General features: G+C 37.0%; 6 protein-coding genes, 2 long non-coding RNA genes and 6 pseudogenes across 22 annotated transcripts in view; 5 read left to right on the forward strand and 9 right to left on the reverse strand.

Moving 5' to 3' along the window:
- The window catches only part of LOC148918942 ((-)-alpha-pinene synthase-like), a 2,917-nt pseudogene extending 981 nt beyond the window's left edge, over positions 1-1,936 (reverse strand). Inside the window, exons 1-6 of the transcript XR_016125208.1 lie at positions 1,780-1,936; positions 1,397-1,676; positions 923-1,299; positions 615-836; positions 396-534; positions 60-308 (exon numbers count right to left, since the gene is read on the reverse strand). The product of XR_016125208.1 is annotated as a (-)-alpha-pinene synthase-like (transcript). The remainder of the gene's footprint in view (positions 1-59; positions 309-395; positions 535-614; positions 837-922; positions 1,300-1,396; positions 1,677-1,779) is intronic.
- Positions 1,937-40,832: 38,896 nt separating this feature from the next.
- On the forward strand, positions 40,833-41,508 carry LOC148918943 (uncharacterized; annotated as a pseudogene).
- Positions 41,509-43,958: 2,450 nt separating this feature from the next.
- Positions 43,959-81,493, forward strand: LOC148918944 ((-)-germacrene D synthase-like; annotated as a pseudogene).
- LOC148918945 (uncharacterized) lies at positions 52,628-58,154 on the reverse strand. Of its 11 annotated transcripts, none has more exons than XR_016125468.1 (7): positions 55,361-55,747; positions 55,144-55,172; positions 54,939-55,017; positions 54,323-54,775; positions 53,903-54,046; positions 53,536-53,619; positions 52,628-53,366 (listed from the first exon to the last, which is right to left on the reverse strand). It is a non-coding gene; the product is annotated as an uncharacterized LOC148918945 (long non-coding RNA). The 11 variants fall into 11 exon arrangements; XR_016125464.1 differs by having other exon boundaries at positions 54,323-54,551; positions 54,661-54,775; positions 54,939-55,172; XR_016125471.1 differs by lacking the exon at positions 55,361-55,747 and adding an exon at positions 57,868-58,144 and having other exon boundaries at positions 53,187-53,366; positions 54,323-54,393.
- Positions 59,607-62,273, reverse strand: LOC148918946 ((-)-alpha-pinene synthase-like). The gene is made up of 7 exons (XM_089049006.1): positions 61,919-62,273; positions 61,537-61,816; positions 61,064-61,439; positions 60,756-60,977; positions 60,535-60,673; positions 60,199-60,447; positions 59,607-60,081 (listed from the first exon to the last, which is right to left on the reverse strand). Exons 1-7 carry the CDS (start codon positions 62,045-62,047, stop codon positions 59,785-59,787), a joined length of 1,692 nt encoding a protein of 563 aa, XP_088905132.1. The 5' UTR covers positions 62,048-62,273; the 3' UTR covers positions 59,607-59,784.
- On the reverse strand, positions 68,691-74,428 carry LOC148918947 ((-)-alpha-pinene synthase-like; annotated as a pseudogene). The gene is made up of 7 exons (XR_016125460.1): positions 74,312-74,428; positions 70,856-71,138; positions 70,388-70,763; positions 70,098-70,311; positions 69,851-69,992; positions 69,514-69,762; positions 68,691-69,034 (listed from the first exon to the last, which is right to left on the reverse strand). The product of XR_016125460.1 is annotated as a (-)-alpha-pinene synthase-like (transcript).
- Positions 81,494-83,389: 1,896 nt separating the features above from the next.
- On the reverse strand, positions 83,390-89,225 carry LOC148918948 (uncharacterized). The gene is made up of 4 exons (XM_089048742.1): positions 88,963-89,225; positions 86,821-87,124; positions 84,898-86,384; positions 83,390-84,608 (listed from the first exon to the last, which is right to left on the reverse strand). Exons 1-4 carry the CDS (start codon positions 89,223-89,225, stop codon positions 83,390-83,392), a joined length of 3,273 nt encoding a protein of 1,090 aa, XP_088904868.1.
- A 15,502-nt stretch (positions 89,226-104,727) lies between these two features.
- On the reverse strand, positions 104,728-105,532 carry LOC148918949 (uncharacterized). Its single transcript, XR_016125511.1, has 2 exons — positions 105,098-105,532; positions 104,728-104,989 (listed from the first exon to the last, which is right to left on the reverse strand). It is a non-coding gene; the product is annotated as an uncharacterized LOC148918949 (long non-coding RNA).
- Positions 105,533-106,563: 1,031 nt separating this feature from the next.
- Positions 106,564-109,121, reverse strand: LOC103343732 (cytochrome P450 736A117-like; annotated as a pseudogene). Its single transcript, XR_016125602.1, has 2 exons — positions 108,137-109,121; positions 106,564-107,425 (listed from the first exon to the last, which is right to left on the reverse strand). The product of XR_016125602.1 is annotated as a cytochrome P450 736A117-like (transcript).
- An 8,606-nt stretch (positions 109,122-117,727) lies between these two features.
- Positions 117,728-118,855, forward strand: LOC148918950 (uncharacterized). Its single transcript, XM_089048743.1, has 2 exons — positions 117,728-118,322; positions 118,455-118,855. Exons 1-2 carry the CDS (start codon positions 117,728-117,730, stop codon positions 118,853-118,855), a joined length of 996 nt encoding a protein of 331 aa, XP_088904869.1.
- Positions 118,856-128,037: 9,182 nt separating this feature from the next.
- On the reverse strand, positions 128,038-130,676 carry LOC148918951 ((-)-alpha-pinene synthase-like). Of its 2 annotated transcripts, none has more exons than XM_089049357.1 (7): positions 130,517-130,676; positions 130,158-130,431; positions 129,672-130,047; positions 129,373-129,591; positions 129,118-129,256; positions 128,751-128,999; positions 128,038-128,665 (listed from the first exon to the last, which is right to left on the reverse strand). In XM_089049357.1, the coding sequence occupies exons 1-7, from the start codon at positions 130,637-130,639 to the stop codon at positions 128,372-128,374; spliced, it is 1,674 nt and encodes a 557-aa protein (XP_088905483.1). In that variant the 5' UTR covers positions 130,640-130,676; the 3' UTR covers positions 128,038-128,371. The 2 variants fall into 2 exon arrangements, with proteins under 2 accessions (XP_088905483.1, XP_088905484.1); XM_089049358.1 differs by having other exon boundaries at positions 130,158-130,428; positions 130,517-130,674.
- Positions 130,677-130,897: 221 nt separating this feature from the next.
- Positions 130,898-132,568, forward strand: LOC148918952 (S-type anion channel SLAH2-like). The gene is given in 5 exon segments (XM_089048744.1): positions 130,898-130,937; positions 131,797-131,852; positions 131,855-132,035; positions 132,129-132,156; positions 132,249-132,568. Coding segments are annotated over 5 exon segments (552 nt in total). The 3' UTR covers positions 132,496-132,568.
- Positions 132,569-141,566: 8,998 nt separating this feature from the next.
- Positions 141,567-142,275, forward strand: LOC148918953 ((-)-alpha-pinene synthase-like). The gene is made up of 3 exons (XM_089048746.1): positions 141,567-141,683; positions 141,783-142,062; positions 142,154-142,275. The coding sequence occupies exons 1-3, from the start codon at positions 141,567-141,569 to the stop codon at positions 142,273-142,275; spliced, it is 519 nt and encodes a 172-aa protein (XP_088904872.1).
- Positions 142,276-142,751: 476 nt separating this feature from the next.
- On the reverse strand, positions 142,752-143,731 carry LOC148918954 ((-)-germacrene D synthase-like; annotated as a pseudogene).
- Between the last annotated feature and the right edge of the window lie 448 nt (positions 143,732-144,179).

Consider the following 144,179-nt stretch of genomic DNA (forward strand, 5'->3'; position numbering starts at 1 on the left):
TCAAAGACTAATTAAAGTGAGAATCATGTAATAGTGAACTCCAATAGCTACTTTTGTACCTTGCTCGAAACAATGTCATCCATGAGCCTAGCAATGGTATTGGAAGCTCTAAGAATTTTAGGGTCATTCAACAACCACTCAAAGGACTCCTCGGTTACAATGTCTCCCATGCCAAGTAAAGACATAGTTGCAAGTGTGGTGTGCCCAGCAGATGCTCTAGCAACACGCATATATTCCTCCATGCTGGGGATGCATCCTTCGTGGAACCATTTGGCCTCATCAAAGTAAGCTTTGGCAATAGTTTTCCACTGCATATGTGGGACATAAATATTATGTAAATTAATTAAAATAGTGAAAATTAATAAGCGGTGTGTTTCTTTAATTAATTAACATACAGCTTCTTTTGCATAGTGAGCTCGGTATGCTCTTCCTTCCTTCACCATCTCCTCCTCAATTTCATTGAAAACATTCAAAAGCGCATGGAAGAATATTTGCATGTAGTCTGGCAGTCCATCCATGCAATTGGCATGCCATCTGTAAATTGCATACACCATATTCATTTGAAGCATATAAAATATAAACAAAACAATTTTTTTTAGTAAATAATTTCAAACCTTTGATGAATTGCTTCGGTAAAGATCTCAAGTTCTTCAAATGTACCGAATGCATCATAGATATCATCCATTACAGAAATCAGGGCAATAAGTTTTGTGAGAAATTTTCTTCCAACAAGGTATTGGGGCTCAAAATAGACCCCCAAAATCCAGCAGTACAACTCCACAATTCTGTTTCTTGCAAAAGGCAGCTTCCTTCCAAAGTCTAGTTCTTTCCACCACCTAATCGACGGCATTAATTAGTGAGTTACTAACTTAATTACAGTCGGTGCTCGTAATTAATCTCACATAATTAAAAGATAACCTACCTAATAATCTCACTGAGCTCCTTGTTTGTGCAAAGACTGAATAAGATTGAAATCTGACTTGGCAAGTTTTAATAGAGCTTCATTATATGAAGCTTCATCTTGGTAGATGGACATGAACCGACGGGCGCATAACCTCTCGAGACTCTTTCGGAGCGGTCTCTCTAGGGCTTGAGCTATTTGTTCTGCCAGTTCACAGCTTACATGGGTTGTTGCCGACTCCAGATGTTTTGTCGTGAAAACAAGAGCCTCTTCTAGTATATCTTCTCCGTGCACCCTCAGATGCGTTGCTTCATAAAAGCTTAGCATTCCCGGCACATCAGCGATTAAGCTTTCCTTGAAGCCTCCATTTTTACTATCTTTGAATTTGTTGAATATTCCTGCTCGATTGCAGCAAATTTACACATAACACATAAATATTAAGAAATAATTTTGGCCAAATTCAATCTCATTACATTAATTTCTCTAATAACTTACTGCATGAAACATTATGTCCATGTTGTCTTAGTAGCCGAAAACCAAGGGAAACTTTGTATAGATCACCATCACCATCATCATCATGGAAATGATTTGCAGCATATATATGTTCCAGCGCTTCTTCTATTTCCCTTTCAAAGTGGTACGCCATGCCGAGGCGCTGGATTGCATCCATTAGCTTCATCTGATTCCAAAAATCATCTCCACTGGTTGTGAACACTTCCCTCCTCACTACTAGTTTCAGTTCATCAACTTCTTCTTGCTTATGGGCATAATTTATCTGTACGTTAAATGAGCAAAATACATGTCAAATTTCTTTCGAAACAAAACAAAGAAACATGCGCATTTAGTTATTGAAACAATTTGTATGATATATAAATTACTATGTCTTCAGAATCATAATTGATAAACTGATCCCCCCAAATGCTCGGTTGGTAGTTTGCTGTCCGTCGAACAATTTGATCAGGCTTAGGATTTTTTGATTGAGATGCTGAACCAGCTTCTTGCGACATGATTTGTACTGGTGTAAAAGAATTTCAGATCTTTTGCTTTGCAAATATGGAAACATTGCTTGTGTACTATTTATAGGGAAGGGATCGTATGTTTAAGGTCGTCCCTTATCTCTTACCCGCGGGCCCGGCCGATTAGGAAGATAGCTCTTGTGGGACATCTTTTGTAATCTCAAGTGACTCTCGACCGATCATTTGTTGGAAACAATCAGAATGTTGTATAATATAATATTAGAAAATTATAATATTTATATTTAATTTTTTTAATAATTGAATGGAAATTAAATTATGGAATCTGTGACTTCAAGGAGAAATTACAGAATAATGTATCACCACAATTTAGTGGTGATACTTCAACTCAAAATACGTCATGTGTCAATCTTTTTTAAATAAATTTGATTTTTTTACAAGCTGTATTTAAAATTCATTATTTACATTTAGAATAAAATTGTAGAAAGAGAAAAAACAAAAGACGCCATAACCACCTCCCTCCCACCCCAACCCAATTTCCCCACTCCCACTGCTTGCCGCCCCCTCCCTCTCTCTCTCTCCATAAAAATCTGCAAGATCTCTTAAACCATGGGAGCAGAAAACAAAACCAATATCATATATTCTAAGTATGTCAGGAGTATCCATCACTTCAACCCAGTTCGAATTTTTTTAAATTTTCAACTTCGGTTTTCATTTTCAAGCATAGCTCAAGAAAAAAAGTAAATTGTAAACTGGGTTGGTGTTTTTTGTCTTAATATGTATTAGGAAGTGAGTGATGGAGGAGGAGGAGGAGAATCTTAATCCCTTTGGTAATATTGTGGAGAAAAATCAGCCCAAAAAAAAAGGCGTTATGACGCTCTCTGCACTTCGATCCAATGAAATAGAGATATGGTTGTTGTTTATGGAATAGAGAGATGGACGGAGGAAGAAAATGATAGGGAGGGCGCGTCAGTCAAGGGAGCTAGGGTTGGGGTGGGCGGTGGTTCTTCTGTCTTTTGGATATTCTTATTTTCTCAATTTTATTTTAAAGATAAAAACATAATTAAAGTCCAGCTGTATAAAAAAGATTTAATTATTTAAAAATAATAACAATACGGCAGATATTTTAATCAAGATCACCTACGACGTAAGCGATACTGCATCATTGTAGATAATTTCTCGACTTCTTCAAGTACATGACTTTTATAAATTGGTAGTGACACAAAGGATCAATCTCAGCCTCCAACCACAAACAACAACAAAAACGAGGGCCAAGCATGGTGACGACAATGATGTGAACTAGAGTTATGGTAAATTCGCACATGGTTCTTCTGAAAGTGATTCTCAAGATTATTTTGTTGATGATCAATTTCACCCCCATTAATTAGAACCGATCCAAGCCTTGAGCTTGTAAAAGGAAGCTTCAAGCCTTGAGCAATCAAGGTTGTGTAATAGGTAAAATATATGTTTGGCTTGTAATTTAATAATAAAGTGGAACTCATTAACATGTTGCCATATTATATCCAAAAGATATCTAAGGCACATGTGTTTGATTTCACCATATGGTATTCTTAGACAGACGGCAATCAGTTTGCTTACATATATATATATATATATGTGTGTGTGTGTGTGTGTGTGTGTGTGTGTGTGTATGTGTGTGTTTGCAATTGATTGTACTTTCTTCTCTCGAGTTGCTGTGCTGCCTGTGGGGCTTATTTATTTATTTAAAAAACCCGAGTCAAAACGACGTTGTTTTGCCCAGGTTTATTAATTAAAAAAAAAATGAAGCGATGGGCACTGCACAGCAAGCTTCTTGCTTGCTCCTAGCTATGGCAGCTCCCTCTTTGGGGCATTTCATCAAACACCTTCTAGGCATTTGCAGGGGTCAAGTTCTTGGCCTCCTATGGTAGATTCTAGGCTTGTCAATTGACCCCTTGCCCCTATGTGGATCTGCCACTGTAGATGATTGTCCACTAGGATACAACTATCAAAACCAAAATTCTACCACTTGAATTTTGGTATCTAGCGAACTACATTATGGCTATTTAAATTAGCCTAAGACACCCCTTGGACATATATGTTCAAACAGAGAACAGATATGTCTGAACTTTGAATTTCAAATATGAAATTCAAAAACTTAGATATATTAAAATATATATATTTAATTCAAATAAAGCCAACAAGTCCAAAGCCCACTTCAGAAAGGATCCGGATCCTCTGCTTTGATTTTCTTGCTATGATTTGTTTGACTTTTGTTCTCCACATGCCATCTCATTAAAATTTAATTTAAGGGACTTAAAAGTTGACACATCATCGTAAAATTAAAAAACTCATTTAGTCCTAATTAAAAAAGAAAAAAAAAATTCTATAATCCAACTAACGGGAAAGTTAGCGTTCCTAGTCTTTTTTAATCTTCTCCTTCTTCCTGCATCACGTTATGTCTTTCTTCTCTTATTTTTGCCTCTTCTTTCCCCAAAAATCTTACCTCTCACTGAGATTTCTTTTCCCCAAAACCTCTGTAATCATAATCCCTCTTCTCTTTCCCATATCAAAAGAAAAAAATTATTCCATATTCATTGTTTGATGATGGTGGTTGCAGACATAGGAAGAAAGAAAAAAAATGATGATCAGAAGCAGTGATATAAATAAGAACACGAAAGTGGAAGATGAATTTGTTTATAAATTAATCAAAAGAAAAATTGATTTATTTATTTAATAAAAATTATCATTTCAACAGAATTCATTAAAAAAGATCATGTATAAAAAGAAGTACCATTTCTGTAAAAATAGAATAATTAAATTTTCTATACGTAAGTCAAAGCTAATGGATAATTTTAATATCTTTATTAAGTAAAGCTTAGTCTCGCCCAAACATATCTTAGAAATCTTTGACCCCAAAAAAAAAAAAAAAAAAATTTCTTCGAAATCAACAGTACACACTCATTATTTAAAATATGGACTTATCAACTTTAGGATGATGTGTCAACACCATCCTGTAACAATCAATGGCAGAAGCAACATGCCCTCTCTCTTTCTCAAACTGCAAAAATATAATCCAAAATCCAATAACAATAAGAATATAAAATAATTAATTATTTAGTTGGTTAGACATAGCGCATCCATAATTGTAAGATTAGTCTTTACTAAATTGAATTGAAGTTCCAACTTCTAACTTTTCAAGTAGAATTGAAGTTCTAATGACATTCTAATGACATTTTTCTTCTCATAATTCATTTCCAATGACATTTTTCATGTACAATTAAAGTTTCAACTTCAAACTTCAAATGAGGATGAAATATAAGAACCAAAAAGTGGACAATGAGAAATGGTAAAAATATTTGGTGTGAGCAAAAATATTTGTCCCGTTACTCAATCTCTGAATGTTCATTCATTATGATTTTTGATGTATACGATCTTGAACTATAAAAAAAGAAGACTGCCGGTTGGATCATTAAAACTAGTTCAGGAGTTCGGGTTTAGGGCTTAGGGTATAGGTTTTAGGGTTTAGGGTACAGGGGTATGGGTTTGCGCGACGAATGGACATTAAATTCGTCGCAAGAAACGATGAAAAATAATTGCAGCCCTTCTCCGCTCCAACACTTAGCGAAATTTTTTTTGTAAAGTGGATTGCACGATTTAACACAGTACCTTTCGCCGCAAAACGATGAAAATAATTGCAGCCTTTCTTCGCTCCAACACTTAGCGAAATTTTTTGGCAAAAGCGGATTGCGCGACGAACTAAAGTGCCTTCGTCCGCAAAACGATGAAAAAAATTTGCAGTGCTCCGCTCCAACACTTGGCGAATTTTTTTGGCAAAAGTCGGATTGCGCGACGAACTCAAGTGCCTTCGCCAAGCAAAACGATGAAAGAAAATTTGCGGCTCGCCCGCCCAACACTTGGCGAAATTTTTTGGCAAAAGCTGGATTGCACGATTTAACTCATTCGCACACAAGAAAACGATGAAAAAATTTGCGTGCTCGCCTTCCAACACTTGGCGAAATTTTTTGGCCAAAATCTATATTGCGCGACGAATTTAGGTCTTCGTCGCTCAATATCATTTCATTTATCTTCCCCAAGCGCAAAATCAAATCCCAAAATTTGGGCGGCTGGACAAACTTGCGCGACGACACTAGTTTTGTCGTCGCGCGATGTTGAAATTTTCAGAACTTTGCGCGACGAAAGTATGTTTTTAGGTTGCGCAAACGTCATGTTTTCGGAACCTTGCGCGACAGAAATTTATTTTTGCGCCGCGCAAAAGTTATTTTAATGAATTTTGCGCGACGGACTTGGTTATTCGTCGCGCAAAGTCGAATAAGTTTTCTGAAAATCGCGATCTTCTCCTTCTTCCCCAGTTTCTCAAACAAAACCCTAAAACCTCCTCTCTCTCCGCGTGACTCTCCTCCGCCCAATTGCACTGCCGCCAATCACCGCCAACCTTGAGCTTCTCCGCCGCCGTCCATCCCGCCGCCGTGATTTCCTTCGCTTAGGCCGAATCTTCGCCGCCATTGATCTCTCTCCTCCAGGCACCAAATCCGGCAATTGAGGTATGCTTTCTGGACTATTTTTGATGCTTTAGCTGATGGTTGGGTAAGATTTGATTGATTGTGTGCATAGGGTAGTGAATTTGAAACCCTAGGTTTCGGCCGGTTTTGAAATTGAAATTCCGGCCATTTTTCGGGGTAGGTCCGAGAACAAAAGTGCCTCCAATTGATGTTTTGAACCTAGGGTAGGAACCTTGGCCCTTAATGTTTAGGATTTTCCGGTGATTGTTATCGCTTTGGGCACCCACGCTGCGCAAGGTGGTGGCGCTGTGGTACTCGTGGCATAGGGCATTTGGTCTCAGTGCAAACATTTCGTTGTCACGAGTGCGTAGGTATGCTCAAATTGGAATTTGGTTTTCATTTGAGTCTCGAACGGTTCGAACCTATTGTGCGATTTTCGGGTTTGATATGTTCGGACCGTTAGATCGAGCTGAAACTCACGTATGTGGTACCATGTATTTATAGGATCGTTTAGGATTCGACGGATCGTGGATCGGAGTCCCGGATACTCCAAAATCGCAAACCCTAGGTCAAATTATGATTTTAATTAGTTAGTTCAATTTTTTAATGACATTGTATGTGCTAAATTTGATTAATGAAATTGTGCAGGTGTCGAGACTTGATTAGACGTCGAGGGCGATGACGACTACACCGAAGTTCGAGCCCCGGCCAGCGGTATCACCGCCACCGCTCCAAAGATCGATGGAGCAGACCACGTGCTAGCTGGTCCCGGGATCCCAGCGGCTGCATCATCATCTTCTTCGGTGGTGCAGCTCTTAGCGCTAGGCGGCGACACCGCCCGCTACCACCACCGACACCACATCGATCGATCAGACGGTGCCTCGGGGCACCTCCTGTAATACCTTTCCACTTTCCTTTTTGTTTTTAACATTTTTTAATTGGGAATTTTATGGTTCAATTTGTTATTTATATAATGTATTGTCATATCCTTTTGCAGCCAAGAGGAACACCCGAGGGCGGGTCGGCAGTGAAGACGGCGAAGGTTACCCGGGTGACCAACAGTCGTATCGACGATCGGATATGACGAGCGCCATCGGGCTGCACCGACAGCGGACTTGCAAAGCTCCTTGGCCCACGATATTGGCCACGTCGTTCGGACCCATTGCCCGATGCAATGGAAGTCTTAGAAGGTCATGCATGACGAGATCAAGATGCAAGTTCGCAGCCAGTTGTCGGTATGTTTTCTATCTTTTAATTATTTTTCTTTCAAACTTTATATATTTCTATTACTTAATGTATTTAATGAATTTATTGCAGACGAACTACCACTTAGAGGACATCAACGAGGAGACCTTGGCGACGCGTCAACACTCTTCTCCACCATTCCGGCTCCAGGCCCTTCTCATATAGGATGGATGCACGGCGTCGGGTAAGAATAATATAATTTATATTTAATTTTTAATACGTCATTATTATTAATTTATTTTGTTCATACTAATATTTTCCTTCTCTTGTTCAATTAAGGGGGGGTCGAAATTCTCAGAGATCGACGTCTTTGGTGACGTTTATGTTCGACCTGGGAATGAGTTGGTCGAGTCCCTTCATGTAAGTATTATTTATTTTTAATTCTTATGTTATGCTTTCAATTTATATGCATTTTTGAATTTATATTTTATGTAATGTTAAACAGACGACGATGGTGGAGAGGAGCCAGTTGGTTCTTCAAGAGTCCGCCTCCCAACTTCCTCCCGAGACTCCGATCGAGTCTGTGGATCCTCCGCATGATGCTGGATTTCAGATTTTGACGCAGACGTTGGATCGGACTCTCGGGAGGAGGCCGGGAACGTATTGTAGGGGATGGGAATGCCCGGCAGAGGGAACCTCGACCGCGGTCATCGTCCGCAGCAAACAAGCGATCAAGTGACTGCTTTGACATCGCGGTTGCCGAGCTTGAGGGTCGGATGTCGGTGATTCTGCAGTCCCTAGCGCGGTTCGGCATTCCAATCCCGAATTTTGGTGCGTCGACCTCCGAGCCCGTCCACCCCGAGCATCCCAAGCACACCACGGCCCCTGCAGACGCCCATACCTCCGAGCTGCATGTGGCATATGACCAAGTAGATTTTGGAACATTATTTGATTAGTTCTTTATTTTTATAATTACTTTTACAATATTTCTCTTGTATACATTTCTTTTATTTTATATAATAAATGTTTTCTTTGCGATTAATCTTTTTATTGTAATTTCATTTTAATTATAAAAAAAAAACCAAATTTATTTTTTTACAAAATTAAAAATCAAATAATAATAATTTTTTAAAAAATAATATATATCGATTTTGCGCGACGAAACGTTATTCGTCGCGCAAAATCATTTAAATAAACCCGTTGACAAATATATTTTAATCATGCGCGACGAAGAATTTCGTTGCGCAAAATGTGCGCTGACGAATTATCTCGTCGCGCGAATGTGTAGGCGCGACAACTATTTTGTCGTGCAAGGACTACTCGCGCGTCGAATACTATTTCGTCAGCGCAAAGTTCATGTATCTCATGCGACGGATTCGTCCGTCGCAAGATTGTTTTTTGCGACGACCAGTTTTTCGTCGCAAAATATTTGTGCGACGGACATTAGAATTCGTCGTCCCAAATGTTTTTTTAACGGTTAGTTATACGCTGCGCAAAACTGCGCAACAAATGATATTTGTTCGTCGCGCAAATTCTTTCTTCACGAACTTTGCGTGACGGATTGTGCGCGATTTAACCTTCTGTCGTGCATAAGTATGTGGACTAAAATCATTTTTGCGTGATGAAGACCCCTTCGTCGCGCAAAGCCTAAAATGTAGTAGTGTAATACGTAAATTAATTAAAAAAGTGAAATGTAAATTAATCTGCGTGTTTAATTAGTTAATTATTACATACAGCTTCTTTTGCATAGTAAGCTCTGTACGCTCTTCCTTCCTTCACTATCTCCTCCTCAATTTCATTGATAACATTCAAAAGCTTACGGTAGAATATTTGCATGTACTCTGGCAGTTCATCCATGCAATTGACATCCCATCTGTAAATTGCACACACCATATTCATCTGAAGCATATCTACAAAGCAAAATTAAAATTTGGTTTGGTTTGGTTTTTATTTAGGGCTTCTTAGATCTATGTCCAAAAAGATTAGCCGTCATTAGGTTTAGTCCACAAGTTTTTGGTTGTAGATATAGGTCTTATAAAGAAAAATAAAACTTACATATTAAAAATAAAAATTATTTCAAGTCTCTTTCGACCAGCAACTTTGCCTCACAAGCAAGAGAAACATATGCATCCATATATACCGAGCGGATTAACAACTTGAAAACAATAAACTCCTATCTACTTGTTGAATCAACATGAAGCCAATATTCTCGCAGCTGCTCAAGCCAAACCAACCAAAACAAGGCCAATATTCTTAAATGAAACCAAGCAAACAGCCAAGTCAAATTCATGACCTGCAAACATAACCAAAACCCAACCACATATAAATTCATTCTAACTAATTCAGTCATGCCTGATTTACAACTATAACAGACACTTGAAAACTTGCCAAAGGGAAAAGGAGCAGCCGAGCCAGAATATGTTGAGCATGATAGGCAGCCTTCTGCAAGCAGCTCTTCCCTAGGATAATATATGAAAACCTGTGAAGTAAAACAATCAGACTTAATGTTTAGTAGTTAAACTTAGGATATGCAAAAGAATAATGCTTTTGGCATTTGCTTGGATTATGATGATTAGTTAAACTTATTGTTGGGCGTAAATCGAAAGCTAGGTACAAGTTTAGGGGGCAAATCACTAGTTAACCCTACTCCAAGCCTTGTTATTGATGATGCCATGAATCCCATCCAGCAAGACTTGAGAATCACTCTCCATCATAGTCTAAAATATTGATAATATCAACGAAATATTAAGAATATTATCGTTTTTTCGGGTCACAGATATTTCGGAATGTATCTATACACATATCATATAAATATCGATAATATCGACGATCATATTGGAAAATATCGATGTCGATAATTTCGCTCACATTTTAGCAATATTTTGTCCAAATATCATTATAATATCACTATAATATCGAAAATATCGATGTAATGGAAAAAATGAAAAAAAAAAAAAACACAAAGCACACACGCAAAGGGGATTCGAACCCCTTCATATCCCATTCCTTTTGGGATGGAATTAAGTGGCTCATGGAAAGAATCCGAGACTCTATCTTCAAAAAAATTTGCTTATGGACAACGTCAACTAATCTTGAATTCATATGGGTGGCATGTTAACAATTACATGCAAAACTATTTTGAAAATTTATCATTTGATGACTACTCTTCACAATACACTTACCATACACATAGAGATGATGAAGATAGTGAAAAATTTGAACCTTATAAATCATTACATATAAATGATTATGGTATGTATAATCTTCTTTCATTAATTACTACATATTTTCCACGTTCAAACAGTGTTTGTCAGCTAGCTATATAATCAACTTAAATCCCTTAAACCCATTATGCAATGCAATTCTTTCTAAATTTTTGTGATAAACTAATAGATAATTAACTAAATAAACATCTTCCAAAGTTTCAATAAAAATTTCCAAATTTTTCTTACAATTTCCGTGGTTTTTAACCAATTTGTATCGATATCGATAATATCCTGATATTTCCATCGAAATTTCCGTGTTTTTGAACTACTGATATTTCCGATATTTTAGACCTTGCTCTCCATGCATATCTTTCTATAGTCTCAAGCTTGGGCCACTACTAAAGCCAAAATAGCAGCAGCCGCTTCACCCACCAAAGGAGAGGTACAGCAGAGAGGACTAGCCACCCCTCCACGGAAGGCGCCAAACTCATCGCGCATGATAACCCCTACACCAGCTCTAGATGAGTTCGACAACTAGGCGCCATCAAATTTGATCTTGATGAAATCATGGTTAGGAGTACACCACCTGTCATCATTCCCAGAAACAACAGTCGCAACCACCTCAGGCAATTAGCAGACACATCCCTGGCCATCAAGAAATCAGTATGAGCCGTGGTAGCTTTTTCAATCACCGAAGCTGGGCTAGGATGTTGGAAAGTCCTCGTTAGTGGAGTGAAAAGGAGTAGTTCGACAACTATGCGCCATCAAATTTGACCTTGATGAAATTATAGTTAGGAGGACACCACCTGTCATCATTCCCAGAAACAACAGCAGCCGCAACCACCTCAGGCCATTAGCAGACAAATCCCAAGCCATCAAGAAATCAGTATGAGCTGTGGTATCTTTTTCAATCACCAAAGCTGGGTCAGGGTATTGGAAATCCCTCGTTAGTGGAGTGAAAAGGTGTAGTTCGACAACTCTGCGCCATCAAATTTGACCTTGATGAAATTATGGTTAGGAGGACACCTCCTGTCATCATTCCCAGAAACAACAGCAGCGGCAACCACCTCAGGCCATTAGCAGACGAATCCCTAGCCATCAAGAAATCAGTATGAGCTGTGGTAGCTTTGTCAATCACCAAAGCTGGGTCAGGGTGTTGGAAATCCCTCGTTAGTGGAGTGAAAATCTTATGTCCACAAGATTTAAGATATTTACAACATGCGCCAGTGAACATAAAAGGCAAATATATCAAACATATCCCGAAATCATGTTTCCTTCATACCAATTTATGTTGATTCATGCTTCTTCAATGCATAGGTTTTTGGGTTTCAATTAATATCGACTCTATAAATTTGGAGTATTCTCACCTAGTGTCGTCAATTACAACACCTGTGTTTTAGGTAAGGTTGTGAGCTGTATACCTATACTGTAGGTTTTTAACTGTATTGTAGGTAATTTTTGGGTCAAAATAGAAATAAAAATACCTATGGTATAGGTAAGGTTTGGGTGAAAATATGTAATCATTAATTTTTATCTTATTTACGTTTTTAGTGTAAAATTGAAACCATGGAATAATTAAAAAAAGGGCTAACATCATTTTACCCCCTGAAAGTTTGGGGTCATTCTTGAAATATAAGAGGATAAGAGTTTTTCACACACACACACACACACACACACACACACACACACACACACACACTATCAATGTGTCTTGAAAGTTAGAATGCGAAACCACTGATCAGCTCTTTTATTTCATTTGATTTATTTGTCTTTCTTTAGTCAATTTGTGGAATCAATTTGAGTGACAAGTGTTCTGTACTAGTATCACGTCATAGCTGGACCATTTTGACTTGTTTTCAGCTGTCCAGTTTCTTATTTGAATTGATTCAATTAACTTGTCTGTTGTAATATTTATAAATTCAATTAATTCAAGATTTTTTATTGTTGTAGATTGTTCCTATGTCAATTCTCAGTTCCAGACAAAACTTAATAGCTGTATGGTTTTAGTTTAATGACAATTATGTTTGAATTTTGGGACCGCTGTGGTTTTAGCTTTAGAACAAGATGATTTGAAGAATGTAGGACCCGTGTCTTGGGGAAACAAGAACGGTGAGCAATCCCACATCGCTTGGGAGGGAAAGGTGAAGTGCTTAAATGTGTGGGCACTTCTCTTCCTAACGAGGCCTTTTGGGAGCTCACCGCTTTGATTCTTAGGAACTCGAAGTTAAGTGAGTTGAAGGGCAACAATCCTGATGGGTGACCTCTTTGGGAAGTTGCTCGTGATCTCGAGGAAACAAAACCGTGAGGCAGAGAGGGGCCAAAGTGATAATATCGTGTTAGAAGTCGGGTGCGTGACAAAGAAAGCCATATATGACAGATAGTAATGATAACTTTAGCTAAGATTGGTGTAACTTCAACTTTCTGCTTCTTTAAAGGCTTGGCATCCTTTAACTAATGGATGAAAGACGGCTAACCCGAATCCAATCTACACTTTGGTGAAATCTACTTTGGAGAATACAAGAAAGTCCTCCATGAATGATGTATTCAATTAAGATTTTAATAGATTATAATTACACGATTTTAATATAATAGATTTCAGCATGATTTGTAATTACATGATTTTTCTTATGATTTTAATAGATTGTAATTACAAGATTTTACTTATGATTTTAATTCATGTAGGACTTTCTTGTGTTCTCCAAAATGGACAAAAATGCCCTTATTTATTTTTGGATTTCCTAAGAAATCCTTTACATTTGCATGTCTTTGGTTTGAAAGTTGAGGGGTTTTTCTGTCTTTTTTGGAAAAGTTTTGGCTTTTTCCAAAAGTGAAAGTTTTTTTGTGGCTAAAACCTAAATTTACTAAATATATTTGGACATAGCTTTGAATTTTTTGGGCCTCAATAGGTTGCAACAAGCTTGAGAAAGTTTCATTCAGGATATTTAACATCTTCCTCCACTTCTTAATTATTTAGGTGGAACAGTGTTTGTTCTTAATTATTTACTAACATCTCCCTCTTGTTGATAAGGGAAGGGCAAAAAGGCAAATATAGAGAAGTAGTAATTAAGTGAATTAAACACAAGGCACATAAGTAGATTTGAACAATATGCACATGACAAAGTTTGATTACAAAGCAAAACAGCATTTGTTCAAAACAATACAAGACAACTCCCCCTATCAACCTACATAGGGTACAAGAGTAAAACCACTACACAAATAGAAACTCCCCCTAGAGCAAAAATGCCCCCTTAGAAAACACCCCCTTAGAAAATATACTACCCCTGAGTATCATATAGCATAAAGGAATTAACCTTTGATGTACTAATTCAGCAAACTTTCCATAAATAGCCAACAAACACAAAAGTGCATGAGGCTAAAGAGAATAAGAAATGGAGCACAAGTTGCAAGGATTCATACCTAAAGCAATTAAAATCAAGTGGCTGAATTTAATTTCAATATGTACACATTACACATAAAGAAACTCCCCTAAAAAGATAGAGTATCAGCAACATATTTATCAAAACAAGGAACAACCAATGAATTTTTCTTTACACACCATAATGCAAAATCAAGACAAAGTACTAAGGTTTCAAAATTTAAGGCATCAACATTATCAATTTGAAGAAAGCACCAAGCAAGATGAACCCTAAATTTTTGCTCAAGATTGAGGACATGTGAGAAAGAACACAAGCCATAAGCCTCTAGGTTGTCCAAAAACACAACATAGCTTCCAAAAAGCACAAGAAGAAGAGAGTGGACTAGTGAAATGGACTAGTCACGCATGTCTAAATTTGAGGTGGCATCAAAAGACCAACAATCTCATAGACATAGCCAAGAACAAAAGAGAGCAAATCAACTGAGAGAAGGCTTAGGAAGGCAACATTGATGTATGAAAATGATAAAAACAACCAGCAAGAATGTCGCCAAAACACATGCATCTCAAAGAAACTCCCCCAACAAAATAAAATAGCCAACAATCTAAAACTCATATAGCACTGCAGACTTGTAAGGGTTTCAAGAATTATGTTAGACTAAATCATTGAATGTGGGAACACAACTTATTAAGATGACTGGTCATAGACCAAAGTTGCATAATCCAAACACGACCACATATAAACACAGTACCAGTGTTGAAACAGAAGGTGTAAGTGGGACCAGGAGAAAACAACTGAGCCTTTGTGCTTTGTGTCATAACCAATGGTCTTGGTTCTTAGAGAGTGAAAATTAATTTAACCAAAAGGCACATGATCCCTATTAAGCAGATGACTAGTCAACCATAATCAGTGAGAGCATAAGTTGACTAGTCAACTAAGGCAATATCATAACAAGCAGAACTGGATGACTAGTCAACCACAATCAGCATGAGCATATGTTGACTAGTGAACTCAAGCAATATCATGAACTAGCAAATATATCAAGTGATCAACGATGTATTAGCTACTATAGCCTAGTCCAAGTCTTCAAGCACAGTAAGTAAGAGAGAGAGAAGATAACCACATGTGCAAACAAAACAATTGCAACTAACTTTGATAGATAGAATATGAATTAGATTTCATGCTCAGAGATAAGGCAAGATGGACAGAGGAGGTTCAGAGCCAAAAGAAAAATACAAGAGATGAAGAAATATCACTCTTAGAGAGACAAGTATATAATGAGCCTTCAAGACATACTCAAAGCATTAGACTCAACCTATTGGATTTTCATCACTCAATCTGGTCATTTATTGTGTTTGTTATTTGCACATCCCAGACTTAAGTGCTTGAGTGGCCCAATTTTGCGGCTCTTGCTCTAGATTCTTCAATCATATCACCTTATACCTTCCTAGAGTCATGACTACATTGGTCATATTTCCTTTTTTTTTTTTAATAAACAAATTTCCTAAGAGAGTGAGATAAGATAGGAGATTATAACAATGATTGTCCACAATGGATCACAACACTTGTCTCACCAAGAGGACATAAAAACACCAAAAAATTTCATCTAATGGCTCCAAACAAGAAGGGGGAATTATGCACAAATCAGGCAAAGCATAAAATGATTCAAACTTCACACCATCAGAGATCAGAAGAAACAGATGTTTTTGACATTTGCACACCAAGTAAACAAAAATTTATATTTGACTAGTCAACTAAACGAAGATGACTAGTCAACAGTTCTGCAATGTGCTGAAGATAAGGAACAAACAAGCTAATCAATCAATTGAGCAAAGGCTAATGGACTACCTAAGTGTGACATGTTTCTGAAAGTCCAAGGCCTTGGTGAGTATATCTGCTAGCTGTTTCTCAGAGGGAACAAATTCCAAAGATAGAATTTTGTCTTCCACAAGATCTCTAATAAAATGATGCATAATGTCTATATGCTTAGTCCTAGAGTGTTGAATAGGTTTTTTAGAAATATCTATGGCACTCATGTTGTCATAATAGATTAGAAAGCATGATTGAGTAAGACCATAGTCTTCCAACATTTGTCTCATCCAAAAGAGTTGAGTCAGACAACTCAGCTGCAACATACTCTCCTTCAGATAGTGGATAAGGAGACAGAGTTCTATTTTTTGCTATGCCAAGCAACAAGATTTTTGCCAACATAAAAGACTCCCTCATAAGTACTCTTCCCATCAACTCACAAAATTTTAGAAATTGAGAATTCTCAAACTTAAAACCATGATCTGTTCTAATTCTAACAAGAGACAGATGACTAGTCATCTGCACATTTTGTAAAAGATGGTAGACAGATTTAAACCTTTGAAAGGTTTCTGATTTTTCAAGCAAGAATGAGACCCAAATAAACCCAAAGAAGTCATCTACAATGGCTAGAATGTATTCTGTGCCACCAAGGGAAAAGGTTTGGACAAGACCAACAAGATAAATGTGAACAAGTTCAAAATAACATGAAATTTTGTTGATCACCCAAGATTCAAAGCACTATGAGAGAGATTATTGAAAGACATGCATGCAATGACCACATTTAAAAAAAATAAAACAAATGAATCCTAATCAAACAAAAGAACAAGGTGCAAATGCGTGATAATGTATCTAGACTCTATGAAGTACACACAAACAAGAGAATGGTCTAGATACATAAGATAAAGAAACTAGTCACCAACATGAGGAAGAACATGGTCTTCCATCTTGATCCAAACTTGCTTTACTTTTGAGACTTCATGAGGCAAAGAGATCACCTTAGGAATTTTGACAACTTTATAAAGAAGATCATTCACTTGAGTTTGAAGTGAGTCATTATTTACTTTCTTGAAATGAACAAAAGGATTTTGCTCAAAATTCCTAAGCTCAAAACACTTTGGTCTAATGTGTCCTAATGTGCCACAATGATGGCATATAGGAATGAACCTTTTTGGTTGTTGAAAACCAAATTTTGCAAGTGAAGAATGTTTATCTCTTGTACAAACCACAGACTTTACAGTGCATAACCGTTAAAAGATGACATATGAGTCTTAAACTCACTTTCTTTGGAAACTTGAGACTCAATCCTAAGGATATGACACCTAGGTCGAATATGTCCTTTCACACCACAATGGTGGCAGGTAGGCACAAATTTGGATTGTGGAGGAGGCAACTTTCCCTTAGAAACAATATTCATGGAATCGAAACTCAAGTTAAGACCATGAACAAATTTTGGAGCTTCGTGAGTTGACACATCTTTGACAAAGATTGTCTCAAATGATGAAAGTGTAGAAGACTCATTTATATATGCTAAACCTCTTTTATCACCAAACAATTTTCCAAAATTGAGTATTTTATCAATCTTTCCAGTACCAATGGTTAAACCTTGAATCTTTTCTTTTTCGAACTTAAGTTCATGTTCCAATCTTATATTTTCAAATTGTAAAGCATCAAAAGATTCAAATGTTTAACCATGTTGTTTTCAAGTGATTTTATCATCTCAAACAAGTTTTGAACCTCAATGTCTTTCTCAAATAACATGCATTGAAAAACAGAATTTTCAACCACAAATTTGTCATGCACGACTACCTTTTCATGCTCAACTAATCACTTTTCAAACTCAAATAAAATCATTCTATGAAGAAACAAGGATTTGTCATTTTCAAGTACATTCAACTTCTTAATCAAATCATAATTTTATTTTTCAAGAGTGCTAACTTTATGATACAATTCATACATGTCAACTTCATTCTCATACAAGCTATCACTCAACTTCTTTTTGCCCATTTTGAGAGTTTCATTCAGTTCATCAAGTTCCTTGACATTTTCTTCCATCATGTGATTCGGTTCTTTGAAATTACAGGTTTCATTGAAAAGCATATCATACTTTTCACATAGTTCCCTATATGACTGGTCATCCTGTTCCTTGTATGATTGGTCATCTTGTTCCCTATATGACTGGCCATCCTGCCTATCATCTCCAGACACACATTCTTCCTTAACTACATGAACTCTAGTAAGGCTAGAGTTATGAACAGAACCAACAAGGGCAAAATTATTTGCTTCTTCATAAGATGAAGTGATATAGTTATTGGAATCATCACTATCACTATCACTAATTGACTCTTCTCTCTCATTAGACTTCATTATGTGGTTATTGGCACATTCCACATCAATGTGACCAGCACCGCCACATAGATAGCACTTTACAAGACCCTTCAAACTTTTGTCCTACCTAAAGCCATAAGAGTTCAAAAAATTCCTCTTCTTAAAAACATTGTCTTGACATACACATGTAGACGAACTAGGAAAATTTTGACAATTCCTAGTGACTTTGGTTTTATCTTTGACAACCCTCCTATATTTCTTGACAAACAAGGCAACCTCATCATGAATGCAAGGAGAAATTTGATCTTTTTTTATGTTTACACACCTAATACCAATTAGCACCCAAAGGATCTCTCTATTTATGTTAAGAGTTTGTGCTCTGATACTAATTGAAATAGGTACTTAGGTGACGAGGGGTAAATTTAAAAGATATTCAACCAAGAACGCAACAAACTTCACATACTCTTGATCTTAACCAAATACTCGTATGACTAGTCAACTGTCAGATATGAATTATACCAAACAATAACATACACAGAACATACCAAGATATACCTGCAAGCTTAGAGAATTACTAGTGACAGCCTAGACACTCAGAAGGACCCGTCAATCTAGGCATTCCCTGTGCTAGCAACAACTATGGTGAAAGTGTGTGAAGACATCATAATCAAGCAAACACCAAACAGCAGAAAAAGATGACTAGTCAACCGCAGACACCTAAATGACTAGTCAACTATCATGAACACAAACCTAAAAAATTTACAGAGATGGAAACCAGAAATTGTTCACCCAGAAACCCACCATTGGGAAAAATTGGGGGTCATCAATCGACCAGGCAATCTACTAAGCAAAAAGATTCTTATAAAGAACACTAGCAAGCTCAAGAAATTCCTAGGTCTATTTGGAAAAATGAGCTATACCTCCTTTATGCAATCTTCTTCTGCAACTTAGCAAAGCTTGAAGCTCAGTTCTTCATGGCAATGGCAGCTCCTTCTCCAGCTCTTTCATCCCATTTCACTAGCTTGCAAGCTCTAACTTAGACAGAAATGAAATTTGGATTCATGGAGAAAATGACAAATTTCTTCAAGAAACTATACTCTTGAAGAAATCAATCTTGAATCTAACCTAGATATATATGATAGAGTGTTTGATCTAGCAAGATGAAGTTTTCATATTTCAAATGCAATTTTCAAAAAGAAACAATTTGGAAAACTCAAAGATGAAAAATATGAAGGTTACTCTTGAGGAAGAAGAAGCAAAAGTTTGCTATGAAACTTTCCAAAATTTGTCCCCTAAAGTGACGGCTGCCAAATGAGTATGGTTGTTGTTATACCAAAATTCCTAGGTTAGAATCGTACAAGGCAGCAGAGAGAGAAAATAGAATAAGCCAAAATAGTTGGTTATCCAACTGGAAATCCTACAGAGCAAAACAGATGACTAGTCATACGTGAAACAGATGACTAGTAATCATTTTATGAAAACAGTTTAATGCAATGTTATGCAGTGCACAATTTACCTTTGTCAATTTGCTTGAACCTCCATAGGATAGATGTAGTTAAGAAAAAAACAATAGAAATCCTATTACAAAGTTGTCAAGGGAAGCCAAAAGAAAAACGCAAAATGCATACATTAACACCATCAACATTTTCTGCTTCCGAAGCAAAGTTTTCCTTTGATGTCATCAACAGCGGAAAAACTTTGTTTGTTGTCATTTTTATCTTTGCCACCAGAGTATTACTCTTTTTATTAGAAATAACACAATAATCATCTTCAAATTTCACCAAGAATCCTCTTTGCAAAAGTTGTCCCACACTTAGTAAATTTTGAGCCAAATTAGGAACATACAACACATCATAGACAAGTTTTGGAGTACATCCTTTTGTTTGCACATAAATGATACCCTTGCCTTCCACATTGTGTAGTTTTCCATCACCAAGCTTGACTTGTGAGTTCACTTTTTCTTCTAACTTGACAAAGCATTGCTTATTTCCTGTTATATTGTAACACCCCGACTCCGATTACTTTCCTATTTTAATTTAATTAAGAGAAAATATTAATTTACTCTTGGGTTAAGGGTAATTTTGGTCAATTTCTTATCCGGGAAGATTTTGGGACCACGAGTGATTTGGTTGCGTAGGTGGTACTGAGACGAAACCGTAGACAAAGGCGGTAGGCTTGAATCGGAGATTTAACGAAGTTTTGGCGATCAAAATACGTTCGGTGGTGGAACCGTAAATATTTTGAAGGATTTAGTAAAAAATCAGATTTTTCATTTTTACCTCACTCTCTCTCTCTCTCCAGCGTACGCTCTCTCTTTCTCTTCCATTTCTCTCTCCCCGACTCTCTTTTTCTCTCTCTTGATTCTCTCGGCCCGCAGAACAGGAAGGGCGGCACGGTCCCATTGATTAGTCTGAAGCCCGATCACAACCCACCCCATTTCCGCGGAAAACCGATTCGGCGGGTTCATTGACCGTTTTTCTCCGGTTTTCACCGCGACGGCGCAACAATTCCGGCCAGTTTTTCCGTCGAGTGTGGTATGTTTTCGAACCCTCTCAGTATGCTCTAGCTGATTTTGGGGTAGTTTTGGATCGATTTTGAAGTTTGGAAGTGATTTTGAAACCTAGGTTTTGGCCGGTTTTCAATGTGAAATTCCGGCCACTTGCTGTCCGAATTGGACGTTGCCGTAGTTGAAAAAGATGCTCCATTCTTCGAGTAGTATCTAGGATTAGAAGGGTGGTTCGTAATTTGGAGATTTTCCGTTGCCGGAAATTTCTCTACACACCCACGCGCTGCCGGCGCGTGTGGCGGCGCGTGGGCAAGGCTGGTGAAGTTGCTTTTATCTTGATGAGATCCTTAGGTTGTCATGAGTGCGTAGGATTTTGCGGATCTCAATTTGGATATCATTTGACTATCGAACGGATTTCTCATATTGTGCGTTATCCGGGTTCGATAAGTTCTAACCGTTGGATCGTTTCCAAACTGAAGTATGTTGATCTAGGTACTCTTAGAAACCTATAGGAATTCGCGGATCGTGAATCGGAACCCCGGATGTTCCGATTCAATAATTTGAAGTTTAGGAAATCGCGATAACCGTGACGATCGAAAGCGATTCCCAAACACATGTAACCGGACCTTAGGATATTCCTTTGGACGTAAGCGCACCGGGAACTTGGGGATTTAAGTATTTCCTTTTGTGAATTTCCGTTTTGAAGTACGTTATATTAATCAAGGGTTCGTATCTCGAAATAGGTACTTCGGTCGACCATTCGCAGCAGAGGACCCTCTCGGGGCCGGGCAGCTTGGGATTATTTGTGAGTGGACTTTGTTTTAAGCATATGCATGGTTTTATTGATGAAAGATTTGTGCATATATTTTAAATGGTGGTTTTGATTTAATAATTATTTGGTTGATGGATTTGAATATTCTTATGTGTATTGGCAATATATTTTGAGTATGGATATGTATTTGAGTATGATGAATATGTTGATATGGATTTTGGGATTGACTATCTATATTGTCTATGTATATAGTATGAGAGGTTGTGGTGGTAAGATTGTGGAAAGATACGAGTTTGAGGGATGGTTGTGAGATGTATGAGTATGTTAGGTGAGTACCATTCCCTAGTTACTAGGCTTCCCACACACGTCGTTGGCAGTGCCGGTGGGGTGGGAAGGCCATGAGATTGCGAGTCTCACACATGTCGTTGGCAGTGCGGTGTGTGAAACACTTTCCGTACGTGTCGTTGGCAGTGCCGGCGTATGGGAAGAGTATGTATATTGCTTAGTATCATCACACACGTCGTTGGCAATGCCGGTGGGGTGATGATACTGTCTGCGCACCTAGGACTTGTTATGAGATTTGTGAGCCACACGTGTCGTTGGCAGTGCCGGCGTGTGAGCTATGGAGTTCCGTCCCCCGGTTGGACTACTCATCCACTGGACGCGGGTTAGTGTTCGGAAATCCTGCGTACCAGTTAACAATCCCCCGGTTGGATTGTTTCCCCGGTACATTAGTATGGAGAGAAGGATATATTATATTATAGTCTTAGTTATATATATATATTTATATATGAGTGTTTACGGGTTGATGAGAGTTGCATATCATTGGGAAATGAGTTGTGGATTTGAGATTTGGAGATTTGTTGGATTTTGGGATGATGTGTTGGAGTTTTTGATTTATGAATTGTGAAACTGCATGTTAGAGCATTATTTTTACATGGTGGGGTTATTATGTTGATTTAAAGTGCAACTTTATTTTTGTCCACTCACATATTTCTGTTTTGAGTGATGAGTTGCTTTTGGAAGGCGTTGAGCAGGTTCGAGCTCCAAACTTTTCATCAGTTGTTAGGGTCTGTGTAAATTCTTTCTACTCCACTGCTTTGTTGTAAACAAATTCTGTAGATGCTCTGTTATCGCCCATGTTAGGGTCATTACTTGAGGCCGAGGCCACTTTACGTTGGATTGTTGTATGTTAAAAGCATGCTGGCAGTTGGAATATATCTATTATGTAAATTATGCAGGTTGAATATTGTTGGGTTTGAGCATTTTACAAGGAGACTCACCAAAATTTTGGTAGGATGTCTTGGATTTTTAGTAAGCGGGCCCGGCATCAGTGTGATGTCGGCACCAAGACGGTCCGCCCGGTTTGAGGGGAAATTGCAGGGTCTGTCATATATGATTACTGCATTCACTATCCACGTACCAAACATCTTGTGAATCTTGATGAGAACTGAAACATGTATAAAATAATTGCTCTTAAGAGTCATTGTTCTCTGTAAAATTTGCTTCATTGTTTTTCTGATATTTGCAGTCTCTTTGTGAATGGTTGGCTATCCTGCATCGGGTACATTTGTATCGGCAATCTGCACTTTTATGCCCATATTTGTTGCAAACATAGCATTGAAGGGATGATCTTCCATTTTGATTATTTGAATTGCTGCTTCCTTGTTGATTATTGGAACTGCTGCTTCCTTGTTGATGATTGGGACTGCTGTTTTGTTGTTTATTATTGAAACTGTTGCCTCATTTGTTGAAGTTTCTATGCCCAAAAATTTTGTTTCTCCCATTTTGAGATTTCTGGAATTGTCCTCCTTTTAGTTTGTCTTCTTTCTCCTTCGAATTCACCTTGGACTGGAAAGCTTGCTCCACCGATTGTTTTGTGGATCTGTTGATTCTTTTTTCATGTGCTTCCAATGAACCAATTAATTCATGTAAAGAAAGTGTACATAAATATTTTGATTCTTCTATTGCAGCAGCGACTTGGATCATAGTTGGGTGCACTATGCCAAATTTCACTTTTAGCAACACTACATAGGCATCGTAAAACAGAAAATCGATGCGATTAGTACGTTAGGCTTCGATTTTGTAAATAACAATGCTAAATAGGTACAAAGACATTAGTACGAATTTTTTATTTTTATGATGATGCCTTTGATTCCCCTTTAGCATCATCTCTCATTATCATAGATGCCAAAAGCGATTTGCTATTTTTTTTAAGAGGGACATTATTTTTTTTTAAAAGCCACTGTGCCTAAAGGATAGTCAACGCTAGTCCAAAATTTTTCACTCTCTCCCTCTCAAACTCTCTCCCTAGATTTCGAGCTCGTTTGGGAGTGCTTCGGAAGAGCTAAAAGCGCTTTCGATAACAAAGCGCTTTTAGAGTTTGGCAGAAAAGTTTAGAAGTGCTTTTGGGCCATAGAGCGCTTTACGAGAAGCACTGTCATGTGCTTCTTGAAGCATTCAGAGTGCTTTTCAAGAAGCACTTGATTTTTATGAAAATTTCAACAACTTTATAATAAAAACGCTTTTGTTAGAAGTGCTTAGGAGCATAAGTGCGTCCTAAAAAAGCAGTCCCAAACGAGCCCTTCATCTCCCTCTCAATTTTTTTAGTCCCTCTCGAACACTCGCCCTAATTTCCATATCCCTCTCTTTTTTTTTCCAGTCCCTCTCAAACTCTCTCTCTAAAATAATTTTTATCTTGGTGAGTCGTTGGGGGTTTCGTGGAGGAGCTTTTGGGGTTGTGATATTTTTGTGGTGGGTTTGGTTGCAGCACTTGAATTTGTGGTGTTGAGTTCTTATTTCAAGGACCATAAAACTTGAGCTGAATTCATAGATGAATAAATCTTTTGATGGGGCCATATTAGTTTTTCTGGGGTTTTATGTATATAATTGAAACGTATTAGAGCTAGCAGTTAGTTGAAGCTGTAAATGATTTTGATAATCTCTCTCTCTCTCTCTCTCTCTCTCTGTTTGCAAATTCACATTTGACACGAGAGGCAACAGTTATTTGCTGCTTGAGATGCAATTGGTATCACCCACTTTACATGGGCTGGGGTCTTGATGGTTTGGACTATGTCAGTTTCTAAAAGAAAACAAAAATTAACTTTAATGTTTAGTCTACCCAAATTTGCTTTGACTATTACTTTGATTTTTCGTTCCTCTTGTTGAAAAAAAAAAGCTTTGTTTCTCAAAGCAAACACAAATAAGCTTTGATTTACCAAAATTTACTTGACTGTACTGATAATTGCTTGACTGTTGCTTTGTATTTCTGTTTGCACTAGTCAAAGACTTTGTGTTTTTCTTGTTATATTGTGTTCTCATCAGGAACAGTCCACATTTAAGCCTTCATCATACACATATAACTTTCAATCATTATTATGATTAAGCTTTGAGTACTCTACAGACACGCATATAATGAGTACTGATTTCTTTTGAAATGAAAGCTTTAACTGATGATTGTGAAAGATTCATATCTTTTCCTCTTGGGCATATTTACTCTAGCAGGCAAGGTATATATATGCTGAGCTCTTGTTAGCATTAAAGATTTCTATTTATGAAATTAAGATAGTAATGGCTTTGTTAGTCATCAATGTTTTGATAAAAATCATGTGAAATCTGAATACAGCTGCCTCTTGTTTTTGAGAATGGAAAGTATAGCTAAAGGTTTTCAGCAAGATCTTGTAAATATTGAATTTCACTAATTAAATGTGGTGTCCAATTTATATGAGACTTTGGGTCAATGCCATTGGAGATATCTGCCTAAATGTTCTTATTTTTGGACTTTTTAGAATCCTCTGTTGCCTACATGGTGTAGATAATAAAAAACCACTGAATGCTCATTCATGAAAATGGTAATTCTGGCCCATCTGGTTGCTTATCTCTTTGATCTATACTCTTTATAATTTTAACTGCAAAACATATACTTGCCAGGGGCAGTTCCAAAGTCTTGCTTACTATGTTTATGGTCGAACAGGTGGGGTGTACTTCTGATTTCCTACCCAATAGTGTAAATAGTGTGACGTGACAGACTTGAAAATCAGGGATCTCAACGTTAGTTTCTTGCTCTTAATCTGTGAATTTATGAATTCTAAGATTGAAAGGTGTCTGACACGCACCTCATAGCCTGCATTTGTCACAGTGCATGTGTGTGTTAGCTTAACACATGGTTGCGTGTTTCTGACATTTTTTGAATGGTTCCCTTTCTTTCAGCGACTCAATTATTGATCCTGTAGCAATCTTCGCTATGCTTTTTGGTAGTGAGCTTTTTGAGTAATATATTGGCCAGCTAGCCATGGCATCAATGGCTTCACTAGATATTTTCTCAGAAGGGGAGCAGTTCGATCCCAAAAATCTGCAAGAGAAAATGCGGGTACTGTTTTGTTTATTTATCCTCGCTAACCCAGTGGTCCAAATTCTGCCATTTATGTAACTGATTCTGCAAAGGAAATTAAGAACAAGGTTTGCATTTGCTGTTGCTGTGGGTTTATTTGTACAACCTTTCTATTTACTGAGACTCTTGCACAATCATTGTCGATTTTCTCTTATTCTAGAGCCAAAGTCTTTAATTGATGCAAGGTTTCAAATTGTAACCTTTTAAACTCTCAGTGAAAAACATGCTTCTCTATTTCTTCAAATAGCTGTCTTCCTTTTGCAAAACCATCATCTACTCGTCTTAGCTTTCCCACAGCACCAAACCATAGTTTCACGGTGCCAAATTTTTCTACCTGAAATCACAGAGTCCAAATGGTCCAAAAATTCTTCAAGATTAACAAAATAAATAATTTGTGTGCATGTGCAGATAAACAGGTATGCATTTTCTGGTGGACAAGATTCAATAGAGAAACATAGAGAACTTGGAGCAAATCTCGAGGTATTTGAATTGTCTCACATGTTAGTAATAGAAATTTGCCGTCCTCAATTGGTTTGAGAGTGTCATTTGTTGCTGGATCTACTACCTTCCCTTCTCATTATAGATTGTCCAAGCAAGAAAAACAATTATGCTTATCTGTCTGCACTTACATGCCAATTTGATTCATGTCTTATAAGATTTGTCTGTCAGTACTTGGTGCCTTTTAACTTATTGAGGAAAAAGAAATTTTGTTGGCTTGTAATTTAGCTACTCATTTTATGATTTCATCATGGATGGCATTCCTGTAAAGTCAAATAAATACTATTACTGCATCCAATTTCGATAGTATCTTATGCTGTGACACGTTTAATGGGGACTCTCTTCCAAACTATGCCCAACGGTTCATTGCCTTTTGAAGGTTAAAAAATTGCTGAGCTGCTCAAGATGTAGGGACTAATTTTACGATATGCTAATGTGATTAATATCTGATGAAGCTGTTTCTATGATTATTTCCTAAGCTTTTGTATATAATTTTTAGTGATATGGTCTGTTTTCTACAGCATACGGTGTTGATATGTTGAATACAATTGGCTACATATATGTCAGACAGTCAACCAAAGAGCTAGGGAAGAAAGCATTACATTTGGGAGTCCCATTTATTGCAGAGTGTTTTAGAAATAAAAGGCATTTCATTAAATCCCAAGTAACAGCAGCAACAGGTTAGTAGATCTTTCTGGATTAAATATCGCCAGTCATGTCCTAAGTCTATGTTCTCATGGTGACTGTAATTGTTGGCTCCAATGATTAATTGACCTATGGGCCTAACCAGGGGTATAGGGGCTGATCAGACCCACAGTTTGTTATGTAATTAGGTTGACAAGTGGTTTTGCTATTTTATAAGTATAATTTGTCAGTTTAGGTTTTGAATTGTTCTTTTATCTAAGATAGATCATTTATTAGTTTGGGTAGTTTGTTGGAAGTTGCAAATTTAAGGTGGGTTTTTAAACATTCATTACCTGTTCAATACACATGAAGGTGGTTGTAACTTCTATTAGTAGATTAGCTTTTTATTTTATTTTACTTTCTTTCAACTTCTGTGTAGCTAGTAGCTTTTGGAGCAAACTATATCAATTTCTTCTGGTCTCTGACTGTGAGATTATATATTTACAAGGTTGTCAAAGAGGAGTCAGATCGCTTTCTGCAACTGCTGATCTTCTAACTGCTGTAAGTACACTTCACTACTACATTTTAGTCTTTGCGCGACGAAAGTGTTTCCGTCGCGCAAAAACGATTTTAATCGCACATCATTATGCGTGACAGAATCTTCGTCGCGCGCAATCCGTCGCGCAAAGGTCGTGAAGAAAGCATTTGCGCGACGAACAAATGTCATTCGTCGCGCAGTTTGCGCTACGTATAACATCTTCGTTTCAAAAAACATTTCGGGACGACCTCATTGTCCGTCGCACAAATATTTGCGACGAAACAGAAGTCGTCGCAAAAAAACTCTTGCGACGGAATTGTCCGTCGCGCGAACTATGAACCTTGCGCGACGACATCTTATTAAATCGTCGCGCATACATCTTCTTAGCGAAATTACTCGTCGCGCAAGATTAAGATATATTTAAATATTTTTGCTCGACTATTTATGTTTCGTCGCGCAAAAGCAATATATATTATTAAAAAAAATTTATTATTATTTGATTTTTAATTTTGTAAAAAAATAAATTTTGTTTTTTTTAAATTAAAATGAAATTACTATAAAAAAAATTAATCGTAAAGAAAACATCTATTATATAAAATAAAATAAATGTATACAAATTGTAAAAGTAATTATAAAAATAAAAAACTAATGCGGAGGTATGCGGCTCGGAGGTAGGCGGCTCGGAGGTATGGGTGTCTGCGAGGGCCGTGGTGTCTTGGGATGCTCGGGCTGGAGCGGGCTCGGTCGACGCGCAAAATTCGGGATTGGAATCCCGGACCTTGCGCGGCTGCGAGAATCACCGACATCGACCCTCAAGCTCGGCAACCGCGATGTCAAAGCGATCCACTGTTGTTGCTGCGGCGATGACCGCGATCGAGGTTCCTCTCGGACATTCGAATCCCCTACAATACGTTCCCGGCCTCCTCCCGAGAAATGTCTGATCCAACGTCTGCGTCAAAATCTGAAATCCAGCATCATGCGGAGGATCCACAGACTCGATCGGAGTCTCGGGAGGAAGTTGGGAGGCGGACTCTTGAAGAACCAACTGGCTCCTCTCCACCATCGTCGTCTGTTTAACATTACATAAAATATAAATTCAAAAATGCATATAAATTGAAAGTGTAACATAAGAATTAAAAATACATAATACTTACATGAAGGGACTCGGCCAACTCATTCCCAGGTCGAACATAAACGTCACCAAAGACGTCGATCTCTGGGAATTTCGACCCCTTTAATTGAACAAGAGAAGAAAAATATTAGTATGAACAAAAGAAATTAATAATAATGACGTATTAAAAATTAAATATAAATTATATTATTCTTACACGCCGTGCATCCATCCTATATGAGAAGGGCTGGAGCCGGAATGGTGAAGAAGAGTCTTCTTCTTCCTATTGCCCTTATTCACTTGGGCTTTATTCTGTTATACAAAAAATAAAACGTAAGAATTGAACTATAAATAAATTAAATAATAATGAGATATAAAAAATAAAATAAACATTAAACAAATATTATTAAAAAATACCACATAATCGGGCGCTGAAAATGAGCGCAGAGCCACGCCTAACTATCCTCCCGCCCCTCAAGCTCCTTCGGGCAACCCTCCTGAAGAGCGACTTAGGATCATCAAACGCCTGGAAATGGTGGTGCAAGTCGCTCTTCCTGCTTGTACCTCTCACCGAAGAGTGCATTGACGTCGCCAAAGTCTCCTCGTTGAGGTCCTCTAAGTCGTAGTTCGTCTGCAATAAATTGATTACATACATTAAGTAATAGAAATATATAAAGTTTGAAAGAAAAATAATTAAAAGATAGGAAAAATACCGACAACTGGCCGCGAACTTGCATCTTGATCTCGTCAGGTATGACCTTCCAAGACTTCCATTGCATCGGGCAATGGGTCCGAACGACGTGGCCAATGTCGTGGGCCAAGGAGCTATGCAAGTCCGCCGTCGGTGCAGCCCGATGGCGCTCGTCATATCCGATGCTTGTCATACGCTTGGTCACCGGGTGACCTTCGCCGTCTTCATGCCGACACGGCCCTCGGGTGTTCCTCTTGGCTGCAAAGGGATAGGACAATATTGTTACATATACAATCAAATTGAACCATCAAATTCCCAATTAAAAAAATGTTAAACAAAAAATGAAAGGGAAGGGTATTACAGCAGGTGCCCAGAGGCACCGATCACGATCGATGGATGTGGTGTCGGTGGTGGTAGCGGGCGGTGTTGCCGCCTAGCGCTAAGAGGCTGCACCACCGAAGAAGATGATGATGCAGCCGCTGGGATCCCCAAGGACCAGCTATGCGTGGTCGTGCTCCATCGATCTTGGAGCGATGGCGGTGATCTGCGGTGGCCGAGCCGGGCCTCCGAACTTCGGTGTAGCCGTCACCGCCCTCGACGTCTAATCAAGTCGACATACTGCACAATTTCATTAATCAATGTAGCACATACAATGTCGTAAAAATTGAACTAACTAATTAAAATCATAGTTTGACCTAGGGTTTGCGATTTGAGTATCAGGACTCCGATCCACAATCCGTCGATTCCTAAGCGATCCTATAAATACATGGTACCACATCGTGAGTTTCATTTCGATCCAGCGGTCGAACATATCAAACCTAAAATCGCACAATAGGTTGAACCGTTCGAGACTCAAGCGATAACCAAATTCCAATCCGAGCACACCTACGTGCTCGTGACAACGAAATGTTTGCCTTGGGACAAAATGCCTATGCCACGATACCCCGGCGCCACCACCGCGGCGCGTGGGTGCCCTAAGAGATAACGATCCCCGGGAAATCCTACAAATTAAGGGGCAAGGTTCCTACCTAGGTTTAAAACATCAATTGGAGCCACTTTTGTTCTCGACCTACCCGAAAAGCGGAAGTGGCGAATTTGAATTTCAAAACCGGCCGAAACCTAGGGTTTCAAATTGACTACCCTATGCACACAATCAATCAAATCCTACACAACCATCAGCTAGAGCATGAAAAATAGCCCAAAAGCATACCTCAATTGCGGTTGGTGCGGAGGAGATCCGGGCTAAGCAAGAGCAATTCACGGCGGCGGGATGGACAGCCACGGCGGAGCTCACGGGATCGGCGGTGGCGGCGAGGATCTGATTTGGGGCGGATTAGGCTGAGGTCACGGCGGAGAGATTTGGGAGGTTTTAGGGTTAGGTTTCAGAATTTGGGGAAGAAGGAGAAGATCGCGATTTTGAAAACTTATTCGACTTTGCGCGACGAACAATGAATTTGTCGCGTGAACTTCATTAAAATAACCTTTGCGCGACGAAAAAATAAACATTTAAATCGCGCAATATTATAAAAATTGGACCTTTGCGCGACTAAAACAATGATTTTCGTCGCGCAAACTAATGTGAACAGATATACTTTACGCGACGAAAAAACTACGTCGCGCATGCTATCTGACCGCCCAAAATTTTGGGATTTGATTTTGCGCGGGAAAAATCAATGCAATGAGATTGCGCGGGAGAGGAAGTGTATTCGTCGCAAAGCGGCTTTGATAAAAAATTTCACTAAGTCTTTGGAGCGAGAGAGGAGAAATTTTTATTGATTTTGCTTGTGACGAAAGGAAGAGTATTCGTCAATCGGCTTTGATAAAAAATTTCACTAAGTCTTTGGAGCCGAGAGGAGGAAATTTTTATTGATTCTTGACGAAAAGAAGTATATGCGTCGCGCAAAGCGGCTTTGATAAAAAATTCACTAAGTCTTTGGAGCGGAGAGAGGAATTTTTTTGATTCTTGTGCGACGAAGGAAGTGTATTAAATCGCATAAGCGGCTTTTGATAAAAAATTTCACTAAGTCTTTGGAGCGGAGAGGGGAGGAAATTTTTATTGATTCTTGTGACGAAGGAAGTGTATTAAATCGCATAATGGCTTTTGATAAAAAATTTCACTAAGTCTTGAGAGGGAGCGAAATTTTTTATTGATTTTGCACGAAAAGGAAGTGTTTTAAATCGCATAAGCGGCTTTTGATAAAAAATTTCACTAAGTCTGGGCGAGAGGGCGAAATTTTTAATGATTTTCGCGACTTGCGAATTGATTCTGTTTGTCGCGCATAAGGTTTGCGCGACGCGTAAGCATCGATTCGTCGCGCAAAACCATAACCCTAAACCCTAAAACACAGTACCTAAGCCCTAAACCGAACTCACGAACTAGTTTCAATGATCAACCGACAATCTTCTTTTTCATAGTTCAAGATCGTATCGTCAAAAATCATAATGAATGAACATTCAGAGATTGAGTAGCACGGACAAAGCGTTTACGGTTGTAAACAAATTGTCGATTCAACGGTGATTTTAGCTCCGATCTTGAAATTTTTTTACAGCTGCGGTTCTTGACCCTATATGAATACAGAGATGTAATTCGATCTTCAATTTCAGATATTTACAGTAGAAGACATCACATAATCTTATGTTAGACTGAAGGAATGTATAAAGAAATTATTGAGTTTTTATGAATATTGTCTTTTTATGGAATCGCATTCTAGAAACTAGTTTCAGTAATCTAGCCGTCAAATATGTTTGTTTATACTTGAGATCTTATCGTCAAAAATGAGAAAAAAAAACATTGAGCTCAAGTAACAGGGACAAAGCGTTTGGCCGACGGTTATAAGCGAAAAGTCATGATTTAACGGTTATTTTGACTCTGATTTTGATGATTTTTAAAGCTATCTTTATTTAACCCTATGTGAATACGTGAACTACTTGATCGTCAATTTCAACTATATACGTGTGTATAATTCAGAAATATATATATATGTATATGTTTGCGCGACGGTCTTTTTAAATCGCGCTAAAGATACTTGCGCGACGATATTATTTGTCGCAAAATGGTAGAATATCTTGTGGCGTGTACATTATCCGTCGCGCAAAAATTGCGCGACCATTATGTCTTCGTCGCGCAAACCACATATTATTAATCTGAAGTATTCATCATTACATATAATTACTTGTATGAAAGTAAGGGGTGTATCCAATTCTAACTTTCAAAGACTTTTTAAGTGAGTGACTTTCCTAGAGTTGACAAATTCTTAATGACTTTAATATACTTGATAAAGTTAAGTGACAAACTTTCATATACTTTTGTCATAGAGTTTTATAGACTTTTAAATACTTATTTTTAATGTTTTAAATTTTACGAATAGCATTTATCTTTTATGTTGAATGAACTAGTCGGCATACATGGAACAAAAAATTAGGAAAAAAAAAATTGGATACAAATCCTTATTAATTGTGTATATTTTCATAATAGCTTATTAGTAAAATGCATCCAATGCACCTTTTAAATTTTTATTTATCAAATCTAATCACATAGATGAGTAACATATTCTTATCAAAAGAAATAAATATTACTCAATCACGAATAATATTTCATAAACACTCACAAACCAACAGAAATGGTCAGATTACAAGAGTCTATATTCCCACAATTCTCCTAGCCCAATACATGGGATGTAATCAAATTGAGAATATTATATGAAAAAATTATCCACATAATGAATTATGGGTAAAGAAACAGTACCTAAATAATAAATTAATGGGTTTAAGGGCAAAAAATTATATAATAAAATATTGTATGCAAACAATAAAAATATGAGACAATCAATATAATAAAATATTTATATGCAAACATAGCTTTGTGATGAAATATTGATAAGCTTCAGGATGCAAGCATGATGAAAATAATAGAAGAAATATTCATCAACAGAGGGAAAGTACACGTGTGGATGAGAAGGGAAGAAAAACATTCAAAAAATTTTACTAACCTGAACTGAAGGAAGTGAAAAACATTCAAAAACATTTGCATTACACAAAATATGTCCACTAACATAATAAAATTACAATAAAAATTAATCATTCATCATCTGAACTATAAATAACTTTCGTTATCGTTGCTATCATCACTTTCGGTCTCCCAATCCTCTTCCTCCTCCTCCTCCTCCTCCGCCTCCTCTATAACTACATCATAAATCGTTGCTCGGGCCAAGACCATTTGCAACATCATATCGCGGAAGATCACCGAGGTCAATTGTAATTGACTGAATCGGTATTTCGATTGAAGACACTCCTTGTATTTGAAATGGCTCTTGTATAACATTAGTATCTCGAAGTGTTTCCGCATCATTTTCCATTGAAGATTCTAAACGTTGGTCAGCTACATTGTTGACGTTGTTGTCAGTTGGGTCTAGTTCGGTATAGCATACACGTTCCTGTGATCCATCTTTTGAACAACGTTCCAACCGCTTCCGACTTTAGGGTCATCTAGATACACAATTTGTGTTGCCATGTTTGCCAAAATATAAGGGTCGTCATCATACCAAGTTCTGTTCATGTTCACAGATAGTAAGCCATGATCGATTTTAACACTTCCCGGCCTATTTGGGTTGGTGTCAAACCATCGACACTTAAACATGATCACTTGGTATCGATCTTTGTAAAAGCAATTGCACGGTTGTGAGTTTGCCATAGAAATCAATGTCCGTACTTTCGCCTCCACAGGACATGGACACCGCTGTTTTGCGTACACAACTTGTCATCTCGTGCTTCGGCCAAAATTTGACACCGTTGACATTACAACCCGAGAACAATTCAGCGAATCGGGCCAAACGCCAAGTTATATAACTCATCACTGTAAGTTGGGAATTCGATGATTTCAACTTATTCACCTAATATTATACAAAACCATTCATATGTTAGTCTGACAAAATTTATAAAAAAATTTATATTTCTCAAATAACAAACACTGATAACTTACAGAATCCAAAAACCATTGTGGAAACAATTCACGGTGTTTCTGGGCAACCAAATGTGATGGATGTTCTCGCTTCATCATCTCTTCATGCTCATATAAGTATCCCATGATCTCATCACAATTGTTGATCGAACCAATGCGCTACCTCTATGTCATTTCTAGAAAGCGACTCTCGCGTCCGGGATCTCCGAAGGGTCGTGCGCTTTTGGGCAAAAGCAGAAAGTTTTTCATTTCTCATACCTCCATCATGATTGCGCTGAGGACGATTGAAAACCGTCTCCACATCTTTTAAATACATTCCGCAGAAAGTAAGCGACTCATATTGAACCCAAGCCTCTACGATTGATCCTTGAGCCATACATTGCGTACACTTTTTTTCAGCTCTCCGAGAAGCCTGCCAAAATAAAACGATATGATTGAAATTAGCAAGCATGTGATAATGATGCATACACAAATGATAAGGATTATATACCTTTCTATTGGATACATCCAGCGATAGTTGACAGGACCAGCAAGTAATGCCTCTTCTGGCAAGTGAACCATCACGTGCATCATACTTGTGAAGAAAGCTGGAGGAAATATCATCTCAAACTTGCATAGGACTTGGACAATGTCATGGCGCAACTGAAACATGTCCGTTTTTCGCAAAGTTTTCGCCGTCAGTTGGGAAAAAATCTGGACAACAAAATGATTGGCTTCACTACATCTTCCGGCAATAGGTGTCGAATACCAGGAAGTAGGCGTTGCATAAACACATGGCGATCATGGCTTTTAAGTCGATAAATTTACCCGTCAACATTCACTGGCGTCGATATTAGAAGCATACCCATCGGAAACTTTATCGACGTGATACAAACTTTAGAAACTCTTTCTTGTCATTTGGTTTCATAGAAAAGAATGCAAGATCCTTCTAACTTTATCATTGTCCCTATTCATCCATAAACCCCTTACGTATGCCCATTCTTTCCAAATCAAGACGAGCTTTGATCGTGTCCTTTGTCTTCCCCTCGATATCTAGAATCGTGCCCACCAATGTGTCGAATACATTTTTCTCAACATGCATCACATCTAGATTGTGCCTCAATTTTAGTTTCGACCAATATGGGAGCTCAAAAAACATAGGTTTGTGCGTCCAGTTCATATGTGTAGAAGGTCGATACGACTAGCTGTTTTCCCCAAGGGAGCAAAATCCAACGGTTCAGGTGGTCCAATATCTCATCACCGGACCATTCTGGGTCTAAGCGTGCTCGTGTTCCGTCGAACTCTTTATCTTTTTCCCTCCACTCATGGTCCCATGGCAACCATCTCCGATGACCAAGGTAACAAACTTTTCCAGCATGCCAACCAGAAGTTACATCTTCCTTGCATACAGGACATGCCATATAACCTTTTGTGCTCCACCGAAACCATTGCATATGCTTTGGGAAATCATTCAGATCCACATAACTGCTGCCCGCATAGTGAACATCTTCCAGATTGATTTATAAATGCGTGCGAACACCGTTTGTCCACAAATCCTTTAGCTCATCAACCAGCGGCCTTAAGTAAACATCGATTGACCTCCCAGGATCCTCAGTTATCAAAACAGTCATCATCATGTATTCTTTTTTCATGCATTTCCAAGGCGGCAAATTATATGGGAATACGAAAATCGGCCAAGTGCTGTGGTGTTGGTTTAGAACCCCATACGGATTGAATCCGTCAGTGGCAAGTCCCAATCTAACATTTCGGGGATCAGCAGCAAACTCTGGGAACATTCGATCGAACTCTTTCCATGCCTCCCCATCTGCAGGATGCCGCATCACATCATCGTCTACCCGTTTTCCTGATGCCATCTCATATGCTGTGGCAATATGCGTCGACATATACAATCGCTGCAACCTAGGTTTCAGGGCAAATAACGCATGACTTTTTGTGGGATCTTAGTCGTCCTATTCTGAGATGTCATCTTGAACCTCGACTCATTGCATATAGGACATGTATCCAACGATTCATGCTCTTTGTAGAATAACATGCAATTGTTTTTGCAAGCATGGATTTTTTCATAACCCAATCCAAGACCATTCAACACCTTCTGCGCCTGTTTATGGTCTTTCGGCAAACAATTGTCCGTCGGAAGCATTCTCTTGAAAACCCCCAAAAAGTAATCGAAACACAGGTTCGACATACGATACTTTATTTTTCCGTGCATTAGCTCCACAATGGCCGTGAGAACGGAAAAGCTCTGCACCAGGTATAACTCTTGGTTGGCATTTTTTAACAATTTCTCATATTGTTCAAACTCCGCATGTCTATTGGTGTAGGCACATCATCTTGCTCTTCTTGATTCATGTTGGTCGATGCAAATGGAAAAACATCCTATAATATCCATGACTTCATCATTACCATCCACAATAGGTTGAACATTGTCCTCTTGTGGCATTTGAAGAACGAAGCATGCTCTAATTGTTCCCCGTGAAGGTTCCAAATGCTATATGTCTCAATCATTCCATTTCTTACTAAATGAAATCCAACATTTTCAATTGTCTCCCATAACGTGTTGTTGCACCTCCTACAAGGACAACGGATTCTAGTTGCACCCGGGTTGTGTCTACGTGCAAACTCAATAAAATCCTCGATTCCATCCAAGTATTCGTCTGCGCATCTGTTAGGGTTTTGTATCCACCTTCATCCATAATTCCTGAAACCAGAATCACAACACAACAATCACAACAACTTCATACGAAGTTATAATGTCACCTTATGCCTCCGGTAAGGGTCCTATCCCATTCGGGAATGCATACTCACTGCCACGTAACCTCGACTACATGAGATTAGATTTCGGCGTGGATGAATTTACTTGACATCTCGCTCTGATTCTTGAGGTGGCCATAGGTATAAATACCTATGTACCACCCAAGAACGATCTTGAGATGACAACGAAATATCCACAATCGAAACCTAATCTGTAGCCATAGATTACATGACAACACTATGCATTACCAAACTTGTCCAAATAATGGGACAATTCAAGAATTAATTGGACGCGGTCATGCATTACGCATCCATGCACGAAATCAACTAATCTCGAGCGGGAAACTAAGTGTTACTAAACATAAAAATAAAAGCACGAAGTTAATTTCAATTAACCGTACATCCTAACAGATTGTACTACGTTACGCACAACATAATATAAATATAACTTCACAAGAACATTTTAAACATATATAAAACAAATAAAATACCTTCTCAATCGTTCTCCACCAATCGCTAATTACAAATATCCCTAACGAAAACAAATTAAAAAACCTTAGTACGAACTTAAATTAATACTTTTAAACTAATGACGAAAAATACTTACCCAATCAATGTATTGAAATCCCAGCGAGAGAGGTTGAGAGAGAGCAGGAGAATGCTTTGTTTTTGCATTCTGCCTCTGCAATGGCAGAATTCTAATATGAAGAAGAAGGACTTTGCGCGACGAACATACTTATTCGTCGCGCAAACTCCAATCATAAAAAACCAAATTATTAAATCGCGCAAACCCATTTTTAAATCGCACAAACACACTGCCGACATCTAACTTTTGCGCGGCGCGATACTTTCCGTCGCGCCAAAATTGTCGGCGCAAAAACAAAATTCCGTCGCGCAAAAGAAGATATTCGTCGCATAAGCGTTGAACTTTACTGCGACGAAGCGTAAATCGTCGCGCAAAAAAATATCCCACCCGGTCATTTTGGCGCCAAAAAATAAAATATCTCTTGTTCTCTTCGCGGCGAAGCGTATTTCCGTCGCGCTAAATCGAGGACCTATTTGCGCGACGGAGATTGTGTTCGTCGCGCAATGTTGCCTTCAGCGGCGATATTTCTCGTCGCGCAAATGTTTCGCGCTAAAAAATTCCCCGCTTTTTAACTCGGTTTGCGACGAAAAATTTGTTTGTCGCGCATATACCTTTTGCGCGACGAAAAAGTTTGGTGGCGCAAATTTTGAGTGCATTGAGCGACGAATATGTGTTTTCGTCGCGCAATTATGGTTTGCACGACGAGTTTATCTTCGTCGCGCAATGTTTCGTCGCGCAAATAGTGAAACGTAGTAGTGCTTGTTTGGTTGGCTGGAAGTTGAACGGTGAAGCTTTGATAGTTATGTCATATGTACTGCTAGGGGAACATAAGGCTGACTTCTACAAATTTAGAGTGAAAAGAATTATAATTCACAATTGTCACCTTGGCAATTATATTACAACACGTGAACTGATTATATATTACGTGATCGTATTAACATCTTGTGACAGTCAATTTAATGGCATGACTAAACTTTTAGCTTTTTTACACAGGGAATTTAACTTGGAATAAGCTTCTTCATAGGGTTATTTGTTGTACTTGACCTAAAACATTATGTTTATGTTATTAGGATTGTGTTACTCGAGACAAGTTTTGGATGTGGGAATGATTGAACCCACGCTTGAATGGGTTCATTGAACTTTATTTTACACAATGTCCAAAGCTAGGAAAAATATCGATGTTGATACGAGTAGTTAAGTGAGAAAAAATATCGATGTTAACATGAACCTTGTGTAATTTTTTTCACAGCAATGTGACTTTTTTTGGTAGTTGGGTAGGTGTTAATTAAGAAGAAATGCTAGCTATGCTTGTCCAACTCTCTACCCCATCACATGATCATTTAATTGCTAGTTGAAACATGAAGTGAGATCCATTTAATGACTTCTTGTTATCTAATTAGATTGGTAGACAAATTAGATTTTCTTGTTCACCAATATGATTTCGTAAATTTGCATATTGGTTAATTTGAAGTGACAACATATCTTATGCAAATTTAGTACCTTGCATTTTTTAATCTTATGTTTATATTATACACTATTTGTGTTTTGGATTCTACTCTCTTTTTTTTTTCCCAGTATAGAGCTAGACGGAAGCAGGGACGTACCCACTAGCAAGCTAACCTGGGCTAAAGCCCAGGTAACTTTTATTTTTTTTAAAGTTAAATTAATACTCTAGCCTAGGTTAGAAAACACTCAAATAAAAAAAGAAAAAAAAAAGAAAAGAAAAATATTGGTTCTTTGCCGTCAATCAATGGCTGCAAATGGCAACCAATTTTATCATAATTACTTTCAATTTCAAACAAACCTTCATCCAAATAAATATTATTAACTATTCCCATTAGGACTAGGCAATCCAAATAAAATATTATTAACTAATCCCATTAGAACTAGGCTGACCAACAAATAAATAAAAAGAACTAAACCCCACACCCCATGTGAAAAAAATTAGACTCCCACTAGGCATAGACATTCCCTCTCTCCTTTACCCAAAAAACAAAAACAAAAAGAAAGAAAAAGAATTCTCTCTATTGCATTCGTTAGCGGCTAATTCCTGCTCTTCGACAAGAAGGAAAATTATGCATGTCCTCGGACTTAATTAAAGCAAACTAAGGTAATCTTCCATTCTTCTTCTTCTTTTCTTTTGAAATTTTAGGGATTATTTAGGGTTTATGAAGTATCAATTAGGGATTTACAATTAAGGTTTAGTTTTTTGATTTTGGTGTTCTTGCTTGCGTGTATGAATTGTCAATTAGGGATTTTAACTAACTATTTAAGTATGTAATGTTTTTCTTGAAATTTTTGTTGGCCTATATGTTTACATCTTCTATATATTATTCAATAGGTTATACTTTATAATGTCGGGTCAACATCGTAATGTTAAGAGATCAAGGACCATTCAAGATTTTTTTAAGAGAAACAATGATGAATCATCAACTAACATGCCTTCGGGTCCTTCTCTGTCTCCTCCAATTTGTGAGGAGCAACCTCCTTCTCAACCTCAAAGAATTGAAGATGAAAATGTAAGAGTCGAGTCTCATCAAGAAGTTAATACCAATTCTCTTGAGCATGATCCCGGATTACGTAATCAAATAGACACATATCCACTTAATGAATGTGATAATGTTCGAAGAACATATATTGTTTTAGGACCATGTCAACCACAATTAAAGGAATTTCCATCACACTTAGAAGGGAAACAAAAGTGTCGATTTGTTGGCAGTTGGTATAAGCAATACCATTGGCTTGAGTATAGTGTTCATAAAGATAGAGTGTTTCACTTTCGATGCTTTCTTTTTGACATTGATCACTTACATAAGGCATTCACTGTAGAGGGATTTAGAAGTTGGAGAAGGGTTGGTGGAAAAGAGTGTGTTTTCCTTATTCATATAGGCAATATAAATTCACCACATCATTTTGCTATGCAAAAGTGGATGGATTTGAAAAACCCAACTCACCATATTGACAGAGTAGTGCACCCCACAAGAAGTTGCAAAAAACCAGTTGAGGCTTACAACCACAATAGAGGCGATTAGGTGTCTAGCAAATCAAGGAATGGCTTTTAGAGGTGATGATGAATCTTATGACTCCTCTAATCGAGGCAATGTCATTGAGTTGGTGAAGGCTTTTGCAAGAATGAATGTAAACATTGAAAAAGTTGTGTTACAAAATGCTCCCTTGAATGCCCAATATATTTCAAATAAGATACAAAAGGAGATTTTAAGTATCTATTCTACCAAAGTGAGAAAGAGGATACTCGATAAAATTGGGGAAGATAGGAAATTTTGTATTCTTGTTGATGAAGCTCTAGACGACTCTAAGAAGGAACAAATGGCTATTATCATAAGGTTTGTTGGTTGTGATGGACATATTCAAGAAAGGTTTTTTTGATATTGTGAGTGTTCATGACACCAACTCCTCAACTCTTAAAAGTGATATTTGCAAAGTTCTTGGCAAGCATAATCTTTTAGTGAGCAATATGCGTGGTCAAAGATATGATGGTGCTAGTAATATGCATGGTGAATGGAGTGGCTTACAAGCATTATTTCTCAATGATTGTCCATATGCATATTATATACATTGCTTTGCTCATCGTCTTCAATTAGCTTTAAATGGTGCAGCTAAAGAGGTATGACTCGTTTGGAGATTTTTTTCAATGTTGAATAATATTGTGAATTTTTTTGGTACTTCAGCCAAACGCCATTATGAGTTAAAATTAACCCAACAAGCTGAAATTGAAGAATTACTAGCTGTAGGAAGACTTGGGACAGTTAAAGGGGCTAATCAAATTCGTTGTTTGCAACGACCTTGAAGTACTCGTTGGGGGTCACATTTTAATTATATTAGGAGTTTAATTGATTTATTTGGTGCAACCAAGACACTTCTAACGGATATCAGTCATAATGGATCCACCTCACAATTTCGTGGCGAAGCAGAAGGTATTAAAATATCTATGTTATCTTTTGACTTTGTTTTTGTCTTGAAATTGTTGGACAAAACTATGAGATTCACTAATTTTCTTTGTCAAGAACTTTAAAGAAAATCTCAAGACTAAAGGCTTTGAATTTGGTTGCAAGTACAAAAAATGAGTTCGATGAGTTGAGAAATAATGGTTGGAATGATTTTATACAGAGTGTGCAATCATTTTGTGAAGAACATGATCTTAACATGCCTAATATGGGTGCTCGTCATACAATAGGCACTCGCCGTTCTTGTCAACAAAGAGATTGTATCACAGTTGAGCATTATTATCATATTGATGTATTCAGTGGGGTAATAGATTATCAGTTGGGGGAGTTAAATACTAGATTTCTTAAATACTAGATTTCCAGATGAGACTGTGGAACTCCTTTCTCTTAGCTCAGCATTAGATCCTCGTGATGCTTTCAAGCGATTTAACATTGATGATATATGCATTCTTGTTGAGAAATTTTACCCTTTAGATTTCACTACAACTGAGTTGCATGCTTTAAATCAGCAATTGGGATTTTATAAGATTGATATGGATCGCATTCAAGCCTTCAAGAATATTGATTCCATCCCTATATTACTTAAGCGCTTAATTGAAACAAAATTAGCAGAAACATACTACTTGATTGACAGATTGATTCGTTTGGTGCTAACTCTTCCTGTGTCTACAACAACAACAGAACGAGCATTTTCATGTAAGTTAAATTTAGCCCACGCCATATTGAAATCCTGGGTCCATCCCTGGACGGAAGGACACGTACACCCAAATGGAATTGGATGAGATGCGAGAAGAATTGGCAACTTATGTCCTAGAATGGCTTTTTGATTGAGCTAAACATTCCTTCATTTTACATGTCTTTTTAGTTAGTATTTTGCTTATGCATAGATAAGTACAGATAATTTGTGGTGTAGGGTTGGTAAAATTGTAATTTTGATGTGACAAGTATGGATCATTCAAGTATTTTGCTCATATATATATATATATAGATAATTATAGATATATTTAAATTACTGTTTATATAATTTTTTTTTTTTTTTAATGAGCAATGGCAACACAACATGATTTGGAAATGAGGCATTTTTTAAATACAAATTTATAAATAAACCCAATCCTAGACATGTATTTATAAAAAAACCCAAGTACTATTTAAACATAGAAACACACCCAAAATCAACCCCAAAGTCAACTTTTTGGGTGTGTTTATAAATGGGTTTTGAGTGTGTGTAATGATGGGTTTTGGGTGTGTTTATATGTTTAAATAGTGCTTGGGTTTTTTTATAATTTCAACCCCCATTTTGGGTGTTTTAGTGAAACTCCCTTTTTTAAATACTAACACAGTAACTAAGTAAAGTGTGATGTGAAACAAGCAAAATACCTACCATTTCCTTACATAAGTGATGCCTATTGTTTATAACAACTTCAGTTTTCCAGAAATAACTGAAGTTGGAAGATAAAAAATAGACATTTATTATCACTGATGCCTAAAACGAGAAGTAGCATAAGCATTTATGTAACTACCAGCACTATTGGAGGCTTTTCACATCTGCAAAATAAAAAAAGCGATGATGTATAACATAATTCACAACACCATTATTTGTTTCTATGATGTTGTAATTGATAATACGCATCGGCATAGTAGATGTCACTGATGCTGCTTGTTTGTACCATATCTGACCACCCACTCACGTCGTGACATGTGGAACACCATCAAGCCGAGACCAACTCAAGGGCCATACCAAATGTTCTCTCGGCACTCAGTGCGATTCGAAGTCGATAACGCAACATCACTACCTCGCCAACCTTCGGTATTGTCTACCGGCGACCAACCATCACATCAATCGATTCTGACAGATTACCTCAGAATTCCTGCCAGAGCCTATCAGGATCACGTGTCGACCTCCGAAGACACTCCCACGAGTCTCACATCGAAACTAAGTGCTAAGAGCATCACAAATGATCTCTATAAATAGAGCCCCTTGGCCTAGCCAAGTGGTAAGACTTTCTGAATTGATTAGTGCTTTCACTGTCAATAGAATCGCTCTTACTAGGTATGTCTTTCCTTTAATTGTAAATGTGAGCATACAAGATCTAGTTTTCAAAGTGTAAAATTCATACTAATTATATACACATGTTTAGGTGGTGGAAAGAAGTGGACTTTGAAAGGAAGCTGCCGTTTCGAAGAGACAGGATAGTGGAATCGTACTTTTGGGCAATGGTGGGCAATGGCAGTATATTTTGAACCTCACTACTCTGCCGGAAGAAAACTTTTAAGCAAATCTCTTGCCCTGGTAACAGTGATGGATGATATGTACGATGCATTTGGTACCTTCGATGAACTTGAGATCTTTACAGAAGCAATTGGGAGGTTTGAAATAATCAAGTTCCTTCGTTTTCTTATTTAAAGATCTTTTTTCTTCTTTTTGTTTTGCAGAAAAAACAAAAAGATGATTTGGGTTAATGCAATTTTCAGGTGGGATGTCAATTGCATGGATGAACTACCAGACTATATGCAAATATTTTATCAAACACTTTTGTCTTCTTCAAAAAAGGTCATCATCCCCGTGGAGAATACTTCTCTGGTTCAAGATATACGAACTCTTTGTCAAGTTTTAACATATCTACTAGGAAGCAGAAGCAAACTTTGTAGCCGATCATTTGGAAATGCTAGGCCATGATCAGACCAACCTCCATTTGGTTTTCTAATTTCCTATTTTCGTTGTTTCTAAAGTTTTATACGATCTCCGGAGTTTAGGAATCCAACGTGGATTTTCATTGTAATTTCTTTTTACTTAAAAAAAAACACACACATTGTGGGCTGTCTAATGTCGTTATGGGCTCTAGTTTTGTTCACTGAACTTGTCACGAGCCCATAATTTTTCAAAGCCAAGAACTGATATAAAAGGAGGAACAATCTCACCATTTTTTTTCTTCTCCTATGAATGATTAATAGAAGATGATTTGTTTATCCATTGTAGTTTTGGAGGGAGGAGATGAATTCTATCAACTGTTGAGTGAGGGACAAATTTCAAGTGTCCAAGGAAAAATATTTTAAATAAGTAAAAGGATGAGCATTCTCGGAAGAATACTATGTTTTAGGTGTTCAGAGCATGTTTTATTTTTGGTCAATATGTTCAGAGCATGTTCAAATCGTAAACAGAATCCCTCTAAACCTAATTGGCCATAAGACCGTCTCCAACCATAAAAGGACTAAATTTAAATTTTCACATTCTAAAATACAACTATTCATGTATTGCCTAGACTCAAACATTTTTTTTCTCCAACCTTGTATGACTCAAATTTTGTATGTCTGATTGTCACATCCGGGATCGGCTCTGCATGTAGCACGATATTGTTTGCTTTGGACCCCCCTTTCTGCCCTCATGGTTTTATTTCTAAGAACTCATGAGCAACTTCCTAGTGGGTTATCCATCCTGAGATTGCTCTAGCCCCAACTCGCTTAAGTTCGAAGTTCCCATGACTCCGAAGCCGGTGAGCTCCCAAAGGCCTCATGCTAGAGGGAGGCAGGCATGTACATATAAGGCATATCGCCCCCTCTTCGTTGGTCGATGTGAGATTTTACAGATGCTTTATTAATTTTTAATAATGGTTTACCTCTGCAAATTTTTTGTGTCTCATTTTGGTTTATACCATTATGATTTATTTTTCTAAACATTTTAACCTAAAAAAATTGAAATTTCGAAAATAAAATTTTAATTTATAAATGGTAAAGGGGAAACAGAAAATTACGAACAAATACGTGGGTATTTATGTACTTTAGGAAGATTTTTTAGGTTAGATTAATTAGTATTAACATTTTGGCCGTTGGATTTCATTTTGGATTTTTGAAAAAAAAAAATTAACCATTAAATTTGCTTAGAAAAACTCTTGACCGTTGATGGGAGGGTGGTATTTAAAGTTTTAAAAAAAATTATAAATTCATTTTTAAAACTTAAAAGCCATTAAAATATTGTAAAAAATTAATTGTTTAGAAAAAAAAAAGATTAAAACAATGGGAGAGGGACAGGAAGAGAGAAAGAAAGAGAGAGAAGGGGAGAAGAGGAAAAGGAGGGTGGGTCGAGGAGAGAGAAAGAAAGAGGGAGAAAGGGAGAAGGGGGAAGATGAGGTGGGTCGGGGAGAGAAAGAAAGAGAGAGAAGGGGAGAAGTAGGAAGAGGAGGGTGGGTCGGGCAGAGAAAAAGAAAGAAATAGAAAGAAAGAGAAAGAAAGAGAGAAAGGGAGAAGGGGGAAGATGAGGTGGGTCGGGGAGAGAGAAAGAAAGAGAAAGAAAGGGAGAAGGAGGATTTTTAAAAATGAATTTTTTAATTTTTAATTAATATTTTATGAAAATGGGATAAAGTGAGACAAGAATGTAGAAAAAATGGGGTAAAGTGAGACAAAATGAGTTTCAGGGGGCAAAGTGAGTATTTGCCTACTGCAATGGTTTCTACTGGTTACCCCATACTTTCAAATGTATCCTCACTTGGTGTTAGGGCCAATTTTTGGTATATTGACAATTTCCTGTTCCAAAAACATAGAGTAGGTCTTTAAGTGTAACCTACAGTTTTTAAGTGGCGTTCTGCTATCCTGAATCAGTGTGGCTCAGAGACAATGCCAAGGTATTTTTTGCGTCCATGCATTCATATTTGCATATTTGCAAGTTTATCAAAAGTGGTTGTCAGATGTATAGGACTGATATATGGTTTAAGTCTTACATAATCTAGTGCTAGACATCATTGAGTTTTTAACGATATTTTTATACTCTTTAGTTTGGTGTTTATTTAAGCAAGGAGGTTCTTTTGTCTTTTCAGCTGGGTTTTTAGTTAAGTGGCTTTATTTGTTTTAAAGAAATAATTTATTTGTTAAAAAGTCCATTTTTGCTAAAAGCCTTTTCGGTCTCTGACCTAGTTTTAAGCGTGTAAAATAAGAAAGGAACTTAGCTGTTTTGTTGTGTTGCAACATTGAAAAGAAAAGCATAACAAAATATTCTTGTATAGAGTTTTTTGAGAGTTCATATTGAAAACTCATGTGGTTGTTCCTTGTGAGCCTCCATGAGTGATTAAATCATCATCTTGTCATATATGTGTGAGTTCATGAGCATTATGCATGTTGGTGATCAGCAATCGTGCCTTGAGGTGTGAGCAGCCGAGACCAGAGTTCTACCATCTCTTGTTGACGAACGAAGACAAGATTGCTGATTGGGTTGAGTAGCAAAGGCGAGTAGGCAAGTTTGCCTTGTGAGCGTTAGTCTTGTGAGTTGAGACTTATAAGACCTTTTTGTATTCTTTCTCATCGTGATTTGTTCTCCTGCATAGTGCCCACAATTGTTTTCCTCATCTTGAGGTTTTTTTCCTGCCTCAACATATCTTGTGTCCCTTGTGCAATTGTTTGCGTTTTTGTGTAAATTTATTGATGATGCATATTCTGGAATTCCTTACAGGATTGTTACATATTTCAACCTTGTTGTGGTTTTTGAGTATTAAGAAACAGATCGGTTGGCAATTCTAGGGAATTTCAATTGGCATGAGAGATATTGTAACAAAGGACATATTTGAGTGGCTGTTCAATGACGCAAAAATTGTAATAACCCGGTCCTTAAATAATATTTAATTATTAATTTATTAGAGAGAAAGACAGTTTTGCCCCTAGAATAATTTATTAAAGAAAAAGTTGACTTTTTGATCATGAAGGAATTTCAAAATTCAGCTTGCACCACAGTTGCATAGAGCACGACGAAACAAGTCCTTAGACACGTAGTGGACTCAGATTCGAATCGTATTGAAGGAAATACTATCAAAATACAATAAGGGGCAGTAAATGGTAATTTTTGAAATCAAAAATTTTAAAACTTCTTTTCTCTCTTTCTCTCCCACTCTCTCTCTCTACTGACAAACCCCTCTCCCGTCTGATTTTTCCCCGACCGCCACCAAACCTCCCACCACCGTCACCCCCACCAAACGGACCCAACCACACCGGCTAGGTCCCGCCGTCAAATCCGACGTCTTCCTCCCTTCCGCCCCAAAAATTTCGTGAAAACCGTGAAAACCGACCGGTTTGATTGACATTCGCCGCCCGTCGTCGTCGTCTTCCGTCACCAAATCATACGAGGGATGTATGGATTTCTAGCTATTTTCATACTCTAGCTGATGGTTGGGTAAGATTTGAGAAATTTCTAGGTTTGGTAGGTTGATTTTCAAGTTAGTTTTTGGCTGATTTTGGGATCGCAATTCCGGCCACTTTCGGCCATTTTTTGGGGTAGGTCCAAGAACAAAAGTGGTTCCAAATAGGTTTTACACCTAGAGTATGAGTTTGGGCCGGCGGTTTGGAGTTTTTCCGACTACCAGAAATTTATCAAACCACCCACGCGCTGCCAGCGCTTGTGGCGGCGTGTGGGCAACATGGTGGGAACCACATTTAGTCATAGAATGATCCATTGATCCTCACGAGCGCGTAGGTACTCGCGGACTTCAATTTGGATAACGTTTCAACCCCAAACGAATCTCGCCTATTGTATGATTTCCGGGTTCGACGTCTGAGCCATTGGGTCATAGTCATTTTCAGATATGTTGATCTAGATAATTCCAGGACCGTATAGGAGTCGACGGATCGTAAATCGGAGTCCCGGATACTCCGAAAATGCAAACCTTAGGTTTAGGGTTATAGAAACCGTCCGATCGTGCGATCGTGATCAATCCAACTGTCCGATCGAGACCAAAATTTTGGGACATGTGTCCTATGCATACTGGGGCCTCTAGTAACTTCCGGATCGAAATTTTGAGGTCATGGACCCATGGGGTCCTAAGTTGATTTTTGGGGACTTTATCGCTTTTTGAGTCCTAGGTATTCTCTAGACCATTCTATAATTGAGAGAAGCTTATGTGGGCATAGGAATGACTTCAAAGTTAGTGCACGCACTTTAGGAGCCAGGGGTCAGGGTTTTAATTAAATATTATATATTATACTGAGCAATTTATTAGTAAAATATTCATGATGGTTTAATCAGGCACATAAGCTCGGACCGACCCGCAGGAAGGACCTTCAAGAGGTCCAGCTAGCTCGGACCAGGAGTGAGTGGACCTTTGCTTTCATAAATGATTTTATGCAATTTAAATTCATTATTTGATCTTAAATAAGTATGCAATAGATCGAGGGCTTTCTAGCATGTGTTGCTAAGATTAAGTATTTTATTTATTTGCTGCCGAGTCGAGAATAGTTAAAGTATAGTGGAAATAAGGATTTCAGAAATCAGATAGGATGGCAGCAGAGCTTTAAGATTAGAGGAGTTAGTTCTATTTATTCCAAACCTTCTGGGAAGTTATATTTTCTTTAATTACCTTAGGTAACCAAGTATATTAAGTATTGTCTTCAATTAAGTTAGCATGCTTGACTTTTGCCCCACGAGGCTTAGGGATATTCGAACTGTGGGAGCGAAGGATGCATCTCGGGTGGGGTTAGAATGTTCTTATACTTGCAGTTGCAAATCACAAATGTTCAGGCAAGACAGGGGGTTTGGTGGAGGATGTTCGTCATATTCTGGCTTTTGTGCCATCTTTTTTTTGTTCACTATGTTCTCCGGACTACTAGTGGGGTTGCTGATCGTATTGCCATTATGGTCTTAGTCAAGAGGATCTTGCTTTTTGGTTTGATGTGCCACCCTTATGATTATATATGGGACTGTCTCTATGATAACCGTCCTGCCAGTTTTAGTTTTGTATGACTCCTCTATATAGTCTATAGCGTGTGTGGTTCTCTTTCCTCCTCTGAGGTTTTATCCCTTTGGATTTTCCTCAAAGGTCTTAATGAGGCCATCTTATGTGCACACTGCCACATCTTGTATTGTAATCTTGATATGTTAATGAAATCCATTTCTAAACAAACAAAAAAAAAAACATTACAAAACTTTGTATCCAAAAAAAAAAAAAGAGCATAGACAAGTACTGCACTATATTGAATCGGCCAACATATTTCTTTTAATTTCTTCAAGTATATGTATCCTTAGCAAAAACAGAAAATTGCAGCAAGTGTACTGTTGAAAGACACTTTGCTTTGCAAACATAAGAGCAATATTTAATATATCTTAATGTAAAAGTGCAATTGCAATTTCAATCTCAAATAATTATAAATATTTATTTTAATAATTATTTCAATTATATTGTGGTATACCGCAATCTTTAGATATGCAAAATCGCATCGACAAAAAAACCGCAACTTGCGGTCGATTTTCCCGACATGTCAGTTCCGTTGCGGTGAAAATACGATCGATATTTGTGGTTTTGCAGTTTCTCTTATCTTCATGCAATAAATTTCAGACCCAAAAAAAAAAAAAAAAAAAAAAAAAAAATCTTCAAGTAATAAATCAAATTTAGAAACCACCAAAAAATTAAGAAAAAAATCTTTGCAAAATTCATTTCTATGGCCTAGGTTTTTTTTTTTAAAAAAATTTAAAAAAAGGCCTTACTGTAATATCAACCACAGCCCACTACCAAAAGGCCCAGTCCATCCTGCTTTCTTGGTAGGCTCTCCCATCAAAAAGGCCTTTCAATGCATAAATGTATTACAATTTAAGGCACCTTTAAGCTGTAACCCAAGATAACAATAATATCTAGGGGTGGGCACGGTCTGGATTGGATCGGTTTCACCTCAAAATCACGGCAGAACTAATTACAATATGACGGTTTGGTTTGGTTTGATTTGGTTTGGATAAAAGTTATAAAGGAAACCGAACTAAACCAAACCAATTTAAGACGGATTGGTTCGGTTTGGTTCGGCCGGTTTGGGCCTAAGCCCAATTCTATTTCGTTTTGCATTTTTTCAACATTGTTAGCCCAATTATAACAAAAAAATTCACAACTTGCTTAATACATAAATCATTTTCTAGAGTACGAAACCATCCTAAAGCTCAAAATGTCATAAAACTTCATATTTCACTAACTAATATAGCTCAATTCAAATATTCAAATATGGTTATTAATTAATTAATTAGAGTATTACACATGTAAAATAATATAAATAAATAAATATACAAGTAAACGGTCCGGTTTGGTTTAAGCCGGTTTACAAAAGCTCAAAACCAAACCAAACCAAACTATGTACGGTCCGATTTGGTTTTAAAACTGTTTGACTTTCTCTTGGTCAAAACCAAACCAAACAGGTAATTATGATTTGGTTTGGCAGTTTTATTGGTTCGGCCGATTGATGCCCACCCCTAATAATATCTCACCAAAATGTATGAAATTTTGAATGAAAAAAGAGTAGGGACATAACAAATGGTGGAAAAGGAGAAATACTTCATTCCTTATCATGTAAGTAGGAGTTCCTATAGTTCCAATAGCAGTGTGAAATGTGTACATAAGTTTTTTTGTTTTTCTGTTTTTGATCAATTATTTTTCATATGTGGCAAACTGTAACTGTGATTCACAGAAAGAATGATTATTGCAAGTCTGTGGAAGAATCTCAAGAGAAAGCTTAAAGTAAACCCTTTTCTTTTTCTGTTTTTCTTTCTTTTATTTTATTTTTAAAATTTTTTATCTAGCTCTCTCGTTCTCTCTTTTGGGCTAGGAGTTTACGACCCACACGTACCCACCACCCATTTGTCCTTCAAATATTTTGATTTACACAACACAAAACACTCGTCACTGAAACTAACCATCTCCATAAAAATCGGGTTAGTGCCAAGAAAAGAGATCCCTAGAACATTCCATAATCTACGCAAGCTCCCTTCTTTCAAAGACCCCACCCTACAAAACCCATCTCAATCAAAAACCATAGTCCAACAAGTCAAGGGCTGGAATACCCTCCACGTGTCAAGCCAAAGGTATCACGCTCCTAATGACGAGGTAAAGCACAAGCATGTATATCACATACATAGTTTTTACACATATAAAAAGGGCTTAGCAAGTTAGCGTATGTTCAACTTTCACACGATAAAAAACGCCGCCATCGCCCCTATCGCCACCAACTCCTACAAGAGAAATTTAGCCACTTGACATGCCGGCCACCTTATCATCATCTGATTCGAATGACCGGAGCCCCGAGCTCCAGTCACCTCTTCTCTCTCCGAAGAGAAAACCCGCTGAAGAGCGCGAATCAGAGAAGCTGTGCATTGACGACATGCTCCAAAAATACTGCAGCCAGTTTGGCTCGTGGCAAATGAGGCACTTTGTGCTGACCAGCTTGGCTTGGGCTCTGGAGGCCTTCCACACCATGGTCATGATTTTTGCGGATCGTGAACCGGATTGGAGGTGCTTGGGCGGAGCAGCTGGCTCTGGCTGCGATGTGACGGCCAGGACCGTTTGTGGGCTCGAGCCCGGTTCTTGGGAGTGGACCGGCCGTCTAGGGAGCTCGACTGTTGCTGAATGGGGGTTGGTTTGTGAGGAGAAGTATAAGGTTGGGTTGGCTCAGGCCTTGTTCTTCGGTGGCTGTATGATTGGTCAGTTGTCCTACTCTCTCTCTCTCTCTCTCTCTCTCTCTCTCTTTCTCTCATTTATCTGTTTGTTTTTGTTGTTCCGAAAATCAACCGATTTCATATTGATCATGCAAAATAATCGGCCACATTAATAATTAAATTTAAATTAGATCGATCAAGACGGACATTAAATAACAAATAACACTACTAAAAAAAAAGGGAGTTTCACTAAAACACCCAAAATGGGGGTTGAAATTATAAAAAAACCCAAGCACTATTTAAACATATAAACACACCCAAAACCCATCATTACACACACTCAAAACCCATTTATAAACACACCCAAAAAGTTGACTTTGAGGTTGATTTTGGGTGTGTTTCTATGTTTAAATAGTGCTTTGGTTTTTTTATAAATACATGTCTAAAATTGGGTTTATTTATAAATTTGTATAAAAAAAAAGGCTCAAAAGAGACTGAGTGCTATCAGTGCCTTTTGGCTTCTATAGGGCCTTTTGGCTTCTATAGGGACTGAAAACAGTGTCTATTGTAGTATCAGGGACTGAAATATATTAGTGCCTTTTAAAAGGGTCCACTATTGATAAAATGTCACTAATTATAAAAATCAGTGCCTAATTTTTGCAATGGGTCCCACATTCCTAGCACCCAATACGCGTACATCAATCCCAAATACATCCGTGCCTAATATAATCAAAAGGCACAGAATGCCCATCAGTCCCTACTAAAATAGAAAAGCATTTTCATTATTTTGATATGTTTATATTTATTTGGTGTTTTTTTATTTATATTATTTGTAATTTTCAATTTATCCACCATCCGTGCCTGTAAAATATATTCTTTTAAAAGTTTTCATATATTTAAACATTAGCAACCCAGCCTCAATCCGTGCCTTTCAAACATTCATTGGTTTTTTTTTTTTTTCCGTTTTCAAATATTCATTGTTTTTCAAATAAATGAATTACATTCCTAATGAAAATAATTATATTCAACATTCCGAAAATAATGAGAATACACCATACACACTAATTCCATTAATCTTTTCATAATGAAAATACAGAAAGTATTGCAAGTGGTCAACCTTTTTAACAAGAATATAACAGTTATGATATTAAAAACCAAAAATTTACCTGGAAAAGAGAAAAAAAAAAACATAATTTCATTAAGCTCCACCGTGGTATTCACCATTAACTGCCATTCAGCTCCTCATTGCTTGACTTGATTAGCCATTGAGTTTCTCCTTGCTTGACTGGATTTGCCACTCAACTGAGTATTGGCTTTCCTCTGGCCAGAAGGTAATTGTAAGGTACTCTCTATATGCTAAGGTATATATCAATATAAATGAAATACAAACAGCATGCCTATAAATTGGAAACCAAAATAATTTGCATATTATCATGCATTTCAGTGGTTCTCTCAAGATCTAGAAGTGAGTTTTCGCAGTATAACTCACCCTGGTAAGAATTCTGCAAGAACAGACAATCTTTTAGCACCAGGTCTCCCAACTTGCTTGATTATGCAGTCGTCTTCCTGACATCTAGAAAATGTGATGAATAAAAAAAGGGAAAGGGCAATGATCGCATATCAGTTTACGATATAGTAAAAGGATTATTTCTCCATTGTTACAAAAGAAGTAACTTTCTGATTTGAATGAGTATGACAATATAGCAGTTAAATTTCGCATTGAAGAAACAAATGGGAATCAATGTAGATAAACTCTTGGAGTTATTTCAGTCAATGATAAATCAAGATCACATAAGCATTCAAGAACCAATAACATTTTGATAAACCCATGTGAAAACACAGAGATATGCACCAACCTAACTGTGGTTTTCAAACAGAACAGTCTATAAAGCTTCAGCCCATGGCCTTAACTTTCTGTCCACTGAACCATATCCTCCTCATGATGCAAAGATTCAGGACTCTAGACTATCTCCAAGTCATCTGTTGTTAGAGAAAAATACCTGCAACATATTACCAAATAAGTGTCCAGCCAGCGTGTCTATTGTACCTTAAAAAGAAAGGCATAAAATTAGAAAGAAAAGAAATACACCAACAGTAACAAATAGAAGCCACAGGTAGTCAAAGTAGTGCACCAAATTTAACCTTATGTCTCTCACTCTACTCAATACAAAATTTCATCAAAATAAACTAAATTTATCAGATAAAAAGGACTAATAAATATATTTTAGGAATATACATTAAGATATAAAATGTGCTCATCAACAGCCATAAAATACCATTAATTAAGCTCCTCCCCCTTGACTTGGTGTAGTCTCCATTTGCTTCAAGGGGCAGCTCATCTTCAAGCCTTTTTCCAAGATATTAAGACAATTGTAATGGATATTTTTAAAAGATACATCCACAAGCTCAAGGAAGTACCAAAAATGAGGAGAATCTAAGAGTCTGAATTAGTAAAATTCGAGGAAAGCAGAAGATGACATTTAATCACAATGCTGCAGCTAATACCTACCATAGAGATAGATGAACATTAATAATCAAGATCAATGGGTAAAAGGGTAGGGAATAACTCAAAATTAGCTTAAACAGTAAATGACTACTACGTTGCTACTCTTACTCCTGCCTAGTATGCGAATCCCTCTTAGTCATTGGTTTTGGTCAACATATTTGCATTTTCAGGCTCAAAGATGCATCTTCGTACCAAAAAATTTGTTGCAAAACCTGCCTCAATCCTTCATTTGAATGAATGCGTTAACTAATTAATTAATTAATTAATTAATGTACTTCAAAAAGAGAGGGAAGAAAAAACAAGGAATTCAAGCATTAGGAAAATGTAGCAAATTTATGGTGACAATTGAAGGTTAGTGCAAGTGTAAATAAGGGCAAAGTTCATACCTTGAAATGCAAAATGATTCACAGACTCCCTAATTATAAAGAAATTTGGGCTAGTGCGAGTGCGCTGTCAAATGGAACCCTAAAAATGATTCAAACATGTCACCTTTGAAGAGTCCAAGTTCACAATGAAAAGAAGGAGAGGCCAAGAGTGGCTTCGACAGAATCACAAACACATATTCAAAAGCGGCTTCGACACCAAATTTACCTGAGTCCAAACAACTAGGGATTTCGCACCTGTTAAAATTCACAAGATACTGATTAATTAATCTGGAAACTGAAACTCATGATGTAGGGATTCGTAAATCAATCGTCAATATACACAAGATCGTTCTGCTTTCCAATTTTCAAACCTTCCAAAAGTTATCAAATTATAACATGCAGATCAAATTACAAAAAGAAGAGGAGAAAAGAAGCAACTATACCTTTCGCCTTTGAGCTGGAGGAGGCAGCGGTCTGAGTTTGGTTTATGGGTAAAATTTGGGTTCGTCTGGGTTTCGGTGGGGTGTGCAAGAGGCAATTAACGGGACTGAGAGGTTGAGAGAGAGGGCTGAGGGAAGACTGCGTTGTGAGAATATATTAACGAATAAGATGGAGAAGCGACGTGTCAATTGCCGAAGACCAATTGGCATCGTCATAAAGGTTATCAAAAAAATTGAAACCTGTGAAGCCACCACAAACGATCCGAGAGAACGGAGGATCTGAGTGAGATAGAGAGGTTGAGAGAGGAGGGAGGGAGGAGGAGGAGGTAGTTCAAGAGTTGAGAGAGAGAGCTCTACTTGCCTTATAAAATAAAAAATAAAAATAAAAACCTAAAATCTGAGGGGTGTAAAAGAAAGAAGGAAGGGTGTAGACGATGATGTATACGTATAAGTTTTTAGTTGGTACTTGGTACAATGGCACAGTGGAGGGCTTTTAGGCATGGTTTTGAAGTTATCCGTGCCTTTAGTGAAGATGGTGGAGGGCTTTTAGGCACGGTTGTTAGTTATCTGTGCCTTATTTGTTAATTTATTCAAATAATTAGTCACAAAATTTATTAATCTGTCCCTAATAGTATTTTATAGAGACTGTTTCTAATATCAGTCCCTAATAACACTCAATAGAGACTGTTTTCATTTGTGTCTCTAATAAAAGGGTCCTTATTGAGCGTTTTTCTAGTAGTGTAAGATAAACTTGAAAGAGTTTCAAAATTTAATTACGTTTTGGAACCAACTTGTTTGATAGCGAATTTGTCGCAAAGATCACGAGCATACAAACACAATATACATTAATTTTATGTGCGCCTTGTTGTAGATGCGAATATACATAAAATATGCAAGCGATGTCGTATTTATTGATCACATTTTACTATAAAAGAATATAATAATGAGCCTCGTATTTCAAAATGTATTAAGTTATATTGGGTAAAAATGGTACAAATAATTTTCTTTTGAAGGTTTGAATTAGAGGTGTCAACGGGACGGGCCGGCCCGGCACGAGCCCAGCCCATTTAAATGAGGCACGCGGCACGCGAGCACGAATATTAATGGGCGTGCTCGCACGACACGAAAACTTGGGCCGGGCCGGGATCAAAAAATGAGGTCCAATGGACCGGGCCGTACGACCCGACATGGGCCGGGCTTGGCCCGAGCACGCTTCAAGCACGGCACGAGCCCAAGCACGAGCCCAAGCACGGCCCAAGCACGGCCCACTTAACATTTTTTTCTTTCTCAAAAGTCAAAATGCAATAATTTGACATCTAATGTCATTATTTATATGTTTTTTTAATCATAAATATATATTTGATGTATTTCATTTTAGGGAAATTACTTGGGTCCTTAATTAATTAAACATATCAACTACAAATTAATTAAACAATATTGGACTTGATATCTAATCAGTACATATGACATATATGCTTATCTTATAATCAAAGCAAGACATTATTTCACATATAAAATAATAAGTTGTTTAAAGATGAAAAGTTGAAGTGGACTTTGTAGAGTTTAACACTTTTTGCCCTCTGCCATTTTCATATTGTTTGGATGTTTGATTGATTAATGTTTTCAAATAGTTCATCATTTCTTGCCTTTAATTATATTTTTAATGTTTATAATTTGAATTATCTAAGTGAAAAAAAAAATGAAGTGAAAAAAATTCAAATTAAATGGATTAGTTCTTGGGCCCGAGTGTGGCACGAGCACGAGCACGGGCACGGCACGAGCCCGGCCCGCCCGTTTCAATATGGACATGGGCTTTGGGCGGGCGGGATCAATAATTTTACTAAATGGGCCGGCACGGCACGGCCCGATAAATTAAATGGGCCGGCCCGGCCCGACACAAAAGCGTTAAAAGCACGAGTTTAAATGGGATGGGCCGGCACGGCACGGCCCGTTTGACACCTCTAGTTTGAATGTAGACGTGCTCATATGTCAATGATTAAATAAAAAACAGAGAATAGACCATCTCAAATTTTACATTATATGCACAAAAACTAGAAGCAATGAGCCAACATACAAAAACATTAAACACGACTCACTAAAAGCCTACCACATAAACAAACAGAGCATAATTCTCATGTAAACTTTTTAGTTCTTTTTTAAGAAGTTTTTTTTTGTGAGAAATTCTAGGATTGCATTCATAATTCAGCCAAAAAAGCCATTAGCCACAAGGGGCCAAAACAAACTAACCACAAAGGGTGATTACAATAACGGAGCGGTTGAACAACAAAATTAAGACAATCTAGTGTGCCTCCACTAACGATCACGCATGATCGAATAAACTCTAGCATAGGCATCCCAACTAAGATTGCAAACTCAGAATAATCAAAAATAGACAAAGCTTGAAAAAATCAAGCCATAACAATACAAATAAAACTCTCACAAAGGAGAAATAAAAAGCTCTCACAAAGGAGAGGTGAAAAGCTCTTACAAAAGGAGAGATGAAAACTCACAGAGAATCTACAGAGTCTCTGTGACTTATTCCGAACATAAAGAAACCGCAAAAAAAATTGTGGTAGAGATCCGACGTCAAAACGCAGGTAGAGATCCAACGCTGAGACGCAATCGCCTATGATGGTTGGAGGAAAATCAGAACAAATCACAATCGCCTATGAGAGAAAACCATTTGTCTCTGGAGAAGAGAGGGAGGAAGAGAAAGAGGGGAGAGGAGAGGAAGAACAAGGGCCTCCTCCCCCTTCAAAGTGAAAATGGCTCTAGGAGGGTTTTTTGGGAGAGATGGTTTGTTTCTCTGCTAGGATTTTCCTTTTTTAAGAAGTTAAAGATGGAAAATAGACCATCTCATATTTAGGCCATAAATTTGGAGTCATTTCCTTATGGATAGGATGCCATGAGATATAGTTTAGTAATTTAAAGTGTTTTTAAAAATCTCTTTCTTCGTAATGAGAGCAGCAAAATATATAAAAATAATAGTTGCAAACAAAAGTGTAATATTAAAACAAAGATATATACTGATAATTTCAGTTTAGATTCAAATAAGTTTATTTGAGGGATATCTTTATAAAGCTCACTTCGTATTATTTTTCACTAATCTGAATAGTTTATTTTATAGATATTCATTCAAAGATTATCTCTATAAAATATCACTTGAATCCGATATGCATCGTGTTCATCTACAAAATATTGTTGAATAAAAATTCGTAATAACTCTAAAAGATGTCCCTTAATAAAATATGAATGTATATAATAATACATATTTCTCGACTTTGGAGAGTACTTCTTTGGTCTGCCACTAAAATACTAGAATTATCTTTAGCTTTCTCTTTTTCCTTTTGACACTTTATGTGTTCTCAGGTCTTCCAAAAGCAATAGCTGCACTGCTTAAAAGAGAACGTAAAATGTTACTCACTTACAAACTTCTATTATCCAAATAAGAAAAGAAAAGGAAAAGAAGTCAAGGGGGCCCCTCAGTTGAAAAGGGTCTTAACTTATAAATCAAATATCTCATGTTCGAATCTCATGACAACTTATTTATGTGTTTGAGAAACCTTCCAACTTATAGTTTAAACTATCAATTCTACTTTTAAAAAATAAAGTACAAAAAGGTCTTCAAATATAATGTTCATACTTTTCTTTTTCTTTTTCTTTTTTAATATTTAGAGACAAACATGCATGCAGTAGCCAAACTACAAGCATTAGGACTTAACATGTAGCATATAGCAGCCCTCTCCTTTTACTTGCATGTGTGGCCAAATAACTGGCCATAGTTGTAGGTGGACATTAAGTGTCACAATTATCCCTGAACGGGCAATTGGTCAGCTGACCATGAGTCGTGAACCTCTGAGTTCTTCAAGAGTGGTAGATGAAGATTTTGAATGTTATAACACTGATAATATCATAGGAGCTGAGGGATATTTTCTATTTTTCAAGGAGTTTGGGGCGTTGAGAGAGAGAGAGTGTGGGTCGGGATAGGTGAGTTGAGGTTTTTTCTCTAAATTCTTAGAAGTCATTTTACAGAAAGGTAAATTTGTTTTTAAAATTTTGAATATAAGATGGTTAGAAAATAAGATATGGGTGAAAATAGCAGCACTCGTTTTAACCAATCTTATAGCACCACTCAAATAAGTTAATAACACTTTTAACATCATGCCTTTTTTGGATATTATACACTGACACAATAATTCTACATAAAAGTTTACCAGACAGTTGGCAGTGTTGTTTATATTCACAACAGTTTCACTACACTCAACTGCTTTATTTCAAAGTTGATTATTCTCAAGATAAATAACTTTTTTTGAAGTACACCAATACTAAACTGACACTACGGCTAACTCAAGGCCATTAGGTCATATTATTCAAACAGAGAATATATAAAGCACAACCAGTTCTTTCTCATAATCCAACTCATGGGTTCATACTGGTACCGGATCAATCAAATACGAAGCGATGCAATCGTTCATCACTTTTCCACCATGTGTGTATGCATCATATTTTTTGTAGAGGAGATCCACCACTCTTGTTAAATTAACAATACGTTCAAGGATAGGCATCGGCATAGAAGTTGGTCTAAGGAACTCCTCGTTGATATCTTTCCACGAATCCACAATTTGTTTGTTGAAGACATCAATTATCTCTTGCTCATCTGAGACCTCATATTGCTTCATGTAACAATCAATAGAACAAGCAACATGGCCCCTCTCTTTTTCAAACTGCAATAATGGAATCCAGAATCCCAAAAAAGAATATAAATGATGAAATAGTTATGAATTGAGAGACCTATATTATGTAACAGTTAGAGCACAATTTAGTACGTAGTTTCTGTGTACCTTACTCGAAACGATGTCATCCATGAGCCTAATAATGATATTGGAAGCTCTAAGAATTTTAGGGTCATTGAACAACCACTCAAAGGACTCCTTGGTTACAATATCTCCCATGCCAACTAAAGATGTAGTTGAAAGTGCGAAGATACCAGCAGAAGTTCCAGCAACACGCATATACTCCTCCATGCTTGGGATGCATCCTTCGTGGAACCATTTGGCCTCATCAAAGTAAGCTTTGGCAGTAGTTTTCAACTGCATATGTGGGACAAAAATACTATGTAAATTAATTAAAATAGTGAAAATTAATAAGCGGTGTGTTTCTTTAATTCATTAACATACAGCTTCTTTTGCATAGTGAGCTCGGTATGCTCTTCCTTCCTTCACCATCTCCTCCTCAATTTCATTGTAAACATTCAAAAGCGCATGGAAGAATATTTGCATGTAGTCTGGCAGTCCATCCATGCAATTGGCATGCCATCTGTAAATTGCATACACCATATTCATTTGAAGCATATATAAAATATAAACAAAACAATTTTTTTTAGTAAATAATTTCAAACCTTTGATGAATTGCTTCGGTAAAGATCTCAAGTTCTTCAAATGTACCGAATGCATCATAGATATCATCCATTACAGAAATCAGGGCAATAAGTTTTGTGAGAAATTTTCTTCCAACAAGGTATTGGGGCTCAAAATAGACCCCCAAAATCCAGCAGTACAACTCCACAATTCTGTTTCTTGCAAAAGGCAGCTTCCTTCCAAAGTCTAGTTCTTTCCACCACCTAATTGACGGCATTAATTAGTGAGTTACTAACTTAATTACAGTCGGTGTTCGTAATTAATCTCACATAATTAAAAGATAACCTACCTAATAATCTCACTGAGCTCTTGTTTGTGCAAAGACTGAACAAGATTGAAATCTGACTTGGCAAGTTTTAATAAAGCTTCATTATGTGAAGCTTCATCTTGGTAGATGGACATGAACCGATGGGCGCATAACCTCTCGAGACTCTTTCGGAGCGGTCTCTCTAGGGCTTGAGTTATTTGTTCTGCTAGTTGATAGCTTACATGGGTTGTTGCGGACTCCAGATGTTTTGTCGTGAAAACAAGAGCCTCTTCTAATATATCTTCGCCATGCACCCTCAGATGCGATGCTTCATAAAAGCTTAGCATTCCCGGCACATCAGCGATTAAGCTTTCCTTGAAGCCTCCATTCTTGCTTTCTTTGAACTTGTTGAATATTCCTGCTCGATTTTAGCAAATGGACACATAACACATAGATATTAAGAAATAATTTTGTCCAAATTCAATCTCTTTACATTAATTTCTCTAATAACTCACTGCACGAAACATTATGTCCATGTTGTCTTAGTAGCCGAAAACCAAGGGAAACATTGTATAGGTCACCATCACCATCATCATCATGGAAATGATTTGCAGCATATATATGTTCCAGTGCTTCTTCTATTTCCTTTTCAAAGTGGTATGCCAATCCGAGGCGCTGGATTGCATCAATTAGTTTCATCTGATTTGAAAAATCATCTCCACTGGTTGTGAACACTTCCCTCCTCACTGCTAGTTTCAGTTCTTCAACTTCTTGTTGCTTATGGGCATAATTTATCTGTACGTTAATTGAGCAAAATACAAGTCAAATTTCTTTTGAAACAAATAAAGAAACATGCGCATTTAGTTATTGAAACAATTTGTATGATATATAAATTACAGTGTCTTCTGAATCATAATTCATAAACTGATCCCCCAAAATGCTCGGGTGGTAATTTGCTGTCCGTCGAACAATTTGATCAGCCTTAGAATTTTGTGATTGAGCTGTTGAACCAGCTTCTAGAGCCATGATTTGTAGTTGTGCAAAACTGTCAGATCTTTTTACCTCTGCAAGTATTTATGGAAAAAATTGATCAGCCTTAACATTTAATGCATGATAGGCTTGGGAAAAACTTACTTGTGTGGAGAATATTATTGTGGCGCTATCTCGAGCCAATTCTCCAAAAATTGCATTTCGATAACATTTAATACCGTTCCATTATGCTGTATGACAACTATTAAACTGGTTACATACCTGTCTACAAGTTGGGTTTGGCTGCATACTGTATGAGAGAAACCAGTTTGGTTTATATATAGTGGCATCTAAAAGAGATCAAAGTATACATGACCGCTTAACTTGGATAAAGAAATATGCATAAAACAACATAGAGATTGATTATTATTGGTGAGTTGGAGGTTAGGCAAGCTACTACTTTCCTTGGGCTCACGCATGCACTGCAGGTTAGGCAAGCTACTACGTACTTTCCCTGGGCTCAAGCATGCTCTGCAGTCTAGGCAAGTTGCTTATTTCCTTGGGCTCAGGTTAGGCAAGCTACTACATACTTTCCTTGTGCTCAGTGGCGGATTCAGGATTCAAAAATCAGGTAGGCGAAATTTACCTTAAAAACTCGACGGTACGAGTGAATTTTATTGATAAAAATAAAAAGATACACCTAGTCCGAGGGGACGTAATGAGCCTTACCCTCAAATATGCATATCTATACATAAATAAAAGCTTAACAAAAAAAACAAGAAGTAAATGCAATGCAACACAAAAACTAAACTATTTTAATCTAAAATTGTACCATACGAGGCTTAGAAATCTTAAATTCTTCAATTATCTCTTCATTATCGATATTATTAGCAAACTCTCTTTCAATGTGGAGAATCATGCAATCAGCAAGGAATTCATCAGCTATGGTGTTTCGAAGTCTATTCTTAATAATTCTCATACATGAAAAAGCTCGTTTCGTTGTTGCTGTAGAAACAGAAAGAGTCAACACCAACTGAATCAATCTGTAAAGCAAATGGTATTTTTCTGCCAAAGTTGTTTCCACCAATGGTAGCATTCTAGAAGATGATGACCCATCATTATTTTTCTTAAAAAAAGAGAACAAATTCTTTGTTTTCTTGGGGTTTCGATTGTGATCCGACATAATAAAAGATAACCTATTTAATCAAATATCCCAACAAAAAATCAAACAATTTCTCATAATAGCATCAACGAATTTAGTCAAATATTAACATACCAACAACAAATCAAACATCTCAACAATGCCAACATCAAATCAAACATCTCAACAAAATTCTTAAAATCAAAGACCTAATTAATTTCAACAAAATCCCCAAATTATATTTCATTCCTAATTAAACCCTAGAAAACTCAATTTCAAATTAAAATTAAAACTAAGATGCATACATTTATTTTAGGAATAACCCAATAGAAGAAGATAATTAAAGAGAAGAGATTAAGAAGAATACTTGTTTCCTTGTATATGAGAAGAGAAGAGAAGAGGTTGTCCAGTGTTCACGATTGCACAGCACAGCCAAGACTTGTGTTGAGAAGAAGCTCTCCCGACTCTGTCTGGAATTGCACTGCACAGCCACTATTTGGTTGCTTAATTTATGTTCTTTCTTTTATTAAAGTTTGACTGGGCCATTCATAACATGGGCTGGCTGGTTATAATTTTTTTCAGTTTTTTAAAGTTTGAGTGGGCTTGTGCTGTGGGTTTTATATGGATTGGGTAGGCAAGAGTGTATACCAACACATGAAATGGATATCAATTACATAGCTTATATATAGGTTTTTTTTTTAGTGAAATATTTTTGGGTAGGCGGTAGCCTACCCTGCCCTGACTTAAGATCCTCCCCTGTTTGTGCTCATGCATGCGCTGCAGTTTAGGCAAGCTACTTATTTCCTTAGGCTTAGGTTAGGCAAGCTACTACGTACTTTCCTTGGGCTCAAGCATGCCCGGCAGGTTAGGCAAGCTAATACTTTCCATGGGCTCATGCATGCACTACAGGTGTCAAGCTGCTATTTCCTTGGGCTCAGGTTAGACAAGCTACTACGTACTTTCCTTAGGCTCATGCATGCGCTGCAGGTTAGGCAAGCTAATACTTCGGGCTCATGCATGCGCTGCAGTCTAGGCAAGTCGCTTATTTCCTTGGGCTTAGGTTAGGCAAGCTACTACGTACTTCATTGGGCTCATGCATGCGCTGCTGGTTAGGCAAGCTACTACTTTCCTTGGGCTCATGCATGCTGTAGTTTAGGCAAGCTGCTTATTCCCTTGGGCTTAGGTTAGGCAAGCCACTCCGTACTTTCCTACCTACTATATACTTTCCTTGGGCTCATGCATGCGCGGCAGGTTAGGCAAGCTAATACTTTCCTTGGGCTCATACATGCGTTGCAGCCTAGGCAAGCTGCTTATTTCCTTTGGCTTAGGTTAGGCAAGCTACTACATACTTTCCCTGGGCTCATGCATGCGCTGCAGGTTAGGCAAGCTAATACTTTCCTTGGGCTCATGCGTGCGTTGCAGTTTAGGCAAGCTGCTTATTTCCTTGGGCTCATGCATTAGCAGCATAATTAATGCGATCTAACATTTCCCTTATCAGTTATTTATTGTAATGAATCTTCCAGGCTAGAACACAGGTGGGCACAAAACACAGGTCACCAAAAAATTGACTCTAATGTCAAGTCAAACAGTATGGGGTACGTATTGAGAGTATTTGTCCCACATTGAAATGTTAACAAGCAACACCATATTTCATGACTTTTCCAACAAAGAAACATGCATTTAGTTATTGAAACAGTTTGTATGATATATAGATTACAATGCTTCTGAATAATAATTCATAAACTGATCCACCCAAATGCTCGGGTGGTAATTTGCTGTCCGTCGAACAATTTGATCAGCCTTAGAATTTTTTGATTGAACTGTTGAGCCAGCTTTAGAGCCATGATTTGTAGTTGTGTAAAAATGTAAGATCCTTTTACCTCTGCTAGTATGGAATAATTTGATCAGCCTTAACATTTAATGCATATGATAGGCTTGGGAAAAACTTACTTGTATGGAGAATATTATTGTGATGCTATTTCGAGCCAATTCTCCAAAAATTGCATTTCGATAACATTTAATACCGTTCAATTCCATTGTATGAGAGAAACCAGTTTGGTTTAATACCTTGGATGCATTAACATATAATACTCAAATCATGTCATAAAATTATGGTAATTGTGCATTTTTCGCGTCCCTTTTTAATTATCTATATATATAAAGCAAAAGGCAAATAATGGAAAAACATTCAAAATACCAGAAAATGCTCTTGGTTAATGTAAATATTAAGAATTGAAATTATTAATTAAATGAGGATAATATGGTAAATTCACACTTTTTCATATTAAAAAAATTAAAATTAAAAGAAAAATCAGATAATAGATCCTATTTTTATGGAATATAACTAACCATTATATTTTTTAATTCTAAAATAAATTTAAATTTTTTTTTTAAAAAAAAGCCTTTTGCAGGCACGGAAACGCGTGCAAAGAGATTAGTATCCTTTAAATAAATAAATAAAAGATAAAGTGAGAGTTTATTAGAAAATCCTTTCTTGGGAAACCAAACAATGGACATTTCAACAACTGGATCGTCAGTGAGACCACAAGCGATTCCACACTTTTCTTAATAGATACATACATATATATATATATATACATATATATACACAAATACATATTTATATCAATACCATTATTTCAAATTTTGATTACCAAATAATAGCGTAAGATATGATAATTTCTTATTTGTTGTGAATGAACGATATCTAATTCAGATACACCAACACTATATGAGCCCGAATATGGAATAGCAACAACTTTAAGAGGATATACTCTGCGAACGCTTGATCCAATAGATCCAGTCATGTCTAAGTCCTCCCCTCTTGTGCCATCGGGCAACGCCCAGTCGAACTTGTGCACTAAATTTGCCAAAGCAATCTCTTGGACAGCCGTGGCTAACTGAATTCCTAGGCAACCTTTTCTGCCAGCCCCAAATGGAATGTAGTGCAAGTAATTGCCTTTATAATCTATGGCACTATCCAAGAACCTTTCTGGCTCAAACTCCTCTGGTTTGTTGTATGACTTGGGATCTCTTCCAATTTGCCATGCATTCACTATAACTTGTGTTTACATCATAATCAACCGATCATATCCAACATCAAAACGACTGGCAATAAAGCAGACACGCTTTCTCCCCGGCTGAAATACCCCAAAGGGACACAGACAAATCCCTAGAAAATGACTAATGTCATCACTTTTCGACATTCCAAAGGAAGACAATCTTCCCAAGCGGCAGCCACCTGCCAAAGCTCACAACTGCCGAACCTAATCTCCAGGGACTCGTGTTACCACCACAGCAACTTGCACAATGTCCCACATCGAAACTTTATGCAAGACTCTCATTTTCACTTCCCTAGAAATAGGGAATAGTGCCCGAGTAAAAAGGGTAACTATTTTCCTACTTTTATTGTTACTCTGCCAAAATTACCACATATAGCTGACTTAAGCATTGGACAGCCTATGGAAGGCACCACATCGGTGTCTGAAGCTTGACGACTGCTTATTCCTCCTTGTCTTCTGCAAGTTCCTCTAACTCCGAAGGTCCTCACCTTCTTCTCTTCTGAAGATCTTACCCTTCTCTAAGTTGACCCTCCCAAAAAGAGCATTAATAGTTTGGCGCCGTCTGTGAAAATTGACTTCTGGGGATGTAAACGCAGTAGACAATTTTGGGCGCTAACTTCCTCAACGTTGATTGGCAAGCATGCAAGGTTCTTTTGCTTACTTTTTGGAGATTATGTTTCATACACTGTCAGAAAGCAATTTGGAACGGTTTGTGTGCTATTGTTGGAGAGTTTGGAAGCTTCGCACTGATGTGCTTTAAGGAAAGAAAGCTGGTGGGCTTAATGAGGTTGTTAAATGGACCATGGAATTTTGGGAGCAGTTCAAAATTCATAATGCTTGCACAAAACAAGCAAGGTAAGGTGTGCATTGCATATCATTGTATATCATTGCATTAAATTGTTTTTATAAAATGATGACTAGTCATCTGTTTCTCGTATGACTAGTCATCCTTGCTCTGTTGGATTTCTAGCGGGATAACCAACTTCCTTGTCCTATTCTCCTTTCTCTCTCTGCTGCCAGGTGTGATTTTGACCTAAGGGAATTTCTGTCTGTAAAGGCTACGAAATTCCTCTTTGGGCAGCCGTCTCTTTTGTGTGGAAGTTTTGGAAAGATTGGTTTGCTATCTTTCTCTTCTTCTTCCTCAAGAGAGAACCAAATATTTCATCTATGAGTTTTTCCAATTAATTTCTTATTTGAAAAACTGCATTTGAAAGACGAATCTGCATCTAGCTACTTAAATCATTCTCTCATTTATATCTAGGTCAGATTCAAGACTCATTTCTTCAAGTGTATGGTTTCTTGAATAAATTGGTCATTCTCTTTTGAATCCAAATTTTGGTTTCAGTCTATGTTGGAGCTTGCAAGCTAGTGTCATGGGGTGAACGAGCTGGAGAAGGAGCTGCTATTGCCATGAAGAACTGAGCTTAAAGTTTTGCTAAGTTGGTGAAGAAGATTGCACTAAGGAGGTATAGTCTGGTCAGTTGATGAGTCCTAGTTTTTCCCAATGGTGGGTTTCTAGATGAACAAATTCTGTTTTGCATATCTGTAATTTTTCTGGGTTTGTGTTCTTGGTGGTTAACTAGTCATCTTTATCTGTTGTTTGGTGTTTACTTGATAATGATGATTTCACACACTTTCACCATAGTTGTTGCTAGCACAGGGGATGCCTAGATTGATGGGTCCTTCTAAGTGTCTAGGTTGTCACTAGTAATCTTCTAGGGTTGCGAGTACTTTGTGGCATGCTCTGTGTATTCTCTTGATTGTGGTTGTTCATGATTAGCAGTTGACTAGTCATATGTGTATTTGGTCAAGGTCTAAAGTGTGTGAAGATTGTTGTGTTGTTGTGTCTTGTTTGTGTCGTTAAATTTACCCCTCGTCACCTAAGTACCAATTTCAGAAATGGATATGCGCGACGACGAATGTTTCGTCACCCAAATGTTGGAGACACGAATTGCGTGATGAAAAAAATATCGTCGCGCAAATAGTTGCGACACTAACTGCGCAAAGAATATTATCCGTCGCGCAGTGTTCTCGTGACGATCATGTTTTCGCTGCGCAAAGGTTTGTGCGACGAATAATTGTGTCATCCCTAATTCTTTTGTGCAGCGAAGGTTAAATGTCGCTCTGTTTTGCACGAACGAATGCAAAATATTGGTCGCGCAAAGTCTTTCTTCACGCTCTTTGCGTGACGGATTGTGCGTTACAACTTTTCTGTCTCTCTGAAATTTGTGCGACTAAAAGTAACTTTGCGCGACGAAGTCTTCTTCGTCACGCAAATCTTAAAATGTAGTAGTGTCTATACTTTTCTTTATGACATGTTCACATAATTCAAATCGGGACGAAAAAATTGGGTCTAAAAAGGAATAAGGTCAAAAGTAAAGGATAATTTGAATATTCTTTATTAAGTTGAGCATAGTCCGGCCCAAACACACCTTAGGAGGAAACAGTACACCTTATCCCTGAAAGCATTTGGGTCATCTTATTCAACCAGAGAATATAAAAAGCAAAGCTATCATACACACAATCCCAACTCACAGACAGTCCTTATAGTGGTGCCGGATCAATAAAATAACAAGCAACACCATCTTTCATGACTTTTCCAACATGTGTGTAGCCATCATCTTTTTTGTAGAGGAGATCCACGACTCTTGTTAAATTAACAATACGTACAAGGATAGGCATTGGCGTAGAAGTTGGTCTTAGGAACTCCTCGTTCATATCTTTCCATGAATCCACAATTTGTTTGTTGAAGACATCAATTATCTCTTGCTCATCTGACACCCCATATTGCTTCATGTAACAATCAATAGCAGAAGCAACATGCCCTCTCTCTTTCTCAGACTGCAAAAATGGAATCCAAAATCCATGATTGTAAGATTAATTTTGACTAAATTGTCCCCAACTGTTTGAGCTCTATAGTCCTTCTATATTTAATTGTTTGTCACTTTTGGTCCATCTGTCGAAATCCCTTTGCCCTTTTTTTTTTTTTTGGGTCAAAACTTAGGAGTAGACGTATCCACGTATGTAGCACACACCTCTCTAACCTCCCACCTCCGATTTTCTTCTCATAATTCATCTTGAATTGAAGCTCTAATGACATTTTCCAGGTAAAATTGAAGTTGCAACTTCAAATGAGGATGAAATATGAGAAGGAAAGTGGATAATGAGAAGTGAGGTAAAAATATATATGGTGTCAGCAGACATTTTTTGCCTTAAAAATTATAGAATTTCAAGGAAGGACCGAAGCGACACTGTACTTAGTGTGCAAGGACTATAAAACTTAAGAATTGAATTGATAGACGAAAGTGAGAATCATGTACCTTGGTCGAAACAATGTCATCCATGAGCCTAATAATGATATTGGAAGCTCTAAGAATTTTAGGGTCAGTCAACAACCACTCAAAGGACTCCTTAGTTACAATGTCTCCCATGCCAAGTAAAGATATAGTTGAAAGTATGGTGTTACCAACAGATGCTGTAGCAACACGCATATACTCCTCCACGTTTGGGATGCATCCTTCGTGGAACCATTTGGCCTCATCAAAGTAAGCTTTAGCTGAAGTTTTCCACTGCATATATGGGACATATGTAAATTAATTCAAAAAAGTTAAATTTAAATTAAGCTGTACATGTGTTTCTTAATTAATTAATACATACAGCTTCTTTTGCATAGTTTGCTCGGTATGCTCTTCCTTCTTTCATCATCTCCTCCTCAATTTCATTGAAAACATTCAAAACCGCATGGTAGAATATTTGCATGTAGTCAGCTGGCAGTCCATCCATGCAATTGACATGCCATCTGTAAATTGCATACACCATATTCATCTGAAGCATATACATACAAAGCAAAATTTTATTTTGTTTTTGTTTTTGGTTTTATTTTTATTTTTTCAAAAATTCAAACCTTTGAATTGCTTCGGTAAAGATCTCGAGTTCTTCAAATGTACCGAATGCGTCGTAGATATCATCCATTATTATTGATAGCAGGGCGATCACTTTTGTGAGAATTTTTCTCCCAACAAGGTATTGGGGCTCAAAGTAGACTCCCACTGTACAACTTCACAATTCTTTGTCTTGCAAAAGGCAGCTTCCTTTCAAACTCTAGTTCTTTCCTCCACCTAATTAATTGACAATATTACTTGGTGAATTACTAACTTATTACATGCTAATTCACATAATTAAAAGATAATCTACCTAATAATTTCACTGAGCTCCTGTTTGTGCAAAGACTGAACAAAATTAAAGTCTAACTTGGCGAGTTTTAATAGAGCTTCATTATGTGAAGCTTCATCCTGGTAAGTTGACATGTACCGACACGCACATAACGTCTCGAGACCCTTTCGCAGCGGTCTCTCTAAGGCTTGAAGTATTTGTTCTGCCAGTTGATAGCTTACATGGGTTGTTGCCGACTCGAGATGTTTGGTGGTGAAAACAAGAGCTTCTTCGAGTATATCTTCTCCATGCACCCTCAGATGAGTTGCTCCATAAAAGCTTAGCATGCCCAGCACATCAGCAATTAAGCTTTCCTTGAAGCCTCCATTTTTAATATCTTTGAACTCGTTGAATATTCCTGCTTGATTAATTGCAGCAAATGGACACATAAGAAATAATTTTTGCCAAATTCAAATTCGTTACATTAATTTATCTAATAATTTAGCTTACTGCATGAAACATTGTGTCCATGTTGTCTTAGTAGCCGAAAACCAAGAGAAACATTGTATAGATCACCGTCACCATCATCATCATCATGGAAATGATTTGTTGCATATATATGTTCCAGTGCTTCTTCTATTTCCTTTTCAAAGTGGTACGCCACACCTAGGTGCTGGATTGCATCGATTAGCTTCATCTAAGTTGAAAAATCATCTACACTGGTTTTGAACACTTCCCTCCTCACTACTAGTTTCGGTTCTTCAGCTTCTTGTTGCTTATGGGCATAAGTTATCTGTATCCACAAAATTGAATGAGCAAAATACATGTCAATTTTCTTTTGAAACAAAACAAAGAAACATGCATTTAGTTATTGAAACAATTTGTATGATATATAAATTTGGGAGCTGATTTCCCCACTCCCATTTTCTCCACTTACACTCCTTTTTGCTTTTTAATACTTTTTAATCAATTTTGTTCTTTCTTTTTCCTATTCTATCCTTACCTTACATTAATTTCTTTTTTACTTCACTTTTATATTATTTCTTTTTCTTTATACTTAATTTTTCAACTTACACTCCATTTTCAGTATTAAGGGGAAAAAAACCTAATTTCTTACTCGATTAAAGGGAAAAAAATATTGAAAATAGAGTCCAAGTTGGAAAATTAAGTATAAATAAAAACAACTAATATAAAAGTGAAGTAAAAAGAAATTAATGTAGGGTAATGGTAGAATAGGAAAGAGAAATAACAAAATTGATTAAAAAGTATTAAAAATCCAAAGGGAATGTAAGTGGAAAAAATGGGAGTGGGGAAATCATATCCCATAAATTAATGTCTTTTGAATCATAATGCATAAATTGATCCCCCAAATGCTCGGGTGGTAATTTGCTGTCTGTCGAACAATTTGATCAGCCTTAGAAGTTTGTGATTGAGCCATGATTTGTACTAGTGTAAAAATGTCAGATCTTTTTTGCTCTGCAAGTATGGAAAATATTGTTCATAACATATACTCAGTAAGTGTCGGTGGGAGTAAGTGTCGCATCGTATACTCTCATGATTATTTTCAGCAATTATTGGCTGAGAGGGGAGAGAGGGAAATGTCGTCCGGGGTTTTGGAATGTTTTTTTTTTTCTTTTATATTATTTTTAAAGTGATTGATTGGGAATCTGCCATTATTGATTGATTGGGAATCTGCCATTTTGGAACAAAAAAACAAAATCAAAAAAAGAAAAAGAACCTTTAAATTATAATCAGCAATTATTGATTGCAAAAAAGTGTAGCCATCCTCCCTCTTGTTAGATTCAGAACACGCAGGAGGATCGGCACGTCAGTTGATCTAAGGAACTCCTCGTTGATATCCTTCCACAAATCCATAACCTGTTTGTTAAAAATATCAAGCACCTCTTGCTCTTGCACCCCATATTGCTTCATGTGGCATTCAGTACTAGAAGCACATGCTCTCTCTCTTTCTCAAACTTTAAAAATAAATACAGAATTCAAATTATCTTACCTAATTCTTATTTGTACCAAGGTAAGAATATCTTATTACCTAAAAATGATATTTGAAGCTCTAAGAATTCTAGGATCATTCAACAACCACACAAAGGACTCCTGGGTTACAATATCTCCCATGCCAACTAAAGATGTAGTTGAAAGTACGAAGGTAGCAGCAGAAGTTGCAGCAACACGCATATACTCCTCCATGCTTGGGATGCATCCTTCGTGGAACCATTTGGCCTCATCAAAGTAAGCTTTGGCAGTAGTTTTGCACTGCATATGTGGTACATAAATATTATGTAAATTAATTAAAATAGTGGAAATTAATAAACGGTGTGTTTCTTTAATTAATTAACATACAGCTTCTTTTGCATAGTGAGCTCGGTATGCTCTTCCTTCCTTCACCATCTCCTCCTCAATTTCAATGAAAACATTCAAAAGCGCATGGAAGAATATTTGCATGTATTCTGGCAGTCCATCCATGCAATTGGCATGCCATCTGTAAATTGCATACACCATATTCATCTGAAGCATATAAACGAAACAATTTTTTTTAATAAATAATTTCAAACCTTTGATGAATTGCTTCAGTAAAGATCTCAAGTTCTTCAAATGTACCGAATGCATCATAGATATCATCCATTACAGACATCAGGGCAAGAATTTTTGTGAGAAATTTTCTTCCAACAAGGTATTGGGGCTCAAAATAGACCCCCAAAGTCCAGCAGTATAAGAGCATCTCCAAGGGAGATGTCAAATACCAGACATCAAATTTAAATTTGATGGCTGATATAACAATTTGACATCTTACACAGCTTTACATTCCACCCGATATGTCAAATTAAATTATTACTTTATTACATTTTAGTGTTGATTCATTTTTAATTAATAAGAAAATAAAAGAAAAAATAATAAAATATTCATTTGACATCTTGCTGTTGGGATGTCAAAAATAACATCTCAACCTCTAGCCTTCATTCCACATCTGCTTTGACATATCGGTTGGAGTGATGTGAGATATTATTTTTAGCTGTTAAATGTCTATGTGGCACGTTTGACACATCGGTTGGAGATGCTCTAACTCCACAATTCTGTTTCTTGCAAAGATAACCTACCTAATAATCTCACTGAGCTCCTGTTTGTGCAAAGACTGAACAAGATTGAAGTTTGACTTGGCAAGTTCTAATAGAGCTTCATTATGTGAAGCTTCATCCTGGTAGGTTGACATGTACCGAAGGGCACATAACCTCCCCTTTCGCAGCGGTCTCTCTAAGGCTTGAAGTATTTGTTCTGCCAGTTTATCGCTTACATGGGTTGTTGCCGACTCGAGATGTTTGGTGGTGAAAACAGGAGCTTCTTCTAGTATATCTTCTCCATGCACCCTCAGATAAGTCGCTTCATAAAAGCTTAGCATGCCCGACACATCAGCAATGAAGCTTTCCTTGAAGCCTCCATTTTTAATATCTTTGAACTTGTTGAATATTCCTGCTCGTTTAATTGCAGCAAATGGACACATAAGAAATAATTTTGGACAAATTCAATCTCGTTAAATTAATTTATCTAATAATTTAGCTTACCGCATGGAACATTGTGTCCATGTTGTCTTAGTAGCCGAAAACCAAGAGAAACATTGTATGGATCACCATCACCATCATCATCATCATGGAAATGATTTGCAGCATATATATGTTCCAGTGCTTCTTCTATTTCCTTTTCAAAGTGGTACACCAAGCCTAGGCGCTGGATTGCATCAATTAACTTCATCTGATTTGAAAAATCATCTGCACTAGTTGTGAACACTTCCGTCCTCACTGCTAGTTTCAATTCTTCAACTTCTTGTTGCTTTTGGGCATAAGTTATCTGCATCCACAAAATTGAATGAGCAAAATACATGTCAAATTTGTTTTGAAACCAAACAGAGAGACATGCATTTAGTTATTGAAACAATTTGCATGATATATAAATTACAATGTGTTCTGAATCATAATTCATAAATTGATCCCCCCAAATGCTCGGGTGGTAATTTACTGTCTGTCGAACAATTTGATCAGCCTTAGAATTTTGTGATTGAGCTGTTGAACCAGATTCAAGTCATGTAGGGGTGGTTGCGGTTCGGTAACCGCGAATTTTTACTCAAACCGCAAACCGACTGACTATTTGCGGTTTGGTGATTTTTGAAACTGCAAACCGACCACGTTTTGAGGTTTATCGCATTGCGGTAAACCGCAAAATGCGGTCGGTTACCGCGAATTAGCGGTTTAAAACCGCAAGTTTTCAAGCATTCACAAAAATATAAATTCACAACCTAAATAAATAAATACACAATCTCAATTTTTCAAGCATATATAAATTCACAATCTCCTCAACTTCTCAAGCATTCACAACCTAAGAAAATTAAAGTTACAATCTCAAACATTCCAATTAAAGTTAAACTTCTCAAGCATTCCGTTTCCAAATCCTTTAAAGTTACAAACCAAAAGGAAAATGCAAAGCAAAATGAATTAAAGTTACAACCAAAAAGAAAAATCCAATTCAAAGTTAATTAAAGTTACAAACTAAAAGGAAAATGCAACGTACCAACGTTACAAACTCAAGTGTTGGTGGTGAGTGAATTTGAAGAACTCAGTTGTATTGTTTGAGCACCAATGTTATCTACAAATAAAACAACATAGTTTAGTACATTTTATTATAAGAATAAGCATAAATAACATTAGCATAAATAAACTAATTACTTACAAGTTGTCATATGTTTTATTTCCTTGTAGAATTTAACCTCATTATCTATGCGGCTATACTTTGCGGTTTGTGGTAACCGCAAGTTTTGAAAATCAAACATCCGCAACCGCAACCGCAAATGCGGTTCGGTTTACTGCGATTGCGGTTTCATTACGGTAAACTGTCGGTTGATTTTTGCGATTTTGCGATTTTTTGGTTTAAAATGCCACCCCTAACTTCATGTCATAAATAATATATATTTTTTCATAACTATTGCATAGTCAAATATTTTCACGTCACATACGCTGATGATTATTTTCAGCAATTATTGACTGAGTGTAACACCCCAACTCCAAATTTATTGCATATTTTAATTTATTTAAGTGGAATTACGAATTTACCCTTGGGATAGGGGTAATTTGGTCATTTCTTATCCGGAAGGAGTTTGGGAATTTTAGTTGTACTGTTGCGTAGAGCACGGCGAGATGAGTCCGTGTACACGTAGTGGGCTCGAATCGGAGTTGTAACGAGAGAGCTATGATCAAATGAAGCTCAGTGGCATAATCATAAATATTTTGAAATAGATTTTTGGTTAAAAGACGGAACTGCCCCCGTCTCTCTCTCTCTCTCTCTCTCTCTTGCGTCTGTCTCTCTCTCATTCGCGCAAAGCAGCGAGCCACGTTTTGGCCGGCCGTTCGTTCGTCCGACCACCAAACTCGACGGGGCCAGGTACCAAAATGACCGGGCTTCCTTCCTCTTCCCATCCCGACCAATTTCAGCCGCTGGAACCGCCGGTACTGGCCGGAAATTGAAGAAATCCGAGCTGTTTCCGGACAGATTTTGACAGATTTTCCAAGTCTTCGTTCTCTCTCATTTCTCCACCAAATCGGACGAATGAGGTATGGATTCTCGACTATTTTTCATGATCTAGCTGCCTGTTGGATAGGATTCCAGAAATTTTGAGAGTTTGTAGTTTGATTTTGGAATTAGGTTTCGGCAGATTATCAAATTGAATTTCCGGCCACTTCCGGTCAGTTTTTGGGGTATGCCCAAGAACAAAAGTGGCTCCAAATTAGGTGTATTACCTAGGGTAGGAGTCTTGGCTCTCGATTTGGAAGTTTTCCGGCGATGCGATATCGCTTTGGACACCCACAGCCTGTGTGTGGCGGCGCGTGGGCACTGTAGCTGAGGGGCATTTTGTCCCACTATGATCCTCTCGATGTCACGAGCGCATAGGTGTGCTCGGATCTCATTTTGGGTACCGTTAGAGTCCCGAACGGATATCGCATATCGCGTATTTTCCGGGTTCACTAGGTTTGGACCGTTGGATGGTCCTGAAGTTATAATATGTTGATCTAGGTATTACTAGGATCGTATAGGATTCGACGGATCGTAAAATGGAGTCCCGGATACTCTGAAAATGGCAACCCTAGGGGTAAGGTTTAGTAACCGTCCGATCGTGCGATCGTGAGCGATCCGACCGTCCGATCTGGACCAAACTTGCAGGACATGTGTCCTAGAGCCTGTAGAACCTATAGGAACTTTCGGATCGGAATTTGGAGGTTGTGGGCCCCGCAGGCCCGTTTGACCCTAGGTTGACCGTGAGACTTCCGAGATAGTCTTACCTTGCTTTGAGGGTTAGAATGACCTTTATGACAGGTCTTGAGCATTGTTGAGTCAAATGGATATTGTGGGTTTAGGATATAAATGGATGAATTTAAATGGGGGGAGTTTATGGAATGCTTTATTGATTGAGGTTAATATAGGATTAGAAATTATATTATATATTTAATTGTGTGGTTGTATAAAAAGTAAATAAAGGGATCGAATGTTAGTTTACAGTGCTATACGCACCACCCGACGTACCCCCCCATATTGCGATTATGTTGAGGCCTTTAAACCCGTATGGGGTGAGAATGTAGCCAGCCCAAGTGAACGATATGATAGCTGGTGAGAATGTAGCCAGCCCGAGTGTGGTCGACGCGCTCTTTGGATTAGCCGGCGTGTTGACAGACCCCATACGTGGCGGGTGCATCCCGACGTATGAGGGGATATATGATTGTGTTTGGTGTGTTGTGATGGATAAATCCTAGAATGTATGAAATTGTATGGCGGTAATGGTTTATTCGATATTAGGAGCTAGGATAGATAAGAAAGAGCTACGTGTGGCTTGATCCCTTAATAGGGTACGTAGGCAGCCTGAAGTTACTAGGTGCAGCCACAAATTAGACCCCACTTAGGTGGTCTTATTGAGATTGGTTCGGACCTTGTTGTTGGTCCCGAAACTTGGTTGAATTGAGGCTTATCCTGTGGAATGAGTGAGTGAAGGTGTGCATAAATAGATTTTGAATTCATTATATGCATGTTTGATGCATTAAGTTATTTTAAAAACATTGTAGGCAGTTCTGCTAGAATCATTTGAAGGCCGGAGGCTATTTGTATGTAAATTGCATGAGACTATATTGTGCGTGCTGCCGGTTGGGTTATAAAATGTGTTTTATGCAGGTGGAAATTTTGGGGAAATTTTCAATTTACAGGGGAGAATCTGCCGAAATTTCGGTAGGAAGTCTCGTGCCCTTAATCCTCTTTGGTAAACGAGGCATAGATTTAAGGAGTGAACCCGGCATGGGGTGATGCCGGGGTCCCCGCAGGATTCGCCTCGAGTTCCGGAAATTCGGGCGGTCCTGTCATTGAGAGGGGGGAAAGGGAGGATTATGAGGTGGAAATGTCGTTGGTGGTTATGGAAATTTTTTTTCCTTATATTATTTTTAAAGAGTTATAAGATTGATTGATTGGATGTAATGGCTATTGCCATTATTGAACAAAAAAACAAAAAGAAAAAAAGAAAAAGAACCTTTAAATTCTAATCAGCAATTGATGTGTTATCAGAATGGTTAAATCGTATATGCAGCGTATGTTATATAGTATACTACACCCCCCTTTTTTACGATCATCATGTTGGCCTTATTTTATACAAAGTCATGTTGGTCTCATCTGATGTCATTATAATTTCCTAACTTCAAATGAGGATGAAATATGAGAAGGAAAGTGGATAATGAGAAGCGGGGTAAAAATATATACATTATAAAATTTGATGGAAGGACTAAAGCAACACTGTGCGAGGACTATAAAATTTAATAATTGAATTGAGAGAATGATTTACCCTGGTCGAAACACAGTCATTCATGAGCCAAATAATGATATTGGAATCTCTAAGAATTTTAGGATCAGTCAACAACCACTCAAAGGACTCCTTAGTTACAATGTCTCCCATGTAAAGATATAGTTGAAAGTATGGTGTTACGAACAGATGCTGTAGCAACACGCATATACTCCATGTTTGGGATGCATCCTTCGTGGAACCATTTGGCCTCATCAAAGTAAGCTTTAGCTGAAGTTTTCCACTGCATATATGGGACATATGTAAATTAATTCAAAAAAGTGAAATTTAAATTAAGCCGTACATGTGTTAATTAATTAATCATAGTTGGGTGCAATGATGCTCTTCCTTCCTTCATTATCTCCTCCTCAATTTCATTGAAAACCTTCAAAACCGCATGGTAGAATATTTGCATGTAGTCAGCTGGCAGTCCATCCATGCAATTGACATGCCATCTGTAAATTGAATACACCATATTCATCTGAAGCATGTATATACAAAGCAAAATTGAATACACAAGAGGAGCTAGAGCTCTTTACTGAAGCTGTTGAAAGGTTTATTGAAATCGAAACCCAATTAATTTATAAGTTGTTTAGATTAGTCATTTATCCTTCTCTAAGTGCTGATTAAGTCATCACTATATCCATCGGTGGTCTTGAGATTTTGAGGGCCTTGTTGTTAATATATGCATTTTGAGACAACTTTGTAATAGGATTTCTATTGTTATTTATCAAGCTCAAGTTTAGATTGAGAATAGCTTCTTTAGGTGTTCTTAACTAACAACTATCCTATAGAGGTTCAAGCAAATTGACAAAAGTAAATTGTGCATTGCATAACATTGCATTAAACTGTTTTCATAAAATGATGACTAGTCATACGTTTCTCGTATGACTAGTCATCCTTGCTCTGTAGGATTTACAGCTGGATAACCAACTTTTTTGTCATATTCTTCTTTCTCTCTCTGCTGCCATGTGTCATTCTAACCTAAGGGAAGTTTTGTGTGTAAAGGCCAAAGAATTCCTCTTTTGGCAATTGTCTCTATTGTGTGGAAGTTTTGGAAAGTTTGGCTTGCTATCTCTCTCCTTCTTCCTCAAGAGAACCATATATTTCATCTATGAGTTTTTCCCAATTGATTTCTTTTGAAAAACTGCATTTGAAATACGAATCTACATCTAGCTTCATAAAACATATCTAGGTCAGATTCAAGACTGATTTCTTCAAGAGTATGGTTTTTTTTAAGGAAATTGGTCATTCTCCTTTGAATCCAAATTGTGGTTTATGTCTGAGTTGGATTTTACAAGCTAGTGTCATGGGATGAAAGAGCTGGAGAAGGAGCTGCCATTGCCATGAAAAATTGAGCTTCAAGTTTTGTAAGTTGGAGAAGCAGATTACACGAAGGAGGTATAGCTCATCTTCCTAAATAGATCTAGGTGTTTCTTGAGCTTGGTTTGTAAGAATCTTTTTCTACTTAGTGAATTGCCTGGTCGGTTGATGACCCCCAGTTTTTTCCCAATGATGGGTTTCTGGGTGAACAATTTCTGTTTTGCATATCTGTAATTTTTCTGGGTTTGTGTTCTTGGTGGTTGACTAGTCATCTTTATCTGTTGTTTGGTTTTTAGTTGATTATGATGATTTCACGGACTTTTACCATAGTTGTTGCTAGCACAGAGGATGCCTAGATTGACAGGTCCTTTTAAGTGCGTAGGTTGTCACTAGTAATTTTATAGAGTTGCAGGTACTTTGTGGCATGCTCTGTGTGTACTCTTGATTGTGGTTGTTCATGAATAGCAGTTAACTAGTCATATGTGTATTTGGTCAAGGTCTAAAGTGTGAAGATTGTTGTGTCTTGTTTATATCGTAAAATTTACCCCTCGTCACCTAAGTACCAATTTCACTTGTGTGAAACTTAAGCCCTCACATAATCTAATATGAAAATACTAATTTTTTTTTGCCATAACGTAATGTTATAAAACTATTTTTTTATAACTAAAATTCATCATCAATTAGCATGTAATAACAAATACAAATCAAATTCATAAACTTTTTAATGTTTTTCTTTGATAAAATTAAATATTAGCATATTCGGTAAAAAAAAAATAAGAGTTCAAGGGAAAGAAGAATGAATGAATATTATATCCAGTAGTCAATTGTCCTTCTCTAATTACTCATTAAGCCATCACTAGTCTATATCTTATTATTAACTTATTTTAATCATCAGGTGGGACATTTCATCTATGTACCAACTGCCACAGTATATGAAAGTCTGTTGTGGAGCAATGTTGGATGTATACACTGAAATCGAAGAAAAGCTTGGAAAAGAGGGAAATTTATATTGCATCCACTATGCGAGAGAAGCAGTAAGCCTTATTAATATTTTTTAGATTACAGAGTTGCAAGGGCATAAATTAGTATTTGAGTTAATTTCCAAGTTTATATATGCACAAATAGTAGTTGATATCTTACATTTCTTTGGGTCGGGCTTCAGACCTATCTGGACAAGTTTGAGTGCGTGCCTGACTCGGTCTGATCCAAATAAAAAAAAGGCCAGGGAATATAATTTTTTTTTTTTTTTCACTTTTTGGGTTGGATGCTCTTAATTCTAATAAAATATAAATTCTCATGATAGAAAGTAATTGGAGATCGTATCTTGATTTCGTAGATGAAATGTCAAGTTAGAGGTTACTCTGATGAAGCCAAATGGCTCTACCATAAATACACACCAAGGATGGATGAATATATGACAGTAGCACTTGGTACATCTTTCATGATACTATCTACCACGTCCTTTATTGGAATGGGAGATATTGTCACAAAAGAGTCCTTGGATTGGGTTCTCAGTGACCCTAAGATTGTGAACTCTTTATCAATACCTGGCAGACTCATGGATGACATGAAGTCCCATAAGGAACATATTAACATAAATGCAACCTTTTCATTTTTATTTATTCCCCATACCCCCTTTTAACCTTAAAATTCATGTCTATATTTACGTTGTTTGAGCAAAAGAGAGGACATATTGTCTCAGCTGTGGAATGCAACATGAAAGAGTATGGTGCCACAGAAGAAGAAACGATAATCGAACTCGGAAAACAAGTAAATAAGGCATGGAAGGACATAAATGAAGAGTGGATCAACCTCACCACCTACGATTGAGAATTCTGAATTTTGCACGTACCGATGAACTTATGCACAAGCATGAAGGTGGCTTTACTCACGCTGGAGTTGTGCTTAAGGATCTTATGGTGTCTCTGTTTGTCAACCCTGTGCCCATATAGGCCTAAAATCAAGTTTGGTCTTCTTGTCTTTGCTATAAAGAATAAGGTCTCCACAAGTCATGTCTTTGCTTTTTGGTTTTGAAAAATAGTAATTTGGTTTGTTTTGGGTCATTTGTAGTCATGGGCGTTACTCGGAATAAGACTACAATATTTGTACTGTATTGACCCTTTGTTTGTCAGCCCATTTAGTACTTTAGATTTTATATGTCATATATATTAGTTTGCAATTGATGTTCTGAATAAAACAAAGTCGGATTCGAGTCCATATTGTATCATTCAGTAGTTGTATTTTAACATTTCTACTCTTCTTTTTTTATTGTTAACAACAAGGAAAAAAAAGTGAAAAAACATGTCAAAAAAACAAAAAAAGGAAACATGTCAAAAAACAAGCTTTCTTCAATCAATAAAAAATTGTAGTGTATGTTTTCACCCACTCAAAACAAAACAAAAAAAGATCATGTCTTCTTCTTCCTCTTCTATTTTCTCAAATTGAAACATTAAAACTTTTATGAATTGGATTTATGATTGCCATTGCATGCTAATACACGATGAATTTTAGTTATTAAAAAAAGTTATAATGGTATTACGTCATGGCAAATTTTTTTATAAATATTTTCATATTACATTATGTGAGGGCTCTCTTTTAAGTTTTGCACAGGGCCCTCAAAATCTCAAGGTCAGCCATGCTCTCTATGCCCCTACAATACAAACTTTTATGAGCTTGACCAAAATACATGAGTTCCTCTGTATACATGTGTTATGTACGCATAGCCCAATCCACATTTTAACTCCATAGCCTAAACGCCAAAACTCTTTTTTACGAGTAATTTTTGTATGCTCCGAATACACCATACATGCAACATGCGGAAATATTCTCCAATACACTTGTATTAGATGGTACATGAGTCAACTTGTGTACACAGAAGAACATAAAAAAATTTCTCCTTTCTTACGATGTAAGAAATAAATAATATATAAATAAACAAGACATAGTTATTGGCATATTTGTGCAGCACATCCCTTCAACAATCAGGAAAAAGAAAAATAAATAAGTATCAAATTAAAGATTAACGACCTTTTCAAGTAGCAAATAAATGCATTTTATACCCACAAGTCCCTTGTGATTTAAACTATCGCTTGTATTAAAAAAACATACAATTAAATGCATATATTTGTTAGACATTGGATTCACACAATGAGCGTTGCAGCATATCTCTGAGCAACTGCATCTCTTCCCACAAGAACCACAGTTGGATATGTCTGTCCTCATATCCACACATTTTTTGTTGCGGCAATCTGGTCCTGCGCTGCCTTCAGTTTCTCTACAAGCAAGAGGGTTTTGGTCGCATCCACCACCACCCCGACCCAGAGATGACTAAGAGGCAAGGAACCGGCTTGTTGACAGAGATAGTAATGGCTAAAGCCATAATGAGCATGGCTAGCATAAACTTGGAGAGATTTCATAATCATGTAATATACAACTAGGTTAGCTACTACTTTTTTTTTTTTTGGTGAAATGGGGGGAAAACCCCAAACAAACAAAACAAACTAACCAACACAAATCAACCGGGGCCTAGACACCCCTAACAAATCCTCCACCAAAGAAGTCCCAATCCAACTTGGAGCCTCATCAAAAACGCAGATACCAAGATCTAAGTTATAACTCCAAGCAGCCAGACGATCTGCAACACTGTTTTTCTCCCTAAAAATATGACGCATGCTGCACTTCTCAAGCTGCTGCATTAACTGCCAACAGCTAGAGACCAGAGATGCAAGAGGGTGCAAAGTAAGAGAATCATGCTGCTGAACAAGCTGGATAGCAACAGCCGAATCCATCTCAACGATAAGGTTATTAAACGCTTTCGCAATAGCCATCCTCAGACCAAAGAACAGACCTCATAATTCAGCCTCTAGAATCTGCCCTTTACCCAAATTAATAGCAAACCCATTACACCAATCACCAGAAACATCACGCAACACACCTCCAGCACCAATATGGCCAGAAGCAACTTTCCTAGAGCCATCAACATTCAGTTTAAAGACCCCAGCAGGAGGAGGTTCCCAAGCAAACCAAGCCTCAACCTTAGCACACTTGGTAAAAGAAACATTAGAAGTTTTAAACCATTCCTTCACAGCAGCAGTAATAATTTGTATGGAGTCAAAAGCCAAGTCTTCATCACCATGAAACACATAGTGATTCCTCCATTTCCATATATACCAACATGTGAAAACAAAGACCAAATTCCAAGGAATACCATCAGCCCAAACAATCTTCGACATCAAATTTACTCTAAGCCAAGGTTGAAAGTCCATAGTAAAAAATCTAGCACTTTGACTAGAATTGAGAAGAGCATTCCACACCTTCTTAGCCTTAACACAATCACGAAGAATATGGAGTATAGACTCCATAGGCCAATGACACGATCCACAAGAAGCATCCAAAGATAGCTGTCTTCTGACTCTTTGCTCATTAGAAAGAATTTTTCCTTGAAAAACAAGCCAAAAGAAAATATGCAACTTGGGAGGAATCCTCAGCTTCCACAAAAACGTCCAAGCAACATCAGAGCAAGTAGAGCCCTCAAAAACCATATTATAAGCAGATTTTACAGAGAAAATCCCATTGGAGGAAAACTTCCAAATTTGAGCATCCTGTAGCCCACTATTAAACCCCACAGGACAACTAATAACTCTTTGGACCAGCTCATCAGGTAAAGCAGCCCTTAGTTTCTCCATATCCCACCAACCATCTCTGTAAAAACTGGAAATAACAGAATCTGGGTCACAAATATGCACACCACTATCATTTTGGTTTAAAGGAGCATCAAAAACCCAATTATCCTTCCAAAACTTAACAGTACCACCATCCCCAATTCTCCATAACATACCTTTCCTTAAAAGAGCAGCACCATGAAGCACACCTCTCCATGTAGAAGAACAATCCTGCCTAAAAATCACAGAATCATCAAGAATAGAATGGCCTTTAAGGTATTTAGCCTTATAAATCTTTGCCCACAAGCCTTCATCCTTAATATGCAACCTCCAACCAATCTTGGCTAACAAAGCTTGATTCATAGCACCAGTTTTTTTAAAACCCAAACCCCCTTTACTCTTAGGCCTACAAACAAGATCCCACTGACAAAGATGGACCCTGCTCCTTTTCTCACTCCCACCCCAAAAAAAATTTCGATTTAATTTGTCAAGTGCATCACACACACTAGTAGGCAGTTTAGCAGTTTGCATTGCATAAATGGCACAGCCGAAGTAACAGATTGAATAAGGGTAGCTCTACCAGCTAGAGAAAGAAATTTACCCTTCCAGGCAGCAAGTCTTTTATGCACTTTGTCAATTAAGCTACTATAAGTCCTTTTATCAATTCGAGAATGCAATAGAGGCATACCCAGTACCTTCCAAGATCTTCAATTAGAGGAGAGCCACAAATACAACTGATTTCTTTAGCTATTTCCTTACAGGTGTTAGGAGAACAAAATATAGCAGATTTATCAAAATTTACTGTTTGACCAGAGGCTTGACAAAAAACCTCCAAGCAATTCTTCAAAACTCTAGCTTGATTAGAGGTAGCTTCAGCAAACAAAACTAGGTCATCAGCAAAAAAGAGGTGAGAGACAGCAGGGCCAGCTTGGGAGGACTTAACAGGTCTCCATTTACCCATTCGAACATCCTCGAAAATAATATGGGACAACTTTTCAATACACAACACAAACAAGTATGGAGACAAAGGGTCCCCTTGTCTAATACCACTCTTAGGCTGGAAAGACTCAGTGAGCTCTCCATTGATACATATTTGATACTTCACAGTAGAAACACAACTCATGATCAACTTAATTAGATTGAGGGGCAGACCCAACTCCACAAGCACATGCTCAATAAAATTCCAATTTAGGCGGTCATAAGCCTTAGAAAGATCAATTTTCCAAGCCATGAAACCTTTTTTACCCTTAGACAATTTAAACTTATGCATCAATTCTTGAGCAATAAGAATATTATCAGTAATATGCCTACCATGGACAAAACTAACCTGATTAGGGCTTATGAGATTGGGCAAGATAGTTCTGAGCCTGGCAACAATAACCTTGGAAATCACTTTATACAAAGTAGAACACAGGCTGATAGGGCGAAACTGCACCATTGACAAAGGACTTTCCACCTTAGGCACTAGAGTAATAAGAGTCATATTAAGCTTCTCAGGAATTGTACACTCATGAAAAGCCTTAAGAACCATCTGAAAGATATCTTCACCACAATGATTCCACTGGCTCTGATAAAAACAAGCAGGAAAACCATCTATCCCGGGGGCTTTTAGCCCTCCAATATTAAACAGACTAGCTTTAACTTCCTCCAAAGCAACTGGTCTATTTAAAAGCCTCAAATCAGCCACATCTATGCCAGGAAACAAATTAGGAAAACCAATCTCAGAGTCCACCACATGATCATTAGAAAACAGGTCAGAAAAATAAGTCACAGCTAAAGCTTTAATTCCCACTGCCTCCTCAACCCAATCACCAGCAATATTCTTAAGTCTTTCAATCTTATTTCTCCTCCTTCTAATAATAGTTGTAAGATGGAAAAACTTTGTATTCCTATCACCCTTCTGCAACCAATTAACCCTAGATTTTTGCCTCCAAAAAACAGCTTCTTGTTCAAGAACATCATTAAACTCCTTAACTAACTCAGGTTCCAAATTACAAAGGAAACGATTTGGACCCAAACACAAAGATTTTTGGATACCATCAATGCGAGCCAACAACCTATTCTTCCTTTGTCTCAGATGACCAAACACTTGAATATTCCATTGCTTCAAAGGAGCAATTAAAGCATAAGACTTATCTAGAGCAGATCCAATAACAGACCCCCAAGAAGCATAAAAAACATCCTGAAAATTCTCATGTTGGAGCCACATAGCTTCAAACCTGAAAGGTCTGGAAGGGGGGGGAAGAAATAAAACAAGAAGCCAAGCAGATTTTGATGGGACTATGATCTGATTTAGTCCTCGGGAGATGTCTCACAGTTGCATCAGCAAAAAACCTTCTCCAACTCAAATTACAAATAGCTCTGTCCAGCCTTTCAAAACCTTTTTATTAGTCCAAGTGTATTTGGATCCATAAAAACCCAAATCAACCATATCATGGTTGTCAAACCAGGTTTTAAACCCTCTTAATCTGCATAAAGAAGCTCCTCCTAACTTATCTTCAAACCTCAACATCTCATTAAAGTCTCCAGCAATTAACCAAGGCATATTATGATTAGCTCCAACAAAGGAAAGATAATCCCATAATTTCTGTCGCTTAGCAATACAAGGATGAGCATACACTCCAGCAAACATCCAGGGAGTTTGACCAGGCCAACATTACACAAGCGTAAATAGATTGAGCTGAGGTACCAACAATATCAACTGTGACTTTACTAGCATTCCATAATAACCACAAGCCACCAGAAAAACCATTAGCATCCACAATTTCATAATTGGAAAACCCCAAAGATTTAACCACATCAATAGCCTTCCCACCACTGATTCTAGGCTCACAAATGAATAGAATATCCATATGATGAGTACGACTCAAATTCATCACAGTAGTCTTAAACTTAGTGCACGCAGCACCTCGAGCATTCCAACTAATAATATTCATAAAAAAGATGCTAAAAGATAAACAATCACTAAGGGTAAACCCTTTACTTAAGCATCAAAAGTCATACCTTCAACCGTGTTGAAGGTAGTACTAGTCAAATTTCCACCAGAAGGCTAGCTACTACTTTGTGTGTGTATATGAAACTTCAATCATTTACAACTCTAAGAAAAACACAACATACAAGGAAACCAAGACACTATCATAAACACCTCAAACACAATGATCAATCTACAAAGACACAACATACAACAAAATCATAACTGGAACAAGAACAAAAAAACATATCAAATTAAACATAAAAAAAACTTCCAATCAAAAGAAGAAACTACGATTCAATTAGAATTCTAGCAACACAAAGACACTACCAAAACCACCTCAAACACAATTATCAATCTGCAATCTAACATATGGATAACTACAATACTAACAGAAAACAAAAGAAAAAACAAAAACAAAATCACTGTGAAAAATAGAAAACTGCAATACGATTACGTCAACTAATTTTTCTGTATAGGTTTGTCATCAAAATTCATTGCAGAAACTACATTGCTCTGTTTATAATTCTGCTATATGCTATTGAAGACAAAAGAAAACAACGTAATGTAGATATAAATGAAGTGTCATTTTCTGTGCAAGACACGTGCATGAATATTATGATAACAGTGATGATGTGCTGACACGTGTACTTGCTTTGAGGTGGCAAGTCTGTTAGCTCTTCACGTGTTTGTTAGTTACTCTTGTTAGTCTAATTAGTTATTCTGTTAAGATCAGATTAGTGAAGGAGTCATTGTTACACAGCTATATAAGCTTGTGATTAGTTCATTTCATTATCATGTAAGAAAACACTTCTCAGAAATATACAGAGCTTTACCTTTCATTCATTTCTCTCTCTAAACCTAGATCTGAAATACTTTCTTTCCACCATGGTTATCATGGTATCAGAGCTTCGGCTCATCGATTCCTGATATTTTAAGCTTCCGCCCACAATCTCAAAGCCCGCCATCGATCACCGCTAATTTCATTTTTGAGCTCTCAAATTAAAATAATGGCGAATCGCTGGCGCTATGGTTCTCGCTTTGCTCATATTTCGCGATTCGCAATTGTCTTCTTGACTCGGTGATGAATTCACCTCTGGTATGCCTGATATTCCTCTTCTTGACTCGATTCGGTCTTATTCAATTATGCTGTCTATGATTTCTTGAAGCACGAGGCACTTATCTGAGATTTCTTTGAAGCACGAAGCTCCTTTCTTGAAGATCCAATAATCTGTTCTACCTGTTGAAGCACTTTTGCTACTTTCTGATTTGTTAAAGCACCAAGCAATATTTGATTCTTAATTTGTTACCACACAATTGTTGAAGCACAAGGCAAATATGACTTTTTCTGTTCCAAAAATTGACGGTCTCTTAGGAGTCATTACTATTCGACTCAATGATGATAATTTTGTGAAATGGAATTATCAATTGCAATCTGTCCTTCAAGGCTATGATCTATATGGTCACTTTGATGGCACCTCTGTGTGTCCACCTAAATATGTTGTTACTGAATCTGAGGGAGTAACTACTGAGATTTCTGAGGACTATCGACATTGGCTTCAACTGGATAAGGCTTTGCTTAGCCTACTCATTGCTACGCTATCAGATGATGCCATTGAATATGTGGTTGGGTGTAAATCTGCACGAGAAGCTTGGTTGAGTCTCATTGATCGATATGCCTCTGTCTCAAGAGCTCGCATCAATTAACTTAAAATAGAGTTCTATACTATTCACAAAGGAGGGGATTCTATAGATAAATTTTTACTTAGGTCTGAAGCATATTCGAGACCAACTCTCTACAGCAAGTATCAAGCTCTCTGATGATGATATAATCATTGCAGCCTTAAATGGTCTACCACCCGAGTTTGACATCATTAAGACTGTCTTGATGGCTCGTGACACACCAATATCACTTAAGGACTTCCGAGCATATCTCTTAACTGCCGAGAAGAATATTGAGTCACGATAATCGCTATGCATCATAATATGACTAGTTTGCTCTGTTGAATATGGTTCATCGCTCATGCTCAAGCTCCTCGCCAAGATCGCCATCGCTTCTACTGTGGGACACTAACCGCTCATCCACAATCCTCTTATTTTTCTGTACGGGATTAATGATTTCAAGACCTCGCACTGCCTAATGTGTCATCATCTTCGCCGATCAGTCTTTTCACTCCTTTGGGTCTTCTTCGCCTTCACTCCTAGAGGATGGGGTCCTAGTGGTAGGTTCTCCTCTAATAATCAAGGCGGTTTTTCACCAAGGTTTTCTTCAAACTCCAGGAATCAGAATCAGCCCATCCCGGAATGCCAAATATGTAACAAGAGAGGTCATACAGCTCCAAACTGTTATTATCGAATTCCAGAGAGTTCTTCTTCTCCTGTACTTGAATGTCAGATATGTGGAAAGAAGGGTCACATCGCATTGAACTGTTACCACAGGTCCAATTTTGTCTACCAAGGCACTCCTCCTCCACAATCTCTGCAAGCCATGACTGCCAATATCTCTCCCTCATTTACTCCAAATGATCTGTGGATAGCTGACAGTGGAGCATCTCATCATATGACTCCCAATGTTCATAATCTGCAAGCTTCTGCTCCTTATCATTCTGATGACAAGATTACTGTGGGGAATGGAGAAGGTCTGTGCATCAATCATATTGGTTCCTCTGCTTTAATCGCTTTACTGTGCACCTTACATTTAAATACCATATATCATGTCCCTAAACTTGCAGCAAATCTACTCTCTGTCTATCAACTCTGTCGCGATAACAATTGTGGTTATTTTTGATGAGCATCACATATTTGTGCAGACAAACAAACCAACACCCTTCTGCTTTGTGGTCGAGTAATAAAGGTCTCTATTCCATTCTCGTTTCTTTCCCTGATCAAGGCCTCTCCATTTGTCTCAAATAAAGAGTATGATTCTTCCGCAGTGTTACAACCTCATCAGTCTGCTCCAGTCCCCAAATCAAGAATTCTGTCATTTCATCAAGTTCTCATGCTTTGCTTGGTCAGCAGGTAAAGACTAAACTGTGGCATCTCCGACTGGGTCATGTCACCAATGAAGTGCTTCAACACATGCTCAAGGCTTCTCACATTTCTGTTGCTCCAGATCCCACATATGCCCTTTGTGAATCATGTTTACAAGGAAAAATGCATAAATTGCCTTTTCCTTCTTCTTCTACCATTTCTTCCAAACCCTTTTCTAAGCTGCACTCCGATGTCTGGGGGCCTTCTGCTTGTATTGCTTTAGGAGGCTATAGATATTACCTTACCTTCATTGATGATTGTACCAGATTCATGTGGGTGTTTCCCTTATTAAATAAATCAGATGTTTTCTCAGTGTTTTGCAAGTTCTATGCGTATATTGTGAATCACTATCACGCTCATGTTCAGTTCTTTCAATCTGATGGTGGAGGAGAGTATACTAGTAAGGTGTTCACTGAATTTTTGGCATCTAAAGGCATCGTTCATCACATATCTTGTCCATATACTCCTCAGCAAAATGGAGTAGCCGAGAGAAAAAATAGGCATATTATTGAAACTGCACTTTCTCTTCTAACTACAGCCAGTCTTCCTCTTCGCTTTTGGTATTATGCTGTTACACATGCCACATTCTTAATCAATAGAATGCCAAGTCGCACTCTGCACATGCAATCTCCATATTCCAAGCTTTATGGTACATTACCAGATTTGCTCTCTATTAAAATATTTGGTTCAGCAATTTATCCTTTGCTCAGACCGTACAATGCACATAAGCTTGAACCTCGCTCCCAGCAGTGTGTCTTTTTGGGGTTCTCAATGGGATATAAAGGAGTTTATTGTTACAACCTTCAAAACCAGAAAGTTCTAATTTCTAGACATGTAGTCTACAATGAAGATGTGTTTCCCTTCAAGGCTCACCGATATTCTTTGGCTACCCCATCTATATCACAATCTTCTCCTGCCTCTCCATCTGGTATGTCGCCGGTCCCTGTCATTATGCCATCACCACCATCCTCTTCTCCTACGGTTCAGTCTTTACTCAGTCCTAGCATGCATTCTACTTCCTCACCTAGGCTCTCTCCTACCATTTTTGATTCTACATCATCTGCTGGTGCCACAACATCTGATAACAATATGCTGCCAATCATCTCTGCTGATCAACTGGAAGTCATATTACCTCATATATCTGATTCTTCCGAGTCTGCTTATTCAGACGCTAGTCCCAATAATTGTCATCCTATGCAGACTCGGTCCTAAGTCCGGCATTATCCAAAGCATAGGCAATTTCCTGAGTACTCGAGCTTTACTACTCACTTCATTCTATCATCTGAGCCTGATACACCTGCTCATTTCAAGGCAGCACTTGAAAGCCTGAGTGGCAGCAAGCCATGTCTAAAGAAATTCAAGCCCTTCACCAACAGGGCACCTGGACTTTAGTTCCTCCTCCTTCTCATACAAACATTGTTGGGTGCAAGTGGATTTTTAAAGTTAAAAAGAATGCAGATGGTACTATTTCTCGATATAAGGCCAGGCTTGTCGCACAAGGGTTTAGTCAAGAATATGGTCTAGATTATGACGAAACATTCAGTCCCGTGGTTCGACATACTACAGTTCGTTTGATTTTGGGTCTGGCAGTTCAATTTCAATGGAAATTACATCAACTAGATGTTAAGAACGCCTTTCTTCATGGCGAGCTCCAAGAAGAAGTCTTCATGAAGCAACCTCAAGGCTTTGTTGATCCTACATATCCTGATTTTGTCTGTAAACTTCAGAAGTCCCTATATGGCTTAAAACAAGCTCCTCGTGCATGGAATGCCAAATTTACAGGATATTTACCTACTCTGGGGTTCACAGTGTCTCCTTCTGATCCAAGCCTTTTTATCAAGAAAACTTCTTCTGATATTCTTATTCTTTTATTGTACGTTGATGACATCATCCTCACAGGATCTAATCCTGCCCTTGTCAACTCTGTTATTCGTGATCTTGGGGAAGTATTCGAACTCAAGGATATGGGTCAGCTGAAATATTTTCTTGGTCTTGAGATTCACTATCAGGCTAATGGCAATATGTTTGTCAATCAAGCTAAGTATGCTAAGGATTTAATCAAGAAGGCTGCCATGGATACGTGTAAACCTTGTAGTACACCCTCCAAACCTCATCAACAAGCTTTGACAACTGATGGTCTTGCTCTTAGTGATCCTACATTGTATCGCAGTATTGTCGGGGCCCTACAATATTTAACCTTCACTCGTCCAGACATAGCCTTTGCAGCTTAATACCGTCTCACGCTTTATGCATAATCCCACCGATGTTCATTTTGGTTTTGTCAAAAGAATTCTCCGTATTCGCAAGGTACTCGCACCATGGGATCGCTTTTCCCGCACTATGCTTCTCTCCGGCTATTGTGATGCCGATGGGCTGGTGACCCAAACACTCGTCGATCTACCACTGGTTATGCAGTTTTTCTTGGCCATAATCCAATCTCTTGGGAATCTAAAAGCAAGCTTCAGCTTTCCAAGCTCCACTGAGGCTGATATCGAGCTCTTGCTCATTGTCTGCCGAGATTTCATGGATTAGACAGCTGCTATGCGATTTACATATGGTTATTCCTGAAGCTCCAGTTTTACACAGTGATAACTTGTCTGCCTTAGCACTAAGTACTAATCCGGTACTTCATTCTCGTATCAAGCATATGGATATCGATTTCCACTTCATTCGGGAGAGAGTTCAAAACAAAGATCTCATTGTTCAATATGTTTCTACTGATAAGCAAGTGGCTGATATTCTTACCAAGGGTCTTCATAGTCCCCTGTTTGTCAAACACTGTGGCAATCTCAGTCTTGGCTCACCCGTGAGATTGAGGGGGGATGATAACAGTATGATGTGCTGACACGTGTACTTGCTGAGGTGGCAAGTCTGTTAGCTCTTCACGTGTTTGTTAGTTACTCTTGTTAGTCTAATTAGTTATTCTGTTAAGATCAGATTAGTGAAGGAGTCATTGTTACACAGCTATATAAGCTTGTGATTAGTTCATTTCATTATCATGTAAGAAAACACTTCTCAGAAATATACAGAGCTTTACCTTTCATTCATTTCTCTCTCTAAACCTAGATCTGAAATACTTTCTTTCCACCATGGTTATCATATTAGTCATTTTGCTATCGATAATAGTTGTTAAAGTTGGTTATTATATGCACAAATTCTAGTAATTGAGTATGCCCTAAAGTCAAAATATGTAATGTAATGTTAAGTGTTAAGTTGTATTCTAGCTAGTTTTCTTTTAACTTTCCTTGACAAGTTTATAATAGGACATGTAATGTATTTCCCAAGCTCAAGGGTATTAGACTAGGTTAAATTGTTATCTAGTTGTTCTCCTTTGGCTTTGATCATCAATGGCTCAACATAATCAAGGGATGCCGAAGGTAAATTTTGCATTACATTTGTTGGAATGCATTAGGTTATGACTAGTCAACTTGTATGTGTTTGGCTAGTAATCTTTTGTGCAACATGACGTCTGCTAGCTCATTTGCATTTCCAGCTGGGTTCTAAAGAATTTTCTCTTATTCTTTGATACTCTTTTGGGTAAATGGACCCTTCATTCTATAAGGTAGCCGTCACTTCAGGAAAGGTGTTTTTGAGAGGTTGTGAGTTTTTCCTCCTTTGCTCTCCTTTCCTTTGGAGTGATTTCTTCATCTTTTCATAAATGAGTCTTTCAAATTGTTTTTGAAAACTTCTTTGAAAAGATCTTCTTGGTGAGAATATCCTGTAATAAATAAAAAATGCGTTAAATGAGTGCACAACAATTCAGTTGTTCAATTGTCTGGCTCACAGATATTAATTTATTGGACAAAGATGAAACGAGTAGAGTATTCGAAAGGGACAGAGAAGGTGAAAGGTTGACAGTGCCAGCCCCTGTCACAGGATAGGTAACTCCATTTGCATTGGCAATACTTGTGCTGTGGGTTGTAGTGGTGTGCAAAAAATCATTCGGATCAAAGGTCATAGGATCAGTGACTCCAGAATCAATAATCAATTATTCAATCAATAGTATCTCATAGATCAGAAGTACAAAATACATAACCGCAGTTACCTGAGACATCTAGAAGCGCGGGACTATTAGTAAGGTTTACCTGCGGAAATAAGGCTAATTGGGGTTCTAAAATTGGTACTTAGGTGACGAGGGGTAAATTTAAAAGATATTCAACCAAGAATGCAACAAACTTCACACACTTTAAACCTTGACCAAATACTCTTATGACTATTCAACTGCTATATATGAATTATACCAAACAATAACATACACAGAGCATACCAAGATGTACCTGCAAGCCTAGAGAATTACTAGTGACAACCTAAGCACTTAGAAGGACCCATCAATCTAGGCATCCCATGTGCTAGCAACAACTATGGTGAAAGTGTGTAAAGACAGCATAATCAAGCAAACACCAAACAGCAGAAAAAGATGACTAGTCAATCGCAAGAACACAAACCCAGAATCATGCGATGACTAGTTAACTATCAAGAACACAAACCCATAAAATTTACAAAGATGGAAACTAGAAATTGTTCACCCAGAAACCCACCATTGGGAAAAACTAGGGGTCATCAACCGACCAGGCAATCCACTAAGCAAAAAGATTCTTTCCAAGAACACTAGCAAGCTCAAGAAATTCCTAGGTCTATTTAGGAAGATGAGCTTTACCTCATTTGCGCAATCTTCTTCTCTAGCTTAGCAAAACCAGCAACTTAGGTCTTCATGGCAATGGCAACTCCTTCTTCAGCTCTTTCATCCCATGGCACCAGCTAGCTAGCTCTAACTTAAGCAAGAACGAAATTTGGATTCAAAGGGAGAATGACCAATTTCTTCAAGGAAACCATACTCTTGAAGAAGTCAATCTTGAATCTGACCTAGATATATATGAGAAAGTGTTTGATCTAGCAAGATGAGGTTTTCATATTTCAAATGAGGTTTTCATATTTCAAATGCAGTTTTCAAAAAGAAACATTTTGGAAAACTCAAAGATGAAAAATATGAAAGTTACACTTGAGGAAGAAGAGAAAGTTTACAGAGAAACTTTCAAAAACTTGCCTACAAAAGTGATGACTGCCAAATGATGAATTCTTTGGCTTTTACCAAAAATTCATAGGTCAGAATCAACACATGGCAACGGAGAGAAAAGGAGAATAGGACAAAATAGTTGGCTATCCAGCTAGAAATCCTATAGAGCAAGGATGACTAGTCATACGAGAAACAAATGACTTGTCATCATTTTATGAAATCAATTTAGTGCAATGTGATGCAATGCACAATTTACCTTTGTCAATTTGCTTGAACCTCCATAGGATAGTTGTTAGTTAAGAACACCTAGAGAAGCTATTCTTAATCTAAACTTGAGCTTGATAAAAACAATAAAAATCCTATAACAAAATTGTCAAGGAAAGCCAAAAGAAAAACTCAAAATGCATACATTAACAATCTCCCCCTTTTTTGGCTTTCCTTGACAACACACTCTCTAAATACACTCAACCCAAAACCAAACCTAAGGAGATGAAGTGATGTACCTGCAAAACAACAACCAAACTCCCAGACACAAGACAAGCATATTATATCATAGAAATTTGAAGCAATATGCAATATATGCAATATGGGGTTGAGCATGTTCTCCCCCTTGTTGATAAGGAAATAACAAAAAGGCAAATATAAAGAAACAGTAATCAAGTGAATTAAACACAAGTCACATAATCAGATCTGAACAATATGCACATGACACAGTTTGATTATAAAGCAAAATAGCATTTGTTCAAAACAATACAAGACAACTCCCCCTATCAAGTTGCACAGACTACCCAAGCAAAAATATTCCCACAATGTGATTACAAAAATATACCACCCAACCTATCCAAAAATACTCCCCCTGAGTATCATATAACATAAAGGAATTAACCTTTGACGTACTAATCCAACAAACTTTCCATAAATAGCCAACAAATACAAAAGTGCATCTGGCTAAAGAGAATAAGAAATGGAGCAAAAGTTGCACGGAATCATACCTAAAGCAATTAAAAGCAAGTGGCTGAATTTAATTTCAATGTGTACACATTACACATAAAGAAACTCCCTTAAAAGATAGAGTTTAAGCAACATATTTATCAAAACAAGGGACAACCAATGAATTTTTCTTCACACACCATATTGAAAAATCAAGACAGAGCACCAAGATTTCAAAATTTAAGGCATCAATCATTGTCAAATTTGAAGAAAGCACCAAGCAAGATGAACCCTAAATTTTTGCTCAAATTGAGGACATGTGAGAAAGAACACAAGAAATAAGTCTCGAGGTTGTCCAAAAAACACAACATAACTTTTCCAAAAAGCACAAGAAGAAGAGAGTGGACTAGTGAAACGGACTAGTCACACATGTCTAAATTTGAGATGGCATCAAAAGACCAACAAACTCATAGACACAATCAAGAATAAAAGAGAGCAAATCAACCGAGAGAAGGCTTAGGGAGGCAACATTGATGTATGAAAATGATAAAAACAACCAGCAAGAATGTTGCCAAAACACATGCATCTCAAAGAAACTCCCCCAACAAAATAAATTAGCCAACAATCCAAAATTCATATAGCATAGCAGACTCGTAAGGATTTCAAGAATTATGTTAGGCTAAATCATTAAATGTGGGAACACAACTTATTAAGATAACTGGTCATAGACCAAAGTGGCGTCATCCAAACACGACAACATATAAACACAATTCTAGTGTTGAAACAGAAGGTGTAAATGAGACAAGGAGAAGACAAGTGAGTCTTTGTGCTTTGTTTCATAACCAATGGTCTTTATTAGAGAGTGAAAATTAATTTCACCAAAAAGGCACAAGATCGCTATTAAGCATATACAACATGACTTGACGGCCAGAGACATAGCTAAGGAATAAAAGACAAGACCAGAGACACGGTCAAAAACGAAAATAGAACATGATGACTAGTCAACCACAATCAGCATATGCATATAGTGACTAGTCAACTAGAGCAGTAATCACAATAAGCATAATGTTTAGTATTAACCTTATAGAAGATGAAGGACTTTGCTAATACATAGAGAAGAACTAGCAAACATATCAAGTGATCAAGGATGTTCAGCAATCATTGTCTATGCCAAGTCTTCAAGCACATGAATTAAAAGCCTATGCAAGTAACATTTACAAACAACTCTGAGAGATAGAATATGAATTGCATTTCATGCTTAGAGACACGGCATATTTTGGAATAGGGAGGTTCAGAGCCAAGGGACACAAGAGATGATATCTTATCTCTTTTGCAGAGACATGTATACAATGAAATTTTATAACATGATCAGATTATAGGCTCAAAGTTCAAGTATCATCACTCTCTATTGACAAAATATTTGATGATTTATTTTGTGACACTTGCACATCTCAGACATAAGTGCTTGAATGGCCCAATTTTACGGCTCTTTGCTCGAGATGCTTCAATCATATCACCTTATACCTTTCGAGAGCCGTGACTACATTGGTCACACTTCCCTTTTTTCTTTTTTCTTTTTTTCAAATTATTGAATAAATTGGCTAAGAGAGTGAGATAAGCTAATAGACGATAACAATGACAGTCCAAAATGAAGCATAGACACTTGGCTCACCAAGAGGATAAGATAGCACGAATTAAGTCTCATCTCATAGCTCTAAACAAGAAAGAGGATTATGCACAAGTCAGGCAAAGCACAAAAACATTCAACCTTCACACCATCAGAGATGAGAGATGTGAAACAGTAGCATATCAATTTGAAAGCATTTTTTTTAAATAAAAAAAATTGGACTTGACTAGTCAACTACATGCAAGATGACTAGTCAACTGTTTTGAAATGTGCTGAAGATAAGGAACAGACATGATAATCAATCAATTGAGCAAAGGCCAATGGATTGTCTAAAGGTGACATGTTTATGAGAGTCCAAGGCCATGGTGAGTATGTCTGCAAGTTGTTTCTTAGAAGGAACAAACTCTAATGTTAAAATGTTATCTTCCACAATATCTCTAATAAAATGATGCCTAGTGTCTATATATTTTGTTCTAAAGTGTTGAACTGGATTTTCGAAAATATCGATTGCACTCATATTATCACAGTAGATAAGGAAGGATGATTGAAAAAGACCATAATCTTCCAACATCTGCTTCATCCAGAGGAGTTGCATGCAGTAACTTTTAGCTGCAACAAACTCAACCTCAACAGTTGACAATGAAACAAAGTTTTGTTTTTTTGCTCTGCCAAGCAACAAGATTTTTGCCAACATAAAAGACCCCATAAGTACTCTTCTTATCAACACTAAACCCAGCCTAATCGGCATTGCTATACCCAGCAAGATTGACACTAGTATCATAGGTATACCATAAACCAAAATCAATGGTTTCACTCACATATTTTATGATTCTTTTAATAGCAAACATATGAGACTCTTTGGGATCACTTTGGAACCTAGCACAAACTCCTACACTATAAGAAATGTCAGGTCTACTTGCAGTCAAGTAGAGAAGGCTTGCTACCATGCTTCTATAAAAAGTTTTCCACAAGGACAGATGAGTTGGGATTCTGAGTTTGATTATGACAAGTTGACAGGTTAACTGGAACATAATTGTCAGGAGTTGACAGGTCAACCACTACACCTAGAGATTCTCCCTCAAGCATAAGAGATAAAAGACTATCCTCATCTAATGCCATCTCAGTAGAGGCAATAAAATCATCAATATTGACATGATGGTTCTAGTCCTATAATTGTATACTCTATAAGCTCGGCTTGAAGTGGAATACTCAAGAAAAACTTCATTTGTCACTTTTAGAGTCAAACTTAGCAAGGTGTTCCATATCTCTTACGATATAACATGTGCTACCAAAGACTCTAAAATAAGACATATTGGGTTTCTTACCTTTCCAAAGCTCATAGGGAGTTTAATTGGCATCATACCTCAAAAACACCTTGTTTGAGATGTAACAAGCTGTAGAATTTTCAAACTCAGCACCATGATCTGTTCTAATTCTAACAAGAGGCAGATGACTAGTCATCCTAACTTTTTGTAAAAGATGGCAGACAAATTTAAACCTTTGAAAGGTTTCTGATTTTTCAAGCAAGAATGAGACCCAAATAAACCCAAAGAAGTCATCTACAATGGCTAGGATGTATTCTTTGCACCAAGGGAAAAGGTTTGGACAAGACCAACGAGATAAATGTGAACAAGTTCAAAAGAACATGAAATTTTGTTGATCACCCAAGATTCAAAGCACTGTGAGAGAGATGATTGAAAGACATGCATGCAATGACCACATTTAAAAAAAAAAAACAAAAGAACAAGGTGCAAATGCATGACAATGTATCTAAACTCCATGAAGCACACACGAACAAGAGAATGGTCTAGATACATAAGACGAGGAAACTAATCACCAACATGAGGAAGAACATGGTCTTCCTTCTTGACCCAAACTTGCTTTACTTTTGAAACTTTACGAGGTAAAGAGATCAACTTAGGAATTTTGGCAACTTTATAAAGAAGGTCATTCACTTGAGTTTGAAATGAGTTACCATTTAATTTCTTGAAATGAACAAAAGGCTTTTGCTCAAAATTCCAATGCTCAAAACACTTTGGTCTAATATGTCCTAATGTGCCACAATGATGGCATGTAGGAATGAACCTTTTTGGTTTTTGGAAACCAAATTTTGCAAGTGAAGAGTGTTTATCACTTGAACAAACCGTAGACTTTACATCCACATACCCCTTAAAAGATGACACATGAGTCTTAAACTCATTTTCTTTAGAAACTTGAGACCCAATCCTAAGGATATGACACCTAGGTCGAATGTGTCTTTTCACACCACAATAGTGGCAGGTAGGCACAAATTTGGATTGTGGAAGAGACAACTTTCTCTTAGAAACAATATTCATGGAATCGAAACCCAAGTTGAGACCATGAACAAATTTTGGAGCTTCTTGAGTTGACACATCTTTGACAAAGATTGTCTCAAATAATGAAGGTGTAAAAGACTCATCTATATAACCTAAACCTTTTTTATCACCAAACAATTTTCCGAAATTGAGCATTTTATCAATCTTTCTAGCACCAATGGTTAAACCTTGAATCTTTTCTTTTTCCAACTCAAGTTCATGTTCCAATCTTATATTTTCAAATTGTAAAGCATCAAAAGAATCAGATTGTTTAACCATGTTGTTTTCAAGTGATTTTACCACTTCAAACAAGTTTTGAACCTCAACGTCTATCTCAAATAACATGCATTGCAAAACAGAATTTTCAACCATAAACTTATCACGCACGACAACCTTTTCATGCTCAACTAATGACTTTTCAAACTCAAATAAAATCAATCTATGAAGAAGCAAGGATTTGTCATTTTCAAGTACATTCAATTTCTCAATCAAATCAGAATTTTCTTTTTCAAGTGTGCTAACTTTATGATACAAGTCATACATGTCAACTTCATTCTCATACAAGTTATCACTCAACTTCCTTTTGGCCATTTTGAGAGTTTCATTCAGTTCATCAAGTTTCTTGACCTTTTCTTCAACCATGTGATTATGTTCTTTGAAATTACAAGTTTCATTGGAAAGCATATCATACTTTTCACATAGTTCCCTGTATGACTGGTCATCTTGTTCCATGTATGACTAGTCATCTTGTTTTATGTATGACTGGTCATCCTGCCTATCATCTCCAGACACAGATTCATTTCCTGAATCATATTTTCCTTTCTTAACTACATGAAATCTAGCAAGACTAGAGTTATGAACAGAACTAACAAGGGAAAAATTATTTGCCTCTTCATAAGACGAAGTGATATAGTTGTTGGAATCATCTCTATCACAATCACTCCATTGTGCACTAATTGACTCTTCTCTCCCATAAGACTCTGTCATGTGGTTATTTGTACATTCCACATCAATGTGACCAGCACCACCACATAGGTAGCACTTTACAAGACCCTTCAAACTTTTGTCCTCCCTAAAGCCATAAGAGTCCAAAAAATTCTTCTCCTTAAAAACATTATCTTGAGACACACATGTACATAAACTAGGAAGATTTTGACAATTCCTAGTGACTTTGGTTTTATCTTTGACAACCCTTCTATATTTCTTAACAAACAAGGCAAGCTTATCATGAATGCAATGAGCAATTTGATCCATTTTTATGTTTGCACACCTAATACCAATTAGCACCCAAAGGATCTCTTTATTTATGTTAAGAGCTGGTGCTCTGATACCAATTGAAATTGGTACTTAGGTGACGAGGGGTAAATTTAAAATATATTCAACCAAGAACGCAACAAACTTCACACATTTTAAACCTTGACCAAATACTCTTAGGACTAGTCAACTGTCAGATATGAATTATACCAAACAATAACATACACAGAGCATACCAAGATGTACCTACAAGCCTAGAGAATTACTAGTGACAACCTAGGCACTTAGAAGGACCAGTCAATCTAGGCATCCCTTGTGCTAGCAACAACTATGGTGAAAGTGTGTGAAGACAGCATAACCAAGCAAACACCAAACAACAACAAAAGATGACTAGTCAATCACAAGAACACAAACCCAGAATCATGCAATGACTAGTCAACTTATCAAGAACACAAACCTAGAAAATTTACAAAGATGGAAACCAAAAATTGTTCACCCAGAAACCCACCATTGGGAAAACTGGGGGTCATCAACCGACCAAACATCCACTTAGCAAAAAGATTCTTACAAAGAATACTAGCAAGCTCAAGAAATTCCTAGGTCTATTTAGGAAGATGAGTTTTACCTCATTTGTCTAATCTTCTTCTCTAACTTAGCAAAATCAGCAACTTAGGTCTTCATGGCAATGGCAGCTCCTTCTTCAGCTTTTTCATCCCATGGCACCAGCTGGCTAGCTCTAACTCAAGCAAGAACGAAATTTGGATTCAAAGGGAGAATGACCAATTTCTTCAAGAAACCATACTCTTGAAGAAAACTTGAATCTGACCTAGATATATATGAGAAAGTGTTTGATCTAGCAAGATGAGGTTTTCATATTTCAAATGTAGTTTTCAAAAAGAAACATTTTGGAAAACTCAAAGATGAAAAATATGAAGGTTACACTTGAGGAAGAAGAGAAAGTTTACAGAGAAACTTTCCAAAATTTGCCTACAAAAGTGACGACTGCCAAATGAGGGATTCTTTGGCTTTTACCAAAAATTCATAGGTCAGAATCAACACATGGCAGCGAAGAGAGAAAGCATAATAGGACAAAATAGTTGGCTATCCAGCTGGAAATCCTACAGAGCAAGGATGACTAGTCATCTGGTCATACGAGAAACAGATGACTAGTCATCATTTTATGAAATTAGTTTAGTGCAATGTGACGCAATGCACAATTTACCTTTGTCAATTTGCTTGAACCTCCATAGGATAGTTGTTAGTTAAGAACACCTAGAGAAGCTATTCTTAATCTAAACTTGACCTTGATAAAAACAATAAAAATCCTATTACAAAATTTTCAAGGGAAGCCAAAAGAAAAAATCAAAATGCATACATTAACAGGTTCGATAGAGACAAGAGTAGCACAGCCGGAACTACTAGCAGTTTCTCTGAGCTTGCAAGCACGAAGGTCCTCTCACCTATCAGATAACCATTCACTTAAAACAGGCGTCGCTGGTATGTTTGGGGTTGCTACAAGGCGTGCAACCACTTTCATCGCTTGGAGGCTTGGAACAGGAAGGTGGGATGGTTTTAGGAGGTGGCACACCAGCATGAGCATATGACCGGATCAAGGTGGGTCGCAGAGAAGAATTCGGGGTTGTCCGACACGGTAAGGGACCGATCAAGGCACACTCTTAGCCGTTAAGCTGCTGCTGGGGTGCAGATGAACCCATCATCACAGCTTGTTGAACATCTTCACGGCGGACATAGGCATAAGCTTGGTCCATAGTAGGGAATGGAGTCATGTAAAAAACATCACTTCAGGCCTTATCAAGACAATCATCAAGGCCATCCAAAAATATGTAAACTCAATCTTCCTACAAAATATCATTATAGTTCTTGATATCACGTTCATACTCCATCATATTTGGACGACGGAAATCAATCTCTCTCCATAAGCTTTTGAGAGTATTGTAATAGGTTTCAATGGAGTCGCCAGCTTGTCGAATACATGGAGACTCGTCGTGTCAGATCATAAACCTAAGAGTTGTCAGTGCCATCATAGTAAGTTGTGGCAATGCATCCCACACTACTTTTGCCGTTGAAAAACGAATGAATGCCAATCAAGCTCTGCTTCAGAGAATTCATGAGCCATCCCTTCACAATAGAGCTCTCGATGCGTCAACAGGGAAACGTTGGAGCTGTCGAAAGAGGTTGTGGAAGATCGCCAGTAGTATATCCCAATTTTTCTTTACCAGAGATATACAACTCGACAACTTGGGACCATAGGGCATAGTTGGTGCCATCCAACTTTATGCCAATCTGTGCAGCGGAAGCTTCATAGGTAATTGTCGTTAGAATCATCGTTTGATTCAAGTTCGGGGTCGTCGTCTAAGTCAAGATCGGGTAGTCTTGGTAGGATCCTGATTTAGGATTGGGTTCGAGGTCTAAGTCTGCATCTTCATTAGTTGATCTTCCTAGGCACTCAACTCGGCTAAAGTTGGTTGAGAAGGAAAGGAGGAAGCAGTGGTGCTACCGACATGAGGATTAGAAGAGTCATCCTCCCCTATGGTGGTGGCTAGGGTTTAGAAACTAGAGTCAGCAATCCCAAGATCACCGCTCTGATACCATGCTAAAATATGAAAAGTATGAGAGAATATTTGTTTGTGGGAATTTTCTATGTATTCTTCTCCTTGTAGGAGATCTTATTTATAATACAACGAAACCTGAATGGGCAAGTAAATAATAAATTCCTAAATCTATTTACAGTAGGAAATCAGGAATTAAAATAAATCAATTACAATTATAATAGGAATTCTTGGTGTGTAAGGAAAAGTAAGTCAATGGACCAGCCCGTATAGGCTTGAACATGAGTTCTAAATGCTATTGTATATCATTTGAAGTTCAAGAAAGTAACTTTACTTCTGTTTTTGGTTATGTTATTTCTGATTCTAATAATTTGGCTGTTGGCTTTTGATTTTTGATTTGTTTGGTCAAATTTTGATTCGGGGTTATTTGGTATTTCTTGTTTTAATGTTATATTGTTGATTTGATGAGGCATTATGTCAATTGCCAAGCAGAAAAACTAAGTATTGTATTTTGTATATGATTAATATGGCGGTTTTTGCTTAGTTAGTTGTTTCTTGACTAATCGCCCCTCTTTCTTCTAAAAACCATCATCCTCACGTAACCAGATCTACGTTTTTTAGGAGTTGGGGATATTTTCTATTTTTCAGGGAGTTTGGGGCGTATAGAGAGAGAAAGTGTGTGGGTCGGGACAGGTGAGTTGAGGTTTTTTCTCTAAATTCTTAGAAGTCATTTTACAGAAAGGTAAATTTGTTTTTAAAATTTTGAATATAAGATGGGTTAGAAAATAAGACATGGGTGAAAATAGCAGCACTTGATTTAACCAATCTTATAACACCACTCAAATAAGTTAATAACACTTTTAACATCATGCCTTTTTTGGATATTATACACAACCACAATAATTCTACATAAAAGTTTACCATACACTTAATAGTGTTGTTTATACTCACAATAGTTTCACTACACTCAACTGCTTTATTTCAAAGTTGAACACTTCCCTCCTCACTGCTAGTTTCAGTTCTTCAACTTCTTGTTGCTTATGGGCATAAGTTATCTGCATCCACAAAATTGAATGAGCAAAATACATGTCAAATTTCTTTTGAAACAAAACAGAGAAACATGCATTTAGTTATTGAAACAATTTGTATGATATATAAATTACAATGTCTTCTGAATCATAATTCATAAACTGATCCCCCCAAATGCTCGGGTGGTAATTTGCTGTCCGTCGAACAATTTGATCAGCCTTAGAATTTTGTGATTGAGCTGTTGAACCAGCTTCTAGAGCCATGATTTGTACTTGTGTAAAAATGTCAGATCTTTTTTGATCTGCAAGTAAGGAAAATATTGTTCATATACTCATGTATATAGAGGGAAGGGATGGAACTGGCTTACAGCACAAATGCAGAATGAGTAACTTCTTTGCTCATGGTAAAACTTCATATGATTTCGATGTACTTTTATCTTCAACGAATGGTCCAGCGTTCAATGCGGGTCGAAGCATATTTGTGGGATATCTTTTGTAATCTCAAGTGACCCTCCACCGACCATTGGCCAGATTTGCAGCACATGTTTATCGTTTGTCCCTTTGCAGCATATATATCCATGTTTTGAGCGACCAGTGACCCTCCACCGCCCATTGGGAAACATGAATGTATTTTTTCACAAATGTCACCACTGTAATATAACACATGTATCATATGTAATATATGTTATAGGCAATGAGCTTGGATGGGCCTTTTATCTTTGTTTGCAGTCTCAGGTTGGGCTTTAGTGTGTTTTGTGTTTGGACCAGTGGCGGCATATGAACAAAACAATGATCAAACTACGAACATCATCACTTGGCGCTACCGGTATATATGCAGTACATACATTTCATTTTAAGACAACACATCCTCTAACCACCCAACTCTAGTCCAAACCATCATAATTTTCATATCCTTTCTCAAACCATTTTGGAAAGGAAAAACGAAATCCTGTCAAAACGATAATTGTTTTTTCATCTAAAATGTCAGTACACATATGGTACTCATATAAAAAGAAAATTATATTGATGCTAAATAGATAGTTAAAATAAAGTGATACAAATATATTTATGTCATGTTACCGACTCATACATAATCTACACATAATAGACGCCTATTGTAATTTGTAAGTCCACGTCTACACATGGATAGTGCACACCATTGCACAATGATCAATTTTATTAAAATTAGTGTCTGATATAGAACTTCTTACAAATTACATATATGAATTTATTTCTAGGGCGACCTTAGTTAGGGGTGGTAATTTTCGATACAATCCGTTACACAACTCGAATTTCACATGTATATCATTTGATATTTATATTTATAACAATTATATGCCCTTTCTTGCCATCTGGACCTACAATAGTATGAAAATAAGCTAAATCACTATAATAAATGGGAATTAACTAAGTAAATGCAAAGAAATAAGATAGAAAAGTCGCATAAATATGCTCCTATCAATAACAATTATATGCATAACTATTTTAATAATTTGCACATGTTTCTTTGCACATCATAACCAATTCTCACATTATTGTGATTATGGTAATTATGCATGTATCGCGTCTTTTTTTTAAATTATATCCTTTACATAAATAAATAAAAGCCAAATTGAGAGTTTATTAGAAAATCCTTTCCTGGGAAACCAAACAATGGACATTTCAACAACTCGATAGTCAGTGAGCCCACAAGCAGTTCCACACACTTTTCTTAATACATATTTATATTAATGATAACATAAAACCTAAACATTATTTCAAATTCTTATTACCAAATAATGGCGTAAGATATTATAATTTGTTATTTTCTATTAATAAAGGAGGTCCAATTCGGATACACCAACACTATATTAGCCCGAATATGGAATAGGAACAACTTTAAGAGGATATACTCTACGAACGCTTGTTCCACTAGATTCAGTCATGTCTAAGTCCTCCCCTCTTGTGCCATCGGGCAGCGCCCAGTTGAACTTGTGCACTAAATTTGCCAAAGCAATCTCTTGGACAGCCATGGCAAACTGAATTCCTGGGCAACCTCTTCTGCCAGCCCCAAATGGAATGTAGTGGAAGTAATTGCCTTTATAATCTATGGCACTGTCCAAGAACCTTTCTGGCTCGAACTCCTCCGGCTTGTTGTATGACTTGGGATCTCTTCCAATTTGCCATGCATTCACTATAACTTGTGTGTTGGCTTTAATGTCGTAGCCATTTATTTGTGCATCTTGGGTCGATAGCCTGGGCAATAGCAATGGAACTGAAGGATGTAGGCGAAGAGTCTCCTTGATCACTGCCTTCAAGTAGTGCATTCCAACCAAATCATCCTCTCTAATTATGTCTGTTTTCTTGCCCACTACCCCTCACCTCATTCTGCAATTTTTCCATGACTCTTGGATGCCTTAAAAGCTCGGACATTGTCCACTCTAGGAGTGTGAATGAGGTATCAGTGCCACCGACAAAAATATCCTACAAGAATTTTAACCGAAAAAATCGATTAAAATTTAATGGAAAATTAGATATAAACCCAAAAGAATTGGGGTTCATTAGGAATAACCCCACGAGTTATCTATCTATATATCTATATATATAGGTAGAAGACCTTAAAAATGAAATATTCAAAATCCCTGAAAATGCTCATGCTTCAAACAAATATGTCAAATTACTAAAACATCTATGTCATGTCAACAAGTTAAAGGTATTATTGAGTAAATTGACGTAATGAGGAAACGTGAGACACAAAATGAATACACAGGAGGGCACATTGACTCAGTTGAAACTGTAGGGGACAAATTGAGATTTTCGGAACAGCATAGAGGGCACATCAATAAATAAGCCTTAAAAAAACCACGTTAATCCAAAATGTTTGACTTATATTAGGTTTTTACAAAATATTTTCTTTTTAATATTACTAGTCTCTTGTCACACAACACATCTTTTTCTTTGTGTTTCTTGGCAGGCTAGCACAAGTTTGACAATAAAAAATTTCAGATATGGTTCAATTTTTGTTAAAAACTTATTTATTTCTTTAGATACGATCACATAACAAGCATAATTAATTTAACATCATTCTTTGAACAAACTGAGTAATCCTAGCATTACAATGGTGAAAAAGATAAGGCAATCCAACACCACTATGCATGTAATGTAACAGAGAGAGTGAGAGAGAGAGTTAATTACCAAGATGACAGCCTTGATGCTAACTCTATCAATAGGAGAATCAGCCTGAAGGCAAAGCAGAACGTCCACAAGATCCTTTTGGTCCTCATTCTTGGTAAGACCATCAAATTCATCCATATGCTCTTGAACAACTATTTCTAAAAACTCATCGAACCGTTTAGCCAGATCGTCAAACTTGGCGTCCAAACCATTGAGACGGGCGATCCAGGAAAGCCATGGGATGTAGTCTCCAATATGGATACGCGACATCACCAACGTCAGCTCCCCGGCAAGCTTCTTAAACGTCCTCCCACGTTCCCCGCCATCGCTGTACTTCCTCCCAAGAGCCACTCTACAGATAACATCATTCGTAAGCGTCTCGAGCATTTCACTTAAATTAAACGCTGATGATGCTGAGGAGGGGGATGAGGAGCAGTGCTTAGTTATATTGTCGATCATGGATTTAGTTTCCTCTTCTCTTACCGCACGAAAAGAACGAACCCTTGTGTTGCTAAGGAGATTTAAGACGCATATACTTTTCATCTGCCTCCAATACTCACCATAAGGAGCCGAGGCCACGTCTTTGAAGTTGTAGCAAATCTTCTTGAAGAAGGTGTTCTTGGGTCTGTTGGCGAATGTGATGTCATGGGTTTTCATGATCTCGCGGGCAGTCTCATCTGAGGAGACCACAAGGACCGGCACACTTCCAAAATGGAGGAGCATGAGCGGCCCGTGGCGTTGAGCTAGGGTTTGAAGAGAGCGCTGAAGGTGCTGGCCTAGTTGGTGAAGGTTTCCAATGATAGGGAGCTTTGGTGGAGAAGGTGGTGATGAGTTTGCGGAAGTGGAGAACCATTTATATATAAGGATGACGAAAATTGCAAGAAGTGCTAAATACTTGAAGGAAAAAGGTTGCAACAAGCTTGAGAAGGTTTCATTCAGGAGATTTAACATCTTCTTCCACTTCTTAATTTTTTAGGTGGTGTTGTGTTTGTGCTTGACAAATAAAAAGTTTGTAGGGTGCTCCATATATAAGATCACCCCGGACTTTTTGGATGAAAAAAATCAGGTGAACACCTATTAAAAAAATGATAAATTAATGATTTTTTTATTATTCTGTGTGCAGGAATTAATAATAATTATTGGATAATAAAAAAGAATATGTTTTTGTTGCGATGCTCTATAAAATAAAACACCTTACGAATAATAAAAAACGAATATAAGTAAAACCAATTGAGGCAAGCATGACATATTGGGAAAAATATTAGGACTTCTTGAAAATAGGTCCATTTTCATTAAGATATAATGGATGTAGGACATCAATTGCCTATATTGTTGATTGCAATCCACAAATCCAGTAATGTGGCCAAGTGAACAAATCTTATGTCCCCAAGATTTAAGATATTTAGAGCATCTACAATGAGTTCTCTAAACCATCTCCTTAGAAAATTTTTGGGAAGAAATTGAAAAAGTACAACTCCAACAATTATGCATAACATATAGTTTATTGAAGTAATTATTGTCATAAAACCCAATTTTTCACCCTATTTACGACCCTATATTAAAATAATAAAATATTGTCATTATTGTGATAGAAATCCCCATTTATACCAAATAATTATCAATTTTTAACTTATTTATGTTTTTGGGGTAAAATTGGAACTACAGAATAATTTAAAAAAGGGCTAACATCATTTTACCCTTGAAGGTTCGTGGTCATTCTTGAAATGGAGTAAGGGTTGATACGGAGATAGGACTGCTGTGAGAGAGGAGATATATGTTTTCATTTTAATTTTAATATCTGTCAAAAAATTTAATTCTTCTAATCTTACTGCACAGAGAGAGAGAGAGAGAGAGAGGAGAAGATATAGGTTTATTGGAACTAAGATTAAAAAGAGTAGATAGCTAGGAAAGAAATGTCATCCACTAGTCTTACTTAGTTGATTGAATTCTTCTAATCTTAACGGGTTCTTATATGTTAAATTTTGACACCTTGACATGGTATAATTGCATATAGGGATACACGATTTATGACCTCGACAGGCTTACTTCATACTTTAGAAAGAACAACCTTTAACATTGGCATCATAATTGGATAGTAATTGGTTCTAAAAAAAGGAAATAGGATTGTTGTTGGTGAATTCATAACCTTAGATCTTCATCACTTTTTCTTTTAAACCTATATTTTTATTTTGTTTATTTTTTATTTATTTTAATTCTTGCAATTTAAGTTTTCCTCAATTCATCACTCAAATCAGTCAATCGCTCGTTTCATTGGGTTTAGTGCGATTAATTAAGTAAGTTTTTTTTTTATCAATCCTTGTGGGTTTGACCTCGTACTTGCATATCTCTATACTATTGTTGATTCGTACGCTTGCGAGTAATTTAATTTGTGATTTCTGGATACTCTTTCAAGTGTTCAAAAAGTTGCATCAACGATGGGAGAGGAGAGGAAGAGATTGGGGGTGACTTGGAGAAAAGGGCTGGATTAACTTTTTTTTCCTTAGTGTTTAGGGTAAGTGTGGACATGTGTCAAAAAAAAATAACGAAGGGACAGGGATGAGACAGGAAAAATGGGAACAATGGATTTCATTCTGTAAGATTGGGGGCTTGGTAACAACACCCATCTTTTTTTATTTTTCCTTTAAAATAAAAAGACTAAAATGCCCTTAAAAATTGGATGGCGTTAAAGTCAAATGACAAATCATGGATTTTGAAAAATTAAAGTGACATTTCTCTTAAATTTTTCTTCAAGGTGACAAATGGAAACTCATGTATAAGTTCATGTGACATTTCTATAAAAATCCCTCATTTTACCCTTTGAAGGTTTGTGTTCATTCTTGAAATGAAGTGAGGGTTGATATAAAGGTAGGACTGGTGAGAGAGATAGATAGAGATATATATATATATATATATATATATACAGAGAGCTTCCATTAAGGGATCCCTCAAATAAGCTTATTTGAGGGACACTCTTTGTAGGGCCCACTCCAAATTGTATTTCACTAATCTAAACTGTCTATTTTGTAGATACACATTCAAAGATCATCTCTATAAAAAAAATCACTTGAATCCGATATCATTTGACCATTCAATTGAGTTATTGAAATTTTAGTACTTTCTTGAAGCACCGTGTTCATTGATTTTGTAGGACACAATTGGATGTTGAAATGGTTTCCGATTTGTCTAATTTTTTGTAAGGATGATCTATGAATGAAGACCTAAAAAATAGATGGTTTGGATCATTAGAAAAAAAATTGTAGGGTACCCTAAAGGGCATCCTTCAAATAATTTGAGGGATCCCTTAATAGAAGGGGACTGTATATATATATATATATGTGTGTGTGTGTGTGTGTGTGTGTGTGTTTTTTTTTTTATATTTATTTATTTATAATTTTAACATCTGTCAAAAATTTTAAATTTAAAAAAAAAAATTATTTCTTAATACTTAATTACATCTAAGCTAAAATGTGGATCCTGCTTTTGCCATGTCATTATTTAACAGAAGACCGAAGGGTCAAATTGACGACACGTGTACATTGGTTGAATTTTAAAACGTTAGGGCGTAAATTGACAAAATGGAAGCTTCATGGCCCATTTCAAGAATGACCCCAAACCTTTAGGGATAAAATGATGTTAGCTCTTAAAAAAAAAAAAAAAAAAAGAAGTAAACATCCAAAAAAAAAAAAAATGCAATGACACAAAAGTCATAAGAGATAGACAGCGTTTTGGATTATGGTGATTAAAAAATAAGCAGTTTTTAAAAAACCCTTTGCAATTAGATTAATAACAACAAATATGAAGATGTCATCAGAGTTGGACTTATCCGAATTCCCAAAAAATAGTAAGATAAAGGCTGGTGGCCTTCAATAATTGGTGCCTTTTAGTGATATACATTTTGTCGTAGCAAACACTTATTCCTCTCAAAGTATTGTTCACATCTAGTTTTCTCCTGTGCTCTTTAATTATTATTGCTTTTAGTTTTCTCTTGCTTTCCATTATTTTATTGCAAACCCAAACAATGGCTTCGCATTAATCATCTTTTAGTAGATTTATCTTGCTTTTTATAATGGCTTCACCATTTTTAAATCTTTGTTTCATCGCCCTCAAGGAGTGGGTTTCTGGTAGGGTTGCCTTGGATATGGCCTCATTTGCAGTTAAGCATTCCTTATGAAGTCACGATTTGCACAAATTAGCTTTCGGTCAAGTAGTATTTGTGCAACATTAGTATTCGTTGCGCAAATTAAAGACTTTGCGCGACCAAAGTTTTTCGTCGTCGTGCAAAGTCACTTATAGACCAATATTTTTCGTCGCGCAAAGTCACTTTGCGCGACTAATGAAAAAACTTCGTCGTGCAAAGTCTTTCTTCACGATCTTTACGCGACGGATTCTGCGCGACGAAGTTTTTGTCGCGTAGAAATTTGCGCGACTAAAATGTATTTTGCTCGACGAAATTCTTTTCATCGCGCAAAGTGTAAAATGTAGCAGTGGTTGATACAAAGATAGGACTGGTGATTGAGATAGAGAGATAGATATATATATATATATATGTGTGTGTGTGTGTGTTTTTTTTTTTTTTTTAACTTTAACATCTGTCAAAAATTTTAAATTTTAAAAAAATATTATTTCTTAATACTTAATTATATCTAAGCTAAAATGTGGATCCTGCTTTTGCCATGTCATCATTTAACAAAAGACCGAAGGGTCAAATTGACGACACGTGTACATTGGTTGAATTTTAAAACGTTAGGGCGTAAATTGACAAAATTGAAGCTCCATGGCCCATTTCAAGAATGACCACAAACTTTAGGGATAAAATGATGTTAGCTCTTAAAATAATTAAAAAATTAAGAAGTAAACATAAAAAATATAAAAATAAAAATAAATAAAAAAGCAATGACACAAAAGTCATAAGAGATAGACAGCGTTTTGGATTATGGTGATTAAAAAATAAGCAGTTTTTTAAAAAAACGTTTCTGCAATTAGATTAATAACAACAAATATGAAGATGTCATCAGAGTTGGACTTATCCGAATTCTCAAAGAATAGTAAGATAAAGGCTGGTGGCCTTCAATAATTGGTGTCTTTTAGTGATATACATTTTGTCGTAGCAAACACTTGTTCGGAAGCGAAAGTTACAGCTCCTACATCTGATCGGAAGTTACAGCTCCTACATCTGATCGGAAGTCCTGGATTTCTCCTGTGCTCTTTAATTATTAGTGCTTCTAGTTTTCTCTTGCTTTCCATTATTTTATTGCAAACCCAAACAATGGTTCCGCAAACCCAAACAGTGCTTCTAGTTTTCTAGTTTTCTCTTGCTTTAATTATTAGTGCTTTTTTTATTTATTTATTTTGTGATCAATATCTAGTGCTATTGAATAACTTGAGCTAGTGGAGAAAATCGCCTCTGCATCTGTACAATTGACTGACTTGATCAATTTATTTGACTTATCTATGAGGATTTGTACGACTTTTATAGAACGAAAGAGTAAAAAACTCCTATGCAACTAGGCTATTTGCCCAATTTCCATATTAAAATGTAGAAAATGAAATCAGCAGGCATTTGTTTGTTTGTTTCTTTCTTAAAGTCAAACGGTAGGTACGTATTAAAATGAAATCGAAATGAAATCAGAAAATCCCTAAATTTTATACTATTCTATGTATGCTATCTTGATTCTATGAATGAACTCCATTTCTAAAAGAAAAAAAAACAAACAAACCAACAAACAAACAAACAATTTGGTTGTGAAAATAATCGCCGTCATATTTGCTATGAGATAAAACAATTTGGTGTTTGGTAAACTTTTTATTAAAAGTGATGTTCATACAATAATTAGTTTCTGAGTGTTTGATAAATAATTTATCATATTGTTGTGAGTTGTGTATAATGACTAAAAAGGGCATTATATTGAAATGACTTTTCGATTCAAGTGTTTGGTAAAAGAAATAAGGGCTAATGTCAAAAGACTCCCTAAAGGTTTAGGATCATTCTCAATATGAGCCCTTAAGTTTTAATTTCATCAATTTACACCTAATGGTTTTCAAATTTGACCAATTTAAGTCTTTTGTTAAGGTGACTGTTTAGTTAGACGTTAAATGATGACATATCCACTGTGGGACCCACAAATTCCTTTAAAAAATTAATAAATCAATTATATAATAATAATAATAATAATAATATTATTATTATTATTATTATTATTATTATTATTATTATTATTATTATTAGCAGGGCAATTGTATATAGCAAAGCATCCTGAAAAGAAAGCAACCCTTGTGACACATGCAAAGAACTCTTATTGATAAGATCACAAATTTATATTTTCTCTGCACTGATAAATGCTTCCCATCTGGCTGAATTAGATTCGTCAAGGGCAACCAGTGCATCTACTACTAATTGAATAATTCCTTTGTTTCTCAATAAAGATTACTGGGTTTTAGCCGGTGCTTTAAGCCTACCCCTAAATCCTAAACATCCTTAATCCCAAACATTAAACACGAAAAGATGATAGTGAAAGCAACAAAATAAAAAAAAAACATAGATTAATTTCGATTTTAACAATTTAAACAAAACTTCATCATAAATATAAGTACAAAATTCATCACAAAACATAAATAAGGGTATTATTGGAATTATGTAAGTTTCATTAAACACTGAGCGCTCCTCAATCTGATTTCTGCATAATCAAAAAATGAAATCATAGCAATTTTTAACAATAAATTATTTTTTTATAGTTTACCAAACTGGCTGTGCTTCCCAAAATTTTTAAAAAATCACTTATCACCCCAAATAAGCAATGTCAAATGAGCATTAGGAGATTTCAAAGGGTAGCAATGATAGTGAGAAAAGGAAAATTAGAAAAGTACAAAGAAAGAAATGCATGGGCACTTCAAATTTTGGTTAGAAAAGTATGATTATATTAATAATACAATAGCCTAAAATAAAATTTGAGAGGGGGCACATGCCCACCTTGGGCCTTAGCTCCCTTAATTACTGGGTAGGGAGATTGCATTCATAAATTACGTCACGAGAGAAATACAGATACAATAGCCATAACGGCCACTACAACTAACCAGAAATGGATTACAAACAATGCAAATGGATCCATTGACAATATCAAACTCATACAGTATTCCTCATGAAATTACCTGTAGGATGACTAATAATGTCTAGAGGGGGGGATGAATAGGCCAATTTAAAATTATAATAAATAAATAAAAATAAACTTCGGTAGCAGGATTGATATCCAAAATTGATTTGAGGAGTGCATATGGTAATCCACGTGGATGAAGATCTGGTGCGAACCATTCTGTAGTGGCCTACCCTGAAAAGAACCAGTGATTTGAGAAGTTTCCATGGCCTTGCAACCTTTTACATGCGTTTTGTTCGCCATTTCAATACCCTAACCGCACCAATTACTAAGTGCCTGAAGCGTGGAAATTTTAATTGGGGTGAAGAGCAAATGCAAAGTTTGCCCTTATTAAAGAAAAGTTGAGCACAACACCGGTTCTAGCCATTCCTAACTTTGATAAGATATTCGAGGTCGAATGTGATGTGAGTGGAGTGGGTCTAGGAGTTGTTTTATCTCAAGATAAGAGACCAGTTGCATTTGTCTCAGAAAAACTTAGTGAAGCATGCCAAAAATGGAGCACTTATGACCAAGAGTTTTATGCAGTGGTTCGAGCCCTGAAACAATATGAACATTATCAGGTGCAACAGAAGTTTGTACTTTACACTAACCACCAATCCCTGAAATTTATCAATGGCCAAAAGAGTGTGAACAAAATGCATGTCAGGTGGGCTACTTTTCTGCAGAAATTTTCATTTTTTATTAAACATAAATATGGAGTTCTTAACTATGTAGTAGATGCATTGAGTCGTCGAGCAACTGGGTTTCAAATTTATGAAGGGCAAGACTTGGCAAGACTTGTCTATGGGTTTCAAATTTCAAATATGGAGTTCTTAACTATGTAGTAGATGATATTTGGCAAGACTTGTCTATGGATTTTGTTAAGGGACTCCCTCGTACACAACGAGGAGTCAATTCTGTTTTGTTTGTGGTTGACAGGTTTTCTAAGATGACACATTTTATTGCTTGCAAGAAGATTGCGGACGATTCCAACATAACCAAATGGCTTTTCAGTGAGGTTGTGTGGTTTCATGGTGTTCCAAAATCTATTACGTCAGACCATGTCACCAAATTCCTTAGCCACTTTTGGATAACCTTTTGGAGGATGTTTGGTATGGACTTGAATCGTAGTAGCACCACTCATCCGTAGATGGGTGTTTGTTAATGTATGGTTTTTACTATTTTCTTTTGGTTTCCCTTGACAACTTTGTAATAGGATGTGTAATGTAATTTATCAAGCTTAAGTCTAGATTAGGGAAAACTTTTATTGGTGCTCTTCTCTAATCTTTGCTCTATGGTAGCTCATGCAAGTTAACAAAGGTATTGTGCATTGCATATCATTACATTAAATCTTCATATAAATGATGACTAGTCATCCGTTTCTCTTATGACTAGTCATCCTTGCTTCCAATTTGGATAACAAACTGTTTTGTCCTATTCCTCTTTCTCTCTCTTTCGCCATCTGTGGTTTTCGACCTAACGAATTTTTGACCAGAAGGTCACGCTTTTGGTCATTTAGGCCTCTTTTTGCATGGAATTTTTGGAAAGATTGTTTTTGCTTTCTTTCTCTTCTTCCTCAAGAGAGAACCATATACTTTTCATCTATGAGTTTTTCCAATTGATTTCTTTTTGAAAAACTGCTTTTGAAAACCCGAATCTGCATCTAGCTATTCAAATCATCTCTCATTTATATCTAGGTCAGATTCAAGACTGATTTCTTCAAGAGTATGGTTTCTTGAAGAAATTGGTCATTCTCCTTTGAATCCAAATATTGTTCTTGGTTCGTGTTGGAACTTGCAAGCTTGTGCCATGGGATGAACGAGCGGAGAAGGAGCTGCCATTGCCATGAAGAACTGAGCTTCAAGTTTTGCTAAGTTGGAGAAGGAGATTGCACAAAGGAGGTATTGCTCATATTCCTAAATTGACCTAGGTGAATCTTGAGCTTGGTTGTATTTCCTTTGTAAGAATCTTTTTCTACTTAGTGGATTGCCTGGTCGGTTGATGACTCCCAGTTTTTCCCAATGGTGGGTTTCGGGTGAACAAAATCTGTTTTGCATATCTGTAATTTTTCTGGGTTTGTGTTCTTGATGGTTGACTAGTCATCTTTATCTGTTGTTTGATGTTTGCATGATTTTGATGATTTCACACACTTTCACATAGTTGTTGCTAGCACAGGGGATGCCTAGATTGATGGGTCCTTCTGAGTGCGTAGGTTGTCACTAGTAATCTTCTAGGTTGCGGTACATTGTGGCATGATCTGTGTGTTCTCTTGATTGTGATTGTTCATGACTAGCAGTTGACTAGTCATACGTGTATTTGGTCAAGGTTTAAAGTGTGTGAAGATTGCTGAGTTGTTTTGTTTTGGTTGTGTAATTAAATCTACCATTTGTCACCTAAGTACCAATTTCAATTGGTATCAGAGCGTCAGCTCTTAACACAAATAGAGAGATCCTAGGATTTGTTTTGGTGTTTAGGTGTGTTCACTATGGAAAGGGATCGAGTTGCTGGATCTTGCAACTCCCCTCCCTATTTTGACGGTAATAACTACGCTGCATGGAGAGAAAAATTTGAGATATTTCTTGATGCTCTTGATGAGTATGCAAGTGAGTATCTCACAAAAGAGTGGGTTGCTCCGGTCAAGACTGTTTTTGGTGAGGATGTGCCCAAACCTAGGTCAGAATGGACTGAAGCTGAGGTGTTTGGTGCATATTCGAACAAGAAGGCCAGAAATGCCTTAGTTACTGCTTTGTCTAGCACACAATTTGCACATATACAACATATCCCTAATGCTAAACTATCTTGGGATAAACTAAGGGTGGTTCATGAAGGGGATGACCAAGTTAGAACCCTAAAACTTCAGATGGTGCTTGCACAATTTGAAGAACTTAGGATGTCTGAAACTGAGTCTATTTCTGAGTTCCATGGGAGAGTTGAGATGATCACAAATGAAGCCATGAGTCTAGGTCAACCCATTGAAGAGCTTCTTGTTGTTCAGAAAATTCTTCGTGTTCTACCATCTAGGTTTAGAGCAAAGAAAACCGCAATCATGGAGGTCCAAAATTTAAATGAAATTAAGCTTGGCAAGCTTGTAGGAAAACTGAAAACCTATGAGATGGAATTGAATATGGAAGAAAATGACTCCAAAAAATCAAAAAATGTTGCACTTCAAGGAGTGCATGTTTCCTCTCTGAAAGTTGATGAAAAATCCTCAGGTTTTGAGGATGAGATGGCCTTGTTTGTCAAAAAATTTAGGAGAATTCTTAAGGATAAGGGAAAGTTTGCTAGAGAGGGCAGCTCTGGTAGTGAGAAACTGTTTAGACCATCAACTGATCGGTCTAATGAGAGGAATAAGGATGTCAAACCTTTCACGAAAGATTTCAGAAAATCTGTCAAGTGCTTCACATGTGGAGGCATTGGACACTATGCTGCTGACTGTGCAAACAATCAGAAAAAATACTCCAAAGGAAAGGACAAGGCCATGAAAGTGAGCTGGAGTGAGAGTGAAAGTGAAGGGTCTCAAGAGGATTCATCTTCCTCTGATGTTGATGACCAACATGTTGCCTTTGTTGCCTCTGTGCAGCCCATGTCCGATGAATCTGATTTGAGTCGATGACTCATACGAGTCATTAGGAAGAAAATATGATTGTTTGTTTAAAGAGACCTTGTGTTTGAAAGAAGAGAGCCTCAAACTTGAGGTTAATAACCAAGATCTTCAACATGAAATTCTCATCCTAAAAGAAACCAAAAGGAGTTAAGTGACAAATTTGAGTCTCTAGAAAAGAAAGTGATGCTCTTGTGTCAATTAGGAGTAACCTTGAGAATCAAGTTAATGTGCTCAAGGAAAGTAACATTGGTTTCCAGAACTTAAACAAACAGCTCCTAGGTGAATTGAATGAAGCAAATAGGAAGATTATATCTATGACCATTGGTGCTTCAAAAATTGACAAAATTTTGAATATGGGAAAAGTTCATGGGGACAAAGGTGGCCTTGGATTTAATCACTTTGGTTCTAGTTCGTCCTAGCTTTACCACTAATTTTGTCAAATCAGAAACTCCAGTCACTGTACCTCTTGATGTTCAGCAGGTTGTCAAGAAACCTAAGTTTGTTCCAACTTGTCACAGGTGTGGGTTGACTGGTCATATTCGACCAGTCTATCATATGTTTAGCAAAGATAAAACCAGAAAATTGTCTTCAAAATCTAAAAGGAATCCCAGATCTTTGCAAGATCAAGTTGATCATTTGATGAATGAAGTTACTAAGATAGCCAAACTTGTCTCCCTCAAAATGAGTTCTCCCATTGTGCCTAAGTCTTCTTGGATTGCAAGAGGTCATACCAAATCTCTTGTTGTGCTAAATGCCTTTGCTGCTTCAAACACCAACTCTTGGTATTTTGATAGTGGTTGTTCCAAACATATGTCTGGGGATAAAAATGTTTTCTCATCCCTCACCCCCTTTGATGGAGGCACTGTGACTTTTGGTGGAGGTCATAGGTCTCAAGTTGTTGGAAAAGGTACTTTTGTATCCCTGGTCTGCCCAAACTTAAGAATGTTAGATTTGTTGAGGGTCTCACATCCAATCTCATTAGTGTGAGTCAGCTGTGTGACGATGGAATAGTAGAGGTTAGATTCTCCATGGCTGCAAAATCATTGGAAAAGGTGACAATGAGATTGTTAGCGTGACAAGGTCTAGGGACAATTGCTACTTGTATTGATGGTGTCAATGATGCAAAAGAAGTAGTTTGCAACAAGGTTGTAAATGAAACAAGTGTTTTGTGGCATCAAAGGCTTGGACATGTGAATTTTAGAGACTTGCATAAATTGTCCAAGAGAGAGTTAGTAAGTGGTCTACCAAAGCTTGAAAAATCTGACCTGCATGTTTGTGAAGGATGTCAATTAGGCAAACAAGTTAGAGTGTCACACAAAAAGGTTAAACACATTCAAACTAATGTTAGTCTAGAACTTGTTCACATGGATCTTGTTGGTCCTATCCAAACCATGTCCCTTGGTGGAAAGAAATATATTCTTGTCATGGTTGATGATTTCTCTAGGTTCACTTGGGTCTCATTCTTACGTGAGAAATCTGAAACCTTCCAAAGGTTTAAGTCTGTTTGTCACCTTTTGCAAAAAGAGAAGATGACTAGTCATCTACCTCTTGTTAGAATTAGAATAGATCATGGCACTAAATTTGAGAATTCTCAGTTTCTGAAATTTTGTGAAGAAATGGGAATTAAACATGAGTTCTCTGCACCTATTACACCTCAGCAAAATGGTGTTGTGGAGAGAAAGAATAGGGTGCTTGTAGAAATGGCAAGGGTGATGCTAAATAGCAAAAATCTTGCTAAACACTTTTGGGCTGAAGCTGTCAATACAGCTTGTTACATCTCAAACAGGGTATTTGTGAGGTCTGGTACCAAACAAACTCCCTATGAGATTTGGAAAGGAAAGAAGCCTAATGTGTCATATTTTAGGGTCTTTGGTAGCACATGCTATATTTTGAGAGATAGGGAGCATCTTGCTAAGTTTGATTCTAAGTGTGATAAGGGAATATTTCTAGGGTATTCCACCTCAAGCCGAGCCTATAGAGTGTACAACTGTAGGTCCAGAACCATCATTGAATCCATAAATGTCACTATTGATGATTTTGCTGCATCTACAGAGATGGCATTGGATGAGGATGATCTTTACCTCCTCATCCTCCTAAGCAAGAATCTCCAGTGTCTGGATCTTGTGGTTGACCTGTCAACTTTTGGAATTCGTCCCTGTTGACTCACAACTTTTTCAACTTCTAGTTCCATCCCATCTGCCCAGCTGCCAGCTCTCATATCGATCTTAATCCTCTCACCAAACCGAGAGTGTCATTATTGGCCCTCTTAATCAGGAGTGAGAACTAGGAAGCAACTTGCTCAAGAAATTAGCCATGTGTGTTATGTCTCCAAGGAAGAGCCTAGAAATGTGAAAGAAGCCCTACACCATGGTGAATGGTTTCTTGCAATGCAGGAAGAATTAAATCAATTTGTGAGAAATGATGTTTGGTACCTTGTTCCTAGACCAGTCAACACTAATGTCATAGGCACTAAGTGGATTTTCAAAAATAAAACCGATGAGCAAGGTAATGTGGTAAGAAACAAGGCTAGATTGGTTGCTCAAGGATACACTCAAATGGAAGGCATTGACTTTGATGAAACTTTTGCCTCGCAAGATTAGAATCGCTTAGATTGCTTCTTGCCATTGCTTGTCATTTGAAATTCAAACTTTATCAAATGAATGTCAAAACCGCCTTCTTGAATGGTGTCCTAAATGAAGAGGTCTATGTTGAGCAACCAAAGGGTTTTGAAGATCCACATCATCCAAATGATGTATTTTGTTAAAAAGGCTCTCTATGGTTTGAAACAAGCTCCTAGAGCATGGTATGAGAGGTTATCCTCTCATCTTCTAGAAAATGGGTATGTTAGAGGTCCATTGATAAAACTTTGTTTGTGAAACGGTTTAAGAAGGATGTCTTGATTGCTCAAGTGTATGTTGATGATATTGTGGTTGGTTCTACCTCTGATTTGCATGTTCAAGATTTTATTCATGTCATGACTAGTGAATTTGAAATGAGTCTTGTAGGTGAGCTTAACTATTTCTTAGGTCTTCAAATTAAACAAAGCCATGATGGGATCTTTGTATCTCAATCTAAATATGCAAAAATCTTGTGACAAAATTTGGTTTGGAGGGCAAAATCTGCAAGAACTCCAATGAGCACTAGTGCTAAGATTCATAGAGACTTGCATGGCAAAAGTGTGGATCAAACTCTCTATAGAAGCATGATAGAGTCTTCTCTACTTGATGCTAGTATACGACATTTCTTTTAGTGTTGGTGTGTGTGCTCGGTTTCAAAGTGATCCAAAAGAGTCTCACTTGTTTCTGTTAAGAGAATCATTAAATATGTGAGTGGGACTATTGAGTTTGGATTATGGTATACCTATGACACTTGTGTCAATCTTGTTGGGTATAGTGATGCCGATTGGGCAGGTTGTAGTGATGATAGGAAAAGCACTTCCGGGGGGGTCTTCTATGTAGGCAACAATCTTGTTGCTTGGCATAGCAAAAAACAGAATTCTGTCTCCTTATCCATCTGAAGCGCAGTATGTTGCAGCTGGGAGTTGTTGTACTCAACTCCTTTGGATGAGACAAATGTTGGAAGACTATGGTCTTGCTCAATCATCCTTTCTAATCTATTGTGACAACATGAGTGCCATAGATATTTCAAAAAATCCTGTTCAACACTCTAGGACTAAGCATATAGACATTAGGCACCATTTTATTAGAGATCTTGTGGAAGACAACATTTTATCTTTGAAATTTGTTCCTCTGAAAAACAAATAGCAGATATACTCACCAAGGCCTTGGATTTTCAGAAACATGTTACACTTCGGCAATCCATTGGCCTTTGCTCAATTGATTGATTAGCTGGTCTGTTCTTTGTCTTCAAAGACATTTCAACACTGTTGACTAGTCATCTTGCTTGTAGTTGACTAGTCAAGTCCAAAATTTTGTGTTTTGTTTTGATGTTGATATGTCACTGTTCATATCTCTCATTTCTGATGGTGTGAATGATTGAATGTTTTTGTGCTTTGTCTGACTTGTGCATAATCCCTTTTCTTGTTTAAGATGCTATTAGATGAGACTTAAATCGTGCTATCTTGTCCTCTTGGTGAACCACGTATCTTAGCTTCATTTTGGACTGCTCTTGTTATTATCTCTTAGCTGGTCTCACTCTCTTAGCCAATCTATTTAAAATTTAAAAAAAAAAAAAAAAAAAGAGAAGTGTGACCAATGTAGTCACGGCTCTAGGACGGTATAAGGTGTTTTGATTGAAGAATCTAGAGCAAAGAGCCGTAAAATTGGGCCATTCAAAGCACTTATGTTCGGGATGTGCAAGTAACTCAAAATAAATTATCAAATATTTTGCCATTAGAGAGTGATGATTTTTTGCTGTGAGCCCATACTATGATCATGTCTTAAGAATGCTTTGTATACTTGTTTCTCCAAGAGAGATAAGATATCATCTCTTGTGTCCCTTGGCTCTAAACCACCTTCTCTCCTAAATATGCCTTGTCTCTGAGCATGAATTGCATCTCATTGCCTATCTCTCGAGTTTATTGTCTATGTACACTGCATATGGTTTTATATTTTCTTCTTTTTCATTCCCTTTCCTTCATGTGTTGAAGACTTGGTCTAGGCTATTGTGCTAATGCAACTTTGATCACTTGATATATGTGCTAGTTCATGCTTGTGTTTTTAGAAATCAAAACCTTGTCTTTCACAGGATCGATATTATTTGCCTGTGCCAATTCTGTGCCAGTGCACTGAGCCAATCTGCTGTGCCAGTGCACTTTCCTAAACCTGTGCCAATTCTGGGTTGACTAGTCATCTTGTGCCAGTGCACTGGGTTGACTAGTCATCTTGCTTGTGGTTGACTAGTCATCCGCTTTGTCTCTTAACCGATGCGTTTGCGTCTTTTTTTTTTGTCGTTTGCGTCTTTTTTTTTTTTCCTTTATTTAGGTCATTTCTTTTCCTCTTCTCTCTCTCTCTGTTCTCGACAGTTTCGTCTTCTTCTCCATTTCCTTTCTTTCTCTTCGAAATTCATTCCCGCTGCTAGCCATGTCTTCCTCAAAGCCTATCCTCACTTCCCACCGTCGTTCCAAATCCAAGTCCACTGAAAGTGTGGATTTCTTTCCCTCAATTCCTAGGGCTCCTAGAACCCGTCCCTCTTCCTCTGTTCCTTGACGGAGATTCCTCTCCATTTGTGTCTTCTGAGGCTGCCTCCTTCTTTGAAGAAGTTGTCTCCAAAAGGAAATTTGTTCCTGAGAGGTCTTACCAGTTTGATGCTATTCCTTTGGCTGCTCAGGAGTTTGCAAATCAAATTTTGGAGCACTACCACCTTCATGCCCTAAACTCTCTCTCTGGTAAGTTTAATGCCTCTGTAATTCAAGAATTTTACTCTAACTTTCCTGCTGATCCTAAGGAGTCAAAATTTCAGATAATTGTTAGGTCAGTCCCCATTAATCTGAGACCATCTGTTATCAATCGGGTCTTAGGTTTTCGATCGTGCCCTGGTTTTGATTATTCGAAATTTGCTCTTGCTTCTGCTGATTACTCCATTGATCTTTTTAAATCTATGGCATACACTGATCAATCCATGCCTTTGACTTCTAAAGGTCTGCCTATCAAGTCTTACCTATCACAGTTTTATAAATTTTTGTGGGACTTTATCCGTCATAATATTCTCCCCACTGGGAACAATTCTAATCCCACTCTTGCTGCCTGTCAACTCATGATTACCATGGTGAATCATGATAAAATTCCCCTTGGTGATATCCTTTATAATGTCATTCTTGGAAAGACCATTGGTCATGGTACCAAGCACAAGGGGACTCTAGTCTTCCCTTGTCGATTGGCGCCTTTGTGAGAAAAATGGGGTGGTATTTCATGATTCCGATCAGTGGCATCCTCTCATTGCTCCTTATGGCAATGCCTCTGCTGCCCTTAGCCAGAAAGTTTCTAGGACGTTTCTCACTGTGTCGTCTTCCTCGAGAATGCCTCTCTCGAGAGATCGGTGGCTGCCAAGGAAGAGTATATTGGCATCTTTTGAGCGCATTCCATCCGCCGACTCCTGCTGCTGCTGCTGCTGCTGATACTCACCTGATCCTGCCAGCTGTTGAGGACTCGGATGACTCTGTGGATTCTGGTGGCTCTTTGGTGTTTTAGCTTGGGGTTGCTCTTGGCTTGTGTCCTTGTTAGGAAGATTAATTCGATAGGTTGTGCATTGTGATAGGGAAGTTGTTTTGTAATCTCCTTCTGGGTAGTCTGTGCATTTTGCTAGGGGATTGTTTTTGTTAACACATTGTGGGTAGTCTGTGCATTGTGATAGGGGGAGTTGTTCTGTCCTGTTTTGAACAACTAGTATTTGACTAGTCATGAATCTATATTCTGTATTGTTTTAAACCAACTGTTGTTTGACTAGTCATCCATATATGAATATGTCTTTATTAACCTTGTTCCTATATGCCTATCACTTTGTGGTTAATCCATTTTATATGCTGTTTCTCTCTCTCTGCCTTTTTACACTTTCCTTATCAACAAGGGGGAGAACACTCTCAACCCCACATTGCATATTGTTTTAAAATTTCTGTGATAATATGCTTGTTTTTGTGCCGGGAAGATTGGTTGTTCTTGCAGGAACTTTCACTTCATCATCTCATTAGTCTCGGTTTTGGGTTGAGTGTTCTTAGAGAGTATGTTGTCAAGGAAAGCCAAAAAGGGGGAGATTGTTAATGTATGGTTTTTACTATTTTCTTTTGGTTTCCTTTGACAACTTTGTAATAGGATGTGTAATGTAATTTATCAAGCTCAAGTCTAGATTAGGGAAAACTTTTATTGGTGCTCTTCTCTAATCTTTGCTCTATGGTAGCTCATGCAAGTTAACAAAGGTATTGTGCATTGCATATCATTACATTAAACAGTCTTCATAAAATGATGACTAGTCATCCGTTTCTCTTATGACTAGTCATCCTTGCTTCCAGCTGGATAACAAACTGTTTTGTCATATTCCTCTTTCTCTCTCTTTGCTGCCATCTGTGGTTTTCGACCTAGAATTTTTATTTGTAAAGGTCACGTTTTTAGTCGGTTAGCTGTCTCTTTAACGTGAAATTTTGGAAAGATTGTTTTTGCTTTCTTTCTCTTCTTCCTCAAGAGAGAACCATATACTTTTCATCTATGAGTTTTTCCAATTGATTTCTTTTGAAAAACTGCTTTTGAAAACAGAATCGCATCTAGCTATTCAAATAATCTCTCATTTATATCTAGGTCAGATTCAAGACTGATTTCTTCAAGAGTATGGCTTGAAGAAATTGGTCATTCTCCTTTGAATCAAATATTGTTCTTGGTTCGTGTTGGAACTTGCAAGCTTGTGCCATGGGATGAACGAGCAATTTGGAGAAGGAGCTGCCATTGCCATGAAGAACTGAGCTTCAAGTTTTGCTAAGTTGGAGAAGGAGATTGCACAAAGGAGGTATTGCTCATATTCCTAAATTGACCTAGGTGAATCTTGAGCTTGGTTGTATTTCCTTTGTAAGAATCTTTTTCTACTTAGTGGATTGCCTGGTCGGTTGATGACTCCCAGTTTTTCCCAATGGTGGGTTTCAGGGTGAACAAAATCTGTTTTGCATATCTGTAATTTTTCTGGGTTTGTGTTCTTGATGGTTGACTAGTCATCTTTATCTGCTGTTTGATGTTTGCATGATTTTGATGATTTCACACACTTTCACATAGTTGTTGCTAGCACAGGGGATGCCTAGATTGATGGGTCCTTCTGAGTGCGTAGGTTGTCACTAGTAATCTTCTAGGTTGCAGGTACATTGTGGCATGATCTGTGTGTTCTCTTGATTGTGATTGTTCATGACTAGCAGTTGACTAGTCATACGTGTATTTGGTCAAGGTTTAAAGTGTGTGAAGATTGCTGAGTTGTTTTGTTTTGGTTGTGTAATTAAATCTACCATTTGTCACCTAAGTACCAATTTCAGTGTTCAATCTAAGGTTACCAACAGAACCCTAAAAAACATGGCTAAGAGCTTTTGCAAAGACATGCCGAAGCAATGGGATGTTGCATTGCCACAGATGGAGTTCACTTACAGCAGTGTTGTTCATTCTTCCACATGAAAATCACCCTTTGTCATTGTTTACACTTCGATGCCTAAGCATGTGGTTGACCTAGTCAAGCTTCTAAGAGCCCAGAAGACTTGTGTAGCTGCTGAAAATATGGCTGAACAGGTTCAAACTTTGAGGGAAGAACTAAAGGAAAAGCTAGAGAGGACCAACACCAAATTTAAGGTCGCCGCTAACAAGCACCGCCATGTGAAGCTGTTCTAGGAAGGAGACTCCATGATGGTTGACTTGAGGGGAAAATGTTTCCCAATTGGTACCTACGGCAGAGAGCCTCAAAGTATGGCCCCTTACAAAGTTATGAAGAAAATAAACGATAATGCCTATGTCGTGGATCTTCCTTCTTCAATGGGCATATATTGAGCACTTTCAATGTTGCAAATCTACATGAGTTCCATGATGATGAGTCAATTTATCCTAATGATAACTCGGAGTCGAGTTCTTCAGAAGTGGAAGGGACTGATGTAGAACAAATGGTGGAAGCAATTGAAAAGGAGCTGGAGTGATGTGCGCAAAGGCAAATCGGGTAAACTGTAAATTTTGGCTCTAAGCTCAGAATCAGGCCCAAGACCCGCCGATTTGAAGGGAACGATGTCACGAATAAAACCCATTACTTTGCTATGACGCATGAGCTTTTTCGGGCATCCAATATCGTTTGGTAGCCCAAAATCCAGTTTTATAGTTTTTGGAAACTTTGTTATTTTCCTATTGTAATTCCTTTGTTATTCCTAAGGTTTCTAGGAGTATTTAAGCATACTTTGCCCATGGTTAGGGTTATATTTTGTTATTCCAATTTTATCAATAAACCTTGAAGTTTCCTCATATCTTCTTGGTGGATTCCAGAGTTATATGTTTTAGGCTAAAGTTTAGCCAATAAATTGTCATGCTGTGTGAAAATGTCAATCAATCCCTCATTATGCTCTCTCCTATAATCATGTATCATATTTGGAATCAATCAGTATAGGAATCAATTTAATATTGTTCTCTTACCATATCTAGTACACAATTGCTCTTATATATTTACTGACAATTATCAAAGAATAATATCAATCGTTTCAATCTCAAAATCCTTAAAAATATAGGGTTTCACAAAATCCAAGTGCATTGTGATTTATGATGCACTGTGAAACAAGAAGCTATTACCCTCCATTTGCTTTTCGAAGCTGCAAATAGTTATGGATCAAGCTATAGTGGATAATACAAATTTTCTTTATTAAGGTTTAGTTTCTGTCTAGCCCGAAACATATCGTAAAGAAGTGTACACATAATAATACACCATAGCAAGCCCAACAACCATCTCTCTCAAAAACTCAAAAATCCAATCAACATAACGACATCAATTCTTGGGAATGACCTTATTTTTAAAATTAATTCTGAGGAACGACCTAAAAGTGACTAAAACGAAATCTCATAATAAGCCAAATCAGAGAGGCACGGGTTCAATAAAAAGTGAAGCAACACTATCTTTCATCACTTTCCCAACATGTGTGTAGCCATCCTCCCCTTTGTAAAGGAGATCAACCACTCTTGTTAGATTCAGAACACGCATGAGGACAGGCATTGGCACATCAGTTGGTCTAAGGAACTCCTCGTTGATATCCTTCCACAAATCTTTAACCTGTTTGTTAAAAATATCAAGCACCTCTTGCTCTGGCACCCCATATTGCTTCATGTAACATTCAATACTAGAAGCAACATGCTCTCTCTCTTTCTCAAACTGCAAAAATAAATCCAAAATACAAATTTAGTTATCTTACCTAATTCTGATTTGTACCAAGGTAAGAACATCTTATTATACGTACCTCGTATCCACTAAGGTCATCCATGAGCCTAAAAATGATATTTGAAGCTCTAAGAATTCTAGGATCATTCAACAACCACTCAAAAGCTTCCTTCGTTACAATATCTCCCATGCCAACCAGAGATGTAATTGAAAGCAAGGTGTTACCAACACAAGCTGTTGCTACACTCATATACTCTTCCATGCTTGGAATGTAGTCTTTGTGCAACCATTGGGCCTCAGCGAAGTAGTTCCGGGCTTGAGCTTTAACCTATGCCATTTGTTAAAAGCATTGAAAAGTAAAGTGAGTTGGGACCGTTGAAAAAATCCCATGGAACAAACTCAAAATAGATTAACAGCAAATAAAGTTGTGCATTTGCATTACGTACAGCTTCTTTTGCATAGTAAACTCGGTATGATCTTCCTTCTTTTGCCATCTCCTCCTCAATTTCGTCGTAAACATTCAAGAGGGTATGGTAAAATACTTGCATATAGTCTGGGAGTTCATCCATACAATTGATATCCCACCTGAAAATTGCATAAACCACATTCATCTTAGGATATACACACAGGTAGTAGTTATGCAACAAATAAATCAGTTTCAAATTAATTAGAAAGCAGATAATATATTTTTTCCAATTAACCTTTCAATTGCTCCAGTAAAGATCACGAGTTCTTCGTATGTGCCAAATGCATCGTAGATATCATCCAAAACTGATACCAGGGCAATCACTTTTGTAAGAATTTTTCTTGTTGCAATATAATGCGGTTCGAAATAGACTCCAACTATCCAAAAGTACAGCTCCACGATCCTATCTCTTGCAAAAGGAAGCTTCTTTTCAAAGTCCAGTTCTTTCCACCACCTATAATTAATTGACAATATTAAGTGTATAGGGTGTACTAATTGCAAACTATTTTATGTTTACATGATTCAAAGACTTACCTAGTAATCTCACTGAGCTCCTTCTTGTGTAAAGATTGAACGAGATTGAAATCTAACTTTGCAAGTTTCAATATAGCTTCACTATGTGAAGCATCATCCTGATAGATTGACATGTAACCCCTGGCACATACCCTCTCCAGACCCTTCCGCAGAGGTCTCTCTAAGGCTTGAGTTATCTGTAAAGCCAGTGGATTTCTTGCGTCCGTTGTTTCTGCCGACTCAAGGTGAGTGGTGGTGAAAACAAGAGCCTCTTCTAGTATGTCTTCTTCATGCTTCCTTAGATGTGCTGCTTCATAAAAGCTTAGCATCGCAGGAACATCAGCAGTTAAGCTCTCCTTGAAGTTACCATTTTTATCTTTGAACTTGTTGAATATATCTGGTTTATTGTCAGAAAAAATGGGCACATATATGAGACATGGAATAATATTATAGCCAAGAGCCACTCACATCACATTCCACACATTTAATTAATTTCTTCACCCCTACCGCAAGAAACATTGAATCCATGTTGTCTTAGTAGCCGAAAACCAAGAGCAACAGTGTAGAGATCACCACCATCATAGTCATGATATGAAACGTGCACACGTTGCAAGGCTTCTTCGATTTCTCTTTCGAAATGGTAAGCCACGCCAAGGCGCTGGACTGCATCAATTAGCTTGAGATGATGTGAAAAGTCACCTGCACTTGTTGTGAATACTTCCTTCCTCACAGCTACTTTCAGTTGGTCCACTTGCTGTCGCATATGGCCATAAGTTATCTGCTACAACACAACACAACAAATTAAATTAGCAACAAATTAAATTTGAAAAGAATAAAATGCATATAAATAATTTGAATAACATTACAATGTTTTTTTCATCATAATTGAGGAACCGATCTCCCCAAATGCTTGGGTGATAATTTGCTGTCTGCCGAACAATTTCTGGCTCAGCACTGTGTGCTACTTGAGCTGCTATTGGGAAAGACATGGTTTGCTTTGTACTGAAATATTGCCCATACGATTATGCATATATAGGCAAAATCCACATCATTCACTCTAATTAAGATATAATTTCCATGTCGTGGCCGGTTAAGTGGGATGTCTTTCTTTTCCCTTTTCTTTTTGTCACGTACTATTTAGGCCATTGGCTCAATTTAGAGCATATGTTTAACATGTGTTCAATTTAGAGCATACGTTTGAGCATAGATATGTTTAACATGTGTTTGATCCGATTTAAGTATTAGATATGATCCTGAGAAACGAGCTTATCAGCCAAAAATACTTAAGTATCCAGCGTGACAAACGTCATGTTCACAAATACTACTACCTCTACCGATTGCATTAATATCTCCGGGGATGATTGTTTAACATACTTATAAAACGAAAAATACTTGGCTTTTTTTTTTTTTTTTGGAGAAAGTATGGGATTACATTCATAATTCAGCCAAAAAAGTCATTAGTCACAAAGGCCAATACAAACTAGACACAAAATGACCATTATAATAATAGAGCAATCTAACATCAAAATTAAGACAATCTAGCGTGCCTCCACTAACGAACATGTAGGATAAAATAAACTCTGGCATAGGCATCCCAACTAAGATTGCAAACTCATAATAACAGTGGCTTCGTCCCCCTTCAAATGGAAAACGGCTCTAACAATGTTTTTTGGAAGAGAGGGGACTAGAATACCCAATGCATACTAGATGTAGACTTAATGCAATGTCGGACCATTTTTTAGCATCAACAAATTAGTTTTCTATTTTTTTTTTAATTAAAGATGAAGTTTTTACTATTTTGCCCTTAATATATTAAATTGTGGTTGTTTAGCAAATTGGGTAACCAAGGGGCGTTTTAAATGTGTTTGGATGTTAACGCCGTTTGAGGTCTTCGCCTTTATATATAGAATAATGTTATTCTTACCACATTTGTATGCCGCATCTTTATATTATCTTATAGAGATTTTCTATTTAAACCTCACACTTCTCTTAGTTCACCCCATGTTCTAAGTTCACCCCAACTTTTAATTTAAATTTTCACAATTTCTAAGTAAACCCCATTATCTTCCCAAACTACCCTTAAATACACTCCAAGCTAAAAAAATAAGAAATAAAAGATATTTTCTATTTAAACCCCACAAAGAAGGACCACTGTTCTTTTTTGCTGTTGGTTTGGCGCTTTACATAGTTTTATTAAATAGCAGCTCTATCAGCGACTTCCAACTAATGAGACAGTAATCCCAAAGGACCTCCATCCTGTATTCTTTCTGTTTGTTGCAGCACCAAGTGTAGCTTCCATGGCATGGGCAAAAATCCAAGGCTCCTTTGATTACAGTTCACGGATTGCTTACTTCATTGCCTTGTTCCTTTATCTCTCACTGGCAAGTATAACCTGAACTAAGTTGCATTACTACTTAAGAACTGGCTTGGTGTTATCGCTAATTGTTCTTTTAACGTTTTTCCTGATTGCACAGGTAGTCCGGGTTAACTTTTTCCGAGGATTTAAGTACGATATCACTTTCATTTCTCTGATGAATCTACGTTTGTAGTTTTGTACAGGAATATTTTTCTGACATTCAGTTAGATTTGGTTCTATAGGTTTTCTATGGCATGGTGGGTATATACTTTTCCAATGACTGGTGCTGCCAGTGTAACCATCAGGTACTCAAATGAAGTCACAAATGTGGTAACAAAAGCTCTGGCTGTTACACTCTCTCTCATTGCCACAATCACAGTCATTGCTCTTTTCATAACAACCATCTTGCATGGCTTGGTGCTCGGAAACCTCTTCCCCAATGACATTGCAACTGTCATCAGTGACAGAAAGCCAAAGCAAATAATGTGATGCAATGCAATGGGATGAATGAAAGCTACAGGTTTAGAGAATTCCATGAATATCAGTCAAGCAATGGAAAAGGAGGAGAGTGTTCGTGGGCTGTTCACAAAAACAGCGGCATCCAAAACAGGGTATGTATGTAGGCCTTTCTGTTCTTGCAAATATTGACATCCGTAATTAGGATCTTCCCTCCCTGCTGTGATGGCTGCCTACACTGACATTCGTTCCTTCTCTACTGAATCAAACAATCAAACCCAAATTGACTTGGACTTCTTGATTAGGACCCCCCCTGCCCTTTCTCTTTGTAGAAAACAAGGTCTCTTTGTAGAAAACAAGGTCTCTTTGTAGTAGTCTGGCATAGGATGTAGAAGAGTTTGTATTTTTTTTGAAACTTAATTTGAAGAGTTGTGGGGTGTGTGGGGTGTGTGGAGTGTGTGTATAGATGTACTATGATTAAGTATTAAGTTTGATGACTTTTTTTGTCATTTTACACAATAATAAAATTTATAACTTAATGATTTAAGTATTGGGGTGAACTTAGAGAAGTATGGGGTTTAAATAGAAAAAATCTATCTTATATGGCAGCTGAGGTGGACAGTCACATCAATTAAAATTATTTAATATTTTCTTTTATGATTTATTCAAGTATTTATTTTTCTAATTGTCTTAATTAAAATACACCTCATTGATTTAATTGATGTGACATATGATATGAACATATGACATCATGTGGTATAAAAATGTTATAAATGTAGCATTACTCATTTATATATAGATCTCATAAAATAATTTTTGGGGCCATCCTCGATGTGGAGCACTAGGCGATTATACTTCCGGGCTAATAACAAGGCCGGCTCTGAACAGATACCATCTCTGCATGGTACTTAATTGTGAAAGGTATTTGATTCTGGTTAGTTGGGATAAGCCGGTTCCTTATTATGTTTTATTATTTTGTATCTTATTTTCTATTGTTCGCAATAAAAACCTCTTGACTTTTTGTTACTTTAAAATTAAAGCATTTTAATTCAAAATAATTTATCACACTAATAGGGTGTTAGAGCATCCACAATGATGCTCTCTATTTCTTACCTAAAATTTAGCTAAAAATATAAGAAAGCTATTTTAGGAGCTCTCTAAAAAAGTTCAACTTCAACCATACTCCATAATTTGGAGAGTCATAAATACTATAACTATTTTTTGATTGGTCCATCTATATTAAAAAATAAAATAAAAAATAGTTAGCATTAAATAAATGTTTGAAATACTCATTAAATAAATCAGCATTAAATTATAAGGAGCCACTAGGAGTCTTTTCTCTCTCCTCAAATTTAGGAGCTCCTAGAGGACTCCCTATTTTAGGAGGTGGATAGGGAGCATAGTTGGAGTTGCATTTTTATAATTCCTCCCTAAAATTTGTCTAAGGAGGTCGTTTAGGGAGCCCATTGTAGATGCTCTTAGTTGGATTGGCTCTAACCATTGTGATGTGCTCTCAAATGGACTAGAATTCAAGACACTACGAGTTTTCCTCCCACCTTCCTAACTTTGGCAATAATAATAATAATAATTTTTATAAAAAAAAATTGTTGGAATGATTTAAAATAATTGAGAATAAAAAGTTCATAACATTACAACATTAGCAGTTGTAACACGAGCTTGTAGGGCTCCAGCACTGTTGGATAATTCAACACAAAACATGCATCCAGTGTCGTTATCATGAAAGGTCCAGCTGTTCATCATGAATCATGAAACTTCTGGATGCGCAGGATCATATAATATTATCTGTCAATTTTGGTAAGATCGTGTTGAAGATCGGCTTCCTCTATTTGGATGATTAAATATTCCAAAAGCTACATTACTTATCAAGACGCTCCCAATCTATCAATTTTATCACTCGTTTTGGATTTCACACGTTAACTATCTGCCCATCATTGGCTTCATGGGCCAACTAATGGTAAGATCTTATCTTTGAAAAGATCAACTTGCTCTGGTCACCAACTATATATGTTTTTTTCCTTTGTCATGGATGGTCATCAACAGTCGTTTGAAAAAGGTGAAAATAATTTAAAACTTCATGGGGTATTTGTGTAAGTTTCAAAATTTCAATGGAGTTTATGAAAACACTGAAAACTTCATAAAATGTTAGTGTAAATAACTCGCAGATATATCTCATCGGATGACCATTCTATTTAGTTCAAGAGATGAGATTGATTATCAAAACTAAAAAAATAAGAAGATTAGTACACAATACTAGCTAGATTGAAGTATTTTTATTGTTTTAATGAAACTAATTTGGGAACAAAGTTTTTTGTTTTGTCATAAACAAGTTTTATTAATGTAGAAAGCCAAAATTAAGGCTTAAGTAACAAGCCACTTCCCATAAACCTTAAATTTGAGGGAGTATAGGGAATCAAATAACATAATATTCACTACCATAGAACGCGTGGAGATAAATAAGGGATATGGGACTTGAAGTCAAAGTGTTCAATACCTATAAAAGGTCAACTAATCCCCCAGCATAAAGGAATAGAGGTATGACATTATTCTGACTCCACTGCAATATTCCTAAACAAACACTAACTTGAGCGTCGGAGTATTTTCTTGTAGGTAGCCCTTCATTCCTCATTGATGGCAATTGAAATAGTATCCAGCTTCTCAACATGAAATACAAGATTACTTGTTAAATAACCGGAAATTTCATGCTCCGACATACACCAAAATGAACTCAAAAACACAAAAAAGGCATAAAACTCACTACAACCTGGCACACAAACCAACACAGCTACACACAAAAGATCCACAAATCTGTCCGCCAAAACAGAGACCGAGTAAAACTGGAAGGGAAATGGAAAGGAATGGACATGATCAGTCGAAGGCTACCGACAGTATTGTTATTATTTTATTTTGGGGTATTTTATTATAAATCTCTGTTATTATTGTATTCCTTTTATATGGATCTCTGTCAGCAACAGCAATGGTATTAAAAGGAGTCCACTTTTCTTCTTCGTCTTCTTCCTTTTACAAGTTTTACAACTTTGAATTCTTTTAAATTCAATATTTGTAAATTAATTTGGTTATGCTATCGCCACCCAAATTCTTATATCCATACCCATATTTTTTTTAAATCTAATCACTAGTCATATTCCTATGTGAGACTACAAGGACCAATTAAATTTAAGCGTATTGTTTGTATCTTTCTGTTATTTGCAAGAGCCTTTTGTGGAGCCATTTTTTTGTATCTTTCTTTTATTAATGAAATTAATTGTTGCAGCTAGTGGTGCATTCAGGATTCTGTGGCCAAGGAGTGATAGTGTAAAAGTTCCGAAATTTTTCTACAAAGAAATAATACTAAAAAAATAGAAAGCCAGTACTTCCATTTATAATTCATGACAAAACCAATAATACAAGTTACAATTGTCCACGATGAGTTTTTATATTTTGAAAATATTGCATTATAGTTTCACGATCAATACAAACAAAAACATCTCTCTCAATGTAAACAATCAAGCTATCATTCAAACAATTAAGCAACGGCAAGAAGAGCTAGTTGAAGTTGATGAACAAAATAATAAACATTAAATGCACATGGTTGTTCTCTCAAAATCTTTGTTTTAAGGTCATTGAACTCATCTCTCATAGTACTAGCTCCATCATAACCTTGTCATCGTAGCTTGGAAAAGCTCAAATTCTCGGAGGAAAAAAAATTCATTAATGGCTTCATTTAGTGCACTTGAAGTAGTGTCGATTACATGTTGAACCCCTACAAACCTTTCAATTATTTGTCCTTTGTCATTCACATAATGGAACACCATCGTCATTTGCTCCTTTATTGAAACATCACGTGCTTTATCCATCATTATTGAAAAATATCTATCTTTTACATCACTGAAGATAAGACAAATGGTTTTTTTGGCACAAGAATTGACAAGATCTTTTTGAATTGAAGGAGCTATTAACTTTAGATTTCCCGAAGCATTTTCCAACACAACGGCCTTAACTTTTTCATCATGATCCGCAAGAAATTGCAAGAGCTCTAAATAATTCCCCTTATTACTTGAAATGACACTTTCATCATGACCACAAAAAGAAAGACATTGTCGCAACAAATACCTAGTACACTTGAGTTATGCATTCAAGCAAGTGCAATATGCCGTACGAGCTTGGTTTGTTTGCTTGATCACAATTGTTTCAATATGTGTGATTTGATGCATCAAATTGTAAGCAACTTGTCTAGTTTGGTTGTGAACACTACCAACCGGTCCAACATGAAGGTTAAATCTTTCTTTCCCCTTCTTCCAATTATTAAATCAAATCCTAGTGAATGCGTCACCACCTACTTGATCAAAATTAGGTTTAAAGTGATAACAATGAAGCCAAAACGCAGCATCTTTAGCTATACTATATTCCAACAAATTAAACACATCAAACCATTGAGCAATGAAGCATTTATTAATTCCTGATTAATTAATTTGTGGGAATCTATGACTTCTAGGTTGACAAGGTCTCTTTTTGTACAAGGTCTCTTTTTGTAGATATGCTCTTCAGATCTCATCTCGAATATTAGGACTACAATCCATCATTTGAGTTCTTAGTCCAAGGTCTGCCTGAGGATTAGCCAATATTTCATCTACTTCATTGGTCTTGCATTTGAACTACCCAAATTAGACGGAGAAGGACGATCCATTGATAATTTTCTTTTAAAGAATCATTCCATAAATCTACACATCAATTAATTCAATCAATCATTAATTTTTATCCAAATTATCATATGAATATGAAAATGTCAATAACCCGACACTTTTTTCGTTAGGAATAGTAATAATATTCAATATACCATACAAGTTACATCAAATATGGTATGTTTTTTAGTGGGCTCATTAAAATATTCCCAAAGAAAACCCAATAGGATAAAACTTTACTTGTGAATCATAAGTCGTACAAGATCACATCAACCATATCCAGCTAGAATTACAGCAATATAGAGTAACGCACGTCTCTCTCGCGTTAAAAACTTGTGGTGCATGGCGGATGTAGCTTGTTATTATATTGATTTAACTCATGTATTGAAGAGGAAAGTACCATCATCATCGATTCATCACTATGCTAGCTTTAAAAGAGGCAAAAAAATGCTAAACATCTGCTCTAAATCCAGCCAATGGCCCAATATGTTAAGTGAGAAAAAAGTTAGAAGGAAAAAGATAAAGGTTTTTTAGTTAAATACCGAATTCTACACCTAGTCCTATTACAAAACCCTATACCATTTAAGCTTTATAAACATACCCAAAAATCAACAATTATATATATTTTTAATTTAATTAATAAGATGATATACCTTTATTACCCTTTTTAGCATTAAATTAGTTGTGGATCTCATTTAAATTAGAATGCAGAGAACATAAAAATTCTCTCTCCCCTTCAAATCCTCATCTCTCCTTTGTTCTCTCCCTTCTTCCCTCTCTCTGCCTTCAAAGTAAACCAAACAGTCTCAGAGCCATGGACCAACACAAGACCAACGAAACTTTAAAACTATTCTATAGCTATGGTAGAAAAATCCTCCCTCGTCACACCGACGACAATCTCCGTTACGTCGGTGACCTCACACGTGTTCTTGCAGCCGATGCCTCCATTTCCTTTGCAGGTTTGTTCCATCTGCTTCAATCTGTTATTTTCCTTTTGATTTTTGCTTAATTTACTTGAATTTCGACGCGATTTCAGTTTCATGTGGCTACTTTGTAGATTTGAGGTGTCATTTGCCGAACAAAGGTGTTCAGAATGTAGACATCGGTGGTGATTGCGAGAAGAACGAAGATGAAGACGATTTCTCTTTCGCCTGCACCAACCCCAACGGATAGCCGATGTATTCCAAATGGCTAGATTTGTCATGTGTTCACGATTTTCAACCTGGATCTCCTGTTTGCTGATGCCGCCGATGACAATTGTTCCAGAGCCAAAGGGATACCGCTTCGTCTTCCTCTCACGGCTGCCATTGAAGAAGCTCCTCTTTGAAGAGCTGGATACGCCGACCTCAGGAACGTCTTTTTACAACTTAGGAGGTGGACTCGATCCTGATCCATGAGATCAACTAGCTTTTGAGTTTAATCATCAACACCTCTACAACAATAAGGAGATCGTTCTCCGTGAGCTCATTAGTAACGCCTCTGATGTACGTATTTTCACCATTTATTCTTATGATGATTTCTTATTTCAGTACTTTCTAGTCTTTATTGTATGAATCGTTGTGTTTTCTGTTTGTGTTTGGCTTGTGACTGTTTTAAATTCAACGACTTACCTTGTATGGCTTAGGTTAGAGATCTGAATATGTAAACTTTTATGTTGTGGTTTATGATCGTTTCAATATGGAAGGAAACTAATTTATTTGTTCTTTAGTCGTGATAGGCATATTTGTTTTGGTTGATGTTTAGCCAATACATTACAAAGAGGATGTATCCTTTCCTCCATACATAGGACTGTTCCCTGTAATATTAACCAAATTCAGTTTCCCTACTATTGCCTCTATGATTGACCAAAGCCTATCTGTTAGGTACAACATATGTTTTAATTCATTTAGTTTTGATGTTGTCGAATGATCCAAAGAACACAGATAGATACATAATTTTTTTAATTTCATAATAGTCCAATGATCTAAGTCTTCGGATACTCATAACCTTGCACTTACAACAAGAGTTAGACTTTCATCTTTGTATTTACAAATTTTATCTTGATTTCAGATTGCTTAGACTTGTTGGTCAATATTAGGTTTTACACAGAGAGGTAACATAGCGAAGCAAGCAGCATTTAAAATGTAATAAATGATTAATCATGTTTTGTATTCATTGACTTGAAGCATGTCTTGCTTAGGACACATTGGTTAAGTCATGCACAAATAGACCACTATCTTACCCCTAACTACTACAATGCTTAGCCAACAAACTACGACCCAACCAAGAGACCAAACATTATACGTTATACATCATTTCAAGCTGCTTGCTAAGAGTCTTATAAAAGTTTAACCGAAAAATTGGGTGAGTTACATATGTTTTGCTAAACATCTATTTCAGGAAATTGGGTTGCTGATAAAATGTGTCAATATTCACAAATTCCTCATTTTCAGAGTTAGAAAATGAGAAAGTTGGTTTATTTATTGTACTAATTTTGTGCAATTGTTTTTGCTTCTGAGTTGTAGCTGAAAGAGAGCTTGCTTTTTTTGTCTTGCAAGTTTGTAATGGAATTGCAGCTGAATTTAATGGTCAGGCTTTGATATCATTTTGGTCTTCTGTTATTTTGGTGAAGAGAGAAATTATCATTTTGAACTCATTCTAAGTGTGTCGTGTGATTGAATTTATTCATTTCTCTGTGCTTTGATGTGGCATTTGCAGCAAGTCAATTTTGGCTTTTTGGGTGGTTGTGGATCTAATATATGACTCTTGTAAATTGCAACAACTTGGTAAGTTGATTTGTAGTATACAATTTGTTGATTTGTAAGTGGTATGAACAGTTGTTAACTTCCAGTTTGTGGTATCAACAGTTGTTACCCTGCAACTGAGTTGATTTATATGACATAGTATTAATAGTGTACTTCTATGACAAAGTATTAACAGATTTTCAATAACAAAGCATGCTTTATATTTTGCTCTATATATAGTTGTGCACTTGAAGTTTATGATATGCAAAATGTGATTTTTACTGGGAAGATAGTTCTATAACATAATATTAACAATGTACTTCTGTGACATAACATTAACAATGTTTTTTTTTTCTTGTAAAGGTATTTCCTTTTGCCTTCGCGATTGTATCTGGTAAAACTGTGGACAATTGGAGGTGGCTGCAAATTATATCGGATGTCTTGCTAGGCTTTTTTGGGTATTTTTGAGTTTTTGTATGAAATGGTATTAACAATGTTTTTCTATGAAATTATATTAAGGGAGGTTTACTATTATACCCAATATAGGAGTCCAAATTATAAAATATATATAAAAAAAATCCTATATGAAATGGACTTTAGAAATAACACCAAAAGCCCATTTGTAATATAACAAAAAGACTTTTAACTTCCTTTAAATTGCAAAATTGCCATTGGTTTCTTAATACATACCCAACCCCAAAACCTCACAAAAAGCCCAAAAGACTCAATATGGCATCAAAGTAATTTAATAATTAAAATTAAATTCAATAGATCCAGCTATCATTTTTTGGGCTTTTTTGGGGGTATGTTTATAAAAACTAAATTGTGTAGGGTTTATTTATAGTTTTATTTATAATATATGACTAAATATCGCTTATATTAATAATGTTTTTTTTCCTATGAAATTGTATTAACAATGTACTTCTATGACATGTATTTCTCTGATATGTTATTAACAATGTATTTCTCTTATTTGTTATTAACAATCTACTTTTATGACATGGTATTAATAATGTATTTTATGACATGGTATTAACAATGAAATTTTGTGACATGGTATTAACAATGTACTTCTATGACATGGTTTGTGGAGGTTTGATGGAGAATGAAGGGTCATGGGGACAGACCCTTGGTTTTGGTGATTTTTTATTTTATTTTTAAAGTTTGGATTTTTTCAAAAAAAAAAATCTAGGATGGGCTTGCTCGGCTTGTTTTGGGTTTTTTTGGGAATTTTGTGTTGGGCTTGTTTTAAGTTAATAAATGGCAAAAATGTAATTTATAGGAACTTCAATACTAATTTCATTTGTAGTAAATGATTTTTAGGTATGTTTCTAAACTGCATTCCATGTAGGGTTTTTTTTATTATAATTAAAGCCCCTGTTTTGGGTATATTACTAAAGCTCCCAAAAGATAATATATAACCTCGCACTCAGAAAAGGGAGAGCCCTAGCCGTGGAAATTATTGCTTTGAAAATTATTATATGGTTTATATGAATCTATCTTCTGCTATTCACGATTCTATTCTTGCCTTGCAATAATCTTATATCCCAACCCTTGCCTATATATACATGAGTCTACCATCAATGTGTTTCATAGTTTCATAGCAAAGCTCGAAGAGTATAGAAAACAGTACTAATAAGTGCCGTCTGATTTTTATCTACCAAAGAAAAAACAGCAAAACATGTCTATCCAAGTTTGTGCAGCAGCCCACTCTAAGCCTGAAATTATTCGTCGGACGGAAAATTTCCCACCAAACATTTGGGGAGATCGGTTCATGAACTATGATTTCCAAGACATTGTAATCTCATGCAAATTATATATTCATGTTTATTTTTCTCAAAAAAAAAATATATATATTCAAAAGTGTTTTCCTTATTTAATTAATTGCTGGCCGCAGATAACAAATGCCCGGAACCGAGAAGAAGTTGAGGAGCTGAGAGAAGTAGTTAGGAGGCAAGTATTCACAACTAGTGCAGGTGACTTTTCACATCAGCTCAAGTTGATTGATGCAATCCAACGCCTTGGTTTGGCATACCATTCTGAAAGTGAAATTGAAGAAGCGTTAGAGCGTATGCATGCTGCATTTCCTGACCATGACTTTAGTGATGATGGAGATCTATACGACGTTGCTCTTGGTTTCCGGCTACTAAGACAACATGGATATAAGGTTTCATGTGGTAAGTTAATCAACAAATTATCATGTAGTGGAGTGTAATGTGACTGATTTTGGCCAACTAATGCCTGTTCATTTTTATGACAATCAAGCAGATGTGTTCAACAAGTTCAAAGACGAAAATGGCAGCTTCAAGGAATGCCTAATTGTCGATGTTCCAGGGATGCTAAGCCTTTATGAAGCCGGGCATCTAGGCATACAGGAGAAGAAATACTAGATGAAGCTCTTGCTTTCACCACCACTCACCTTGACTCTGCTGCAAAAGCTCATGGAAACTACTAACATGCAGAACAAATCACTCAAGCCTTGGAGAGACCTTTGCGAAAAGATCTAGAGAGGGTATGTGCCAGGCATTACATGTCAATCTACCAAGATGAAGCTTCACACAATGAAGCTTTGTTGAAACTTGCGAAGTTAGATTTCAATTAGTTCTGATAATTAAAATACAAGAGTGTCCCTGAAGTTAGTTTATTTGAGGGATGTCTCAATGGACACTCTATATATATAAATACAAGTTAGAGAAACCAATCTAGAAACAATATGGCAGTTTGGATCGAGCCGGTTTATAAGCCTAAACAATTTTTTTTTTAAATTAAAAAAAAACGGTTACTTAGGCCCAAGTTTGGAAGGCTGTAGGAAGGAATTATTTGTACATATTACCTCAGAATTTATCATACATACTAGAAAAAGAAATTAATTAACTAAATGATTAATTTCTGGCCATGTAACAATGTTAATCGTGGCTAGCTCAAAACATATCAGGCTTACTGCTTCTCTAGCATAGTGACGACTGTGATATAAATCTCCCTCTTCTCCAAACTTTTCTTCAATTTCAGTGTAGAAATCCAACATTGCTTGACAACAGAATTTCATGTACTCTGGTAGGTTGTCCATGGCTAAGATATCCCACCTGATGATAAAAATAAGTTAATAAGACTTGTGTCAAACTGATGATCATTATTCAGTATTTAGCTAAAACTTTTTGCAATAATTAAATTTAAAAAAAATTAATTCGGTTTATATGGATTTCAATAAACCTTTCCACGTCTTCAGCAAAGAGCTCTAGTTCATCAGAGGTGCCATACACATCATAGATGTCATCAATGATGGTTATCAAAGCAATAACTTCGGCCAATATCATCCTAGCAAAGTAATATATTCAGGCTAAAAGTAAACTCCCGAAGCCCCAAAGTAGCTCTCAACTATTCTGTCTCTTGCAAAGGGCAGCTTGTTTACAAAGTCCAAGTCCTTCCACAACCTGAATAAATATCAATTAATTACAATTAATAATCATTAATTTTGAATTAATTAGCATTTCACTTAATGTAGTTAATTAACCTTGTAATTTCACTTAGTTCTTTCTGATGGACTTGCTGCACAAGGTTAAAATCCAGCTTTGCCAAAGTTAATTAGGAGAGTTTCATTTTGTGAGTGGCCTTCCTCCTCATAGATGGACAAGTAAATCCTTGCTTCCAGCCTTGTGAAGCCCTTCCAGAATGGTTGGTACAAGGCATGAGTTACTTGTTTAGCAAGTGAGGGGCTTAAACGCTGCGTTTCAACCGCTGTAGTTAGATTTGTGGTGGTGAAGGCAAACGCCTCATCTAGTAATGCATCCTAAGATGTGTGGCTTCGTACAAGCTTAGCAGCCCTACTACATACCTCAGCACATGCATTAATAATAAGATTAGAGGAAGAAATTAAAATTAATTAATCTAGCTAGAATTATAAAACAAACGTGTGACCGCAGACTAACCGCATGAAACCTTATTACCTTGTTGCCTAAGCAACTGGAATCGGAGAGACAAACAATATCTATTCTTTTCAGCAATACTAACAATCTCTAACGTATCCAAAAAATTTCCTTGCAGGGGTCAACATCTAAGAGGTTAAAAAAAACTACACAAAAAAAAACTCATAAAAATGAAACGATAATTTATAATTCATAATTAATAGAAAAACCACAGTACAATTGTCCATGACGAGTTCTCAAATTTTCTTGCAACTCACTTCTTTCGAACTACCCAACACATCTCTTGAAATACCCATATCTCTCGAACTTGAACTATCCACATTATCCGAACTAGAAATAGTTGATGAGAACTTTCTCTTAAAGTATCGTTC

The sequence above is a fragment of the Prunus mume genome, linkage group LG3 (assembly GCF_029339155.1).
Source record: "Prunus mume cultivar Tortuosa linkage group LG3, ASM2933915v1, whole genome shotgun sequence".
Lineage (NCBI taxonomy): Eukaryota > Viridiplantae > Streptophyta > Magnoliopsida > Rosales > Rosaceae > Prunus > Prunus mume.

Bases quoted from the DNA above. Each gene is read 5' to 3' on its own strand.
- LOC148918950 (XM_089048743.1), top strand. From the start codon at position 117,728: ATGGAAAGGGATCGAGTTGCTGGATCTTGCAACTCCCCTCCCTATTTT. The intron at 118,323-118,454 runs GCAAGCTTGTAG...AAAAATCCTCAG, and splicing joins TTTAAATGAAATTAAGCTTG to GTTTTGAGGATGAGATGGCC.
- LOC148918946 (XM_089049006.1), bottom strand. From the start codon at position 62,047: ATGGCTCTAGAAGCTGGTTCAACAGCTCAATCACAAAATTCTAAGGCT. The intron at 60,978-61,063 runs GTAGGTTATCTT...GCCGTCAATTAG, and splicing joins GAGCTCAGTGAGATTATTAG to GTGGTGGAAAGAACTAGACT. The intron at 60,448-60,534 runs GTATGTTAATGA...CCACATATGCAG, and splicing joins CTCACTATGCAAAAGAAGCT to TTGAAAACTACTGCCAAAGC.
- LOC148918953 (XM_089048746.1), top strand. From the start codon at position 141,567: ATGTCTATCCAAGTTTGTGCAGCAGCCCACTCTAAGCCTGAAATTATT. The intron at 141,684-141,782 runs GTAATCTCATGC...TGCTGGCCGCAG, and splicing joins ACTATGATTTCCAAGACATT to ATAACAAATGCCCGGAACCG. The intron at 142,063-142,153 runs GTAAGTTAATCA...ACAATCAAGCAG, and splicing joins TGGATATAAGGTTTCATGTG to ATGTGTTCAACAAGTTCAAA.
- LOC148918948 (XM_089048742.1), bottom strand. From the start codon at position 89,225: ATGGCGATCTTGGCGAGGAGCTTGAGCATGAGCGATGAACCATATTCA. The intron at 86,385-86,820 runs GTATGCTCATCC...GAGAATTTTCAG, and splicing joins CCCTGGATGTTTGCTGGAGT to GATGTTTTTTATGCTTCTTG. The intron at 84,609-84,897 runs GTACTGGGTATG...TCTTGTTTGTAG, and splicing joins CTAATTGAAGATCTTGGAAG to GCCTAAGAGTAAAGGGGGTT.
- LOC148918951 (XM_089049357.1), bottom strand. From the start codon at position 130,639: ATGTCTTTCCCAATAGCAGCTCAAGTAGCACACAGTGCTGAGCCAGAA. The intron at 130,048-130,157 runs GTAGGGGTGAAG...ACAATAAACCAG, and splicing joins TGGATTCAATGTTTCTTGCG to ATATATTCAACAAGTTCAAA. The intron at 129,000-129,117 runs GTACGTAATGCA...CAAATGGCATAG, and splicing joins TTTACTATGCAAAAGAAGCT to GTTAAAGCTCAAGCCCGGAA.